General features: G+C 42.2%; 2 protein-coding genes across 8 annotated transcripts; both read right to left on the bottom strand.

Moving 5' to 3' along the window:
* Window positions 1–34,001: 34,001 nt before the first annotated feature.
* LOC132883414 (uncharacterized) lies at window positions 34,002–104,754 on the bottom strand. 5 transcript variants are annotated; one of them, XM_060917069.1, is made up of 7 exons: window positions 104,736–104,754; window positions 39,989–40,102; window positions 39,563–39,856; window positions 39,198–39,479; window positions 38,383–38,676; window positions 35,237–35,379; window positions 34,002–34,564 (listed from the first exon to the last, which is right to left on the bottom strand). In XM_060917069.1, exons 2-7 carry the CDS (start codon window positions 40,047–40,049, stop codon window positions 34,313–34,315), a joined length of 1,326 nt encoding a protein of 441 aa, XP_060773052.1. In that variant the 5' UTR covers window positions 40,050–40,102; window positions 104,736–104,754; the 3' UTR covers window positions 34,002–34,312. The 5 variants fall into 5 exon arrangements, with proteins under 5 accessions (XP_060773052.1, XP_060773039.1, XP_060773022.1 ...); XM_060917056.1 differs by lacking the exon at window positions 104,736–104,754 and adding an exon at window positions 97,443–97,497; XM_060917039.1 differs by lacking the exon at window positions 104,736–104,754 and adding an exon at window positions 65,503–65,611 and having other exon boundaries at window positions 39,989–40,113.
* Window positions 77,381–98,142, bottom strand: LOC132883446 (uncharacterized). Of its 3 annotated transcripts, none has more exons than XM_060917103.1 (6): window positions 97,941–98,142; window positions 84,099–84,226; window positions 83,674–83,967; window positions 83,309–83,590; window positions 79,597–79,736; window positions 77,381–78,929 (listed from the first exon to the last, which is right to left on the bottom strand). In XM_060917103.1, exons 2-6 carry the CDS (start codon window positions 84,157–84,159, stop codon window positions 78,792–78,794), a joined length of 915 nt encoding a protein of 304 aa, XP_060773086.1. In that variant the 5' UTR covers window positions 84,160–84,226; window positions 97,941–98,142; the 3' UTR covers window positions 77,381–78,791. The 3 variants fall into 3 exon arrangements, with proteins under 3 accessions (XP_060773086.1, XP_060773105.1, XP_060773095.1); XM_060917122.1 differs by having other exon boundaries at window positions 84,099–84,212; XM_060917112.1 differs by lacking the exon at window positions 97,941–98,142 and adding an exon at window positions 92,756–93,668.
* Window positions 104,755–117,788: the final 13,034 nt, after the last annotated feature.

Here is a 117,788-nt window from a genome sequence, read left to right as displayed (position 1 = left end):
ACTGCAGACGGTAAGCCCATTTCTCATTCTTCGCTTGTTACTGATCTTATTACAGCGTGTCTTCTCCCGCGCTCTTTAGCCATTGTTAAGACTCGTGCTCATTGTATTGGGGACTCTTTTGAGATCAGGGGAAACTCTCTCGCCGATCGCATTGCCAAAGCCGCGGCTGCCTCCGGTGTTTTTCCGCCTTCGCTTACTCTCTCCCTGGTCTCATCCAGCCGTATGATTAGTGCCGTTCTTCCGGACATTGACTTGATCTCCCTCCAGGCCTCCGCTTCGGCCTCAGACAACCATTTCTGGGACTCATGCGGCGCGCAGCCGTCTGACGGCGTTCGGATCGATGCTCAGGGCCGTCTTTGTTTACCTCGTCACTGTACTCCCTTTCTCGTCCGCGAGTTTCATGGTCCCACTCACCGCGGCCGAAGAGGGGTAGTGGAGGATCTATCCAAAACATTTTGCATCGACAAAATACACACTGATGTACATCACATTCTGGACAGATGTTTAACGTGCGCCCAGAATAATCCATCTAAACCAGGCGCGGTACATCAGCACATTCCTTTACCAGACACGCCGTTCCAAGAATGGCAGATTGACTTCACTCACATGCCAAAGCAGGGCCCCTTTAAGTATCTCTTGGTCATGGTCGACAAATTTTCACGATGGGTGGAGGCTTTCCCCTGTGGGAAAGAAGACGCTCGCACGGCGGTAAACAAATTGACGCAAGAAATCATTCCGCGTTATGGTCTCCCGGTAGGGATAGACTCTGACAAAGGTACGCCGTTCACCTCTAAGGTGACACAAGAACTGTGTAAAGACTTAAAGATCCATTGGCGTTTCCACATCCCGTACCATCCGCAGTCCTCCGGCATTGTGGAGCGCGCAAACAGAACAATCAAGGGTAAGCTGCGTAAAGCCATGCAAGAAGCTGGTACTAAAAATTGGGTACAAGTTTTGCCTTTAGTTCTCGCTGACATGCGAATGACCGCTCAAGTGGCCCTCGACAACCTGTCTCCGTATGAGCTCGTGATGGGCCGGCCTTTTCCTACACCCTGGCGCAGAGGTATGCAGGCTATAGGAACGAGTGATCTTGATGTACATCTCAGTGAGTACGCCGTGGGTCTCATGCGGGTGTTGGATGAGTACTGGACGAGACTAAATTCCAAAAAGCCTCCCATTCCTGAGGCACCCACTCACCCCTTTGAGGTAGGGGATAAAGTGTTGGTAAAGAAATTCGCTAAATTAGGCACTCCTCTAGAGGAACCACCCTACAGTGAACCCACGGATGTGCTCGCTGTAACTCGAACGGCTGTACTAACTGACCTTTTTCCACAGTGGATCCACGCCAGCCGAATCAAGAAGGCTCCAATAGTAAATTGAATCTATGATGATGATGTCTAACAGGTTTTTGTGTTACAGAAGGTTGTTGTGACAACAGCTGACGGCCTTTTCAGGGATCCTCTCCCCAGCATCTGGAATAATCCGGTTTCGGCTGATCTACAAAGAGGGGATGGTCGGTGAGTCCTGCAGACTTCTGGGCTAAAGAATCTGGAAGACACGTGAGCCTGGGCTACCTTCAACTATCTACATCCTGTGGACACAGAAAGAACAAAGTCAGTGACCAGTATGACTTTCCTTCTGGTATTGGTCTTAGCGCTTGGAGCAGGGAATCCCGCTCAAGCCAGCCACGAGGACAACGTTTTTTGGCGATTTGCCAATTGGACTGCTAAACAACATACTAATCAGTCTTGTTATGTCTGTCAATACGTTAGAGTCTAAACTGTAGTTATACTCTGTAAACAAAGTATAAAAGAGGGGATTGTAAGATTGTGTGTGTTCTCGTGCATAGCTGTCCTGAGCTCTATGACCCTTTCACACCCTGGTAAACGTGCATAATCGCGAGAGCATACTCTTTTATTTTCTCTGTACCTTCTAGTTTCGCTGAAACCACATTCCTGGTTCCTCCTGTTCTAGGGGGTGTATGGTCTGCTCTTTCATGTATAACAAAAACGACTCCTTATCTGGCGAGTTTCACCTTGTGCCCCCGAGCCCCTTACTTATCTTGTCACGCAAGCTTCTGATGTATATAAACCCTGCTCTTTCTGTGTATCACTGAGCAGTGCATGAATAAACCAGATTGATTTCATTCGTGTGGTTTGTTTTTACCCTGCTCCAGAGCGCTCTTATATCGACGCATCTGAACTAGGACAGACGCAGGTTCTAACACCGACACATCTATTCAAACAGATAATACCTGGAGTAATTGAACCGCTTCTAAAAATAATAAATTCTTCTCTTATGATTGGCTATGTACCCAAATCCTTTAAACTAGCAGTTATCAAACCCCTGATTAAAAAACCTGACCTTGATCCCTGTCAGCTGTCCAATTATCGGCCAATATCAAACCTCCCCTTTATCTCCAAGATCCTTGAAAAAGCTGTGGCACAGCAGTTATGCTCATATTTACATAGGAATAACATCCATGAGGTGTATCAGTCAGGATTTAGACCTCATCATAGCACAGAGACAGCACTGGTTAAAGTAGTAAACGACCTACTGTTGGCGTCTGATCAGGGCTGTGTCTCGCTACTTGTGTTGCTTGACCTTACTGCAGCATTTGATACCATTGATCATTCCATTCTTCTGGATAGACTAGAAAATGTTGTGGGAGTTAAGGGAATGGCCCTTTCCTGGCTCAGGTCTTATCTAACTGATCGTTATCAGTATGTTGATATAAATGGTGATATTTCTAGACGTACCGAGGTAAAGTTTGGTGTTCCACAAGGTTCTGTCTTGGGTCCACTGCTTTTTTCCCTATATATGTTACCTCTGGGCGATATTATTCGTAAACATTGTATTAGTTTCCACTGTTATGCTGATGACACACAGTTGTATGTCTCTGCAAAACCTGATGAGAGACACCAGCTTAATAAAATTGAGGAATGTGTTAAGGACATTAGACACTGGATGCTTATAAATTTCCTTCTGCTTAACTCTGACAAGACTGAAGTACTTGTGCTAGGACCACATACAGCTAGAAGTAAGTTTTCTGATTACACAGTAACTCTGGATGGCCTTTCTGTTTCTTCACGTGCAGCAGTAAAAGACCTCGGAGTGATTATTGACCCCAGTCTTTCATTCGAAACTCACATTGATAACATCACCCGGATAGCTTTCTTTCATCTCAGAAATATTGCAAAGATAAGAAATTTGTCATTGCATGATGCAGAAAAACTAGTCCATGCTTTCGTTACCTCCAGGTTGGATTATTGTAATGCCTTACTGTCTGGATGTTCCAATAAGTGCATAAACAAGCTCCAGTTAGTTCAAAATGCCGCAGCAAGAGTCCTTACTAGAACTAGAAAATATGACCACATCACGCCTGTCTTATCCACACTGCATTGGCTCCCAATCAAATTTCGTATTGATTATAAAATACTACTATTGACCTTTAAAGCACTAAATGGTCTCGCACCACAGTACCTGAGTGAACTTCTGCTCCTCTATGACCTGCCACGCCTACTTAGATCAAAAGGTGCAGGCTATCTGCTGGTACCTCGTATAGTGAAGGCTACATCAGGGGGCAGAGCCTTTTCTTACAAAGCCCCACTGTTATGGAACAGCCTTCCAAGTAATGTTCGGGAATCAGACACAGTCTCAGCATTTAAGTCTAGGCTGAAAACATATCTGTTTAGTCAAGCCTTGTGTTAATGGTGTTTATGAGGTAAAGGAGTAGATCTGGAGGGTCCTCAGACATAGAGTGTTTTGGTAAACTGGGATGTATGGATGCTGTCAGTCCCCACTCGCTTGCTCACTCGAGTTTGTTGACGGTGTAGTGGCTGGCTGCTTTATGTCCCGGGGCTCCCTCATGCCTGTGTTACCTTCTGGCTCTCTCCTTTTAGTTATGCTGTCATAGTTAGTTGCCGGAGTCCCTGCTTGTACTCGGTGCAATATGTATACTGTTCCTACTTATTCAGGTGACATTGGGCATACCTAACCACCTGTGTTTTCTTTCTCTCCCCCCCCACCCCAAATCTGTCCCTCTGAGTTACATGGAGTCAACAGGAAATCTTTTGGTGGAGACGGTGGGGACCTTGACTGGCTATCGTAGCCTGCAGGGAATCGGCCGTCAGACATTCTGTCGCATGTCCCAGACCCGGTGAAATGTAACTGAATTGTCTTGGCCAGGCCTAAGGGTCCCATCTGCATCTCATCATTGCTGAGGAGTGTGCTCCCATCACCCAATCAAGCATCCAGCCAGAGCAGGTCATGATATATTTTTTACCATATTAACATGCCATTGTGTGTTATGCCTGATGTAAAGACTCTCGTCTCTGCGAGCCTACCACACAGATTTAATACTTGTCATTTTTAGGGCATACCTAACAACGTGTTTTCTTTCTCCCCCCCACCCCCCACCCATCTGTCCCTCTGAGTTACATGTTGATCCTGGGATTGAGATGCTGGCCTCTTCTGCCCCTCGGACCTGCTTGATCCATCCTGGTGCCCTGTGTCTGGTCGGAGTTTTATCGCCCCACTCCTGTGAAGGACGGCCCCATGAGGACAGTTGAGGGTTATACCTGTTAAAACTGTTAATATTATAGTCAGGCTGTCTGTTGTTGCCCAAATGAGGATGGGTTCCCTTTTGAGTCTGGTTCCTCTCGAGGTTTCTTCCTCATGTCGTCTGAGGGAGTTTTTCCTTGCCACCGTCGCCACAGGCTTGCTCATTGGGGATAGATTAGGGATAAAATTAGCTCATGTTTTAAGTCGTTCAAATTCTGTAAAGCTGCTTTGTGACAATGTTTATTGTTAAAAGCGCTGTACAAATAAAGTTGATTTGATTTGATTTAATATAAGTTTTTTTCTATTAAAATGTTCTTGTGTTATATTTATTGTAGTTGTATCTATTTTATATCTCAGACTTAAATATTTTTGTAAAACAAGTGTTTTTCTATAAAATATTCTTGCGTTCTTGTTCTTGAGTGGGTTCTTTTTTTTTACAGAAAAGCCGTTCTGCATGGACATTCATTGAAGCCCTCATTGTTTTTTAATGGTTATTTATGAGCGTTTAGGGGTTACAATAATGTAAGTCTAGGTTGCTTTATATAAAAGGTATGTCCAGAAATATTGTCACTGTCTAAGCAGAGGGATCTGGCTTCTTTAGACGCTGTCTTCTTAAAACTGAATAAATATTTAAAAAGAGCCAAATGAGCCAGTCTTTTGAACGGCTCTTTTCAAAGAACGGATCACAAAGATGCGGATCCCATTAAAGAGCCATAAATCCCATCTCTAATCTGTGCTCCGATATCACATGGGTCATCCAGGTATGCTGGCATTGTCTCTAGAGGAAATGTCGGTGGAGAGGTGGTGTTTAAAAAGGGTGTGGTTAATCGGAAACCTCGGGTTAACCAAGAACATAACCTGAGACGAGCAGGTTTGAGATGCAGCGTAAGTTGCCATGGCAGCATACCTCGGTTTGAACATAGCCAACTTTCGTAGTATGGGTTAATCGGGAAGTTACGCTGCACGTGATCAAGTTGCTCTCGAAGTTACCCTGGTAAGCCAGAAAACCCGCTTCGTAGTACAGGGCCCTGGACTGCAGGCTGGCCAGTTCAGTACCCGGACCCTTCTTCTACGCAGCCATGATGCTGTAATTGATGCAGTATGTGGTTTGGCATTGTCATGTTGGAAAATGCAAGGTCTTCCCTGAAAGAGACGTTGTCTGGATGGGAGTATATATTGCTCTAGAACCTGGATATACCTTTCAGCATTGATGGTGTCTTTCCAGATGTGTAAGCTGCCCATGCCACACGCACTAATGCAACCCCATACCATCAGAGATGCAGGCTTCTGAACTGAGCACTGATAACAACTTGGGTCGTCCTTCTCCTCTTTCGTCCGAATGACACGGCATCCCTGATTTCCATAAAGAACTTCAAATTTTGATTCGTCTGATCACAGAACAGTTTTACACTTTGCCACAGTACATTTTAAATGAGCCTTGGCCCAGAGAAGACGTCTGCGCTTCTGGATCATGTTTAGATACGGCTTCTTCTTTGAACTATAGAGTTTTAGCTGGCAACGGTGGATGGCACGGTGAATTGTGTTCACAGATAATGTTCTCTGGAAATATTCCTGAGCCCATTTTGTGATTTCCAATACAGAAGCATGCCTGTATGTGATGCAGTGCCGTCTAAGGGCCCGAAGATCACGGGCACCCAGTATGGTTTTCTGGCCTTGACCCTTACGCACAGAGATTCTTCCAGATTCTCTGAATCTTTTGATGATATTATGCACTGTAGATGATGACATGTTCAAACTCTTTGCAATTTTACACTGTCGAACTCCTTTCTGATATTGCTCCACTATTTGTCGGCGCAGAATTAGGGGGATTGGTGATCCTCTTCCCATCTTTACTTCTGAGAGCCTCTGCCACTCCAAGATGCTCTTTTTATACCCAGTCATGTTAATGACCTATTGCCAATTGACCTAATGAGTTGCAATTTGGTCCTCCAGCTGTTCCTTTTTTGTACCTTTAACTTTCCAGCCTCTTATTGCCCCTGTCCCAACTTTTTTGAGATGTGTTGCTATCATGAAATTTCAATTGAGCCAATATTTGGCATGAAATTTCAAAATGTCTCACTTTCGACATTTGATATGTTGTCTATGTTCTATTCTGAATACAATATCAGTTTTTGAGATTTGTAAATTATTGCATTCCATTTTTATTTACAATTTGTACTTTGTCCCAACTTTTTTGGAATCGGGGTTGTAAAACAGAAAGGGGTCAGATCCTTACGCTCGCCCATTTTTCCTGCTTCCAACACATCAACTTCAAGAACTGACTGTTCTCTCACTGCCTAATATATCCCACCCCTTGACAGGTGCCCCTGGAATGAGATAATCAGTGATATTCACTTCACCTCTCAGTGGGTTTAATGTTATGGCTGATCAGTGTATGCACTACATTACTGTTTGAGGGAATTGTGTACGCAGGGTCGGTGTGATTTAAATATTGCTATTATTACGGTCTGTAATTTATGGTTTTTATCCTTTCGATATACAATTGATATATAGTTTTACATATCTGTTTAAATGTGTAATTTCTTTTCTCTACCTGAGTGTGAGCAACTGCAGATGTACTCAATTTCTCCTCAGGATGATTAAAGTATTTCTGATCTGATCAAAACAGTGGTTATTTGAGTGACTGCTGTGGTGTGATCTGGATATGTGTCAACAATAGGCCAGTACACCAGGGGGCAGTCTAATAGGGAACGTCAGTGTAATAGTGGACCAAGCACAGAATTAAAGTTTTGTGTGATTTGGGAAGTAAAGCACTCAACGCGAAATCCAGGTCTCAGCATCTTTATTTATTGCTCCACAAAGAACACAACATAGTGTCAGAAGTGGCTCTGCAGTGAAGGGAAGGATAGAGGGCACCATACGGGAAGATAAACTAAAGCACTAGCAAGTAAGTGGACGTCACACTTAGCCGAGCTAACCTAGCAAGCATGTCGCAAGAGGAACAGCCTGAGCAGCACGACAGCCCACAGATACCAGCAAAGCCTTCAGCAATGTTCTCGATAAACCTGCCAGAATCCTTCGACTTTTCAAAGCCACAGGACTGGGAAAAGTGGATAAGACGGTTTGAGCGCTTTCGAGTAGCCAGCGACTTGGACAAGCTATCACAAGCTAACATTAACTGCTGAACAGAGATTTGTGTACAGCTCCATTAAGGATGGCTTCACAAACTTTTTTGTGCCTAAAAAGAACATCATTTATCAGCGAGCCAAATTCAACATGCGAGCTCAAGAGCCGACTGAATCTGCAGACTCGTTTATAACCGCTTTTTATGCATTGACGGAAGATTGCGAATATGGTGCACTTCAAGATGAACTGTTAAGAGACAGGATCGTTGTAGGCATTAGAGACAGTGCACTATCACAGAAAATGCAGATGGAACGCAAACTGGATTGAGCAAAAGCCATTCACATGGTCAGGCAGGCCGAGAACATTAAATGACAACAGACAGACTTAAGAGGAGATGCAACACACACTATTAAGGCTACAGTGGACGCGGTGCACAGTAACAAAGGGAAAAAGCAAGCCTGGAAAAACAAAAAACAGCCAGCTAGACAGTGCAAGGACAAGCACAAGACACAGTCGGGAGCAGAACAGTCATGCCAGAGATGCGGTAATACTCCAGTTCATACTAGGTTCCAGTGCCCTGCAAAGAACGCAGACTGCCATAACTGTGGGAAAAGGGGGTATTATGGCAAAGTATGCAAGTCTACCAAGCGTGTGAGTGCTGTCTTGGAAGACACAGACGAAGATCTATTCCTTGGCACAGTTGACACAGGCAAACATGCATGGACAGTAGACATAAAGATTAGAGACACAAAGGTAACATGCAAGATTGACACAGGGGCAGACGTTACCATCGTACCAGAACAGGTATACAGACAGATATGCGGAGGTGCCTTAAGCAGCCTCGCACCAGGTAACAAGGCATTGTATGGGCCAGGGCATGTACCTCTCTCTGTAGTGGGGGTAGCCAGGGAGGTGCTGCACTGTGGTGATAAGCACACCACAGAGGACTTGTATATAGTGAAGCACCTGAACACAGCTCTGTTGAGCAGACCTGCATCAGTTAATCTCAGACTGGTAGTCAGAGTAGACAGTATTGACTTGGATTCTGTAAAACAAAACTAGGTTTAGTACAGCAGCCACACACCATTAAGCTCAGACCTGATGCCAAGCCAGTGTCCTTGAAGGTGCCATTACGTGTCCCACTGCCTTTGATGGGAAAAGTAAAGCAGGAACTCCAGTGCATGGAGCAGCAAGGAGTCATTAGCCGGATTGAACAGCCAACGGAGTGGTGTTCCGGCATAGTGGTGGCACCAAAGAAATCTAAGGATGAAATACGAATCGGTGTTGATCTCTCTCCTCTAAATGAAGCAGTGCACAGGGAAAAGTTCATCCTCCCGTCAGTGGACCAGACCTTGGGCATGCCATCAGGGGCAAAGAGCTTCACAAAGTTAGATGCCAACATGGGGTTTTGGCAGATCCCATTGACAAAAGACTGTGCCCACTACACTACCTTTATTACTCCATTCGGACGCTACTTCTTCAACTGCCTACCATTTGGCATAGCCTCCGCCCCGGAACACTTTCAGAACCGGATGGTGAAAGTAATGGAGGGGTTAGAAGGAGTCGTCTGTCACATGGATGACGTCCTCATATGGGGTTCTACGCAGGCAGAGCACGATGCCCGGGTGCATGCAGTTCTACAGAGGGCGCAGGCGGCTGGCATCACACTGAACACAGCTAAGTGTGAGTTTAGCAAAACAACAGTGAAATTCCTTGGATACGTCATATCAGCAGATGGGGTAAGCCCAGACCTAGAAAAGACATGTGCTGTGCGGGAGATGGATCTGCCACAGAACATCAGCGAGCTCAGGTGTTTTCTGGGCATGGTGAATCAACTAGGCAAGTTTGTGCCCAATCTAGCTGAAAAAGATAACGCTCTCAGGGACTTGTTGTCAAAGAAGAACCAGTGGTACTGGGGGCCAGATCAATGGAAAGCACTCACCAGTCTCAAGCAGGAGTTGTCGTCCACGCCAGTGTTGCAGTTGTATGATCCAAACAAAAATCTGAAAATCTCTGCTGATGCCTCATCGTATGGGCTAGACAGGGTATTTCTGCAAGAACACCAGGGCATCTGGGCACGGGTGGCGTATGCGTCCAGAGCACTCACAAGCATAGAGCAGCGCTATGCTCAAGTGGAAAAAGAAGCGCTGGCCCTGACTTGGGCATGTGAAAGATTCAGTGACTTCATCATAGGTCTTCACTTCGAGCTAGAGACTGATCACAAACCCCTTGTGAGCCTGCTGGGTGGACAAGCACTGGACACATTCCCACCTAGAATACAAAGATTCAGGATGAGACTCATGAGATACAGGTACACCATTACACACATGTCCCAGGGAAAAGCCTCACTACTGCAGACACTCTCACAGGCTCCGCTGAAGATCAGTGGAGTCACGGATGGTGACGGCTTGATGGAGGCGACAAACATATATGTGGACTCTGTGATGGCAAACCTGCCAGCAAGTGAGGCTTACCTGTCAGAGCTGCGAAAACAGCTGAGTGCAGATAGCATATGTGCTGAGGTTATGAGGTACTGCACAGAGGGCTGGCCAGATCACAGCAGACTAGATGCGCTCATCAGACCCTATTGGGCCAAAAGGGCCGTTCTTAGCACACATAATGGACTGCTATTGCGGGGTACTAGACTAGTAATTCCATCTGTAATGAGGAATAGTGTGCTAGAGAAGATTCATGAGGGGCACCAGGGGATAGTTAAATGTCGTGAAAGAGCCAAGCAATCTGTGTGGTGGCTGGGGCTAAGTAGCCAAATTGGAGAGCTAGTGTTAAAATGCACTGCGTGTGTCAAAGAACGAACAAATGCATTTGAGCCTCTTATGCCCATCAAGCTACCAGACAGGCCATGGCAGAAGCTAGGGGCCGATCTCTTTACACTGAAGAACACTAACTATCTGCTTGTTGTGGACTATTTCTCTAGGTACATTAAGATTGCACAGCTGAGCCAGACTAGGTGTGCAGATGTTATTGTGCACCTCAAGTCTATTTTTGCAAGGCACGGCATACCTGAGCCTTTAGTCACCAATAATGGGCCACAGTTCTCAGGTACCCAAATGTCAGCATTTGCTGCCGAGTACGAATTTGAACACATAACAAGCAGCCCGAGATACCCTCAAAGCAACGGTGAGGCTGAGCGTGCTGTCCAAACCATTAAAAACCTCTTGAAGAAAGCAGCAGACCCCTACCGTGCGCTGCTGGCTTACAGGAGCACTCCTTTGAGCAACGGCTTCAGCTCTGCCCAGCTGCTCATGGGGCGCCGATTGCACACCACAGTGCCAGCTTTTCCCGCAGTGCTTGAGCCAGCCATTCCAGACCTTCGGTCAGTGCAGCATAAAGAGAGAGAGAGGAGGTGGATGGATGCGAGCAACTACGATCGCAGACACAGAGTGAGAAATCTCTCTGACCTGTGTCCAGGAGACCCTGTGTGGATCACAGATGCTAAGACACCAGGTACTGTGACATCTGCACATGAAACACCAAGATCCTACCTGGTCAGTGGACCCCAGGGCACTCTTAGGAGGAATCGTCGCCACCTTGTGCCCATGGCAACAGACAACTGCAGTAAGAATCAAGAACAAGCTGCTGGGGCAGACCTGCAGGACACTCCTACAGACACTGGTATAGTGTCCCCAGAGGGGTCGCATGGCTCTCCCCAAACCATTAGAACCAGGTCCGGTAGAGCTGTCACCAAGCCAGATCAACTGGATTTGTGATGATTTTGTATGTTTGAGAACAGAACAATGTGAAAAAGAAGAAACAAATTTATGGAGTTACCGTATACTGTGTGATATAGTGATGTAATGTTAAATAAGGGTTAAGGGGAAACAGACCCTGTTGTATGTTGACTTCATGTTGTCTAAGGTGGTGTTTCTCAATCTATGGGCTGTGGACCGGTACCGGTCCATGAGAAGATTACCATTGGTCCGCAAGCCTGCCTCTGCACTAGTAGTCAGTATTATAATTTCAAACTACTGGTCACTGTCAATCAATCAGGTTATGTAGAAGAGCGATTGGCTGGCTCTGCTCTCAGTGCTTTTGTCACTGTGTGCCACGTAGCCTAAGTCCCGCCCTCCCATTCTAGAATGTTAAGTGTTCCCGCCCGCGCGAGGTTGCACACTTGTACTTATTCATTCATTCTCTCCCAAGTCCAGTCATTCGCGCACACATGCTTTATGAGAGCAATATCATGGCATATTCAAAGCAAGCTACTCTTGACTCTTTCTTTGGAAAGCGCCCACTTACAGTGCAGATACACAACATGGGCCAGAGGCAAAAAAATATCACCCATTCACTCGCAGTCACGACCCTTCATACATACAATTCGGCTTTATTTCAAGTGATAGTTGTCCCCCGAAACCAATCTGTGTTATCTGCCAAACCATGCTAAGCAATGAAGCTATGAAGCCATCCAAATTACGCCGGCATTTGGAAACTAAACAATCGCATCTCAAGGATAAATCGGAGGATTTTTTTGAGAAGAAAACGTGATGATTTGGCCACCCAAACTAAAGTGTTGAAAAGTAATTTGACTGAGAATGAAAAACTAACAAAGGCATCATACATGATTTCACACCACATTTCCAAATGTCAGGCACCCTTCACAATTGGGGAGAAGCTGATTATGCCTTCGATTGTTACTGCTTGTAGTGAGGTGTTGGGTCCGGCTGCTGCAGCCAAAGTGAAAGAGATTCCTCTGTCAAATGACACGGTCTGTCGTCGAATTGACGATATGGCGGCAGACATCGAAATGCAAATTTTAGAAAGGGCGAAGTCATCTGACTGGTTTGCCATTCAATTGGATGAGACCACGGAGCTCTCTAACTTGGCTATGCTTCTGGTCTACATCAGATATGCTCATGAGGGCCGGTTTCATGAGGATTTTTTGTTTTGTAAGGTGCTTCCAGGGACCACAACCGCTGGAGAAATATTCCGTATGCTTGATGGGTACATCTCTGGGCATGGGTTGATATGGGGGCATTGCGTTGGTGTCTGCACAGATGGAGCAGCGGCTATGACCGGCAGGCACAACGGAGTTGTTGCTCGGGTAAAAACCGTTTCACCATCAGTGCAGGCAACGCACTGTGTTATTCATCGAGAGGTACTTGCCTCTAAACGCCTGTCCACAGAGCTTCATGAAGTTTTAAATCAAGTGGTCAAAATAGTGAACTTCATTAAGGCCAATCCAACAAATTCCCGTCTATTTACAGCTCTGTGTGATGAGATGGGTGCAGATCATGTTCATCTGCTCTTGCACTCTGAGGTTCGTTGGCTGTCACGGGGTAAAGTGGTGAACAGAGTGTATGAGTTGAGGCATGAGGTTGAGGCATTCTTGACAAATAAACAGTCCAATCTTGCCCATCACCTGCAAGATCAGTCTTGGCTTATAAAGGTAGCTTATCTTTCTGACATCCTGGACCATTTCAATATGCTAAATCTGTCGATCCAAGGCCAAGCGTGTGACATTTTTCAAGCCAATGATAAAATCATGGCTTTCAAAAAGAAGCTCTCAGTCTGGACCAACAGAGTTAATAGAGGTGTGTTTGACATGTTCGGCTGTCTGTCGTCTCTGGCTGATGGTGTGGATTTGGGGCAGGTGCCAGCAGTGATCGCGCAACACCTTACCGAAAGACTGCGTCATTTTGATTCATACTTCCCCTCAAAATCCCATCTCACGGAAAAGCAATGGGTAAGAGATCCGTTCACCAACCCAGAAACAAGCGCTCTGCCACCTGTGGTGCAGGATAAACTTCTGGAGCTTTCGTGCGATGCTGGTCTGCAGTCGAGATTTGGTTGACTTTCTCTGTCTGAATTCTGGCTGTCATGCTGCGATGAATATCCCCAGCTGAGTGAGATGGCAGTGAAAACACTGATGCCTTTCCATTCAACATACCTCTGCGAGACCGCATTTTCACATTTGACAGCCACAAAGACAAAATACCGAAACAGGCTCAACTCAGAAAACGCGCTCTGAGTGGCCTTGTCACCCTGTCTTCCTCGTTTCGACCTGGTAGTTGCGAGAAAGCAGGCACGTCCTTCGCATTAGAATGCTGACTTTTCTTTTACCAAATCTCTGTGGGTGACTGGGCCTGTCATTTGAGCTTAAAAATCAGCACGTAGCCTATGTTCAGTTCTCCCTTCTTCATACTGGGACTGTGAAATCAGTCAGTATTAGGGCTACAGTGGGTCTTTAGGTTTCTCGGTTTGAGGTCCCATGTTTCTGGTAGACCTTTTTATAAGTGTGTGTATGTTATTGAGGCACTGTTTGGCAGTGCTTCAAGTTCAAAGGTGTAGTTTAAAAAAAAAATCTAAAACACAAAAGTAAAAAAAAAATTCTTATGCAAATGGTAATAATAGGTTATTAATAATAATAATAATAATAATAATAATAATTAGTCAAATTATTGGGCCTACATATCAGTATATTTATGTAATTTGGCAATAATCTCAAAGCCAAAGCACTTGTTAGTTTCCCTTGTTTAATAATAGTTTAGGCCTAAGCAATAAAAAAAAAAAAAAAATAATAATAATAATAATAATAATAATAATAATAATAACTAGATTGCATTTCCGCAGAGAAAATGCAAAGTATGCTTGCTGAGCTGTAGCAGAACAGCTATCATGCTAGCATGCTAAAAGCTAGCATGCCAACATGGAAATGCCAACATGCTAACAACTAGCATGCTAACAGTTAACATACTAACAGCATACTAACATGCTAAAAGCTAGCATGTTAACATGTTAATGATAACATGCTAATAGATAACATGTTAACAGCTAGCATTCTAACATGCTAATGATTAACATGCTATTTGTTAAAATTCTAACACTTTAAGGCTAATATGCTGACAGCTATCATGCTAACAGCTAATAGGTTAACATGCTAATGGCTAGTATGTTAACTTTTAGCATGCTTACACGCTGAGGGTGACATGCTAACAGTTAGCATACTAACATGCTCAGGCGAACTCACTAACAGCAAACATGCGAACTCTGCCTGCTACCATGCTAATCCTAACATGGTAACAGCTCTCATGATAACATGCTAATGGTGAACATGCTAACAACTCGTGAGCTAACAGCAGGTATGATATAATGGGTAACATGCTTACAGCTAGCATGGTAACATGTGAATGCTTATATGCTAATTGCTATCGTGTGTGCGTGTAAGTTATTTTAAGTTCGTTTCTTAGACAAGGATATTTTTTAAGCTTGTTACCTCGTTAACAGTTTCGGCGAGAATCTCCCGCCTTCTTCAGAAACAGTCACCAGATGTCGAGTAGTTCACCCCAAAGACAAAATACAACTGGACAATAAATGCAACGTCATCTATGAAATCCCTTGCCGTTCATGTAATAAAGTCTATATTGGTGAAACGGGCAGATGCTTCCATACTCGAAGGAAAGAACACCAAATAGAGTGTGAAAAAGAAACAACAAAAAGACTCACAAGATCCGAAAAAGAAAAAGCAAACCAAGAAAACCTAAAATCAGCCATTTCAGACCACTGCAAATGGCAAAATCACATAATGAATTGGGAAGAGGCCAGAGTCATTCGCGCTGAACAAAATAGATTCCAGCGTTGGATTTTAGAGGCAGTGGAGATACGTAAGTGGGCGCAGAGGACGATGAACCGGGATGAGGGAGCGTACGCGCTGTCGCACACCTGGAGCGCCGTCCTGGAGGAGCGACCTGACAGCAGGAGGCGTGAACTACCTGTCAAATTGGACGGGACGTTCACGCCTCCGTAACGCAACATCAGCTGATAAGGCACATCACCACTCGACATCTGGTGACTGTTTCTGAAGAAGGCGGGAGATTCTCGCCGAAACTGTTAACGAGGTAACAAGCTTAAAAAATATCCTTGTCTAAGAAACGAACTTAAAATATCTGTAATAGTTAGACATAATGAACATCCACTACATATGTGCGTGTAAGTATTCCTAATAAAGTGGCCATTGAGTTGAAGTTGATTTGCTGTCAAAGTCTCAGATGAGCAGATCCTTGCCAAATGCATCATCACCTATGGGGGAAGGGAGGAATGACTCAGTCAAGCTTCCACTGATTAGCGGCAAAATGGAGAAAAAACGGATGGATGAAAGGCGAGAGAAAGCCGAGTGCGGGTCAGAACCGATATCATGTGCGTGATGGTGATTTGGCCTGAGGTGCCGTATGAAGTTTGGTGGATGTGTGGTGAAGTGTTACTGAGCAAAACTCCATTCATTTGAATGGGGCCAAAAATCAATGGAAGCCTATGGAGGTAAAAAGAGATGCGTGAAAACCAAGGAAAAGACGAGTGCAGATCTCAGATGAGGGGATGGATCTGTGCGGGGACTTGGCCTGAGGCATCAAGTGAAGTTTCTTGAAGTTTGGTCACTTGGTTAAAAAAAATTGATGGAGAGTGAAAGTTTTTCTCCTGAAACACCATTCATTTTCAATGGGGCCAAAAATCAATGCAAGCCTATGGAGGAAAAAGGGATGAGCAAAAAGAAAGGAAAAATATGAGTGCGGGTCAGAACCGATTGCATGTATGTGTCGGGGGAGTTGGCCTGAAGTATCACATGAGGTTTGGTGCATCTGCGATGGAGCGTGTCCGAGTAGGACAATTCGATTCATGAGCCCTATTTCTTCTCTATGGGAAAAAACCAAAAGATAAACGACAAGAACAAGAGAACGGGCACGTTGATCCAAAAGCTGTATACAAGCACACTACACCACTTCGGGCCAGACGTCTCAGAGTTGGAACGGTGTCTCTATCTCGAACGCCCTAGGAGGAGTAGTGGATCCAAAAAACGTGTTGGAATAAGGCAGAATAAGTAAACTTAAGAACAATCGTGTGCTTGCCTTTGGCAAGCACACTACTACTACTACTACTACTACTAATAATAATAATAATAATAATAATAGCATATCTTTGGACAGTTACTGGTCATTTGGCAATTTTCTACAATTCTGCCAATGCACTCCTGTTAGGTCTTATTTAGCCAAAATATTGTTATGCTGGTATAAGCCTGCTACTTGTAACAAGTACTACTAACAAAAAAAATTAATAATAAACTATGTATGTATCTATCTATGGAGGCACACACGATGTGCGTGTGTGTGTGGGGGGGTGTTTCAGGGGGGCGCACAGAGCAGTAGGCCTATGCAGGGCCTTGCAGCACCAAGGCCGAACATTACTGGGTCCCGGAGCAAAGAAGTTTGAGAAACCCTGGTCTAAGGTGTGTTCTTAGGTAGCCCAAAGAGGCCTAAATGAGTTAATATTCTTTTTGACTTTAAGAAAGGGTCCATATAGAAGTAACAGTGAAGTAAGCTCTCTCAGGGAATTGTTGAGCAAAGCACAGCATGTGATAACAGTAAGGTTAACAGGTTCATGCAAATGGATTAAGTATAATGTGCTTCACAGTCTATCATTTCTCAGAAGGGGAGATGTGGTGTGATCTGGATATGTGTCAACAATAGGCCAGTACACCAGGGGGCAGTCTAATAGGGAGCCTTATGGCCCTTTTCGGGTGGCACGGTGGTGTAGTGGTTAGCGCTGTCGCCTCACAGCAAGAAGGTCCGGGTTCGAGCCCCGTGGCCGGCGAGGGCCTTTCTGTGTGGAGTTTGCATGTTCTCCCCGTGTCCGTGTGGGTTTCCTCCGGGTGCTCCGGTTTCCCCCACAGTCCAAAGACATGCAGGTTAGGTTAACTGGTGACTCTAAATTGACCGTAGGTGTGAATGTGAGTGTGAATGGTTGTCTGTGTCGGCCCTGTGATGACCTGGCGACTTGTCCAGGGTGTACCCCGCCTTTCGCCCATAGTCAGCTGGGATAGGCTCCAGCTTGCCTGCGACCCTGTAGAACAGGATAAAGCGGCTAGAGATAATGAGATGATGAGATGAGATGAGATGGCCCTTTTCCACTACCCTTTTTCAGCTCACTTCAGCCCGACACGGCTCGTGTTTCGACTACCTCAGAGCAGCACGACTCAGCTCGCTTCAGCCCTACTCAGCACCCAAAACTCGCACGGTTTTGGAGTAGGGCTGAAGCGAGCCAAACCGAGCCGAGTGGAGCTAGGGGCGTGAGGAGACACTCCCCTGCGCACTGATTGGTGAGGAGGAGTGTCCTCACATGCCCACACACGCCCCGCGAGCACGCTGGGATCTGTAAACACCGTAAACCCGGAAGAAGAAGAATTACGAATTATGAGAATTTCTGAAGCCTTATGCGCCTCGCCTCATCTATACGCTCTTGCCAGTATCTGTTGGCGTTGTCGGTGACAACAAGCCACAGCACCAAGACCAGCAACACTAACGACTCCATGTTTATTGTTTACTATCCGGGTCGTGAGACTACCGCTTAAAAGGTCACTGATGTCACTGTTTGCGCCGCCTAACGACATCACGTAACGTCCACCCACTTTCGCTAACTCCACCCAATGTGTCCACCCACTTCCAGCCAGCACGGTTCAGCGCGGTTGTAGTTGAAATGCAACCCCAACAGCCCCACTCAGCTAGACTCAGCCCAGCTCAGCACGGCACGGCTCAGCCCAACTCAGCCGCGTTGGCAGTGGAAAAGCGGCATTAGTGTAATAGTGGACCAAGCACAGAGTTAAAGTTTTGTGTGATTTTGGGAAGTAAAGCACTCAACGCGAAATCCAGGTCTTAGCATCTTTATTTATTGCTCCGCAAAGAACCCAACACGACAACTGCGGCCTTCCTGAGACCTGAATGAATGAGCAGGTGGACAGATATTCCTAATAAATTGGTCAGTGGGTGTATGAATTTTAGTAGACACTGAGAAAGCAGCGCACTTCCTCCATCATCAGCCAAATCTCCTCGATCCACCGATACTGATGGTTTCTACTCTGAGTAATGACTGATGATAAACAGTAGCTGTATCTCCTCAGTGTGGTCCCACTGTATTCATCTCCTCAACTCCAGAAGAAAGAACTCAGCAGCAGCAGGTAAATTAATCAACACTGACCTCTACTGGCTGACTGTGACATTACACACTGCAGGCATCAGGGCCACAGTTCCTGTAGGACTCGGTCATGGTTTCAATCTCTGAGAATCTGCTGGGTTTGGACTCTTTAGAGGATCTCAGAGCTGTTCTGATGTTTCCCCTGGGCTGGGTGTGTTTTAGAGCCGCAATGCTGGACCGTATCAGTGCATCTACAAACATTACTAACTGCTGTTTGTTCTTCTTCACCTGATCCTCAACCTGTCCACCACCTGCAGTTACGTTTGTCCCACTCCTATTTCTCTAGAGTATTGTCTCATTCATCTCATTATCTCTAGCCGCTTTATCCTTCTACAGGGTCGCAGGCAAGCTGGAGCCTATCCCAGTTGACTACGGGCGAAAGGCGGGGTACACCCTGGACAAGTCGCCAGGTCATCACAGGGCTGACACATAGACACAGACAACCATTCACACTCACATTCACACCTACGGTCAATTTAGAGTCACCAGTTAACCTAACCTGCATGTCTTTGGACTGTGGGGGAAACCGGAGCACCCGGAGGAAACCCACGCGGACACGGGGAGAACATGCAAACTCCGCACAGAAAGGCCCTCGCCGGCCACGGGGCTCGAACCCAGGACCTTCTTGCTGTGAGGCGACAGCGCTAACCACTACACCACCGTGCCGCCCTAGAGTATTGTATCTTATAATAATTATTAAAATATATTTAATAAGCATCACTCTCCATCCAGCATCCAGTCACTAAAAGAGGTCATTGTTGAAGAATGGAAAAAGATTGATGTTTCAAAATGTCGCCAACTTGTTCATTCCATGCCTTGAAGACTTGGTGCGGTCATTAAAAATCATGGAGGCCATACAAAGAGATGTAGTAGTTTTTGTTGTGGGGTGTACTCATTTTTGCACCACCCTAATTTGAGTAAAACTGAAAAATGTGTAATCTAAGTTATATTATTAACCTTACTTTCACGTTATAAGTTAAACAGATGTTATATTAAACTTTGTCTTTTCAACATTTTGGAAATTGTTTGTGTTCATTGAGATATTGTTTAAAATGTTACTTTTCAAAGGAGGTGTGCTCATTTACGCTGAGCACTGATATATATATATATATATATATATATATATATATATATATATATATATATATGAATGATTCACCACATTTCGTGTCAATTAAATCTTAATAGTAACAGATCTAGATAAATCCAGTGACCATAGACCAAACTGTAATAGAGTAGAGTGGGGGAAAAAGCCCCCCTTAAGGAAAATTCAGTTTTTCTCCAAGTTGAAATGAACCATGTGTTTAGTTTTATCATAGTTTTTGACAACAGTGACATGAACAATAATGCCACCTAAAGTTTGCCTAAAGTTAATACTTAATTTTTTTTTTTTAACAAAAACAAAACATTGTGCCAAGGGGGCCTTTTACCCTCCCAGTGGGGTAAAAGGCCCCCTGAGGTGGGGCAATAGGCCCCCTCACTCAAAAAAAGCTGTTTGGATAGCAAAAGTGTTTACTTAAGCCTATAATGTGAAAGAAACAAGAAAATATCCCTGAATTAATGAATAGATGCATTATTTTATTATATTTCGCATTTTAATTTCAATATAATTTTGTGTGGATTGAACATGAATTAACAAAGAACAAGTGCATCAATAAATAATGCTAATATTAATATTTTTTTAATATTAAGTTCAAATTACTTGCTTTACTCAACCAGGTAAGCGAGATGTTATTAAAAACTATGTATCTGCTATTCAGAAATGTATGAAATACAGTAATTATGATAAAAGGAAATGATGCCCCCTGGGGGCCATTTACCCCGCCATTAAGGGGGCGTTTTACCCCACAGACTACACTTTTACAAAAAAGGGTCTTACTTTCAAAATGTGATTCAACTTTTTATACCTAATGTATTTTTTTAACGTACTGACTTGTCTACTCATACCACATACACAGCTGTGATATCTGACGAAATAGCAGCTATCTAAATACAGTTTTACTGATATCTGAAAATTATATCACTTACCATGAAATTTGATCTCTCTCCCCTGCGTTGCTGATATGCGATCCACAGTGGATATTTGTATATCCCCGTTGTCAAGCCAGTCCATATCAACAATAGAAATGTAACTTTGCGCCATCTGGTGGTTATTTTGGGTAAAACAGGCCGGGGGCGTATTACCCCACGGGGGCTTTTTCCCCCACTCTACTCTATGCCTAAAGTCAATGTTAATGTCAATAATGACTATTATAAATTGCCAATGGTAGACCCTCTGATGAGAATGTTCTTCTAATAATATTCTAAGTTAGTAAAAGTCAGACAAGTTGGTTAGAATCTAATGTCTGGTCTGGTGATCTAACCCTGTCAGATATAGGGTTGTCTTGCTGCTGTCCAAAATAGTCCGCCATTCATCTCTGGCGACCATTGCGACAGGCGATCCCAACTTTATCTTGGTGATTTTCTGATGTTTTTTCTTCATAGTTTGGCTTTCGCCATTTCCACCAATGGAACTTCGTTTCATTATCTCATTCAAGAGAACAAAGTTAAAGCCGAGCAGGCGATAAATGCAGACGCAAAAAAACAAACAGAATGGTTGAGTGTCGCGGGTTTTCTCATTCTCTTGCGCGCATCATTAATAGCGCCATGTGTATGCTTTATCGGTAACTGCTAAGACATTGGGTGGCTCAGTGTGACCCGGGGACCGAATTCCGCTCCATTCATATGCACGCTTGATGTGCGTGCGCAGGCCTCCGGCATTCACTCCAATCCCCCTGTTACACCGACCGGGGAATCGGCATATACCGCGGGGTACACACTCGAGTCCACCCAGACAATGTCAGACACACGAAAAGCAGAAAGTCAACTATTAATTTTCGTCCACATAAACGTATCAAGTTATATATTTTTTTTAACTAATCATGTGTAGTAAGGGCGGGCGGGAGATTTTTATGTTGTCAGCGGGAGGTCGGGAGGATTTTCTAAATGTTCCCTAAAGCGGGAGAGTTGGAGCCTCTGCATTAGTACTGCAGTGTATCTGAGAGGACCTTCAACAGCAATCAGCTGCACATCCACCACGGAGAACAGGGAGATCTCCTACACACACACACAGTTAAAAACAGTGATAGACGGGGTCCAAGCACCACACTGTATTCCTGCTCCAGGCCACAGCTTTAACTCTCGAGCTGCAGGAACAAGTTGCTCCCACTTTCCTTCGTGTTTCTACGCTCACTCTCTACTGGTGACAAACTGGAGATTAGACACGTAAACACAAAAGTGCACATGCACTAATCAGTGATCAGAAGCTTGTTTCTAACTTGCTTTATTGTCCTCTCACTGCTCGGTTCTGTTTAAACACTGGGTGATTCAGCAGTAAACCCAACCTTCACTTCCAGAAAACTGATTCACTCTGAGTGAGTCGTTCAGGGAACGAATCGACTCTTTTGAGTCGGCTCTTTTAGATGAAGTTTAAATTGAAAAAGCAAGCAATGATCTGCATGTCCTCCAACTGGATGAGGGTAAGAACTTCTCTAGTCCAGTTATCACTGCGATTGGTTTGGGAATCGCTCAACTCCATCGCTTAAAGGTGGAGAAGTTTGACGAGGAAAAGCACTTGAGAAGAACTGACCATTGAATTTGCCGTGAAGCGGTTTTGTGTGGATTATAAATCACCTGTATGAATGCCACTGCGCATGCGTAAGCCCCTCCTACTTTCCACTGATTGTGTGAACAGTAAGCGGGAACAAGTTGCACCTATAGATATACAGAGAAGACTAGATGCCTCGTCCCCGTTGCCCGTCAACGAAGTGGAACGTCCGCACATGGCGGCCATCTTACCTCAGACAGCTGGCTTACCCATTACATTGTGTTGGGAGCAATATGTACTTTTCAGATGACCGTAACTTCCTCAAGTTTCAATCGATATTCAAACGGTTTGGTTTGTTATAAAAACAAACAAACGGAAGTATGTATTTATGATATTAATGATGAATAATCAATTTATGTTTTAAAAAAATACGCATAGCTTGGCGAAAATATTTCAGTATACTACAGACTGTAAGACAGGATGCATGCTGAAATTCCTCTGCTGTGAGAAGCCCAACACTGCATACTTATGGATAACTGCGGCCTTAGGACAAATAACCATACAATTTATTTCCAATTTTTAGTGAAAATATTTTTACATGTGATAGGGCCTTAGGGGAAGCTAAAGTTAAATAAACAGCTTACTCACTTCTGAAACTTCAGAAATACTTCATCCACCTCAAAAACCTAATGCACTCACATCATAGCATAATAACAAATGCAAACTCACATCATAGCATAATAACAAATGTAAACTCACATCACAGCATAATAACAAATATAAACTCACATCACAGCATAATAACAAATATAAACTCACATCACAGCATAACAAATGTAAACTCACATCATAGCATAATAACAAATATAAACTCACATCACAGCATAACAAATGTAAACTCACATCATAGCATAATAACAAATATAAACTCACATCACAGCATAACAAATGTAAACTCACATCATAGCATAATAACAAATATAAACTCACATCACAGCATAACAAATGTAAACTCACATCATAGCATAATAACAAATGCAAACTCACATCACAGCATAATAACAAATGTAAACTCACATCACAGCATAATAACAAATATAAACTCACATCACAGCATAACAAATGTAAACTCACATCACAGCATAATAACAAATGTAAACTCACATCATAGCATAATAACAAATGCAAACTCACATCATAGCATAATAACAAATGTAAACTCACATAGCATAATAAATGCAAACTCACATCATAGCATAATAACAAATGTAAACTCACATAGCATAATAACAAATGCAAACTCACATCATAGCATAATAACAAATGCACTGCCTGAGTAAGTAATAGTATAAAACAGTGACAGCGACTCACGGTAGTTTGTGACAAAAAAAAAGCACTTAATTAATCACATGTGGTTATACTTCCAAGGATAAAAAGATATCTTTACATTTACAAAAAGAACATTCAAAGCTGATTATCATGTCAAAGTCAATATATGTTAGCACAGAAGATTGAAATTTCATTTGACTAGGCTCCAATGTGCAGTTAAAATAAAACTAAACATACTGATATAAACATCTACAATTAAAACAGACACACACATCATCTTGTCATCAAAGTCAGTACTTTGATTTCCTGTAAATCATAATGTGAGTGCTGGGCTGTGCTTGCGTAAGTCTTCATACCCCTTGAAAATTTTTACACTGTATATTTGGTTAACGCCCTTTAAACAGTACTGCTTTGTTGTGCTTCTGTCTCATGTTGTTCTGTAAGGAAAGGGTTGTCATCTTGGCAATGTGGTGGAGTCTAAGCTTAAAAAATAGGGACACAACCAGTGTTAGCAGAGTGTGGTGGTGGCTGTCAATACCATACTGCGTGTCGCAGAAAAGGTACGATTTTAGCATGTTCAAGCACCCAGAATTACAACCACATTAATAATGTTTTAAGAAATCAAACCATTTGTATATATGTCAAAATTTCAGCGAGATAAGAGTATAAACATTTAAGCACCTCAATGGTCTTACCTCAGTTTACCTCAGTGTACCGCAAATTCTGTGGAAAAGCTTGTCTGTGGTAAGATGGTACATGTTGCCCAAATGAGGATGGGTTCCCTTTTGAGTCTGGTTCCTCTCGAGGTTTCTTCCTCATGTCGTCTGAGGGAGTTTTTCCTTGCCACCGTCGCCACAGGCTTCATCAATGGGGATAGATTAGGGATAAAATTAGCTCATGTTTTAAGTTGTTCAAATTCTGTAAAGCTGCTTTGCGACAATGTTTATTGTTAAAAGCGCTGTACAAATAAACTTGACTTAAGATGGCCACCCTGTGCGGACGTTCTGGAATACGCGGTGAGGAATCTAGTCTTCTATGTAAATCTATGGTTGCACCCACTGGTGTCAAACTGCTCCAGAACAAATCGTGTTTCGGCAGGCAGTTGCGCCGGGGCAGCTTGTTCTGGGAAAAACTTGTTCTAGCACAAGTGCCTGTGTAAAAGCAGCTTCAGTGTCTGATTTCCTGTAGAATACATTCACAATGTTCTTCACACTCCAGGGACACTTACTCTGAACACACAGGCCTCATGGAACAAGTATACAAGTCGAAGAACAAATACTTTTGTGCATTCGTATTCACCCCACCTGACCCTGTGCTTTTTCCATGTAGCCATATTACATTCTGGAACTGAAATGGACTTGGCCAGGATTTTATGTTCTGGATCTACACAAAATATCCCTTAATATATAATTCTCAACATGGGAATGAGCAGCGTTAAAAACGCTACCACAACCAGCCACTAGATGGAATCAGATACTTTCTCTTCTCTTCTGAATCCCTGTTTTGATGTCCACACATTACATTATATGAAAAGCAGTATTGTTTCATAATTAATTAGTGATGCAGTGCAGAGCACGCATCACTATTGTTCTTCTATGCGTTTCTTCTTCTTATTATTATTATTATTTTTCTTATTATTATTCATCTTCCGTACCGATTTTGATTGCTAATAACTCAATAACCGTGCATCGCACGCAGGCAGGCTGCATACGAAAACGTGCGGCTCGGTCGGACTCGGCGTGCTATTACTTTGACCGATATTCAGTTAAAACCTCTAGCGCCACCAACGGCTCAAGACTCAGGTACATTTCTGCTTGTAACTTTTCAACCGGGGCGGCACGGTGGTGTAGTGGTTAGCGCTGTCGCCTCACAGCAAGAAGGTCTGGGTTAGAGCCCCGTGGTCGGCGAAGGGCCTTTCTGTGCGGAGTTTGCATGTTCTCCCCGTGTCCGCGTGGGTTTCCTCCGGGTGCTCCGGTTTCCCCCACAGTCCAAAGACATGCAGGTTAGGTTAACTGGTGACTCTAAATTGACCGTAGGTGTGAATGTGAGTGCGAATGGTTGTCTGTGTCTATGTGTCAGCCCTGTGATGACCTGGCGACTTGTCCAGGGTGTACCCCGCCTTTCGCCCGTGGTCAGCTGGGATGGGCTCCAGCTTGCCTGCGACCCTGTAGAAGGATGGAGCGGCTAGAGATAATGAGATGAGATGAGACTTTTCAACCGTTGGTCCCATTTTCGAAAACTTGGTCTCCCTGGAATCCTTGGACCCAGCCGAGTCCAGTGCACCCTATGACGTCATTTTCCGCCCGCCTACTTTTCCCGCCATTTTGATTTTATTCTTGTTCATCTTAACATGCAAACTTTGATTGCGTGTAACTCGGTGACCGTTCATCGCACACGGGCAAGCTATATATCAAAACGTGCGGCTCGATCGGACTCAGTGTGCTGTTGCTTTGAACGTTCCTGTGTGAAACCCTCTAGCGCCACCAATGGCTCAAAATCTCGTGTAAATTTCCCATTCATTTCTATGGAGTTTTTGGAAAACTTCAAACGTCCTCCTCTGCGTCTCCTTAGCAGCCCCTTAACATCGTGAAATTTTGCACACTGTTTCTTCACACACTCAAGGTTCGTCTCAGCAAGTTTCAAGTCACTGCCTTAAACTCTCTAGCGCCACCAACTCCTCAAACTCGAGGGTGCAGGTCGCCGGTACGTTTCCGCTTGTAACTTTTGAACCGTTGGTCCGATTTTCGAAAACTTGGTTTTGCTGGGGCGGCACGGTGGTGTAGTGGTTAGCGCTGTCGCCTCACAGCAAGAAGGTCCTGGGTTCGAGCCCCGGGGCCGGCGAGGGCCTTTCTGTGCGGAGTTTGCATGTTCTCCCCGTGTCCGCGTGGGTTTCCTCCGGGTGCTCCGGTTTCCCCCACAGTCCAAAGACATGCAGGTTAGGTTAACTGGTGACTCTAAATTGACCGTATGTGTGAATGAGAGTATGAATGGTTGTCTGTGTCTATGTGTCAGCCCTGTGATGACCTGGCGACTTGTCCAGGGTGTACCCCGCCTTTCGCCCGTAGTCAGCTGGGATAGGCTCCAGCTTGCCTGCGACCCTGTAGAAGGATAAAGCGGCTTGAGATAATGAGATGAGATGGTTTCGCTGGACTCATTGGGCCAGGACGAATCCAGGGCACCCTTTGACAAAATTTTCCACACCGGAAAGTTTTCCCGCAATTTTGCATTTTGTGAAAATCACTTAAAATGCTTCTCATCCCTCATTTTTTGACCCATTTCTCCCAAACTTGGTAAATATGCCCATTGCACTCAGCTGCACAACACAATTACCCGGTGTTCAGAATTTCATTAACGTGGGGCCGTGGCGGCCAATCAAATTTGCGCCCGCAGCTCGAGGTCGCTGGTACATTTCTGCTTGTAACTTTTGAACCGTTGGTCTGATTTTCAAAAACTTGGTATCTCTGGAATCCTTGGCCCATGCCGAGTCCATAGCACCCTTTGATGTCATTTTCAACCCTGAAACATTGTCCGCCATTTTTAGTTATGCGAAAATCAATCATATTGCTTCTCCTCCCTCAATTTTTAACCACTTTCTCCCAAACTTGGTCTTTGGCTTCTTGGGGCTAATTTGCATAATACACTTGCCCGGTGTTTGCGATTTCAGGACCGTTTGGCCGTGGTAGCCAATCAAAATTGCCCGCGCAGACGCGAATCAGGAAGTTTGCTCATATCTCGGCCGCCCTTTTGCGTACCTTAACGAAACTTCGTGCAATTATGCCGCGCCCCTCCACAAAGGCCAGCAAAAAAATTGGGACAAACTGGCCACTAGGGGGCGCTATACCTAGGGCGCGAAAAAATCACCCGAAATATCCCATTCATTTCTATGGGTTCCGTACACATTTTTGATTGCGAATAACTCATTAACCGTTCATCGCACACGGGCAAGCAATATATCAAAACGTGCGGCTCGATTGGACTCGGTGTCCTATTGCTTTGTTCATTATTCTGTGAAACTCTCTAGCGCCACCAACGGCTCAAAGTCTCAGGTACATTTCCCATTCATTTTTTCTATGGAGTTTTTGGAAAACTAGCTGCCTTTCGGGTGGTGCTTTCACCTAAAGGCGTGGCTTCATGCACTGCATCACTCTCACGATTTCCCGCAGGGGAATTGTCTAGTTCATAATTGTTTCATAAAATAATCCATATTGACTGTCCATAAGGAGGTTGTGTTTTTCAATGAATTTGTCCAGTCTATCTGAAAAAAGTTTTTCGAGTATTTTGGAGAATTGGGGGAGTAAAGAAACAGGCCTGTAGTCTGTGAAATGGTGTCTATCTCTGGTTTTAAACAATGGTATCACTTTTGCAATTTTCATTTTGTCTGGAAATGTACCTGATTGAAAAGATAAATTGCAGATGTGGGTGAGTGGTTTCACAATTCCCTCAATAACTGTCTTTACTGTTAACATGTCTATATCATTCCAGTCTGCAGAGGTTTTGTTTTTACATTTTCTTACAATTTGCATAATTTCTTCATCATCAGTTGCAGTTAGAAAAATTGTACTTGGATTTCTGTCCCCCATATCTTCTATGTCCCCACATTGTGTTGTCTCGTGTTCCTTTATTTTTGCCGCTAAATCTGGTCCCACATTTACAAAGAATTGGTTAAAACCATTCACCACATCCTCCATATTATTTATGGTCTTATCATTTTCAGTGTAGTACTCCGGGTAATTTGTAGTTTTGGATCCATTTCTCACAATACCATTTATTACAGTCCATATACCTTTAATATTGTTTTTATTTTTCTCCACTAATTTATTATAATAGTCTTTCTTACACATCCTCATAATATTAGTTAATTTATTTTTATATTTTTTATATTTTTCCTCTGCCTCTATAGTTCGATGCTTTAAGAATTGTCTGTATAATATATTTTTCTTTTTGCAGGCATTTTGTAGCCCCTTGGTGACCCACGGACTATTTGTATATTTATGTATATTACTGTATTTCTTTATAGGACAATTTTTATTATATAGTTCATTGAATATTATTAAAAATTCCTCATATGCTTTATCAACATCTTTTTCTTTATAAACTACATTCCAGTCCTGTATCATTTAGTCATTTTTTAGTGCAATCATGGTTTCTTCAGTTTTCACTCTTATATTTAACCAAGTGCTTCTACTCTAGACACACACACACACACACACAAAAAAAAACACTTTACATTTTATAGTGTGTATAAACACCTCACATTCTACACACTATAAAATATAAAAACACTTACACACTATAAAAACACTTTACATTGTACATTTTAGTGTGTATATAAACACTTTACATCAGAATCAGAAACACTTTAGTACTTTTATTTGGATCGTCGCACAGGGAAGGATTACAGATCCAAACATTATTGGAAATATTCTGCAGATTGGCAAGTGTGATCATATAAAAATAAGTCCAGTAGTCTCTATGGATAAATATGACATCTCCGTCTCCAAATGGACAAGCTTCCTATTATGGCAGAAATTGAACAGTATCTGGCCAGTCTCTTCGCGCTTGTTTTGCATAATCCACACAGTTGCAAGCCTCGCATGACCAGTTTATGTATATGTCCAAGGCTCCCAAATACAAGAACAATTAATTTGCAGTTATACCCAAGACCCATGATTGATTCAAAAAGTGGCTGGTACTTCAACATTTTGGCATTAAAACAAGTGTCCATATATAAATCAAAAGAGCAGCCTATTTCAACAATGGTTACTGTTCTGTTTGTTTCATCAATGATGGTAATATCTGGAGTGTTTGGGAGATTATCCAATTGAACATTGTCATGATTTTCTGTATTAAACCAGTTGATCTGCACTGCACTGTGTTTATGCATATTTGTAGTTGCATCTAGAATGTCTTTAATGCTCTCTGAGATCAGGTCAACCAGTCGGTCGTGTCTTGCAATATAGGGTCCTTTGTAAAAACTACAGCCATTAAAGATATGGGCAGTTGTTTCATTTTCCCTAGTAGAACAGTGAAGGATGCAGTGTGGGTCATGATTATGGGGATACCAGGTGGCCAAGTTATACTTCGTTGGGAGGACTTGGAGGCGGGCTTCGATGGTAAACGTTAATATGTCCTCACCAACGGAGCAGTTAGAGAGCACAGAGTGTGACAACACATGATCTGCAAAGGCTAAACCCGCCAGTTTCCCTTGCAGCTTTAGACTGGCCCAGTGCTGTGCGCTCTCTGACAGCTTCATTTGGAGGATGAAGGCCCGCGCATGTTTCGCGGGCAGCTCTTGCTCACTGTCGCCTTGCGCATAAGTTGCGCATGGGTAGATGAGTGGGTCTGTGATTATGTTGTCATCGGGTGTAATTTTTGTGCCGTCTAGTTTGCCCCATCTCAGATGTATTCCTGTGCGGATGCAGAGATCGTTTAGATCCATCCAGTCTGACCTCACACCAAATCCGGTTGCTCTAATATCCAGTTTACCGTTGCTCTTCACCTGGAATCCTAGAAATTGAGCGTCGGCATCATGCGCAATGGGAATCTTCCGTCGCTTTAGGTGTTGAAATAATGAAGGCCGGGCCATTTCTTGGATCTGTAGGTCGTCACTGTGTAGCATGTTGAGCAAGTGGCTGGTTCTGGAAGCGGTGTAGATCCATTCGATGTTGGGTACTCCCAGCCCCCCCTTCCTTTTAGACTGAAAGAGTATGTCCCTGATTGAGTGTGTTTAACCCGAACCATTGTCTTACAGTTCGGACAGTTATGTTATTGAGTTCAGTGAGGGTTTTTTGTGAGAGATGAAGATTTGCAAAAAGGTGTTGAATTTTGGACAGGGCTATTTCTCAAATGGCTTCTCTATGGTTTCTACAGAAACACTTTTATTGCCAGGTATGTGAACACACATGAGGAATTTGACTCCGGTTCCACTTAGCTTTCATAGTACAACACAGATAAAAGCGTATACACAAAAACAAAACAAAGGAATGGTGAATACAGAGAGAGTCTAACTGCAGTGATCTTCAGGGGAAGATTGTAACCCCAGCAACGACCATGACCAAGGCAGTGCTGGCTGAGAGAGCCGAAGATAAGATTGGAATTTGTTTAAACTTGAAACAGGTAGACATGGCAGACTATCCCGCTCATCCATTCTGGTCACTAAAATGATCCATATCTCTCTGCAAAGCCATCAACTTTTCCAAGATGGAATCCACAGTGCGACTCAAGTTCTGAGTAGCCACAGTCTGAGTGCCGACAGCTCTGCCCACCGCTTCAATCATGTCGGGCAGCTTTATGGGGCTTTGAACAGCTGTCACAGTTTTCTGATTTCCTCGATACACCAAGGCAATGCCTAGTCCAATCAGCAAAAGTCCTGTGATCATGGTTCCGAATAGGTAAATATCCTCAATGTCCTCCACAGGAAGAACTGACAGGCACACGACACGCCACTTCTCCCAAGCGTCCATCGTATATCCAGCTGCGAATGTTCTGGCAGGACAGGCTGGTTCCCCTAAACCAAGGCTTCTTGTCGAGAAGATTGTGCCAATTGCGTGAAGAGACCAGTTTATCAAATCCATGAATTTTGATTCGAAGAGTGCTGCAGAAAGGGCCTCTCAGACAAGACAAGTCAGCAGAAGCAGGAAAGCTCAGGGGAGGGAGAGGCAGAGAAATGCGAGATGAGAGGAAAAAACCACCCCCGCATTATGCTCCTATCAGGAGCACAATGAGAAAACATTTTTTAAAAAAACCTCAGCGCAACAGCTTTCCATGAAAGCACGGAGAAGAATTAACACAATTATTACACAAAACACAGAAAGTACGACAGAGCGAAGTCCCGAGGCAGCCGTCCGCGGCGCCATCTTGGATCTTTACATTATCAGGGTTCTTGGAGGATTCAGTAAGTTAAATTTTAGACCTTTTTTGACTTTTTAAGAGCATTATGAAAAATTTTTTAGACCAACACGAAGCATTACAACCTGCCCTACCCCCGCCCTTCCCAAAAAAAGACAATCGAGTAAAATTCTCAAAACAATGTCATTTGTATTGGTAAACTGACTATCAGGGATACAAACTGATTGTGTGCTTATTTATGTCATATGGCAACATTAGTACATTATGTCACATAGCAACAAAAGTACAAGACAATAGAGTGATAAAGGGCATTTGTGCAGTAAATGCAGTCTGTAGGGGTTTGGTTTTTTCCCCTAACTGCAACAGAACTCATTTAAACTTTTGGTTAGTGGTGTTCTGGTAATAAAACAGCGTTATTATATAATGCACTGTTGTCAGATGATGACTTTCTTGATTGCTCATGTGAACCCCATGCTGCAAACCACAGCATCGCAGACCTCCACTTGCTGCAGCAACCATTTCAACCATATTAACAGTAAAAATGCATACACATCTTTTAAAACTAATAGTTAAAACATACGTAGTAGCCCCGTAGCACACTTGCTTCCAGTTAAACAGTAAACTCACGCAATATAGAACACAACACAACATTTCCCTCGTGTTGTACCTGAAAGTGTCTCAAGGCCAGCCAGCTCCTGTCTCACTTCAAAATCCTCACTGACTCCGCACAAAAACGCCATCAATTGTGCATAGTCACATATGTCGGTGCTCTCATCGCAAGCAATAGAAAAGTCTGTAAATCTGGATGCTTTACCAACGATCTGTTCTCTGAGATCCTCAGCCATGTCCTCGATGCGGCGGGTAACTGTGTTCCATGATAAACTAATTTGCGAAAAGGCCCGTGTCTGGCTCGGGGACACAGTCTCTGCAGCCAGTCAGGCAACTTTTAACAAACTCTCCACATGACAAAGATCTCCCAGATTTCGCTATCACTGCGCTGATCTTATAGCTGGCCTTAGTTGCATTTTTTTGAGCAGATGACGGCTGCAGTAACGTGCGTTGTTGGGCACTGAGCCTGGCTAACAGTTCGCTAGACTACTCTCTTATTTCACCACTGTATTTCGCAAACTGAGGTAAATGTTTTGTTTCATAATGTCTACGGATGTTGTCTTCTTTCAAAACTGCCACTCTCTGTCTACAGATAAGGCACACTGCCGAGGAATCGATTTCCGTGAAAAAAAATCTTGCCAACTATTTTTGAATTTTCTTTTATCCGTGTGCCACTGCCTAACACAGCGCTCCATCGTAACCTCTGCTCCTCACTCGTGTCATGAGCCTGCTGACAGGCAGAAGAGCCAGCAACTCAACAGCGCCCCCCTTATAAAACTGTGGTCAGAAAGTGAACTGCAGGCAACTCTTCGGAGCCGTTGGGACAGAAATTCCCAGCGGCTGGCGCAGACCTGGCACTGACGGGCGGGCACAGATGGGAAAAATGAGGCGGGTCAAAAAAAAAACGGAACATGGGCCAAACTTGGCCCGCGGGCCCCAAATTGGGCACCCTTGGTCTACAATGTGAAAGCTCTCCGCGCTAATGTGAGTGGCTATTTAACCCACCGTTCCAGCCCAGCACAGCTCCTTTCAGCGATAGTGTGCTTCAGCCTATTGCTCGCACAACGTTCTCGTTTTTCATACTTACGGCGGTGCTTGAAAGTTTGTGAACCCTTTAGAATTTTCTATATTTCTGCATAAATATGACCTAAAACATCATCAGATTTTCACACAAGTCCTAAAAGTAGATAAAGAGAACCCAGTTCAACAAATGAGACAAAAATATTATACTTGGTCATTTATTTATTGAGGAAAATGAACCAATATTACATATCTGAGAAGCAAAAGTATGTGAACCTCTTTACTCACTATTATTCGACGCGCTATCCGCACTCTTCATTGCACTGCCAACACAACCGCTAACCTTCTCTGACTGCCACAGACTGCAGAAACTCGGCGAGAACGTAGAAGGTAGAGCTACGGTAGGCGGAGTCAACAAACTGGACCGTTGCATGCTTGCCGCGATCATCGGTGATTGAAGTTTTTTAGCAGGTAGACAACAACGCAACCGGCACATTTTTTATTAATGTTTTGCAGGAACTTCTAGGAACGGACTGAGCGGATGTAAGAATTTTAGACTTGGATAAATGAAATTTTAGACCTGGGATGAAAATGTGTGTTTTTTAGACATTTTAAGGCCTAAAATTTAACTTTCTGAATTTTAGACTTTTTTAGACCCCGCGGGAACCCTGCATTATACACACTATAAAATATAAAAACACTGTACACATTAGTGCGCGTACATAAACACTTTGCATTATACACACTAAAAAATATAAAAACACTGTACATTTTAGTGCGCGTATATAAACACTTTACATTATACACACTATAAAATATAAAAACACTGTACATTTTAGTGCGTGTATATAAACACTTTACATTATACACACTATAATATATAAAACACTGTACATTTTAGTGCGTGTATATAAACACTTTACATTATACACACTATAAAATATAAAAACACTGTACATTTTAGTGCGTGTATATAAACTTGACATTATACACACTATAAAATATAAAAACACTACAATTTAGTGCATGTATATAAACTTGACATTATACACACTATAAAATATAAAAATACTGTATAATTTAGTGCGTGTATATAAACACTTCACATTATACACATTATTATATACATACACACATAATATATGTCCTCCATATATATTACACACACACACACACACACACACACACACACACACACACACACACACACACACACAACTGTTCCACCACTAAAATAGTGATATTGCTGTGCAGAGTTCTTCAGCTCTTTCATACAAGTCATTAGCTGTAGAGTCTCTAAACTGTATAATGTACTTCATCTTTCCTAGAGTTGCACCGTTTGCACTTGTATGGCACTTTCACCCAGTTGTGAACTGCTGTGGGGCTGTTTGATCTCTGCCCTCTCTCTGCCAGTCCTATGTGGAACCGCCCTATGGTTCCGTTTACAGATGCCTGCCTTCTTTCTCCTCCATTATTAGCCTGCTGTATGAAATGATCTTCTGAAGTCCCCGTGTTTAGCGGTTCTGTCTCTGGTGAGCTGTTCGAATCCTATCAGATAACCAAATACACAGAGAACACAGATCAGGAAATATATTTACACAAATTACACAACACAAGAAGCAAACAGGCATGATAGATTTTTTTTTTTTAGTGAGACAAAGAGGAAACCCAATGTTGGCCACTCCCATCTCTTTCAGAAGCACAGAAAGCTCGGGGAGAGGGGATAACTGCTCTGCATACTGAGAAATCAAAACCCAAAACTCCTTTCCCTCCAGCCAGAGCTTGTGCTTTAACCAGCAGGCTAGCATTAGCTGGAAAACATGCTTGACTGGCTCTGTGCCACGTTCAACGCTGCAGTAATGTCCACGTTATTCAGGAACAGGCGATAAGGTCAAATATACAAACACATTCCTGCAGGTTAAGAGCAGAGGTCACACCGCTAACAGAGGGAGCTCACCAGCTAACGCTAGCGAAAAGAAAAGTTATTTTTGAAGGAGAGAAAGGTTTGTCTTTTCCCCAAATCAGTAACCGTGACAGTCTCACTGATCTGCATCGACAAATAAACTGTTCAACACTAACAGACTGAGAAAATGGCAAGAACAGCAGCAGATTATTACACACTCAGACTGACAAACATCTACTGGTTACCACACACACACACACTCATCTGAGTGATCACCTCATGGGGCCGAATGACTCAGTTACACACACATTACTTACTGCTTTTCGTCGTCGTCGTCTTCGCTTCCTCAGGAATACACGCTTCACATACCGTACATAAAACAGCTGCAGCAACACCAACATCAACACCACCATCACCACAAACACCCACACTGGTCTCCCACCACTCTCTGGTCCTGGAGCTGAAACACACAGAAAACATGTCACTAGAGTTCGTATCAGAGCTGCAATAACTAATCCAGTAAGCTGCCCATTTTTAAAGACATCATTCACATCACCAACAAAAATGTGTTAAAAGACACGGCACAGGTATCTGTTTGTGTGTGACATCACTGTGCAGTGATCCAAGTGGGTTTTATAAAAATGGTCATTGTTTAGGTCTTCATGGTTCAGCATAAACCTGAAAACGAGAGCAAGTCATGCTTCCTGTGATGAAGTGGCATTGGCCATGTGGTGATGCTCTCCATCCCTGTGGTGGATTTGGGCAGGGCATCATCTTGTTGGGAGCGGCACGGGGCACCAACACAAAATAAATGAATTAAAAAAATCCAAGTATTGAGATTTGCACGATCAGTTTTCAGTTGATCATTTGCACATCAGTGATATCCTGTCACCGTGTAGATCAATGAACCTTCCAGAGTGGCACCATGATTCTAGTTTGATCTGGGCAGCCAGAATACTTCCTGGTCTCCCACTCAGAAGTACGAGATGGGGAGGGGAGTTAGGTTGACCTTTGACCTCCGGTCTCCCCAATGGAAGCCCAAGGTAGGGGACTGGGGGAATCTATTAAATAGTGCACAGTGTACTAATGCGGAGTAAAATCAGGTCACACTATGAAGTGCTACCAAAGAAACCACAAGTCATTCACTGTGACTTTATAGTTTCACTGACGGTGTTGCATTTTTTTTCCTGGTTTGTGTGAAATCGTTAAGAACAATATAAATCCAGTCTGTCCAGCACCAGGGTGAACTGGTTTAGTCCTGACTCAGTGTTGGGGGAGGGGCAACGTAGCAATGCTCGAGTGTGAAATCAACACAAATGGATAAGAACAGGTCTGGGGTCAGCCATCAGGTGCCCAGTTTAGGAGAAAGAGGAAAGAAGAAGAGGAGAAACGTGTAAAAGATTAAAAGGTATGCAGTGGTCATCACTTTATAAGTATAATATTATGCGTGTAATTAAATAGTCTAACACTTAGGCTTGTTAGCCTCAGTTGCTTACTGTGTGATGACAATATTCTGTTTTCTGTCCAGCTCGCTTACAGAAACATTTAATACAAGAAGACAGACTCCTCTATATCCCTCGCCCTATAGACCAACGATATGCCAAGTTTCAAGATATTATGTGTCACATTTTTCAAGTTGTGCTGCAGGAAACCAACCCGACCTCTTTACACTGACCTCAGCAGCCCATGGCATAAACCCACGGGACCTTTGGTCCAGGGGAGCTAAAAATTAACATCTCTCACATTTCTTAGTCTCAAAAGGCACACATACATTACTGAATCAACACATATACCAACTTTCAAGACCAAACCACTCATAGTTTCCAAGTTCTGCTCTGGAAACAAAAACTACCCCCAAGACCAAGTCTGAAATTGTTTCCATGGAAACATGAAAAATTAAAATTTCTTCATATGAAAAGGCACATCTACATCACCTTGTTAACATGTACACCAAGTTTCAAATCCGTATCGTCAATAGTTTTGGATATATGCTCCGGAAACGAACACTGCTCTTAGAAATCTATTTATTATGTAAAAATTTGAAAAATACTTTTTTTATTTCAAAAATCCAAAATAGCAAAAGGCACCAGTTCACATGTTGCTCGATATGTATACAAAGTTTCATGAGGATATCTTCAGTAGTTTTAAAGATATGGCCCAGAAACGAGAATGTGACGGGACAGACAGATGCAACTCATTTCTATAATAATTTCACACAGTTTGTTCGTATGTGTACCTTGCAGCAAAAACCTAACGAGCACATCTACTGTAATAATTCTATTGTTCATTTGTACTTGCATACACAATTTGTTTGTATTTGTCTGGTACTTTTTGATAAATAGATGCAAAAGACAAATTTAATATGCAGTTTTTAAGTGTGTGTGTTTGGGGAGGGGGGGTTAATTGTGGATGAGGGGTTTTGTAAGCGATTGCTGTTGTTGCTATGTGGAAGTTGTGGCATTAGCCCCGTCTCCATTACTGTTCCTCTAGTTATTGAGTGAAGACAGCGTTTTGTACACCGTGATGGTGATGAAGACCATGTTCACATGAAGATGTTGCTCTGTTCAGACCAGTGTGTCCGGACTCAGAGCTGGTAGAATCCAGGAGCGTTGTGAAAGCCGTGTGAGGGACCAAGTCATTTTAACCAACATTCAACTGTTGACATTTCTTGAGCACTTTACTAATACACATCAGTGACAACGTTTACTTTCTCCATCATCACGCTGTGCAATAAATCCAGTGCTAGAAACGGGTGCAATATTTATGCGGCAGCAGTTTGTTTATTTCATGTCTGTTGTATCTTTCACTGCACATGGAGCGAGGAGAGATGCAGTTTCGTTCTGCTCTGCACTACTTGGTGTACGGTCTGAATAACAAAGTTGACTTTGATTTGAGTGGAGTGAGCCGGACTCCTCGCTTCCCAACTACAGTCAGGAAGACGAAACAGAAGGTGACGTACTGTGGTGGATTTTGCTGAGGGAGATTTCTCCAGGCTGGAAAAGTTCCCTTGAAAAGGAAGTTGGCTGTCTGACCCAACAGAGCCAGCTATTTCATCACGTCTTTACTCGCTGTTCTATCGTAATCGTGGTGCCGAGCTCAACCCTGTGGTACCCCTCCTATACTGCGGTATTGCAGTTATTGTTCCAGTCTACACTGTCAAGTGAGCGCCTACAACATGCCAAGAAGAAAGGACTGAGTGAGCGAAGGAGCTTCTTAGGGATGGTAAATCAGTTGGGGAAGTTCATCATGATGGTGTCTGAATCCATCAAACAAAGCTGAGCTGATTGAGTTTTTGTACCAGGAGTGGCATAAAGTCACTCAAGAGCAACGTGAAAGACTGGTGGGGAGCATGTTAACACGCATGAAATCCGTCCTAAGAAGAATAAATTAATTGTATGTAAATGTGAATATATATATTTTTAATCAGCAGCAGTTGGTCTGTAGAGCAGGTAAAGACACTTACTGTCAACTACGAGCTGCACATCTTTTATGTCTCTGCCATCACACCGACACGTGTACAGTTTCCTCTGACTGAAATCAGCTGCAGGGATGGTGAGGGTGAGATTTCCCTGCAGGTACTCATCATGGGACATTTTAAATCCCTCCTCTGACCAGCAGGATGTCTGATTGCACTGAGCCACTACCTGATTGTTCAGTAATGATCTCCATGTGGCCTCATGAGAACAGTTCCGTTCACATGGCAGAGCAGCAGCCTGATTAAACTTCACCCGTACTGTAGTAACAGCTGATACAGGTGCTGAAACAGAGAGAAAATATTTCACACTTAGTGTTTTTAACCCCCCAACACGTACAAGTGAGTGAGAGACAACAGTGTAATACAGGAAGCTCACATCCAAATATTACTGTGATATACCGGAGTAAAACCCTGTCAAGTGAGCGCCCACAACATGCCAAGAAGAAAGGACTGAGTGAGCGAAGGAGCTTCTTAGGGATGGTAAATCAGTTGGGGAAGTTCATCATGATGGTGTCTGAATCCATCAAACAAAGCTGAGCTGATTGAGTTTTTGTACCAGGAGTGGCATAAAGTCACTCAAGAGCAATGTGAAAGACTGGCGGGGAGCATGTTAACACGCATGAAAGCGGTGATTAAATGTCAGGGTTATTCCATCAAATATTGATTTCTCAACTCATCCCATGTTCAAACGTATAACGCCTCTGCTCTGTGCTCAGTGTGAGAGACTGATGGTAATAAAAATATCATTTAAAGGAAGACAGTATATTAACTATATATTATAGACAGGACAGTAATCCCCCTACCTTCAACACTGACTGCGTAAATATGAAGGTCTTCCTTCTCCTCCGGATCTCGGACGATGTAAACTCCCCCATCAGTCGACCGGACTCCTCTCAGTGTGAGAACCGTGTTAGTGAGTGATGTTCTCGAGGTGTATTCAGCTGTACAGTGGAGTGAGCTTCTGTCCACACTGCAGATCTGTTTATCTGAATCTCTGTGGTTATAGATCACCTCCACTCGCTCTGATACGTGCAAATCCAGCAGCAGATCTTCACCAGGCTTCAGCTGAACTAATGAGATCAGTCCTGAGAAGAATAAATTAATTGTATGTAAATGTGATCATTTCCATCAGCAGCAGTTGGTCTGTAGAGCAGGTAAAGACACTTACTGTCGATGCTGAGTTGCACATCTTTTATGTCTCTGCCATCACACTGACACGTGTACAGTTTCCTCTGACTGAAATCAGCTGCAGGGATGGTGAGGGTGAGATTTCCCTTCAGGTACTCATCATGGGACATTTTAAATCCCTCCTCTGACCAGCAGGATGTCTGATCGCACTGAGCCACTACATGATCGTTACTGAACAGAGTCCATGTGGCCTCACGAGAACAGTTCCGTTCACATGGCAGAGCAGCAGCCTGATTAAACTTCACCCGTACTGTAGTAACAGCTGATACAGGTGCTGAAACAGAGAGAAAATACTTCACACTTAGTGTTTTTAACCCCCCCAACACGTACAGGTGAGAGACAACAGTGTAATACAGGAAGCTCACATCCAAATATTACTGTGATATACCGGAGTAAAATCACTTACTAGTGATGGACGTGATCGTGATGACGAAGAGGACACCGCAAAGGACACAGGAGGACGTCATGTCTGAGACGGCACCACCAGCACTTCTTAAGGTTTAGTCAGCAGGGCAGTACTCTGCATATACACTGTAAAATATAATAAGTTGACTTTACTTAAAAAAAATATGCAAAGTCGTTGCCTCAAAAAAAGTCATTTATGTTGATTTAGATAAATTAGATTGGGTTAACTTATTTTTTGTGAGTTTGCAGTACTCAAATTAACTTAGATTAGTGTGATTACATTAACTTGTTTATTTTGAGTTTGCAGTACTCACATAAACTTATATTAATTTGATTGCATTAACGTATTTATTGTGAGTTTGCAGTACTCATCTTATATAATTTTGATTACATTAACTTGTACTGTAAACTTAAAATAAATAAGTTAATGTAATCAAAATTATATAAGATGAGTACTGCAAACTCACAATAAACAAGTTAATGTAATCAAACTAATCTAAGTTAATTTGAGTACTGCAAACTCACAAAAAATAAGTTAACCCAATCTAATTTATCTAAATCAACATAAATGACTTTTTTTGAGGCAACGACTTTGCATATTTTTTTTAAGTAAAGTCAACTTATTATATTTTACAGTGTATCACACTGTACGGGTCAGAAACCAACCAGACATTCAGACTCAGCTTCTGCCCAGTCCACACTGGCATTTTTAGCCGTATGGCTAACAAAAATCAGAATAATTGCGTTATAAGGGCATGTATGTCACTAGAGGCACTCTCAGGCTATCACAGTTTCACTGATTAATCAGTTTTACAATTTACTAGATATCAGCTGATTTACAGTGGTGCTTAAAAGTTTGTGAACCCTTTAGAATTTTCTATATTTCTGCATAAATATGACCTAAAACATCATCAGATTTTCACACAAGTCCTAAAAGTAGATAAAGAGAACCCAGTTCAACAAATGAGACAAAAATATTATACTTGGTCATTTATTTATTGAGGAAAATGATCCAATATTACATATCTGTGAGTGGCAAAAGTATGTGAACCTTTGCTTTCAGTATCTGGTGTGACCCCCTTGTGCAGCAATAACTGCAACTAAACGTTTGCGGTAACTGTTGATCAGTCCTGCACACCGGCTTGGAGGAATTTTAGCCCGTTCCTCCATACAGAACAGCTTCAACTCTGGGATGTTGGTGGGTTTCCTCACATGAACTGCTCGCTTCAGGTCCTTCCACAACATTTCCATTGGATTAAGGTCAGGACTTCGACTTGGCCATTCCAAAACATTCACTTTATTCTTCTTTAACCATTCTTTGACAGAATGGTCATTTCTTTTTCAGCTAGCGATCTTTTTAAAGTTTTTTTTTTTCACATGACACAATGGTACCACAGTGGGTAAAAACATTGGATGATAACTCCGACTGGTTTTATTAAAGCGTTTTAGTAAGCAACAGCTTCACATGAGCTAATATCAACAGGCTAATCCAGACGTCTAGCATCTTAGAATCTTAACATGTAGCTCTGCGCTTACCGGAGTCCAACAGAGGGCTTACGTGGTCGTAGCGGCTCCTCTCTCTTTTCCTCAACGTTCACAAACTCTCTCCTAATAAACGAAAGGTTTATCAACACACTATGTGAAGATTAATTGTGAATTTATGAGTTTTACGTCACGTTTCCTACCCAAGGTCCGTCAGCTCACTCAACAGGTGTGCTGCTCTCAGATCGGTGTATCGGCAGTGAGTGTCGCTCGGTGTGTGGGCGTGAGCAGGACGTGCTCAGCGACAGTTAAAAGGAATACAGGGCCAATTCGGGGGCGGCACGGTGGTGTAGTGGTTAGCGCTGTCGCCTCACAGCAAGAAGGTCCTGGGTTCGAGCCCCGGGGCCGGCGAGGGCCTTTCTGTGTGGAGTTTGCATGTTCTCCCCGTGTCCGCGTGGGTTTCCTCCGGGTGCTCCGGTTTCCCCCACAGTCCAAAGACATGCAGGTTAGGTTAACTGGTGACTCTAAATTGAGCGTAGGTGTGAATGTGAGTGTGAATGGTTGTCTGTGTCTATGTGTCAGCCCTGTGATGACCTGGCGACTTGTCCAGGGTGTACCCCGCCTTTCGCCCATAGTCAGCTGGGATAGGCTCCAGCTTGCCTGCGACCCTGTAGAAGGATAAAGCGGCTAGAGATGATGAGATGAGATGAGACAGGGCCAATTCGCCACCAACTGGTGGGACACGGGAACTACACTCAAATAACATATGGGTTTAGTAACCATATGGGTTACATTTATACTGAACGATGTTCATTATAATCAGTCTGTGGTACTTTTTGGTGGAAAACGCAAAAGTATCTCGCTGGTATGATTATGTCCTCTAGGAGTCCGTTTCCTGCTCTGTTCGGATGGAACTGATGAGGACTTGTACAGACAAACTCCTGCTGGAATCCTTTGTGTCGATGGAGAAAATCCTTGGCTGAACCCATCCAGAGCTGGGATCGTCTCGGAAGGCAGGGTGGTGATGGATGAACTGACCGACCTGCCTCAGGCCTTCCGTCTCCTTTATGGACTGATTTATTCCCTGCACCACCCCAAGGGTATGAAAAACACTTTGACCTTTGTTCAGCGGGTAATGCTCGACCTCGGTAAAGTGAGCTGGCACCCAAAAATTTACTTTTTTAGGGGAGGGGACCCCACAATCAGCTTGCAATGCAAAATGGGATTCCAAATAGTCACACAACTGCTCCAGATATCAAGTGCTTTTGTTTTATGTTGACAGGGCTTGACATTAACGGTTGTCCGCTTATCCGGGACAAGTGATTCTTTACGTCGGACAAGTTCATCGTCTCAGTTACTTGTCCGATCGGACAAGTGCCAAAATACGCCGATATTCGGGTTAGGCCAAAAAAAAAAAAAAAAAAAAAAAAACAACAAGTGTTTTTTTCCGGTTACCCGACCGACCCTAATCCGTACCGCCCGACCCTAAACTTTTTTTTAGTTTTTTTCCCAGTCGCAACTTTTACATATAACCCAACCGCGTGAACCGGAAGTTTTTGTCACTCACTGGGAAAATGGCAGCTGCCATGTTCTCACATGTGGTCGTGGCGATTGAAATTGATCCTTGTAAACACATCGGTGGCATTAATGTATATCTTTATAAATGTAACCCATATGGTTACTAAACCCATATGTTATTGACATCATTTTCAAAACTGTTGACTGTGTGAGACATTTTTTACCACTACCATAGTGAACACGGTAAAGGGGAAATCTTTCAAAGCAAGGCCTCCACAGATCCGGACATAAACTCGTCAACGAAATATTTTGATGTGGATCCTGGTCTTATAATTGGTGACCTTGTGGCCAATTTTGGCGTAAAAAAGTTAAAGTATACTTATATCCCAGTGGACAACCCTTTGGAAACGGCTGCCAACGAAGCTACAGCGAAGACTATCGACGCTTTTCAGATTCTCATGGCAAGAGGACGTGAGTTTCCACCGAAGAAGACCAGTAGGTGCGTATAGATAAATCTGAAAATCGCTGAACACGTGTCCAAGTCAAAACGATTTTCTAGCATGATCTAGCAAGGGATTAGCCATGAAGCTATCCCCTAGATCTCCCAACCCACAAATATTTAATAAATTAAAGAAGAACCCTGAAGTTATAAACATAAATTTGTATTTGTAAAATCACATTTTAAAAAAAGTGCATGAACATTAAAAGCATTACATTACCTTAAATATATAAATATATATCAAATATATATCTGTACAATTATAAAAGGGGGATTGGTGAATTCGTAGACAAAGTGAATTCGTAGATAGAAATTCGTAGACAAAATGTAGGTGAATTCGTAGACACCTCTTTTTAAATGGTGCAATATCAGAAAGGAGGTGCATTGAATCAATAAATTATGAACATGACAATAATTATAAATATATGGCAAAAAGATGAAATTTCCAAATACTGTCCTAGTCTCATAGCAAAACTGTATGTAAAAGTATTTATCATGTTGCTATCAAAAGTGGATTCCTATATATACTATCCTGTGAATCAATTTTGTGTAATTTGTTAAGAATGTTAAATAAATTAATTCTAAATATATTTAGGCATAGTTTCTTTTCTACTTCCAAATGTGTTGACTATTTTCAAATTTAAACCTCATTTTATTAATTTATAAATGAACATTTGATACTTTGAATATAGCCACTCGGACCATATTCCAAAAGCTATCTCGAATTTTCTTGTTTTTAAATATAGCATATGTATTAAATATCTGTAAATTTCAAGAGATTTAAAAAGGAGCATGATTTCCTATGCTCTCAAAATGAGTATCTGAACATATTTTTGTTGTATAGTTGGGAAAAGGTATCCCAAGAAATTCAATTAAAAATATATTAATCCATTTCAATGAAATTTACATCTAACCCATTTATACAGCTGGGTGGACTGAGTGCAATGTGGATGAGGTGTCTTGCCCAGGGACACTACGCAGTTTGAGAAACCAGGTTACATATTTTTGGTGTCTCCACTGGGATTCAAACCCGGGTCTCTGCAGTGACAGGCCAGCATGCTAACCATTACACCACTGTGAATGCAGTAAGCTGTTGTTCTTCACCTTTATAACCATAGACCCTGAACTGAAACAAACATGGTGTATTGAGCTGTTATATTTACAGAAAAAGTCATGTTAAAAGGTGTCTCATGCTGCATCAGATTCATCAGAAGGTGGTAACTCAGGTGACCTGCAAAGAAATTCATTATATTTTGTGAAATTATTCCTGTCTAAATATAGGTTACGGCAGCCATCTTGAAAAAAAAAATTAAAAAAAAAAAAATGCCTGCCTACCGACCCTAGTTTTGAAATCTACATAACCGGAAACACATTTTTTTTTTGGCCTTACATATCAAATTTATCAGTTTATTCACATGATTTCCGAAGCATCTCACTCGACATGTTTTGATGAATCGCCGGATGTTTCTCTTTGGAAAGAGCAGTGTGCGCATGCGCAATATTCCGCTTGCGAAACCGGCCAATACCGCTTCGTGTATTTGAGCTGAAAAGTAAACGGTCGTTTACCAGACCCTCCAGGATTTCGCGATGTTGCGATTTACAACTTCAACGCAAATTCAACCAATCCCTGTGAATTCAGGGCAGTGTTGCAATTATATCCAATCACCGCAACTTTCCCACAAATTTGACCAATCGTTGGCGCCGTCTTGAGGTGACGTCGACAAACTACCTTCCGCCTTACTTCCGTGTCTACGTTCAAGAGAAGCAGCATGTGCGCAGTGTTGCCAGATTGGGCGGTTTTAAGTGCATTTTGGCGGGTTTTGAACATATTTTGGGCTGGAAAACGTCAGCAGTATCTGGCAACACTGCATGTGCGAGTCAGTGTTTATTGTAGGCTTAAATTCTGTTACTGAAAGTGTGTTATGTTTACAATGAAGGACTCTGCTCACTTTACATTATTTACTTAATACAAGAAATTAATGGATGCCAACATTTTTGCCAAAATGGTATTTTATTTTCCATTGTTTAGGCAGCTTCAGCATCATACTGTGAGATTCTGTTCAAATTGGTTTTCTCTTCTATGAAGCCTGAGCCATTTATTTTATTAGTTTATAATTATTGTTTAATTTAGTCTTCAGGAGAGACTGCCTGCACACAGTACTAGCATTAATAGTTTTTTTTCCTTACATGAAAGCTGAGGCATTTATATTATATTTTAAGGTAACTTCATGTTGTGCTGTGAGGTTCTCTGCACTTTAACTTTTGAACCAACAGGTGCATTTGGATAAGTAAAGCCTATTTTTCTGCATTTTTGTAGTCCTGGTAATCTTTTATATTGGTAAAGTTGTTTATAGGACCATTTCTCAGTATCTGTTCTTTTAATCAATAGTTTTTCAGTAATAACTTAATATTTAACATATTTTAAATCACAAAAAGAGAAAATCGCAACAATTTCTCGCAACTTTCACTTCCTCCCGCAATGTAATCGCAACAAAAACCTAAAAAAACACTGCAACTTTCATCGCAACCATTAAATACCATACAGGAGCCACAATGAATAATTAATCAGTGGAGGATATATATTCAAAGTTAATAATTTAAAAATGAAAATATACTGTATAATTTTAATTTTCTGTTTTTCAATTTCTCATTATAAATCATAAATAAATGATTGATGGAGTCCATTTTTTTCTGCAGTGAATAGATCGTGTTAAAATAATTCTGGTGAAATTAGTTTATTACAAATAGTTTGTGGTTTTTTTCTCTCAAATTTTTCTTCGGACAAGTCAACTTCACATTCGGACAAGTAAATTTCCTTTCAACTTGCCTGACAGGACAAGCGGTTTCAAAAGTTAATGTAGAGCCCTGATATATAAAAACACATACACTTTATATATAAACAAACTGGACTCGAACCCAGAACCTTCTTGCTGTGAGGCGACAGTGCTGACCACTACACCCATTTTCTTGTCTTCACACTTAAAACTCTTCGAGCGACACACTGGAAGCTCAGATACAAATATTACTGTGACACACTCGGACCTGAATAAAATCACTTCCGAGTTATGGAGATGATCATGAAGATGACACCACGAAGACCACAGGAGAAGGTCATGTCAAACACCACCATCAGCCCTGTACAGGTGAGAAATCAACCAGACATTCAGACTCAGATTCTCACCGTGTTTTCATCACTGACTTCTAGAAGAGGAAGTAAAGCTGAAGCTAAAGAAAGCGGCCGCCACTTTGTTTTCAGTCCCGAGTCCACAGGATCACAACACAAACAACCAAACCCACCCGAGTAAAAAGTATTCTTGATATTTAACAGTAATTAACACCCGGGTGTGGTGTTTCTGCACCGCTTTCAGGCTTCAGGTGATTGTTCTTCTGGAGTTTGTGTAGAAAGTTCTGCTGAAGTTAGTTTCAGTTTTTTTTAAAACAAAGCCAAAAATCTCAATCTAAAACCGACTTAAAACCAGTGGCGTGCGGTGAGCCCTATGGCAGGGTAGGCAGTGACACATGCTGTGCACTTTTTCATGCTGTGATTAGATAGATAGATAGATAGATAGATAGATAGATAGTAGGCCTATACTCAAAATAATGATGGAAAAAAAATCAAAGCAAATCAAATCGTTATTTTCAAAGACAGCCGCTAGATGGCGCTATGGTAATGAGCCACTGTTCAACACCTTTCACAAAAGAACTAAGATGTCAGATGTCAAGGTGTCAAAGATGTGACTGAGGCTGTCATTATGCAAAATGTCATTCATTTTTGCTTGATGCAACTCTTAATTGAATTGATTTGAATCCTAGATACTGAAAAGATACGGAATTTAGCTGGGCTAATTTCGTAGAAAAGAATAAAAAAGGGCCTAATCAACATTAAAAAAAAAAATCCAATAAGGTGCCTTAATCCAAGTAGGGCCAGATTTGTGTTCAAAATCAAGACCTGTTTTGGTAGCCTCAACCACGCCAAGACACAGAGTGGGGAAATAAAGACTTATTAGAAGGAAGGTTTAATTTAAAGTTTATTTAATACAGATGTTCGAGACCGAGTGCTTGTCAATAACAAGCATTTGTCCCAAGCGCTTTACAGCATCACGTCAGGGGTATATAGGGAAAACATGGGCTATGAGAGTGGAAGAAATGTGCCACGAAATGAAACAAGATCAGCAGATGAATGTAGCAATTGTGAACATGAATGAACAGATGAACATATGAACATGTGAAAACGTGGTGAATTATATTACAGTTGTAGTGTATTATAGTTATTTGCTGCTTTCCTCACACTGGTTGCTGGGGTTGATAACAGTGGCGTTTGTTGAGGAAAGAAAGAAAGAAAGAAAGAAAGAAATAGGCCCATCAGCTGAGCTACTTCATTTAAAGATGAAATCCATGCGCCTGTCTTTCTCCACGAACTTGTTTATCACGTCATTGTAGAATCTGTCACGGTCTTTCTTCAGACACATTAGACGTTCTGATTCGATGGCAATAAGGGCCAAGGATGAGAGACGCTCCTCACCAGTCCGGTTTCTGCTGTATGTCTTGATCCTTTTCAATGCTGAAAAAGATCTTTCCACTGATGCCGTTGTCGTGGGCAGTGTTAAGACCAGACAAAGCAGCTTAGATGCTTCTGGTACCGTCGCCACCAAATCATTCGAGTGCAAAAAGCCAAGAAGCTGTGCAGGTGTTGCGCATGTCTGGCGAATCATTTGGGAACTGTAGAGTCCTGCTAAGTCGGATTTCAGCCTGACAAAATCAAAGTACTTGGAGTACGTTTCAGCCAGGTTCTTCAGTAGATCATCATCAAAACTTATTGACATGCGCTCGAATTTGCGTGGGTCAACCAATTGAATAAAAGAAAGTTTGCCATACTGGTCGCATCTTGCTTTCATCTGAGAGCAGATGTTGTCCAAGATGTTGTTGAACAAAATTCTCCTCTGCTCTTTAATTGGTTGCTCACTCCACGATGTTTGTGGCACACCTAGACGCAGCTGTTCGCATCTTTCTTCAAATCGACGGTAAAATGTGGCGAAATCGTCTCTCATGCGAGAAATGACTGCCATGATGTCACTGATGCACTGGGTGCAAAACGCAATATCGAGTGACTTGTTCTGCAGCACAGAAAAAAAGCACATCAGTCGCGTTGAACACGTCTCCGTAGACCATCAACAGAAAACAGGTGGAAGCTTTTGACAGCCAGCCCTCGTATCCTGCAGCCATCATGCGCGTGTCATTATCCCAGTCATCGCCGTTCTCACAGAGAAGATGGAACATCCTGAGCAGGTCCTCATAGTGGAGGCTGAGGGCTTGGACCAGCCTTGAGTGCGAGCTCCATCTCGTTGGCGCAGCCCTCGGCAAGCGGCGCTTCACAACTTTGTCCAAGAACCGGGTTCGTTTCACAGACTCGCTGAAAAATGATGCCAGTCCCTCAACAGTTTGAAAAAACACCCTGGAGTCTCTGATGGATTTGGCAGACTGTGAAAGCACAAGGTTTAATCTGTGCGCGTAGCAGTGGATGAAAATTGCCTCTGGAACTATCGCTCTGACTTTGGCCTGAACTCCGTTCAGGTCAGAAGCCATCACAGCGGCCCCGTCGTATGTCTGCGCAACTAGTTTTTCGGTGCAGTTGTAAGCGCCGAGCACAGCTAAAATTTGTTCAGTTACAGCCGCAGCCCTGCGGTCCGTGCTGACATCAGTGAACCCCAAAAATGCCTCTTTCACTTTACTTTGGCAGACGTAACGCAAAATGACCGAGAGTTGCGCTTTATTGGTCACATCAGTTGTCTCGTCGACCTGAACTGACACAAACGGGGCAGCGTTAACCTCAGCTCGGATGTCTTGACACACAGTGTCACATACGGCCGAGATGAGGTCGTTTTGAATATGGTTAGATGTACCACTGAAAACTGATGATGTTTCAAGATGCATCTTCAGACGCTCATCTTTCTCCGCAAATGCGTTTAACAACTCCACATAATTCCCCCTGTTAGCTGAATCAGTGGTTTCATCCCTCCCCCTAAATGCTAGCTCCTGCCTGGCAAGGTAGCAAGTGGCACGGATCAAATCCTTTAGTATCTCACGGTTTTCGTGAACTTTGGCATTATGCACGGAAATTTGCAGTCGACTGGCCTCGTCCAAAGCTAAATTTATTGGAGTCCCCTTCCCAAATGTTTTCAATGCTATTTGATTTTGGATGTGTACATTTGATCTTTCATGTTTGGCCAGTGCAGTGGGCAGGTTGTTTAAATCAGTGTAGCCGGCACATACCCACACATTGTCACGCTGTTTGGAGAACAGCAGACAGGGGAAGCAGAACAGACACTTGCTAACTTCACACCCGCAAAGCCACTCTTTTCTGTTGCACCATTCCGGCTGGAATGTACGTACAATTTTCTGCCCCTTTCGCTGATGGAAATCGTTAAGAGGGGGTGTTGGCCTACCTCGATTGATTGTAAGCAACTTCTGCTGGTAATCAAGTTTGTTGAAACACTAAGTGTGCAACTGTAGACATATTCAGCTGTGAAGTTTTCGCTAACGTGCTCAAAATACAGTGTGTGGGGCATATAGCACAGACAGTAGGCACTTCATGTGCAATGTAACAATTTTTCATTTTGACCGCTGTGATTGGCTCGCATATTCCCGCTGCGGCAAAAGCTGAGCTTTTGCTCCCCATAGACTGTCTATGCGATACATAATACGCATGCGCAACCCCCCTATATTGGCAGCGTTGAAGTCAAGACAGGCAGACCCAAAGGGAGCCTACCCTGGTCTTCGAAATGCGAGCGGAGGATTGCGCGTTCCCGCGACAACCTGCCAAAGCCAGGGTGCTTTGCGTCGTGCGATAACTTGGGTTTTTGATCGGTCTTCGGAGATGTAAATGTACTTTTAACGACTCATTTGTTCCAACTCAATGTTTTGGAGGTGAATGTGAACTCTCAACAATATATTTTTTAAAAACACGTGTTGGTTTTTATTATAATGAAATTTACCTAAGGTAGGCAGTGCCTACCCTGACCGCACATCTGTGCTTAAAACCCACCATCCGTTCCTGCTTAAAACCAATAACATTACGGTATTACTAAAATAATAAGAATGTTTTAAAATAACTCTTCACACAGCTTCCTCAGGCAGAGCTTCATCTCCACAGCGCCATTTCACACAACCATTTCCTCTCAGTGTTTTTACCTCAGCACCATTTCACAACCATTTCCTCTCAGTGTTTTTACCACAGGACCGTTTTACAGAACCTCTTTCTGAGGAGTTTATTAAAAGTGCAGCTCTGTATTAACACAAACTCACCTCAGTCCTTTAATCTGCGCTGGAACATCTGCCTTTTATAATAATAATAAAACTCACCTCAGTCCTTTAATCTGCCTTATTATTATAATCACACTCAGCGGGGGAAGACGTTAAGCAATCTGTAATATGAAACAGAGGCGGCCAGTAAAACAGGGCAGTTTAACATTTTAAGCTCTTGACCCAAAGGAGATTGTCAGTATTTCAGCATGAAGAGAGTTTGATTTCCTGTTGGAGTTCATGATCTTATTTGTGTTGTTGTGGCTTCTGGAGGCTGCAGGACTCATGGTCTGGCTTAAATAGAAAAGGGGTCAAGATTAAAGTTACTAAACAGGAGTTACTATTAGACAGAGGTGGAAAGTAACGAATTACATTACTCGCGTTACTGTACTTGAGTAGCTTTTTTGTGTACTTATACTTTTTCAAGTAATTTTTAAAGAGTGTACTTTTACTTTTACTTAAGTATGTTTTCTTTTAAGTAGTGTACTTCGGTACATTTTACATCACAACCGTTACTGAGTAAAAAAAAATAAATAAAAAATAAAAAAGGCTAAAACGGAGAAGGGGAAATGCGTTCTGGAAATGAATCACGGGAAGGACAGTTGTCGCGCGCGCGAGTCTCACACAGACGATGGCAGACATGCACCGGCGCTTTAAGGGGGGGGGGGCTTCGGGGGGCCACGCCCCTGGGTCACAGCCAATCAGGGGCCTTGTAATATTAATAAAATAATAAACTGTCGGAATCGTGGGCCTAGGAGGGGCGGGTGGCCGAGCGCGACGCGTTTCCGGTTCCTGGGTCGGCCTCGCTCGGCGCTCGTTGTGTTGCCGCGTGAGCTGCCGCCGTGGTGCTAGAGAAGGAGGGAGGAGGATGATGATGGAGGGTGGATGTGAAAAACGGATGGGCTTCTCTGATAGTATGGATAGTGCAGGGGAGGAATTTCAAATTGTGGGTAAATCCAAAAAACAAGGGAGCAAACGCACAAGAGAGAGACACAGTAGGTCTAGCACAGGGAGTGATGGGAGTTGCAGCGCCCAAAAATAAGGAGAGATGGGGAGTTTGTGGTAATTGTGAAATTGAAAGGCACTGGGACAACCTTGAACAAAATGCAGTTGGCTGAACATTTGGTGAAAGACATAGGTAACTTCCAATACGCGAAATCTCTTGCCAATGGGAGGATTTTAGTGGTCTGTCATTCCAAATCTCAACAGGAACGTGCGCTTGCTATAACATCTCTGAACAAGTGCGATGTGGAGGTTTACGCACCGGGGACAGGCTCTAAGACTAAAGGTGTGATCTATGGGGTGCCTACTGAGCTATCAGATGAAGATATCTTGGGTAAAGCGAAAGGAGCAGAGGTCTCCGAAGTAAAGCGCTTCCAAATAACGAAAGATAACATGAGAGTGGCCAGCCAAACAGTCTTATTAACATTTGAGTCAGAATCTATCCCCAGGCGGATTGAAATTGGGTACTTGAGCTTTCAAGTTAAGCCCTACATTAGACCCCCGCTGCGATGCTTTAATTGTCACCACATATGGACATGTGGCGGCTGTATGTAGAAAGAAAAGAAAGTGTGGTAAGTGCGGGGGAGACCATAACTATGAGGATTGTGCGTCAGCTTTATGCTGCCCGAACTGTGGAGAAGCGCATAGTGCAGGCTTTAAAGGGTGCCGCTTCTATGCGAACGCCGTAGAAGTGCAAAAAATTAGAACTTATGAACGCGTGTCATATGCTGAAGCTGTGAAAAGAGTGGGTCATGCTAACCGCCCCTCTCAACAACCTGCTAGAATCTTCACTCCTCCGAGCGATAGCCTTATCATTAAGAAAACTGATTTCCTGGCTTTTATCACTGACGTGCTTACTGGGCTTAAGTTTTCTAAGGTGGTTAAAAAGTCAGATGTGATCCGGATTGTTTCATTGTCAGCAGCGAAATATCTGCAGGTGAATATATCCCCTGAGTCTTTGTTTGAACTAATTAAGGATAAAGAGGGCTGCCCCGTGGCATCCCAGAGCAGTGTAGGAGGGGAAGGGTAAATGTCTTTTAGTGTCCTGCAATGGAATGCCCGTAGCCTAATTGCGAATGGCCAGGAATTAAAAAGGTTTGTTACCAGCGAAATTGAGTGCCATGTTATCTGTGTTCAGGAAACATGGCTCAAGCCCACTTTAGATTTTGTGATTCCTGGCTTTGTGTCTGTTCGCAAAGATAGGATTGATAGGCAAGGGGGAGGCTGTGTGACATTTATTAAGGCCGGAATAGCATATAGAGTTGTGCCAATAGAGACCACCTTAGAATTAATTGTAACAGAGATTTGGAGTACTGCTGGAAGAATTTTTCTTCTCAATTTTTATAACCCTTGTCTATGTTTGAGTGCGATTGAATTTGAAGATGTTATGAGGCAAGTACGCCCTCCTTGCATATGGGCAGGGGATTTTAATGCGCATAATGTACTGTGGGGGAGTAACAGGACTGATGGTAATGGGGAAATAATTGAGAATTTTATGCAGGATTTTAACTTAGTGTGCCTCAATGATGGGCACCCTACAAGAGTGCAACTAGGCAGCTTAACCCCTTCATGCATAGACCTAATGATAGTCTCTGGTGAGCTGGCGGGTAAGGGCAAGTGGGAAGCACTTGACCCATATAACCTGGGCAGTGACCACTTCCCCACTGTAGGTGCCTTTGGGTTGAGGCTGCCCGTTGAGCTGGACACAGTGGGAGGGAGGTTTAATTTTATTAGAGCAGACTGGGAGAAATACGAAATGTTGTGTGATGAATTTCTACCTGGAGTTCTAGATGGCTCAGTAGATGAGTGGAACAGTGGACTTTCATGCCTGATGTTGGCAGCAGCAAATTCTGCAGTTCCCAAAAAGGGTGGGGGAGGCCAGAAGAGGATGGTTCCCTGGTGGAACAAGGACTGTGATGAGGCAATCAGGAAAAGGAATAAAGCCTTTAGAACTCTGAGGAGATTCCCCACTCCTGATAATCTTGTGCAGTATAAATACTATAGGGCCCTGGTTAGAAGAGTGGTTAAGTCTGCCAAGAGAAGTAGCTGGAGAGAATACTGTTCTTCCCTCTCTGGGGAAACCCCCATCTCCCAACTATGGTCCACTGTGAGGAAAATGAATGGCATAAGAAGGAAGGTTGATCTACCTGTTTTAGTATACGAGAGTGAGATGGCAGTGACACCTGTAGAGAAGGCTAATCTTCTGGTGGAAACTTTTAGGAAAGTGCACAGCTCTGACAATTTAGACGAACAAAGTAGGGGGATGAGGGATCAGTCTGTGAGAGGATATGTGTCTCCTCAAGAGCCAGGGCTTGAGGAGTTCAATGTTTTCTTTTCCCTTGAGGAGTTGAAGCGAGCTATAGCTGCAGGAAGAAATACCGCTCCTGGAAAGGACAACTTGCATTACGTAATGTTTAATCATGTCTCTGACGTCCTTCTAGATGAACTCCTCAGTCTTTTGAATGAAAGCTGGAAGTTAGGTAGGCTGCCAAAAGTGTGGAAGCATGCTGTAATCGTGCCTGTCCTGAAGCCAGGGAAAGATCCTAGTTCCCCATCCTCATATAGGCCTATAGCACTTACCTCTGTTATGTGTAAGCTGATGGAGCGAATGGTGACTGATAGATTGGTCCACTTCTTAGAAGTGAAGGGGGCTTTAGCTGACCACCAGAGTGGCTTTAGGAGAGGCAGGGGTACTGTTGATAATATAGTTGCTTTGGATTATGAGATTAGAAGAGCTTTTGCTAATAAAGAATCCCTAATTGCCGTCTTCCTAGATATTGAACGGGCGTACGATATGCTGTGGAGAGAAGGCCTCCTTGTCAAACTGCTCAAGTATGGTGTCAATGGAAGGCTGTTTAGCTGGATTAAGAATTTCTTGGAAGATCGAACTATCCAGGTAAGGGTTGGGGATGTTATGTCAGCTACTGTGTTGGTGGAAAATGGAACTCCGCAAGGGAGTGTAATTAGTCCCGTGCTTTTCAATGTCATGATTAATGATATATTTTTAGATCTTAATCAAGGGACTGGGAGGTCTCTGTTTGCAGATGATGGGGCCCTCTGGGTTAAAGGAAGAAATGTCCCTTTTATTTTACGAAGGCTACAGGGAGAGTTGAACGTTGTGGAAAAGTGGGCAGGAAAATGGGGTTTTTAAATTTCTGTCTCTAAATCCAAATATGTGTTTTTTAGCCGCACTAGGAAGAAATGGGACATGTCTTTAACTCTCTATGACTCTCCCATTGAGAGGGTAGAAAGTTTTAAATACTTAGGAGTATGGTTCGACAGCAAGCTAAATTGGAACATTCACATCTCTAAAGTAATTGCTAAAACTGTCAAGGTCATTAATGTGATGAGGTGCTTGACTGGCTACTCTTGGGGGGGCAGAAAAGGGTACCCTCCTCACCATCTACCAAGCTATGATCAGGTCAATTTTTGATTATGGTTGTCAAGTGTATGGAGCTGCTTCCAACTCTGCTCTGAAAAGACTTGATGTTATTCAGTCAAAGGCTCTTAGAGTCTGTTGTGGTGCGTTTGCCTCCACATCAACCTCTGCACTGCTTGTTGAGACAGGAGAGAAGCCTTTAAGGCTAAGACGGATCCAGCTCACACTTCATTACTGGAACAGACTCAGAGAAAGAACCAGCCTCTGCCCTGCCAGTCCCATTTTGACTGACTGCTATGAATTTACCTCTGGTCAGGTGAAGGGTCAGCCCTTTTTGAAGCAATGTATGCCATGGGCCAAGGATTTTAACTTGTTTGATATGGTCCCAGTTAAAAGTACATTCTGGGGACCTATCCCAGCCTGGCTCCTCCCCCCTGTCCAAGTGGACCTTAGGCTACACGAGGATAAACACAACGAGGATGTTGAATTCTCTAGTGACTCTGCTTCAGAGTATATTCAGAATAAGTGGGCTCCGCTCTTCAAATTTATACTGATGGATCTAAAGATCCTGAGTCAGGAAGGGTAAGCTGTGCTTTCTGTATACCCCAGCTCAGTGTCAAATATGGATATAGGCTCAGTGATAATATGGCTGTTTTCACAGCAGAGTCTATGGGCATTCTAAAAGCTCTGCAATGGGTAGTGGAGGCACAGGCCAAAAATGTGGTTCTATGCTCTGACTCTTTTTCACTCCTCCAGTGTCTTAAAACGTATTATTCCAACGCTCGGCCTGATTTGATTTCTGACATTCTCTTATTGATGAACAGCCTACATTTGAGTGGTTGTGATGTGTCCCTCTTGTGGGTTCCAGCCCACATAGGAATTAGTGGGAATGAGGTGGCTGATAAGCTGGCAAGGGAATATTTAAGTATTAACGATATTACGTTGGCAGTTGGTCCAGGAAGGACCGAACTGAGGAGCCAGCTTATGGGAAATATTTTCCAGACATGGCAAGCTGAATGGGACAAAGATTTAAAGGGGAGACACCTGTACTCTATTCAGCCTTCAGTAAACACACTCTGTACACTATCAGGGGGTAGGTCTCAGCAAGTGGTCCTGACTCGTCTCAGACTAGGGCATTGTGCCTTAAACTCTATGTTACATCTGATCCATAAACACAGTGACGGTCTATGTGAAGTATGCAGAGTCCCTGAGACAGTTCCCCATGTTTTATTAGAGTGTGTGCTATACTGTGAATTTAGGCATATATTGGTCATTGAATTATCTCAGCTTGGTGTTACTACTGTATCCCTTAACTCTCTGCTTCAGCTAAAGGATTCGAAAGTCACTTCAAGTCTAGTTAGATTTCTAAAAGCATCTGGAGTATACACTAGAATTTAAGAGACTGAATGAACTTGCAACGACGTGTAATATCCTGTAGGCGGTGGTAATACACCGGATGGTGTCTAACCCGCCAGTATTTCCTGAAGAAGAAGAAGAAGAAGAAGAAGAATCATCGTGGGCCTACATTAATGTACGGATAGAAATAAGGTTAGAAATAAATGAGCGCACAGTAGCCTGCTGTAAGAGACATGGTGGATGTGGTTCGCGAAACGAACACCCACAACTGGACCAGAATAAAATGGAACAAAATGTAACGTCACGCACGAAAGCGCGCCAAAGACTGCAGACTACTGAGACACAAATTTAGAGGCTTTGAAAGATGAAGCGTTCACATGTTAGCGGGGCGCATAAAAGGAAAAAAAGAGAGAGATGCAGGTAATGATAGAATCGTTGCCTAAAGTCACAGACTTTTTAAGGTAAGGATCACCAATCTGTTCAGAATATCAGCTACTTATCAGTGATCAGCCTACCAGCAGCTAGGCTATGTGCAGCTAGGCTAGATATGCTATGATCTGTCCAACAGTAAAATAAATCAGTTGTGATTTGAATACGTGTCGTGTGATTTGAGTTATAATCCTGTTAGTATAATAGCATATTTCGATGGGGATAATAAAATGTCTAAAACGGCATCTACTGAAGAAATTGATGAAAAGATTGTAGGCTATAATGTTCACAGTTCGGGCAGCAGACAGAGTAAGCATACTGAGGGGAATAGCAATACAAAGCTAGCACAGATCCACATTTCTCGCTAGCTGTGTTGGGTGTGTTGTTAACCCGTGTGGATTTAAGTGAAATACTTGAGAAGTTCTGTGGTCAAGACAGCGTTTTAAGGTGAGGACGCTTGATTATTAATGTTTGCCCGCCGTGGCTTGTTGTTGACGAAAGGCCCACGTGATTTTGCCTTATGCAGCTACTGCTAGCGTCATGCTTTGAACTAGGTTAAGCTCATTTGCGCTAAAGGATGGGTTTATTGAAGGACTTTGATGTAGCTAGTTTCTTTTTAAAAAATCATATGCTCAAAACAGTATGCCCGTGTTCATCATGTTTAACTTTTTTCTTGATGGAGTGCGTGAAATAGGGCTGTGCGATGTCCCCTTAATTGGCATTGACGATGTTTACAGTGCAAACATCGTGATGGACGATCATATCGTGGGCGGGGGGGGGGGGGGGGGATTTTAATACCACATTATTAAATATATTATTATTATTATTATTATTATTATTATTATTATTATTATTAGATACTCATCCAAGGCTTTGGCACGTCAAGAAAAAAAAGCGCTAGGTGATGTGGAATATTTGGGCTTGATAACGGATATGTGGTCCAGCTGCAACATGATGCCCTATATGTCAGCTACCGTACATTATGTGGACCGAGAGTGGGCAATGCAGTCCAAGTGCCTGCAGACGAGTTTCATGCCAGAGACACATTCAGCGGACAATTTAGAAGACGCATTGCGCGAGACACTTGCCGAATGGAAAATAGAGGAGAAAAAGATCGCCTGTATAACAACGGGGCGAATATTGTCACAGCCATCAGGCAATTGAAATGGCCATGGTTAAGTTGTTTTGGGCACAATTTGAACCTGGCCATAACCAACTCGCTTGCACAACAGAGGGCCAGTACAGACCGAGCGTTTGGAGTTTGCCGAGCAGTCAACACTGCGTTTGCGCACAGCTGGCTTCGGAGAAATGAGCTGCGCAAAGCGCAGGTGGAAATGAACCTCCCCGAGCACTCACTGATCACGGCAAGATATTAATCTGCTCTAACAATGAAAGACTAGTATTCAAACTATGAGAAGAAACTACACTTAAGCTATTACTCATTGTTTATTTACACCATATCAATTGAAGATGCGTTTCGGCCTTGAGTGCGCACTTGAACGCGCTAATTTTTCCAATTTATTAGTGTTTGAATTATTGCACCAGCTTTTAAAATCATGATTTAATATTGGGGTTTTTTTTTTACTGTCTTTACATTTGTCAGAATCACCTTCATTCTTCCATTTGGTTTGACATTATGGCTTAGAGTGGACCATTTTGAGTCTGAAAGTTGGCCTATTTTACCAGTTGACTTCTGCCGAAGTCCGCGCTTCACTGCCGTTTGATAAGGTGAAATATTTCCCGACTGTTAATAGTGGCTATTTGTTTGAACAACGTGACAAATTTTACATTAAAAGTATAGTGTAGGCTAAAAAATGAAGTCAAAATTTATTATTAGTAGCATAGTGTATTTGTGTAACCACATGTTATGTTCACTAGCACGTCCCTGCACCATAGCCTACGTGAACAAGCGGTAATAGGATATTACTTTATAATGATTTATATAATTATGTATTTATAATATGTTATATATTTATATATTAAACTAACTAACTAAACTAACAAAAAACTAACTTTTTAGGTTAAATAGGCCCAGATGATACCGTATATGCATGATTATGACAGGAGGGGGCGTGGTATCACGATGGTGGCTCTCCATCGTGATGGATGACCACCATCGTCGATGGACGATGGCATCGTCTATCGGCACAGCCCTAGCGTGAAATATTGTTGCAAGTGGTATTTTGATGCAGTCTTGTCAAAAAGGCAGTTGAATGCACGGTCTCATTCAAGGAGAAGGAAGACTTGCATGATGCTTGAACATAGATCGGTAAAATAGAGCCTAGTAGGACTTGGTTTCGTGTATTTCGGTCTGTAGAGTTATGAGTTTGGCCGCTGTCCATGGTGTTTACGTTTCATGTGGCTGCCGAGCCAAGTACCTTGACTTGCAGTGAATGTTTGTTTTCATGCCGCCGAGCTATTTTTATGTATTTTATTTTTTAAAAGGACTTGTCTGTAGGTGTGTGTGTTTTATGTTTACAACACATAGGTCTACATTATAGCACACGCGCGCTTGTGTGGTTATCTCTGGCCATGCCCCTGCGTGAAAGTTACGCAGTATCACTGTCCTGTCCGTGGTAATAATCAGAACCGGCTCTGTAATGATAATGCGCGCGTTCTTCTCTCCCTCTGTGGTCGGATGTGTTGAGCGATGTGAGCGTGGGCCTTGCGCAGCTACGCTGAGCCAAATGTAACCTATCGTAGGCTTCTAGGCTAATTACGCACTTACACTGTAAATGCTTGACACGTATTGCAAATAAAATAAGAGTGTTTTCCTGGCCAACGGTAAAGGTAGGGTTGACAGGTAGCCTATGAGGGGCCTAGCCCCTGGGCCACGGGTGTTGATAAAGCGCCTCTGCGGACATGGAGGAGACCGAGGAACCTGTGGTGGACGACCCTGCAGAAAACGCAATTTCTTCCAGTAATGAAGTGCACCCCTGGCCCTACATACGTGATCACTTCAGCTTCATAGAGAAAAGGGGTGACAGTTTCATTATGCAATGCAGATTATGTGTGCCCAAGAAGACAACCATTGCGGCATACAAAAATTCGACGTCTAATCTGCGCAAGCATGTTGAGGTAAGTATTGTCATTGGCATCATAATCACGGGCGCAGATAGAGGGTGGGATGGGTGGGATTCGTCCCACCCAGATTTAAATTCACCTCGTTCGGTCCCCCCCCACACTTATAGGGAGGAAAAAACATCTATGCTGTCTTTCTTTGCATAAGACAAACCTCACGGAAAAATCAAAAGACTAATTACCATTCGGTTTATTGAGGTGCACAGCAGTGTATACATAGTTGCAACAACTCACATAAAACAAAAAGACTGATATTCGGTTGGTTGAGCTGCGCAGACTGCACAGGTTGCGAGCTCGAGCTTGCTTGCTATGGTTACCCACAACAAGTTTGACAGGCATATCGGGGTTGGGGTTGGTTTGCTGGCAGCTTTGTCCCCCCCAGTTTTTTGTCCCCCCCAGTTCAAAAAACGTATCTGCGCCCCTGATCATAATGTTTCCTTTCCATAGTAAAACCGACAATAGGCTGGTTATATTCCAAAAATAGTGGATGGCATTGCTAATGTTGAAGTAGCAACCTGTTGGTACTGTAACATAACGGTAACTAGTCTGTTATTTGGTTGGCTAATCATGCAAGCAAGTTAGCTCGCCAACCTGACGTGATCAGTCCTCCTACCATTCTACATCCAACAGGCCAGAAAGGAATACTAAGCAAAACAAATAATGTTTGAATTGAATTGTTCAATAACACACAGTGCACACAGACAAGCTATGAGATTTCGGTGCAACATTTCACTTTCATATTTCGTGTACAATGCTTTGTGTGTGGTCAGGGCGATGTAAACGACATGACTGTGTGTATTGACCTTTTTTGTTTGTCTCAGTTTTAATGCAGCATTATCCTAAGCATTCAATTTGATACACTTCCTTTAAATAAAACATCTGGGTTGAGATGTACATATATCCTTGTTTCCTCTTCTTTTTCATTTTTGCACAACACAATGGAGGCAGAAAACACCCATTGTTAAAAGTAACGTTTTACTTTTACTCAAAGTACATTTTAAATGATCTACTTTTTACTTTTACTTGAGTAGATTTTTTGTCTGGTAACTTTACTTGTACTTAAGTAAAATTTCATCAAAGTAACAGTACTTGTACTTGAGTATAATATTTTAGTACTCTTTCCACCTCTGCTTTATTCTTCTTTAACCATTCTTTGGTAGAACGACTTGTGTGCTTAGGGTAGTTGTCTTGCTGCATGACCCACCTTCTCTTGACATTCAGTTCATGGACAGATTTCCTGACATTTTCCTTTAGAATTCACTGGTATAATTCAGAATTCATTGTTCCATCAATGATGGCAAGCCGTCCTGGCCCAGATGCAGCAAAACAGGCCCAAACCATGATACTACCACCACCATGTTTCAGAGGTGGGATAAAGTTCTTATGCTGGAATGCAGTGTTTTCCTTTCTCCAAACATAATGCTTCTCATTTAAACCAAAAAGTTCTATTTTGGTCTCATCTGTCCACAAAACATTTTTTCCAGTAGACTTTTGGCTTATCCACATGATCTTTAGCAAACTACAGATGAGCAGCAATGTTCTTTTTGGAGAGCAGTGGCTTTCTCCTTGCAACCCTGCCATGCACACCATTGTTGTTCAGTGTTCTCCTGATGGTGGACTCATGAACATTAACATTAGCCAATGTGAGAGAGGCCTTCAGTTGCTTAGAAGTTACCCTGGGCTCCTTTGTGACCTCGCCGACTATTACACACCTTGCTCTTGGAGTGATCTTTGTTGGTCGACCACTCCTGGGGAGGGTAACAATGGTCTTGAATTTCCTCCATTTGTACACAATCTGTCTGACTGTGGATTGGTGGAGTCCAAACACTTTAGAGATGGTTTTGTAACCTTCTCCAGCCTGATGAGCATCAACAACGCTTTTTCTGAGGTCCTCAGAAATCTCCTTTGTTTGTGCCATGATACACTTCCACAAACATGTGTTGTGAAGATCAGACTTTGATAGATCTCTGTTCTTTAAATAAAACAGGGTGCCCACTCACACCATTGATTGAAAACACTTGACTCTAATTTCACCTTCAAATTAACTGCTAATCCTAGAGGTTCACATACTTTTGCCACTCACAGATATGTAATATTGGATCATTTTCCTCAATACATAAATGACCAAGTATAATATTTTTGTTTCATTTGTTTAACTGGGTTCTCTTTATCTACTTTTAGGACTTGTGTGAAAATCTGATGTTTTAGGTCATATTTATACAGAAATATAGAAAATTCTAAAGGGTTCACAAACTTTCAAGCACCACTGTATATATTTCATAATATTAATCTTCAGAGTTGCTGAATCTCATGTGTTATCTTTGTTGTTTCGAGTAAAGATGGATTCTGTGGAATACGACTCGACTGCAGCAATCTGTATTTTGTTTTTTGTCTGAAGTGCACTAGGAATTATAATTTAAGATTTCTACTTTTATTGCAGGAATTTGTAGAAGATTTTATTGATAATTCCATTGATTTATAAAGTTCTGGTTAATGAATCAGAAACTAAATTTAAACTTTGTTATAACATTTAAGTTAGTAAATAAAATGCGTTAAATGCCTCATAAAATATAATTCACACTTAATGCTTTCTTTCATTTCTTTTTCAGGCTCAATTGCAGCTCCAGAATTCACCAGATTGCACCAAAAAAGATGAAATTTTCAAAATGTGCCCCTGTAAACAAGCCCCTGGTGCCAAGGTGTGCAGGTAACACTCTTGCACGAAATTCATACAAAAATTAATGTAGATATAAATATCTTATGCCAAATTATCATGGCACGTTACAAAAAAAAGAAAAAATCCTTAGTCCTTGTCTCCAATTTACGAGTCCTAATGCTGTTAATGCACGAGTCCAAGTCATCAGTGCTCAAGTCCAACTCGAGTCATGAGTCTTTAAAGGAGAGACGCAGAACCATGGCCTCACTTTCTGTTTATAAATACCTTGAGACCTCAAGAACGGCACAGGAATAGTTTTAAGTCAAGTTTATTTGTATTGCGCTTTTAACAATAATCATTGTCGCAAAGCAGCTTTACAGAATTTGAATGACTTAAAACATGAGCCAATTTTATCCCTAATCTATCCCCAATGATGAAGCCTGTGGCAACGGTGGCAAGGAAAAACTCCCTCAGACGACATGAGGAGGAAACCCCGAGAGGAACCAGACTCAAAAGGGAACCCATCCTCATTTAAGCATTAACAATAAATCTAATATAGTAATTTTTATGATTAAAGTGATTTATATAGGTAGCAGTCTGAGTGAATGACTTTGACGTCCGTAACGTCACAGCAGGAAGTCTATTGGTCTCATCGCCATTTCCGCTATACTAAAACACAGCTGACTGCAACTCTGATCCTCCATTTTGAGCTAATTTATTGCCATGCCACGTAGATGTGTTGCTGGCCAGTGCAGCAATACGACAGAAGGTGGATTTATGCTGCATTCATGGCCCAAGAATGTTCAAACTGCAAAGATTTGGACACGTTTTGGGCACCTACGAAGTGGTCTCTGCTCTGCTCTGCACATTTTACTGAAGACTCGTACGAGACCTCTGATCTGTTGAGGAGCGCTGGCTATAAGCCCGGATTGAAAGAGGGTGCAGTACCAACAATTAAAGGAAAAAAAAAGTATTTTATTTCTTTTTTTTAATAATTCAAAGTTATTATATTTTCATTATTGCAAACAAAAATACAAAACAAATGTACATCAGACAAAACCGATAGGATGGAGGTTATAAAGAAATAATAATAAGAGATTTAAAAAAAGGGGCGGCACGGTGGTGTAGTGGTTAGCGCTGTCGCCTCACAGCAAGAAGGTTCTGGGTTCGAGCCCCATGGCCGGCGAGGGCCTTTCTGTGTGGAGTTTGCATGTTCTGTCCGTGTGGGTTTCCTCCGGGTGCTCCGGTTTCCCCCACAGTCCAAAGACATGCAGGTTAGGTTAACTGGTGACTCTAAATTGAGCGTAGGTGTGAATGTGAGTGTGAATGGTTGTCTGTGTCTATGTGTCAGCCCTGTGATGACCTGGCGACTTGTCCAGGGTGAACCCCGCCTTTCGCCCGTAGTCAGCTGGGATAGGCTCCAGCTTGCCTGCGACCCTGTAGAACAGGATAAAGCGGCTACAGATAATGAGATGAGATTTTAAAAAAAAGAAAACAGGCAGGATGGGCGACTCAACACATCTGCCCACCAAAACTATCCCATTTTTCTTTCATCATATCATTTTCACAGTTTAATCTCCCCATCATCTTCTCACATGCCACAGTCCCCATCATCTGGGTTTTCCACATGTTCAGTGTAGGAGCCTGAGGCTCCCTCCAACACCTCAGAATAATCCGTGCACATGTCATTAGGCCAGTTTAACTGGGGTGCCATAGTTCTGTCTCTGAGCAGACATAATCTTGGTGACCTGGGAAGTTCATAATTTAACCATTTGCTCATATAATCTATAACATTTTCCCATAAGGGGAGGATCTCCGAACATTCCCATCATGCATGGATAGAAGTGCCACTTTTCCCCCCTCATTTCCAGCACAGATCATTATTCAGTAAACCCATTCTGTTAAGTCTTGATGGGGGTAAAATAATATCTATGAATTATTTTATACTGAATAAATTTGCCTCTGGCTTCTCTTATATATTCTTCAGTGTTGGAAAGAATCCCCTCCCATGTTTTTTCATCTAGTGTACAAGACAAATCTTTCTCCCAGATCATCTTGAGATTACTACAACCATTATTATTTGTCCAAGGACACATCTCATACCATCTTGAAGCCTTATGATGCATTTTGGGTAGTTGTAAGTAGCATTCAGCTGCAATTCTATCCTGACCAACAAGAACAACTTCTAATACGGTGTCTAATTTGTAAGTACTTCCAAAAGTGGCCTCTGCCCTCTAAATTACATTTTTCCTTAACTCTGCAGAGATGCCAACCTTTCAATAAACAGATCTGTAGTCCGGGGCCGAAGAATCTGTACTTTTCGGTTGCAAACTGTATGCATATATATATATATATATATATATATATATATATATATATATATATATTTGACAAATGACAAATACCAGTAAATGTTATTAAAGGTAATAGAATGACATTTTAAAATGTACTGAATGTAAAATGAAAAGCATAATGTTTAGCAATCCTAACAGTCCAGGATGGTTTCGCAATATAACTTCAAACCTCACGCATTTTAGAAAATATATTCACAGCACAACATTTTCTATTCAACTTTTTTTTAAATTAATGCTTATATTTGGACAATTCAGTGTAATACAATATGCAAAGATAAAAAAAAAAACTTTATGCAGTCATTCATGCTGTGTATTGTTCATTTCTGAACATTTTCCTAAGTCTGTGTAAAAATTTTTGCCCCTGACTTACGACATTATGAAGAAGAAAGCTCACTGAATAATCAACAGTTTATACCTCAACGTGCATTAAAAAATGCCCCATATTTATCTCTGTACATACCCTGGAGATTCCCAAAGATTAGTGTGACAAAGATGTAAAGACAGCATCCATTAAAGGTCCACATTGCTGTATTACTTAAAGACTCTTCCGTCCTGCTGCAGCTCGACTGAGACTGTTGACTCAACACTAGATGAAGTTCAAGCCACCAAAAACACTTCCTCACTCACAGCGTGTCTGAGGTCTCTTAATCTATAAAAAATTGCTGTGAGTGGCAGTAAGGCCAAAGAGAGTAGACCCCGAAGCCGCCGCCAGGCGCCGCTAAAACCGCCATTTAGAATTTGAGCCGCCGCCAGCCAATAATTTTGTAAGCCAATTTGAGCTGCTATCTAATAAAATTTGGCTGAGCCACTAAGAATTGTGTACATCAAATAATGGGTTTATCCACATCATGAGCTACAAGAAAAGTGACACAAACATGATCAACTGTACACACTAGTAGTAACACAATAGAGACGTATAGGCATACACTGTAGAGATTTAGAACTGATATCACAGCACAGAGAGCCACCACAAGCTTGCCGTTGTGACTACCTGTCTGGCTTCCCGCCCCTCACACCGTTACCACGATACACTGGGGAACCCGGGAACCCACCCAGAGCATCAATCGACTCCGATATCGACGAGATGGCTGCATTCTTTGCCGCTGCTGAGGGAAAGTGTAAAGGTATTTTTTGTTTGTTTGTTTGTTTGTTTCACATACTTCGAGATTGATAAAAAAAAAAAAGTACTCCACCACTCTACTTTCATCATAGTAAGATAGCTGCCAGTCCTTCACTGGTCATTGCTAGTGAGAGTAGATAGCTAGATGCCTTCCTCGAACAATCCAGATTAGCTTATTATTAGCATTGAACTACAATCTTGCTAGATTTATATTTACAATGAAGTAAGAGACCAGGGGACCTGTGGTAAATATGATTTCACGTTAAATGACCCGTGTGTATGTGTGTGTGTGTGTGTGTGAGAGAGAGATAATAATAATACATCTAAGTACTTATAATAAATAAATAACTTATAATCAATAAATGCTATCATACATACACCATTTGTTGTAGTACAATCAGTTTTTAACCAAACTGTGTTGTGGAAATAGCCATCTGTGTAACCAGTACACTGCATCTTATAATCAATTGAACGTAGACCATAGGCGTGAAGAAACAGTATCAGCCATTTGTAGCCATAAACATTTTGGTGGCTGCAGCAGCCATTAAGGTTTTGGCTGAGTCAGCTAGCCAGCCAATAATTTCATCAGCCAGCCATTATCCTGAAAACAAACGGCTTCGGGGTCTAAAAGAGAGTGGTCTATATAATGTCTTTTCACACAGTGAATTGTATGAAAGTGGTTTAGCTGTGTCACGGACACTCACCACGGCTCTGTTAAAACACGCAGAGCTTCATAAAGTGTATAAAGCTAAAGTTCACTGTGTAGGTATCATGCCGCCATCTTGTGTCAGAACTACAATTCCCAGGCAACTTCCGTGTGACCCACGTCACGCGTGGGCGGGATCATCTACGTCATCATACAAGGAAACATAAAACAATGGGACAACGCTTCCATCTATTGCCGCTTTTCCACTACAAACGCGGCTGAGCCGTGCCGTGCCGAGTCGAGCTGAGTCGGGCTGAGCGGGGCTGTTGGAGTTGCATTTCGACTACAACCGCACTGAACCGTGCTGGCTGGAAGTGGGTGGACACATTGGGTGGAGTTAGCGAAAGTGGGTGGACGTCACGTGATGTCGTTAAGCAGCGCAAACAGTGACATCAGTGACAGTGGCGGAACAAGTCAGAGCCGGGCCGGGGGCGGGGTAAATGACCGGGCCCTTTATTAAAGCTCATCATAACATCATTTTAGGCTACAAAATGTCCGCAACTGCGGTGTTTACCATTTTCAACACTACCGGGTGCAACTATGTTATTTAGTACATCAAGTCCTTCAAACGAACATGTAACTCAGAAACAAAAAACATTAGGATACTGTACATGGCTCATAATAAAACATCAATAGCCTATACTGCGCACATTATTTGAAGGGCATACGAATGAGCGCTCAGAGGTTGCAACGGTGACAGGAAGAGTCCGAAATAAAAGGAGGGCGGTGCAAACCTCACTGAATGCACTGTGTTTACCAATTTCAACACTATGGGGTGCAACTATGTTAGTTTGTACATTAAGTCCTTCAAACGAACATGTAACTCAGAAACAAAAAAACATTAGGTGACATACTGTACATGGCTCATAATAAAACATCAATAGCCTACTGCGCGCATTATTTGAAGGGCATACGACGAGCCTTGCGCTCCGCGAACTCGTCCACGATGCTCTGTCTGTCACTGACTCAGTGAGCTTTTAAGCGGTAGTCTCACGACCCGAATAGTAAACAATAAACATGGAGGACATGGAGTCGTTAGTGTTGCTGGTCTTGGTGCTGTGGCTTGTTGTCACCGACAACGCGGACAGTTACTGGCAAGAGCGTATAGATGAGGCGAGGCGCATAAGGCTTCAGAAATTCTCGTAATTCGTAATTCTTCTTCTTCCGGGTTTGCGGTGTTTACAGATCCCAGCGCGCTCGCGGGGCGTGTGTGGGCATGTGAGGACACTCCTCCTCACCAATCAGTGCACAGGGGAGTGTCTGCTCACGCCCCCAACCTCAGTCGGCACGGTTTGGCTCGCTTCAGCCCCACTCCAAAACGGTGCGAGTTTTAGGGGCTAAGCAGGGCTGAAACGAGCTGAGTCGTGCTGGTTTTTGGTAGTCGAAACGCGAGCCGTGTCGGGCTGAAGTGAGCTGAAGCGAGCTGAAAAAGGGTAGTGGAAAAGGGCCATTTGTCTCTCACGTCTGGCTCCCGATGAATCTGGACGTATAAAGAGGCGTTCTCCACCTAAAAAGACGTCTTCTTTCTTGCAAGATCCATCACTCAGCGCGATCTTCTTACCCTTGGCAAAGGTAAACTCTAGAGTCGCGCGATCTTTAAACTCAACCTGAGTTACAACCGGTTTACTTGCATTAGAAGTGACGTCACGACTGCAGCCCAGGCAGTTAAAAGTTAAGAAGCGATTGAATCCTTTTTAACTCAAAAGCGCTGTGCATCTCATTCTGATCAGAGACTTTTCCTCACGAACGCTGAGGTTCGGACCAAGAACCCTCTGCTTTCCACGGGAACCACCCAAGTGCTCCGCTGGACCCGAAAGTTTCTACGCCTCCATCACGAGCGGCTCACGTGCTCCCACGGCGAGGCCCGAGACTACACCGGCGAATAGTTCTTCATATCTTGCTAAAGGCAGGATTAAGTAAGATTTTGGCATTTGGGCATAATTAAGATAGTCTTTAGGAATTTGCTTTTATTTGAAATGGTGTGAATTTAAACCCAGGTTTATTGTTACACTGTTAAAACACGCAGCGTGTTGATTTATTTTGGTTCTATGTTCTCTCAATTGTTTAATAGATAGGTTGTGCATGCTTTTCTCTCTGACTAACACTTTAATTTTCTTGTTATACATCTTGATCTCAAGATTTCAGTGGACTCAGTATGGTTATGAGCTAGTGGGTTAGCTACAGCTTCCCTTTGTCTGCTTAGCAACACAAAGCTAATCAAGGCCTACCATGTGCTCAGCAGGCCATCAGGCCTGACAAACCACACCTCAGCTAGAAATCCACAAGCTAGCTTTAGTTAGCTATGGCTAATACCCTTGTCTTTAGCAACACGTGCTCAGTAGGCCTCACCAGGCCTAACAAACACACTTTAGCTAGGCCATAGGGCCTTTAGCAAACTCACACTAGCAACACAAGGCTAAACACAGAGCTAATCCTTTGTTCTGTTTAGATAACATTCTTTTGTTTAGCTACCAACAAGCTAGGCCTCCACCACGTGTAGTTAGCTACACGAGGCTAAACACATGGTCAAGTCCTACACACACACACACACACACACACACCCCTCACTGCTTGTATATATTGATTTATTATTTTTCTTTTTATCTTTGTATAATAAATTCATTTATTAAACAAACTGTGTTTATTTGTGTGAACAACAATATATACATGAAGTCCCCAATCTCCCTCGAATTCAAAAGGGTGCATATAAAAGTTATGTAATGTGGTAAGTGATTGTAATAATTTGGAAATATACCATAATTTAGCTGTTTGGTAATTTATTATTAAGCACCAGGATTAATGGTATGATTCACTAAATGATTCATTGAACGATTCACCAAATGATTCACTAAACGATTTACTAAATGATTCACTGAATGAGACTGATTCTATGGTATGATTCACTTCAAGTGAGTCAAAGTAAATGATTCAATGGGATTGATTCATTTTAATTATTAACCTTCAAAATTTAATGAGACTGATTTAACGAGATTGATCACTTAATATCAATAATTAACTGATTGCACCCACAACTGAAACAAGGGAACAGATTTGACACGTTTACTCTGTTGTTATATGTGTCTCTTATGAATTCTCTTTTATGAGCACGTCATCATTTTTCCTGCATAGGATTTCACTGCTGTCTTCTGATGAGCTGGGTAAAATTCCAGGTAAGTCTTTTAAAAGACTTCCACATCCTTCTTCCTTTCTGAGTGCCAGTAACTCACTTCATTATCAGAGAATAAGTGAGCAGATGAACAGAAACGTTGTCAAGTTTAGACATAAGGAAGTGTCGCTGTTTCTTGTGGGCTAAAGTGGTCCTGATCTGACACCAGTCCTTTTGCTTGATCTAAAAATGTTGGTGAATGGAAAGTTAAGCTCCTGAAACTGACCTGAAGTCAGCGGAGTGGGTTCCAGGCAATGTGGTGTCTCACTTCCTGTTCAGAGGTCTGTGTACATATCGAGTGTATACGCCATTGGTGACCACAAGGCTACACACAATCTACTTCAAATATGTTGGGTATGTGCAACGAGCATTTATATTTTTTTTTACTGCATGTATCATTCTGAAGTAACAGACATGTAAGGGTTAATATACTTTAACTGAACAGGATCCTGTTTATTTAACATGGCCACTTGTAGGATGTAAGTACTGATGTGATGACATGCACATAGAAACAGTTTTGTAATTATTCTTGGTAAATATTTCATCATGTCTAAAAAAAGGTGGAAGTGTGGTGTGTTTGTGTAATATATAGACTTATAAATACACACTTGCACATCTTAATTGCTGGTTGTCCAACCCTAAATCAGAAAAAGTTGGGACAGTATAGAAAATGCAAATAAAAATAAAATAGTGATGACTAAATTTACTTTGACTTGTATTTCATTGCAGACAGTATGAGCCCAAGATATTTCATGTTTTGTCAAGTCAACTTCATTTGATTTGTTAATATACATCCATTCCAGAGTTTAAGGCCTGCAACACATTCCAAAAAAGTTCAGATTGGGCAATTTAGGGCAAGTAATGAGGTAAAACAATTAAATAATGATATGACTCAAAACAGGTGATGTCAACAAGTGATTATAATCATGATTTGGTACAAAAATCAGTATTCAAGAAAGGCCTAGCCTTGATGAGCAAAGATGGGCCGAGGATCTCCAGTTTGTGAACCAATGTGTGAGAAGATAATTGAAGTGTTTAAAAACCATGTTCCTCAAAGAACAATAGGAAGGGATTTGGATATTTTACCCTCTACGGTGCATAATATCATAAAACAATTCAAGGAATCTGGAGGAATTTTGGTGCATAAAGGGCAAGGGCACAAGCCTAAGCTGAACACCCATGATCTCTGATCCCTCAGACGGCACTGTGTCAAGAACCGTCATTCATCAATAGCTGATAAAACCACATGGACTTGGGATTATTTTGGCAAACCTTTCACAAGAACTACAATATGGACCAAAGATGAAAAGGACCATCCAGACAGTCACTAACCAAGCAATATATCCCATCATGAATTTCGATTGCACTGAAAGAAATCAAATCAAAAGCCTCAAATTTGATTTAATAAAAGGCAGCGGCAAAGAAGAAAGTATTCAACCTTGATTTAAAAGAACTGAAAGATGCAGCAGACACAAAGTACTTTGTATTTATTAATATGGGAAATACACTCAGTATAATATGCATTTATTACAAAAATACAGGCATGTATTTATTATTTTGAAAACCCACCAGCCAACTGATCTGGCACGTTTTAATCGTGTGGTAATGATGTTAATAACAGCACGACGGACTAGTGTCCGAAAACGTTTTTCATTTTACCAATGAGCTCACTATATAGGCCTCTATATAGTAGTTCCCAGTTGAAGAGATGGAAAGATGGACTGAGTGAGAGACTGGAAGAACTAGGGTTGAACGAACAGGACACCGAGGACAGGCAGAAATGGAGGAGGGGGATCATGGCCACCGACCCCCAACCTGCGGAATAATAAGGTGTTGGCAAAGAAGAAAGAAGAAGCTAGTAGTTCCCTATGTGAGTAGGGAGTAGTGAACAAGTGAGTGATTTCAGACACAAGGGAACATGTCTTCAGTCCGTAAGCATATTATAAGTGTTGTGAGAAGGAATGACAACATTATAAAGTGGTAAATGCTTTATTATCCCAGCTGTTTTGAAATGTGTTGCAAGACTCAAAATTGAAATAAGGGGTTTTTTTTTTGGAAAAACAATAAAATTCATAAGATAAAACATCAAATAATGTGCTGTATTGTTGTGAGTGCAATACAGGCCAAATATTATTTACATTTTGGAAATTGTTTGCATGGGCGCCGCCAGGGGGGGAAAGGTTAGAACAATTCTAGGGGCCCAGCACTGCCATGGGGCCCTTTAAGGGGCTGATAATATGCTTTTAATGATTTTAATAAGACTTTTGAAATAACAATGCAATATTCCATCTGGTAAAATGAGCTAATTGAACAAGGTTGTCTATTTCTTGAGTTCTTCAACATATTGTCATTTAACCCTCCCCCTTTTGCGAAATGGTACGGTCCAGTTCTGGTAGAAGCGCGATGCGTTAAATCTGTGTGCTGATCAGTGCAACGCTACTTGCTGCTGTGTCGCGGTGCAGCAGCCAGCCAGCAGTGGAGTGCGTACAGTCTATGATCGCTAAATATGAAGAGTGGCTGTCAAAAACGTAAAGAAAGGCAGCTGAAAGCTGAGAGGGACCGGAGAGGCAGGCAACTGGTCACTCAGTTTTTCCCAAAGAAAGGTAGCTATCGCTCACGTGTGTTCAAAATATTAGCAAATGGTAAATGAACAGTATGAACGTGGTTGGATTAGCCTATCAAGAGAACACTTTTACAGTTTGTACAGTGACATTTTTTCCATTTTAATAACTGAACTGACTTGTGTGATAAACAAGATGAAATATTACGTTATGCTGGTGCTAATAACTAGTGCTAATAACCAGTTTCATAACTAATGGGGTGCTCTAAATATGCACAGATTCAGCCTCAGGGGGACCTCCGCCCTACCAAACCACTGAACCCCCCTTTGGAGAAGGAGGTAAGCAGCAATACAACCCATAAATGCTTTAGGATTGAAGTTTTTAATGAGCGAGCGCCATATACAGTTTGCTAGATTAAAGTGTTGCTACACTGAAAAAAAAAAGTCATTGAATTTACTTCATTTTAATGCGTACATCGGTCCCACACAATCCAATTGTGTAAGCTTAAAGTGATTTCATCCCCTTAATGTTATTGTGTAAGGTTAAAGTGAATTCATCCCCTTAATGTTATTGTGTAAGGTTAAAGTTATTTTAAGCTTACACAATTGGATTGTGTGGGACCGATGTACGCATTAAAATTAAGTAAATTCAATTACTTTTTTTTTTAGTGTAATAACGGACACCAGTCAAGTGTTTGACTTTTTCTATGATTTATTAGTAGTCACATCACACATTTCACTACCAATTGTCCTAGCACAAGAAGGCATGTGGCAAAATCTTGAATTTTCATTTGTGATTGTAAACGCACCAGAATTAGTCACTGACCAGTTTTCATCTAGTCCCTGGTAGGTTAATACTTAAAATGTAATAAAGTCACAAACTCAAGGTCCATGGGCTATCAAAAGTCAAATAATGACAATAGTGCAATTGTGATGAGGGTGGGCAAAGTTGGGGGGCCCAAAATTCTAATCTTTCATGGGGCCCAAAATTTCTGGCAGTGCCCCTGATTGTTTGTGTTCATTGAGATATTGTTTAAAATGTTACTTTTCAAAGGGGGTGTACTCATTTACGCTCAGCACTGTACCGTCCCAATGTTTTCTCATTTGGGGTTGCGTGATACAACTGAATGTGTACATCAGATGCACAGTGGAAAGTGAGGTTTATTACAAAAGAGTGACATGGTTATTTCTCCATCTTCTGGTTGAACTGGGTTACTGTTTCCCAGAGAACAGAGCATTAAGGCTTTCTAGGCCCTTAAAAAAGGCCTAATGATCTCTGTGAAATTATGTTTGCAAATAATTTCAATATTCTAAACCAGGTAACAACAATATTTTCTGTGCCGATCTACAATGAAAAAAAGATAGATGTAAAAGAGCTAGGAGAGATCAAAATCAGTCAGACCATCCTTTGCGGCTGTAACAGCGGTGGTTTGAAACACAGCAGTGTATTGCAAAGAAGGACAGAATATTTTTACATGCACTAAGGAGGTGCACGCTTGATTAATGTGGGTTTATCTATCATTTCACTTGATATCCTTGTGCTTCATTTCAAAATGATACTGTATATTATGTAATGCTCTGTCCTTTCTTTATGGCCTGAAATAAAGGCTACAAATGGTGAGGAGTAGAAGTTAACTTGTGCTAAGGACATTTACCTCTTTGAAGTAGATCCTAAGCATCAAGTATGACTGTTGCATTGTTGGTGAAACCATCTTCCATAATTCTGTACCAACAACTGCACAGTATTATTACAGAAAAAGCCAACGGCCAATACAACTTATACTAAATTTCATGCTTGTGTTTAAAAAATAAGCCTATATTAATTTTGCAACTCAAGTAACATTGGTATATTTTCATAATTGACCTTTTTAAAAAGGTGTAATGTCACAACAGTGCCATCTTTCACCAGTCTTTGTTTCCATTTATGGTTTAAGAAAGCTTTTAATTAATTACAATATTATTTAGCATTTCAGATCTTCAACCCACCCAATGTTGGGGATGGAAGGAACTGATGAAGGTGAAGTGGGACTCTCAGAGAAAAAAAGTTCATCATCTGGCTTAATACAGAAACAATGTGACCAATACAGTAGACACAGTAGATAACATTTGAGCTTCTAAACAGAAATGTTGGACAGATCTTCCACCTTCTCTGAATGCTTCAACCCGAATACACTGTACACACCTTTGCAGGGCTCATTTATGAGATGTAAAAAAAAAAAAAAAAAGTACATTCATCCTATGAGTCACATTCTTAAAAAGCACAAATTGCAGTATTTATACTTATTGCCAGAGTTAGGACAATAATTAACTTTACATCTTAACTTTCTTGTTTCCACGGGTGTACCGTAGTTTGTCACTTATGAGTCATCTCTCAAAAAGTCACATTACCAAGATTCTATAAGTAGTTTCAGGATAAAACGAGGTGTGTTTTGACTGAGTTTATACAGCAAATGTGACACTTGCTAAATTTCAGTTGTGCTTTACCTGCTCTAAAAAGGATGGTCTTAACTTCCACTTTTTGCTATCTAAGCCAAAACTGCTGAAAGGGAGTGGATTTGTAAGAAATACAAGAAGGAAGTGAAAGCTGTGAGCTGAAGAGTCAGAGTCAAAATCTGTGAATACACAGTAGATGCAAAAAACTGTTTGTGGTAGCATGTAAATATTACTGTGCAAACATATTAAATGCATTCACCAGTAAAATTTAGTTCATTTATCTTACACTTAACAGATCTTTTATTTCTTAAATTCAAAAGAGAAAACATGGACTGTGTTCAAAATTGCATTTTCATACAACAAACGTTTACAAAACGTTGCCTGTATTTGTGTTGTATGAAGTATGGCCTAGTTCACACTAACATGGGTAAACATGGAAACTGACATTTTCATATCTATTTTGCCTTTCCATTCACACCTAAACTGGATGTGAACTGCAAGCTTATAAATCTTCACTGAAGCTGTAAGAAACACCAGAGCCAGAACCAGTGTCTCATTCAAGAACAAAAAAATTTAAGCTACAAAAATCAAGCATGGAAATCTCTTTTTTTTCCCTTGAATAATATTCTGCTCCTGTATTTAAAGAAATTTCACAGAGGACAAATATGAGATTACCAGAGATACAATGAAAGACAATAGTTAAGTTTAAAAAAGATTATTTTGGGGAAAAGAAATTGCCGAAGCCATCGGCATCCTTTATATTGGGGACACTGAAAACACATCTCCATCACTCTTTGTCATGGCCCGTTTCATTTCCAACACTTTTAGAAAGCCTTAGTTGAACTTCTCATCTCATCTCATTATCTGTAGCCGCTTTATCCTGTTCTACAGGGTCGCAGGCGGGCTGGAGCCTATCCCAGCTGACTACGGGCGAAAGGCGGGGTACACCCTGGACAAGTCACCAGGTCATCACAGGGCTGACACATAGACACAGACAACCATTCACACTCACATTCACACCTACGCTCAATTTAGAGTCACCAGTTAACCTAACCTGCATGTCTTTGGACTGTGGGGGAAACCGGAGCACCCGGAGGAAACCCACGCGGACACGGGGAGAACATGCAAACTCCGCACAGAAAGGCCCTCGCTGGCCACGGGGCTCGAACCCAGACCTTCTTGCTGTGAGGCGACAGCGCTAACCACTACACCACTGTGCCGCCCCTTAGTTGAACTTAATAATGAATAAAATTATATTGGTACACGTCATTAAGAGAGACCCATAGATTGATAAATCTAAATCAAAACACTTACATTGCTGTTGTGCAGTCTTTTACATATGATGCAACAATATAGCTTTTTTTGATGACCATAACACACACACACACACACTAGTCAGCCACTAGAAACTGCATTGCTTTCTGAAAATAATCAAGCAACTTACTATAAAAATAACTATGGACACAACACAATACTACATGGAGCATTTTTAGTGGACCATATAAAGGTAAGACTGGTTTATTCATAAGCCTTCCTCTTGTTAGCCAAGTTAAATCTGTATTTGCCCATGACTACTTGGGCTATTTTAATGCCAGCTATCTATCCTAGCTAAACTTGGGCAGCAGGTGGCAGTATTGTCAATTTTTTTTTATTTTGTTATTTTTTAATTGTGTGTAGCTATTTTTTGTCTGTGATAAGGGACCACAATGGAAACAAGTTTTTACGCTTTTTTGTGTCATCCCTGCCACACCTGTACCGTTTATTGTACGTTTATGGCCAAATAAACAAATCAAATCACTAAACCTCGAGTCCGAGTCCAGTCTCGAGTCCCCAGTGTTCAAGTCCAAGTCATTAAAGAAAAGTTCGAGTGGAGTCCACTGTTGATCTGAGTCGAGTCCGAGAACAAGACTCCAACCATTCTATTTGACGGTGGCTGTTGCTACCTTCATGTAGGTATATCAGGTGAAAATTCTAATTCAATCCAAATCACTTGAAACTGCTCACTGAATTCAGAAATTATTGCAGAACGGACTTTTTACAGAATTAAAATATTTATGTTTTTGAGATATTACAAATCAAAGAATGAAAAAACGGCTTAATCTTTAGAAAACTGCCGTAATATTCTGTTTGAGGATCACGTGGTCCAAAATGGGCCTCATTAACCAATCAGATCAAATATTTTTTCCTTAATAACTTATTTTCCAAGATAATTACATGGAAATTGTCAGGGACACAGATTGTTGTCCACTGAATACAACTTAAAAAAAATTACTAAAAACAAGTTGTGCAAATTAGTATTTAATAAGTCTTAATTATGCTAATAAGGTAAAAACATTAAATTGGTCCACTCTCCTTCAAAGTTTCACCACATGGCTTTATTTGTGAAATATAAAAGCTAATCTTAACTCATTTACACATCACAAAGCAGGAAAAATCTATGTTAATTACAAATACAGTTATAAAATATGCATTAAAAAAAAACCTTTCACATCTTTCATTCTCTATAAAAATAAAAAAAGTAATAAAAGATTTCTAATCCCCTCTTTGTGCTTTGTAGGCTTTTGTATTTCTCAGTAGGGCCGACTAATGTTTATATGAAATAATATAAATTATTTTGATTAATATTCACAGCTTTCAATGCGAACTTGGAAAAAACTGTCTGATCCACATCCAGTAAACAATTCACATTAACTGAACTGAAATTGACGCTGGCATTTCTGACTTCCGTTTGTTTTTAAATATAATTCCAACCAATAAGATCGCAATATTTTATCAAAACAAGTCCAGTTATATTCTAAAACAGTATTTACAGGAATCAGTTTGATTTGAAAAAAAATAAGTAGGTAAAGCTCTGAAAACTCACTTCAAAGTCGGCCATGAATCATAACATCAAAACTAGCATTTTACTGAATCCTTCATCAGAAACAGTGAGAGCGAGAGAACATCCCTATAAAAGTGACCTGATTGATACTGACGAGTAATCCAGTGAGAAACCCATCATGGGAGAGAGAGAGAGAGAGAGAGAGAGAGAGAGAGAGCCTGACCACTTTCCCGTCACTCAAAAAGCAAAGCACCGGCAGTTTCCCGACATCCCATGAGCAGAGTTTTTACTCTGTTCTATCAACTTCAACCTGCCGTTACTCCCAAAGTACTGAAAAGATCTTACCCAGATACATTTCTTTGGAAAGCAGAGATAAGATTTTAAATGAGAGTATTCACGATAGAAAATATTCAAGAGTTAAGCAATGACAGATTTGGAAACTTTGATGAGCGTCTGCATGGATCATTTTCACAGCACGGCCAGCGAGCGTCTGATACGACTAGTTTATTTGAATCTGTTTACAGTAATCACGCAAGAGTACACTTGGCACGAGGGTCTGGAGCACACCCAAGAGCCGATCTGATGCACGTGCCAAGGCGTGCAGGTGACACTCTTGCACGAAAATAACAGGCTTAGGATAATTACAGTATAATTATACACAAGTTTAAAATCTTTAATTTCCTGTAAAGCTGCTTTGTGCCAATGTCTGCTGTTAAAAGCGCGATACAAATAAACCGACTTGTTTTCTTTCCTCCTGTTAAACTGTTGTGTGAGCTTATGTGTGACATTACAGGCGTTTATCAGAAGCTCTTATGCAGCACAACGTACAACACACCTACAGCAGCCTGGGGAGCAGTGGGGGGTCAGGGGCCTGACTGGAAAGGTATTTTTCTGCTGGTCCAGGGAATTGAACCAGTTGACCTTCTGTTCCCAAAGCTGGTGCTCAAACACTGTCCACCTTGCAGATCTGCGGTGGGTCATCAGCCGACTTTACCGGCCCTCTGTTGAGCTGCACTGTGGTTCCATTTATACCTTCTGACACCATGTTTAGCCGTTCTGCCTCTGGTGAGCTGTTCGAATCCTATCAGGTCACCAAATACACAGAGAACACAGATCAGGAAATATATTTACACAAATTACACAACACAAGAAGCAAACAGGCATGATAGGGTTTTTTTTTTTTAGTGAAACAGAGGAAAACCAATGTTGGCCACTCCCATCTCTTTCAGAAGCACAGAAAGCTCGGGGAGAGGGGATAACTGCTCTGCATACTGAGAAATCAAAACCCAAAACTCCTTTCCCTCCAGCCAGAGCTTGTGCTTTAACCAGCAGGCTAGCATTAGCTGGAAAACATGCTTGACTGGCTCTGTGCCACGTTCAACGCTGCAGTAATGTCCACGTTATTCAGGAACAGGCGATAAGGTCAAATATACACACACATTCCTGCAGGTTAAGAACAGAGGTCACACCGCTAACAGAGGGAGCTCACCAGCTAACGCTAGCGAAAAGAAAAGTTATTTTTGAAGGAGAGAAAGGTTTGTCTTTTCCCCAAATCAGTAACCGTGACAGTCTCACTGATCTGCATCGACAAATAAACTGTTCAACACTAACAGACTGAGAAAATGGCAAGAACAGCAGCAGATTATTACACACTCAGACTGACAAACATCTACTGGTTACACCACACACACTCATCTGAGTGATCACCTCATGGGGCTGAATGACTCAGTTACACACACATTACTTACTGCTTTTCGTCGTCGTCTTCGCTTCCTCAGGAATACACGCTTCCCATACCGTACATAAAACAGCAGCAGCAGCAGCAGCAGCAGCAACACCACCACCAGAAACACCCACACTGGTATCCCACCACTCTCTGGTCCTGGAGCTGAAACACACAGAAAACATGTCACTAGAGTTAGTATCAGAGCTGCAACAACTAATCCAGTAAGCTGCCCATTTTTAAAGACATCATTCACATCACCAACAAAAATGTGTTAAAAGACACGGCACAGGTATCTGTTTGTGTGTGACATCACTGTGCAGTGATACAAGTGGGTTTTATAAAAACTGTCATTGTTTAGGTCTTCATGGTTCAGCATAAACCTGAAAACGAGAGTGAGTCATGCTTCCTGTGATGAAGTGGCATTGGCCATGTGGTGATGCTCTCCATCCCTGTGGTGGATTTGGGCAGGGCATCATCTTGTTGGGAGCGGCACGGGGCACCAACACAAAATAAATGAATAAAAAAAATCCAAGTATTGAGATTTGCACGGTCAGTTTTCAGTCGATCATTTGCACATCAGTGATATCCTGTCACCGTGTGGATCAATGAACCTTCCAGAGTGGCACCATGATTCTAGTTTGATCTGGGCAGCCAGAATACTTCCTGGTCTCCCACTCAGAAGTACGAGATGGGGAGGGGAGTTAGGTTGACCTTTGACCTCCGGTCTCCCCAATGGAAGCCTGAGGTAGGGGGACTGGGGGAATCTATTAAATAGTGCACAGTGTACTAATGCGGAGTAAAATCAGGTCACACTATGAAGTGCTACCAAAGAAACCACAAGTCATTCACTGTGACTTTATAGTTTCACTGACGGTGTTGCATTTTTTTTCCTGGTTTGTGTGAAATCGTTAAGAACAATATAAATCCAGTCTGTCCAGCACCAGGGTGAACTGGTTTAGTCCTGACTCAGTGTTGGGGGAGGGGCAACGTAGCGATGCTCGAGTGTGAAATCAACACAAATGGATAAGAACAGGTCTGGGGTCAGCCATCAGGTGTCCAGTTTAGGAGAAAGAGGAAAGAAGAAGAGGAGAAACGTGTAAAAGATTAAAAGGTATGCAGCTGTCATCACTTTATAAGTATAATATTATGCGTGTAATTAAATAGTCTAACACTTAGGCTTGTTAGCCTCAGTTGCTTACTGTGTGATGACAATTTTCTGTTTTCTGTCCAGCTCGCTTACAGAAACATTTAATACAAGAAGACAGACTCCTCTATATCCCTCACCCTATAGACCAACTATACACCAAGTTTCAGGATATTATTTATCACATTTTTCAAGTTGTGCTGCAGGAAACCAACCCGACCTCTTTACACTGACCTCAGCAGCCCATGGCATAAACCCACCGCACCTTTGGTCCAGGGGAGCTAAAAATTAACATCTCTCATTTCTTAGTCTCAAAAGACACACATACATTACTGAATCAACACATATACCAACTTTCAAGACCAAACCACTCATAGTTTTCAAGTTCTGCTCCGGAAACAAAAACTACCCCCAAGACTAAGTCTGAAATTGTTTCCATGGAAACATGAAAAATTAAAATTTCTCAAATGTCTTCGTATGAAAAGGCACATCTACATCACCTTGTTAACATGTACACCAAGTTTCAAATCCGTATCATCAATAGTTTTGGATATATGCTCTGGAAACGAACACTGCTCTTAGAAATCTATTTATTATGTAAAAAATTGAAAAATACTTTTTTTCAAAAATCCAAAATAGCAAAAGGCAGCAGTTCACATGTTGCTCGATATGTATACAAAGTTTCATGAGGATATCTTCAGTAGTTTTAAAGATATGGCCCAGAAACGAGAATGTGACGGGACGGACAGACGGAACTCGTTTCTATAATAATTTCACACAGTTTGTTCGTACGTGTACCTTGCAGCAAAAACCTAACGAGCGCATCTACTGTAATAATTCTATTGTTCATTTTTATTCACATACACTGTTTGTATTTGTCTGGTACTTTTTGATAAATAGATGCAAAAGACAAATTTAATATGCAGTTTTTAAGTGTGTGTTGGGGGAGGGGGGGTTAATTGTGGATGAGGGGTTTTGTAAGCGATTGCTGTTGTTGTTATGTGGAAGTTATGTGGCATTAGCCCCGTCTCCATTACTGTTCCTCTAGTTATTGAGTGAAGACGGCGTTTTGTACACCGTGATGGTGATGAAGACCATGTTCACATGAAGATGTTGCTCTGTTTGTTAGGACTAGGACTGTTTTGGCCTCTAGAGGCCGCTGTTATTTCCTTTTCATGTCGTGTTTATTTTGGCCTCTAGAGGCCGCCACTGTTCCTGTGTTTTGTGTTTGTGTTAATTGCCTAATTATCTTCACCTGTGTCCTTAATTAGTTTGTCTATTTATACCCCTGAGTTCAGTCCTCTTGTCACGGAGTCTTTGTGCTGTTATGTTTATCTCCAGTTTCCTTTGTACTGTGTTTTTTGATCTTCTTAGCTTTTGTATTTTTGCACTTTGCTTTTCTTTTGGATTATACTCTTTGGTTTTTTTTTTGTCTTTTGTTTTGCCCTGTATATAGTGTATATAGTTTAAATAAACCTTTTTGATTCTTTTTCTACTTCCGCCTCACGCCTCTGCATTTGAGTCATCCCCCTGGTGGCCTAGTGGGGGTTTGCTGGATCATCACACCAACGAACCAGGTTCGAATCCCAGCAAAACCCTAACACTGTTCAGACCAGTGTGTCCGGACTCAGAGCTGGTAGAATCCAGGAGCGTTGTGAAAGCCGTGTGAGGGACCAAGTCATTTTAACCAACATTCAACTGTTGGCATTTCTTGAGCACTTTACTAATACACATCAGTGACAACGTTTACTTTCTCCATCATCACGCTGTGCAATAAATCCAGTGCTAGAAACAGGTGCAATATTTATGCGGCAGCAGTTTGTTTATTTCATGTCTGTTGCATCTTTTACTGCACATGGAGCGAGGAGAGATGCAGTTTCGTTCTGCTCTGCACTACTTGGTGTACAGTCTGAATAACAAAGTTGACTTTGATTTGAGTGGAGTGAGCCGGATTCCTCGCTTCCCAACTACAGTCAGGAAGACGAAACAGGGAAGGTGACGTACTGTAGTGGATTTTGCTGAGGGAGATTTCTCCAGGCTGGAAAAGTTCCCTTGAAAAGTAAGTTGGCTGTCTGCCCCAACAGAGCCAGCTATTTCATCACGTCTTTACTCGCTGTTCTATCGTAATCGTGGTGCCGAGCTCAACCCTGTGGTACCCCTCCTATACTGCGGTATTGCAGTTATTGTTGCAGTCTACACCGTCAAGTGAGCGCCTACAACATGCCAAGAAGAAAGGACTGAGTGAGCGAAGGAGCTTCTTAGGGATGGTAAATCAGTTGGGGAAGTTCATCATGATGGTGTCTGAATCCATCAAACAAAGCTGAGCTGATTGAGTTTTTGTACCAGGAGTGGCATAAAGTCACTCAAGAGCAACGTGAAAGACTGGCGGGGAGCATGTTAACACGCATGAAAGCGGTGATTAAATGTCAGGGTTATTCCATCAAATATTGATTTCTCAACTCATCCCATGTTCAAACATATAACGCCTCTGCTCTGTGCTCAGTGTGAGAGACTGATGGTAATAAAAATATCATTTAAAGGAAGAGAGTATATTAACTATATATTATAGACAGGACAGTAATCCCCCTACCTTCAACACTGACTGCGTAAATATGAAGGTCTTCCTTCTCCTCCGGATCTCGGACGATGTAAACTCCCCCATCAGTCGACCGGACTCCTCTCAGTGTGAGAACCGTGTTAGTGAGTGATGTTCTCGAGGTGTATTCAGCTGGACAGTGGAGTGAGCTTCTGTCCACACTGCAGATCTGTTTATCTGAATCTCTGTGGTAATAGATCACCTCCACTTGCTCTGATACGTGCAAATCCAGCAGCAGATCTTCACCAGGCTTCAGCTGAACTAATGAGCTCCGCCCTGAGAAGAATAAATTAATTGTATGTAAATGTGATCATTTCCATCAGCAGCAGTTGGTCTGTAGAGCAGGTAAAGACACTTACTGTCGATGCTGAGTTGCACATCTTTTATGTCTTTGCCATCACACTGACACGTGTACAGTTTCCTCTGACTGAAATCAGCTGCAGGGATGGTGAGGGTGAGATTTCCCTTCAGGTACTCATCATGGGACATTTTAAATCCCTCCTCTGACCAGCAGGATATCTGATCGCACTGAGCCACTACCTGATCGTTACTGAACGGAGTCCATTTGGCCTCATGAGAACAGGTCCGTTCACATGGCAGAGCAGCAGACTGATTAAACTTCACCCGTACTGTAGTAACAGCTGATACAGGTGCTGAAACAGAGAGAAAATACTTCACACTTAGTGTTTTTAACCCCCCAACACGTACAGGTGAGAGACAACAGTGTAATACAGGAAGCTCACATCCAAATATTACTGTGATATACCGGAGTAAAATCACTTACTAGTGATGGACGTGATCGTGATGACGAAGAGGACACCGCAAAGGACACAGGAGGACGTCATGTGTGAGACGCCACCACCAGCACTTCTTAAGGTTTAGTCAGCAGGGCAGTACTCTGCATATATCACACTGTACGGGTCAGAAACCAACCAGACATTCAGACTCAGCTTCTGCCCAGTCCACACTGGCATTTTTAGCCGTATGGCTAACAAAAATCAGAATAATTGCATTATAAGGGCATGTATGTCACTAGAGTAGAGCTGTGCAATATATCGTATTTTTATCACGATATCGATATTGGTGTCAAACGATATCAAAATTCATAATATCGATATGAAACGATTTTTTGTCATTTGTAAGGTAAAATGAACCCTTCTGTCCCCTAAGGCACACCGTAGCCTTGTATACGTCATCCATTCTACTCCCGCGATATCTCCGCAACAGTAAAAAATCAGTTCCTCTGTTTTCATACGTGTCGGGTGATTTGATATATTGATTTGTTAATAATGTTGTTTGATTTGCTTGCTAATAGTTATAATAATACAATTAACATATATTTACGTAATATTTTTGGATGTGGGACTGGGTAATGTAAAAATGGCATCTACGGAAGAAAACAAGCACAACAATATTAGCACATATCCAGCTTGCTAGCTGTGTTAGATGTGTTAAACCGTGTGGATTTAAGTGGAATAATTGCGAGTCGTCCTGTGGTCAAGGCAGCGTTTTAAGGTAAGGCAATTTGGTTATTAATGTTGCCCGCCGCGGCATGTTTACTTGGGTTCATTTGATTTTGACTTGTGCATCTGCAGCTAGCATCATGCTTTGAAGTAGGTTCTGCTAAGGACGGGTTTATTGCGCGATGTAGACGGACTCAGATGTAATTACATTGTTTTTAAAATTCCGTGCGCTTAAAACGGTGTCCCCCTGCTAATCATGTAGCCCTAATCATGTGTTGCTTTTACTTTTTTAATGGCGAGTGAAATATCTCTGCAAATGGTATTTCAATGCTGACATGCCAAAAAGATAGCGGAGTCCACATTTGGAAGATGAAGGAAGAGAAGCCTGATGCTTGAAAATAGATCGCTTAATCCACAACGCATATCTGTATTTGAGACATAACCTGCAACTAGTGGGGATGTTTTGGAATGACTGTGCGTAGGGTGTTTTTGGCCACAGAACACTAACCCACAGTAGTAGGAGGACTACTGGGTTCGTGGATTTTGTCTGTTGACTGAGCAACGCATGGTGTTTGCCTTGTGCCATTTCACGTAGCATCTAGCCGCAGTACCACCTACACTTTCAGGGAATGTTTACATGCCGCTGAGCTATTTTCATGTATGTTAATTCTTAAGGACTTGTCTCTATATTGTGCGTGTTCACACACGGACTGGCCATCGGGAGTAGCGGGAGTTTTCCCGGTGGGCCGGTGGTTCAGTGTGGGCCGGCGGAGGAAAAAAAAAAAAAAAAAAGTTGCGCGCTGGCCTTTAATATGATAAGCAATGTTAACAGTTTCTTTAAGAAACTGTTAACATTGCTTATCATATTAAAGGCCAGCGCGCAACTGTTTTTTTGTTTTTTTTTTCTCCGCCGGCCCACAAACTCCCGCTACTCCCAATGGCCAGTCCGTGTGTGTGCGCGTGTTTAATGTTGGTGTCTTAACAACACACAAGCTTACGTTGTAGTGTGTGTGTGTGAGAGAGAGATTTTATCCTTGGCTGGCTACGAGCCAGTGTGGACATTACGCAGTAATCACTGGTAATACCAGCGCTGGCTCCATCCTCTGTGATCGGAAATGTTGAGTGAGGAGAACGTGAGCCTTGTGCAGGCTATAGGACCTATGCAAAGTACGCGCTTGCACAGTAAATAGTTTAAGTAAAAGGCGTTTCAGGGTACAACGGGAAGGGTTGACAGGTAGCCTATGAGGCCTGTACTATAAAAATGTGGCCCGGTGCCTCGGGTGTTGATGATCGGGGCTTTAAAAAAAAGGTGTATAAATATCGTTTTAAAAATCGCGATATCAATATTTACTGAAAAAATCGTGATATTGATTTTTTCCAATATCGAGCAGCCCTACACTAGAGGCACTCTCAGGCTATCACAGTTTCACTGATTAATCAATTTTACAATTTACTAAATATCAGCTGATTTACAGTGGTGCTTGAAAGTTTGTGAACCCTTTAGAATTTTCTATATTTCTGCATAAATATGACCGAAAACATCATCAGATTTTTACACAAGTCCTAAAAGTAGATAAAGAGAACCCAGTTAAACAAATGAGACAAAAATATTATCCTTGGTCATTTATTTATTGAGGAAAATGATCCAATATTACATATCTGTGAGTGGCAAAAGTATGTGAACCTTTGCTTTCAGTATCTGGTGTGACCCCCTTGTGCAGCAATAACTGCAACTAAACGTTTGCGGTAACTGTTGATCAGTCCTGCACACCGGCTTGGAGGAATTTTAGCCCGTTCCTCCGTACAGAACAGCTTCAACTCTGGGATGTTGGTGGGTTTCCTCACATGAACTGCTCGCTTCAGGTCCTTCCACAACATTTCCATTGGATTAAGGTCAGGACTTTGACTTGGCCATTCCAAAACATTAACTTTATTCTTCTTTCACCATTCTTTGACAGAATGGTCATTTCTTTTTCAGCTAGCGATCTTTTTAAAGTTTTTTTTTTTTTCACATGACACAATGGTACCACAGTGGGTAAAAACATTGGATGATAACTCTGACTGGTTTTATTAAAGCGTTTTAGTAAGCAACAGCTTCACATGAGCTAATCTCAACAGGCTAATACCGAGGTCTAGCATCTTAGAATCTTAACATGTAGCTCTGCGCTTACCGGAGTCCAACAGAGGGCTTACGCGGTCGTAGCGGCTCCTCTCTCTTTTCCTCAACATTCACAAACTCTCTCCTAATAAACGAAAGGTTTATCAACACACTATGTGAAGATTAATTGTGAATTTATGAGTTTTACGTCACGTTTCCTACCCAAGATCCGTCAGCTCACTCAACAGGTGTGCTGCTCTCAGATCGGTGTATCGGCAGTGAGTGTCGCTCGGTGTGTGGGCGTGAGCAGGACGTGCTCAGCGACAGTTAAAAGGAATACAGGGCCGATTCGCCACCAACTGGTGGGACACGGGAACTACACTCAAATAACATATGGGTTTAGTAACCATATGGGTTACATTTATACTGAACGATGTTCATTATAATCAGTCTGTGGTACTTTTTGGTGGAAAACGCAGCAGTATCTCGCTGGTATGATTATGTCCTCCATCAGTCTGTTTCCTGCTCTGTTCGGATGGAACTGATGAGGACTTGTACAGACAAACTCCTGCTGGAATCCTTTGTGTTGATGGAGAAAATCCTCAGCTGAACCCGTCCAGAGCTGGGATCGTCTCGGAAGGCAGGGTGGCGATGGATGAACTGACCGACCTGCCTCAGGCCTTCCGTCTCCTTTTTGAACTGATTTATTCCCGGCACCTGCCCCACCTCAAGGGTATGAAAAACACTTTGACCTTTGTTCAGCGGGTAATGCTCGACCTCGGTAAAGTGAGCTGGCACCCAAAAATTTACTTTTTTAGGGGAGGGGACCCCACAATCAGCTTGCAATGTAAAATGGGATTCCAAATAGTCACACGACTGCTCCAGATATCAAGTGCTTTTGTTTTATGTTGACAGGGCTCGACATTAACGGTTGTCCGCTTATCCGGGACAAGTGATCCTTTATGTCGGACAAGTTCATCGTCTCAGTTACTTGTCCGATGTGGTTCTCACATGTGGTCGTGGCGATTGAAATTGATCCTTGTAAACACATCGGCGGCATTAATGTATATCTTTATAAGTCTTTATAAATGTAACCCATATGGTTACTAAACCCATATGTTATTGACATCATTTTCAAAACTGTTGACTGTGCGAGACATTTTTTACCACTACCATAGTGAACACGGTAAAGGGGAAATCTTTCAAAGCAAGGCGTCCACAGATCCGGACATAAACTCGTCAACGAAATATTTTGATGTGGATCCTGGTCTTATAATTGGTGACCTTGTGGCCAATTTTGGCATAAAAAAGTTAAAGTATACTTGTATCCCAGTGGACAACCCTTTGGAAATTGCTGCCAACGAAGCTACAGCGAAGACTATCGACGCTTTTCAGATTCTCATGGCAAGAGGACGTGAGTTTCCACCGAAGAAGACCAGTAGGTGCGTATAGATAAATCTGAAAAATTGCTGAACGTGTCCAAGTCAAAACGATTTTCTAGCATGATCTTGCAAGGGATTAGCCATGAAGCTATCCCCTAGATCTCCCAACCCACAAATATTTAACAAATTAAAGAAGAACCCTGAAATTATAAACATAAATTTGTATTTGTAAAATCACATTTTAAAAAGTGCATGAACATTAAAAGCATTACATTACCTTAAATATATAAATATATATCAAATATATATCTGTACAATTATAAAAAGGGGATTGGTGAATTCGTAGACAAAGTGAATTCGTAGATAGAAATTCATAGACAAAATGTAGGTGAATTCGTAGACACCTTTTTGTAAATGGTGCAATATCAGAAAGGAGGTGCATTGAATCAATAAATTATGAACATGACAATAATTATAAATGTATGGCCAAAAGATCAAATTTCCAAATACTGTCCTAGTTTCATAGCAAAACTGTATGTAAAAGTATTTATCATGTTGCTATCAAAAGTGGATTCCTGTATATACTATTCTGTGAATCAATTTTGTGTAATTTGTTAAGAATGTTAAATAAATTAATTCTAAATATATTTAGGCATAGTTTCTTTTCTACTTCCAAATGTGTTGACTATTTTCAAATTTAAACCTCATTTTATTAATTTATAAATGAACATTTGATACTTTGAATATAGCCACTCGGACCATATTCCAAAAGCTATCTCAAATTTTCTTGTTTTTAAATATAGCATATGTATTAAATATCTGTAAATTTCAAGAGATTTAAAAAGGAGCATGATTTCCGATGCTCTCAAAATGAGTATCTGAACATATTTTTGTTGTATAGTTGGGAAAAGGTATCCCAAGAAATTCAATTAAAAATATATTAATCCATTTCAATGAAATTTACATCTAACCCATTTATACAGCTGGGTGGACTGAGTGCAATGTGGATGAGGTGTCTTGCCCAGGGACACTACGCAGTTTGAGAAACCAGGTTACAAATTTTTGGTGTCTCCACTGGGATTCGAACCCGGTCTCTACGGTGACAGGCCAGCACGCTAACCATTACACCACTGTGAATGCAGTAAGCTGTTGTTCTTCACCTTTATAACCATAGATCCTGAACTGAAACAAACATGGTGTATTGAGCTGTTATATTTACAGAAAAAGTCATGTTAAAAGGTGTCTCATGCTGCATCAGATTCATCAGAAGGTGGTAACTCAGGTGACCTGCAAAGAAATTCATTATATTTTGTGAAATTATTCCTGTCTAAATATAGGTTATGGCAGCCATCTTGAAAAAAAAAAATTCAAAAAAAAAAAAAAATGCCTGCCTACCGACCCTAGTTTTGAAATCTACATAACCGGAAACACACTTTTTTTTTTTTTTTTTTTTTGGCCTTACATATCAAATTTATCAGTTTATTCACATGATTTCCGAAGCATCTCACTCGACATATTGTTTTGATGAATCGCCGGATGTTTCTCTTTGGAAAGAGCGATGTGCGCATACGCAATATTCCACTTGCGAAACCGGCCAATACTGCTTCGTGTATTTGAGCTGAAAAGTAAAACGGTCGTTTACCAGACCCTCCAGGATTTCGCGATGTTGTGATTTGCAACTTCAACGCAAATTCAACCAATCCCCGCGAATTCAGGGCGGTGTTGCAATTATATCCAATCACTGCAACTTTCCCGCAAATTTGACCAATCGTTGGCGTCGTCTTGAGGTGACATCGACAAACTACCTTCTGCCTTACTTCCGTGTCTACGTTCAAGAGAAGCAGCATGTGCGCAGTGTTGCCAGATTGGGCGGTTTTAAGTGCATTTTGGCGGGTTTTGAACATATTTTGGGCTGGGAAACGTCAGCAGTATCTGGCAACACTGCATGTGCGAGTCAGTGTTTATATAGGCTTAAATTCTGTTACTGAAAGTGTGTTATGTTTACAGTGAAGGACTGTGTGCACTTTACATTATTTACTTAATACAAGAAATTAATGGATGCCAACATTTTTGCCAAAATGGTATTTTATTTTCCATTGTTGAGGCAGCTTCAGCATCATACTGTGAGATTCTGTTCAAATTGGTTTTTTCTTCTATGAAGCCTGAGCCATTTATTTTATTAGTTTATAATTATTGTTTAATTTAGTCTTCAGGAGAGACTGCCTGCACACAGTACGAGTATTAATAGTTTTTTTTCTTCCATGAAAGCTGAGGCATTTATATTATATTTTAAGGGAACTTCATGTTGTGCTGTGAGGTTCTCTGCACTTTAACTTTTGAACCAACAGGTGCATTTGGATAAGTAAAGCCTATTTTTCTGCATTTTTGTAGTCCTGGTAATCTTTTATATTGGTAAAGTTGTTTATAGGACCATTTCTCAGTGTCTGTTCTTTTAATCAATAGTTTTTCAGTAATAACTTAATATTTAACATATCACTCAATTTTAAAATCACAAAAAGAGAAAATCGCAACAATTTCTTGCAACTTTCACTTCCTCCCGCAATGTAATCGCAACAAAAACCTAAAAAACACCGAAACTTTCATCGCAACCATTAAATACCATACAGGAGCCACAATGAATGAATAATCAGTGGAGGATATATATTCAAAGTTAATAATTTAAAAATGAAAATATACTGTATAATTTTAATTTTCTGGTTTTCAATTTCTCATTATAAATCATAAATAAATGATTGATGGAGTCCATTTTTTTCTGCAGTGAATAGATTGTGTTAAAATAATTCTGGTGAAATTAGTTTATTACAAATAGTTTTTCTGGTTTTTTTCTCTCAAATTTTTCTTCGGACAAGTCAACTTCACATTCGGACAAGTAAATTTCCTTTCAACTTGCCTGACAGGACAAGTGGTTTCAAAAGTTAATGTAGAGCCCTGATATATAAAAAAACATACACATTTTATATATAAACAAACTGGACTCGAACCCAGAACCTTCTTGCTATAGGGGACAGTGCTGACCACTACACCTATTTTCTTGTCTTCACACTTAAAACTCTTCGAGCGAGACACTGGAAGCTCAGATACAAATATTACTGTGACACACTCGGACCTGAATAAAATCACTTCCTAGTTATGGAGATGATCATGAAGATGACACCACGAAGAACACAGGAGGAGGTCATGTCAAACACCACCATCAGCCCTGTACAGGTGAGAAATCAACCAGACATTCAGGCCAAGTTTACATTAGACCGTATCTGTCTCGTTTTCTTCGCGGATGCACTGTCCGTTTACATTAAAACGCCTGGAAACGCCGGGAAACGGGAATCCGCCAGGGTCCACGTATTCAATCCAGACCGTGTCTGGTCTGGTGCTGTGTAAACATTGAGATACGCGGATACGCTGTGCTGAGCTCTAGCTGGCGTCGTCATTGGACAACGTCACTGACATCCACCTTCCTGATTCGCTGGCGCTGGTCATGTGACGCGACTGCTGAAAAACGGCGCGGACTTCCGCCTTGTATCACCTTTCATTAAAGAGTATAAACGCATGAAAATACTGCATATACTGATGCAAATACTGCCCATTCTGTAGTTATGATTGTCTTCAGGCTTGCCATCCTTCCACTTGCAAGTGGTAAGTGACGCGCATGCCCGATATGCACTGAGATCACACACACAGCGGCTCAGTCCCAAATCACTGCTCGTGCGCTTCACTCGTGCGCTGTGTGAGCTGCGCAGGGCCGGAGTGCGCACCCTCCAGAGGGCACTCGCTTTTCAGGGCGGAGTGATTTGGAGCGCAGGATGCCTGCGGAGCCGAGCGTATCCGTGTATTGGTGTTGCTGTGTGCACGCGAATCGTTTTAAAAACGTTAATCTGATGATCCGCTGATACGGTCTAATGTAAACCCCACCTCAGATTCTCGCCGTGTTTTCATCACTGACTTCTAGAAGAGGAAGTAAAGCTGAAGCTAAACAAGGCGGCCGCGATTTTGTTTTCAGTCCCGACGAGTCCACTGGATCACAACACAAACAACCAAACCCCACCTGAGTAAAAAGTATTCTTGATATTTAACAGTAATTAACACCCAGGTGTGGTGTTTCTGCACCGCTTTCAGGCTTCAGGTGATTGTTCTTCTGGAGCTTGAGTAGAAAGTTCTGCTGAAGTTAGTTTCAGTTTTGTTTTAAACACAAAGCCAAAAAACTCAATCTAAAACCGACTTAAAACCACGGGCGCAGATAGAGGGGGGGACGGGGGGGGATTCGTCCCACCCAGATTTAAATTCACCTCGTTCGGTCCCCCCCACTTATAGGGAGGAAAACATGTCTATGCTGTCTTTCTTTGCATAAGGCAAACCTCACGGAAAAATCAAAAGACTAATTACCATTCGGTTTATTGAGGTGCACAGCAGTACAGACATAGTTGCAACTGCGCAGACTGCACAGGTTGCGAGCTCGAGCTTGGTTGCTATGGTTACCCACAAGTTTGACAGGCATATCGGGGACAGCTCCTCCTAGTTCAGGACCCCAACACGGCATGATGAAGGGTGCCAAAAGGCAGAAAACGATTGCATCGTTTTTTCCAAAAAAAAAAAAACCGACTGTAAGTAAACTGTGCCTTACTTTATCATATCACCTTGCAATTTTTTGATAGTCTGTTCAAAGTAATGTCGTAGTGAAAGTAAAATCGTACGGAGTAGAGAAGCCTTTCTGGTAGCCTCCTTCTTTCAGTGGCAGCCTGTAGATACAGTGCTCAGAAGGCAGTTTTAATGTTTAATCTGGCGTTCCCTGCCATAATTTCAGCGAGCATATTGTTTCATAAGGAAACTTTGTGAAGAGTTGTTGACTGACTGCCGCTCACGCAACACACAGGCATAGTTAGAAAGTCAGGATGCACTGGTTTACACTTTACACACACACACGTAGCCCAGCCTCTCGCTATGTTTAACAGTTGGAACTTAGCGGTTTTAAAACTAGTTTTGCAGTTTTGCAGTTGCTGTGCATGATGATAATGTGTAAACTTTGGATTTCCATAGGCTATGTTAAAATGTTCTCATTGTCCTGGCCTGCAGGTAGTTCCTGGTGATGGCAGTGAGAGAGGTGAAATAACATGTATACACACTACCGTTCAAAAGTTTGGGGTCACCCAGACAATTCTGTGTTTTCCATGAAAAGTCACACTTATTTCCCACCATAAGTTGTAAAATGAATAGAAAATATAGTCAAGACATTTTTCTGGCCATTTTGAGCATTTAATCGACCCCACAAATGTGATGTTCCAGAAACTCAATCTGCTCAAAGGAAGGTCAGTTTTATAGCTTCTCTAAAGAGCTCAACTGTTTTCAGCTGTGCTAACATGATTGTACAAGGGTTTTCTAATCATCCATTAGCCTTCTGAGGCAATGAGCAAACACATTGTACCATTAGAACACTGGAGTGAGAGTTGCTGGAAATGGGCCTCTATACACCTATGGAGATATTGCACCAAAAACCAGACATTTGCAGCTAGAATAGTCATTTACCACATTAGCAATGTATAGAGTGGATTTCTGATTAGTTTAAAGTGATCTTCATTGAAAAGAACAGTGCTTTTCTTTCAAAAATAAGGACATTTCAAAGTGACCCCAAACTTTTGAACGGTAGTGTATATATATATATATATATATATATATATATATATATATATATATATATATATAAAATCTCCTTCTCACCCCCGGCGGGGGGGTGGTATCCATGTCATCCTCACGCTCGGGTCCTCTACCAGAGGCCTGGGAGTTTGAGGGTTCTGCGCAGTATCTTCGATGTTCCTAGGACTGCGCTCTTCTGGACTGAGGCTTCAGATGTTGTTCCTGGGATTTGCTGGAGCCACTCTCCCAGTTTGGGGGTTACTGCCCCAAGTGCCCCCACTACCACGGGGACCACGCAACCCTTGACCTTCCACATCCGTTCCAGCTGCTCTTTCAACCCTTGATACTTCTCAAGTTTCTCATGTTCCTTCTTCCTGATGTTGGTGTCAGCTGGGATCGCCACATCTATCACCACCACCCTCTTCTGCTCTTTGTCCACCACCACTATGTCCGGTTGGTTAGCCAGGATCTGTTTGTCAGTCTGGAAGCTGAAGTCCCACAGAATCTTGGCCCTGTTGTTCTCAGCCACCTTCTGTGGTATGGCCCATTGGGACTTGGGTATTTCTATTCCATACTGGTTGCAGATGTTCCTGTATACTATCCCAGCCACTTGGTTGTGCCTCTCCATGTACGCTGATCCAGCTAGCATCTTACACCCTGCTACTATGTGCTGGACTGTTTCAGGGGCTTCTTTGCACAGCCTGCATCTTGGGTCTGATCTACTCTGGTAGATCCTGGCCTCTATGGCTCTTGTGCTTATGGCCTGTTCTTGTGCTGCCATGATTAGTGCCTCTGTACTGTCTGTCAGTCCTGCATTATCCAGCCACTGGTAGGATTTCTTGATATCAGCCACTTCCTCTATCTGACGGTGGTACATGCCATGTAGGGGTTTGTCTCTCCAGGTTGTCTGTTCCTCCTCCTCCTCTGCACTCTCATCAGGGTTCTGCTGCCTGAGACATTCACTTAGCAGTTCATCCTTTGGGGCCATCTTTCTGATGTATTCTCGGATTTTCGATGTTTCATCCTGGACCGTGGTCTTGAAGCTCACTAGCCCTCGGCCTCCCTCTTTCCGCTTAGTGTATAGTCTCAGGGTGCTGGACTTGGGGTGGAACCCTCCATGCATGGTGAGGAGCTTTCTAGTCTTGATATCTGTGGCTTCTATCTCCTCCTTTGGCCAGTTTATGATACCAGCGGGGTATCTGATGACTGGTAGTGCGTACATGTTGATGGCTCGGACCTTGTTTTTACCATTCAGCTGACTTTTCAGGACCTGCCTTACTCTCTGGAGGTATTTGGCTGTGGTTGACTTCCTTGTGGCCTCTTCATGGTTTCCATTAGCCTGTGGGATGCCAAGGTACTTGTAGCTGTCTTGGATATCACCTATGTTGCCCTCTGGTAGGTCAATCCCTTCAGTCCGGATCATCTTGCCTCTCTTTGAGACCATCCGGCCACACTTGTCCAATCCGAATGACATCCCTATGTCATCGCTGTAGATCCGGGTGGTGTGGATCAGCGAGTCTATTTCTCGCTCATTCCTGGCATACAGCTTGATGTCATCCATGTAGAGCAGGTGGCTGATTGTTGCCCCACTACGGAATCGGTACCCGTAGCCGCTCTTCGTGATGATCTGACTGAGGGGGTTCAGGCCTATGCAGAACAGCAGTGGTGATAGCGCATCTCCTTGGTATATGCCGCACTTGATGTTGACTTGGGCAATGGGTTTTGAGTTGGCCTCTAGGGTTGTCTTCCACATTTCCATTGAGTTCTGTATGAAGGTCCTTAGGTTCCTGTTGATCTTATACAGTTCCAGACATTCCAGTATCCATGTGTGTGGCATTGAGTTGTAGGCTTTCTTGTAGTCAATCCAGGCAGTGCACAGGTTGGTCTGTCTCTTCTTACAGTCTCGGGCGACTGTTCTATCGGCCAGTAGCTGGTGCTTGGCTCCTCTGGTGTTACTGCCAATTCCTTTCTGTGCCTCGCTCATGTATTGAGCCACATGCTTACTCATTTTTGCCGCAATGATGCCTGACAGGGCCTTCCATGTTGTGCAGAGACAGGTAATTGGCCGGTAGTTGGATGGGATGGGTCCCTTCTGGGGGTCCTTCATGATTAGGACTGTCCTGCCTTGGGTTAGCCATTCTGGGTGGGTTCCATCCCTCAGCAGCTGGTTCATCTGTGCTGCTAGGCGTTCATGGAGTGCAGTTAGCTTCTTCAGCCAGTACGTATGGATCATATCGGGGCCTGGTGCTGTCCAGCTCTTCATCTTTGACACTCTTTCTTGGACGTCTGCCATTGAGATGGTTACTGGTTCTTGTTCTGGGAGGTTGCTGTGGTCAGCTCTTAGGTCCACTAACCATTGGCCATCGGTGTTGTGTGATGCCTTTCTTTCCCATATGTCTTTCCAGTATTTTTCCACCTCAGCTCTTGGTGGGTCTGACCGGTTGTTGTTCCCCTGCCACTGAGAGTACACCTTGGCTGGTTCAGTGGAGAACAGCTTGTTTATTCTCCTGGCCTCTCCTTCCTTGGTGTATCTCCTCAACCGGGTGGCCAGAGCTGTTAGTCGCTGTTTGGCAGTTTCGAGTGCCTCTGGTATGGAGAGTGAGTTGTACTTCCTGGGCGCCCCTTTATTCACCATGTTCCCTTTCTGTAGTTCAGCTAGCTGGCTAACTTCTCTCCTTGCTGCCTTTATCTTGGCCTCTAATCGTCTCTTCCATGGTGGATACTGTTTGTTATGTCCCAAGCCCACCTTGTGTCCAAGCATCTCCATGATTACTGTTGCTGTACTGTGTATCAGCTTGTTGGTCTCAGTGATGGTTCTTGTGGCGATTGTCTTCAGAGCAGCATTCACATCTACTAGTAGATCTTCTGAAGGTACTTGGCAACTCAGCTTCGGTATTCGTCGGGGGCTCCAGGTTTCCAGTTGGGTCACGATCTTCCTTCTCAGGTCAGCAGCTCTTGTGTTGAGGCTGTTAGCTGTTGGGGCTTGGTGCCCAATCTCTGGTTGTGGGGATGATGACATCTCCCCGCTGACCTGTCTTCCTGGCTCCCCCTTGCCGTAGCATCGTTGTTGTATTTCATTAATCTCTAGTTGTGAGAGCAGATTTCGAACACTGGGCTAATAGCTGTTTCTTTGTTAGCCTTGATTGTGGGTTTCGAAGTATCCAATGGTCCCACATTCTCTGCATGTATCCCCTCTCTCTGGGATTGCTTGTATAGTAGCATTCCAGCAAATCCATATTTTCTGTCCTCGTCCATCGATGTCTTGTTCCAGTAGCCCATTTCTCATCAGTTTGCCCTGGTTCCCTAGCAACTGACGCAGACCTTGTTGACCCGGGCGACGTCTGAGCCGGTATGACTCTATCAGTTATGTTTTCACTCATTCCTGAGGTAGGCTGATATATCATGAGGGGTTTTGCCTAAGGACCCTTACTGGATGATGTTTTGCCCCAACCGGGATTCGAACCCCGATCTCCTGCGTCGTAGTCAGTGAGCATTACCACTGTACTATCCAGCTGATCTGTATTAACACACAAACTCACCTCAGTCCTTTAATCTGCGCCGGAACATCTGTACAACATATATATATATATATATATATATATATATATACACACAAAATGGAATCATTTGCTGACAGCTCAGTCCCCCCCAGTTCAAAAATCCTATCTGCGCCCCTGCTTAAAACCCACCATCAGTTCCTGCTTAAAACCAATAACATTACGGTATTACTAAAATAATAAGATAATGTTTCAAAATAACTCTTCACACAGCTTCCTCAGGCAGAGCTTCATCTCCACAGAGCCATTTCACACAACCATTTCCTCTCAGTGTTTTTACCTCAGCGCCATTTCACAACCATTTCCTCTCAGTGTTTTTACCACAGCGCCATTTCACAACCATTTCCTCTCAGTGTTTTTACCACAGGACCGTTTTACAGAACCTCTTTCTGAGGAGTTTATTAAAAGTGCAGCTCTGTATTAACACACAAACTCACCTCAGTCCTTTAATCTGCCTTTTATAATAATAATAAAACTCACCTCAGTCCTTTAATCTGCCTTATTATTATAATCACACTCAGCGGGGGAAGAAGTTTAATCTGCGCTGGAACATCTGCCTTATTATTATAATCACACTCAGCGGGGGAAGAAGTTGAACCGTGGTTTCCTCTCGCCGCTACAAACTTTACTCCCCCCCTGAACAGGGCGGGGCTTCAGCGCACTTCAGTCTCCCAGCTCGCCATCTGTAATGACGTCACAGGTGTTTAAGGTTGGGTTTTTCCCCCAGTCAGTTTCACTCTTGTTCCTCTCAGCTGTTCATATTTTATTCAGCTAAACACAAACTACATGAATTACAAATAGAGCTGAACATTCTGAACATGCTGAACATTCCCCGCATTCCCTTTAGCAGTATCGGCTGCTGGACTCCCTTCAATCCTTAATAGACGGGCATTAATCATAGATTCCAGGCTAGAAATTCTTTTTTCAAGCTCAGTCCATTTGTTACTAGAGTTCCTTGGTTTCCCCATTTTGCTATAATCCAGTCTTCTGTGTCAGTTGCTTTGTCTAACTTCTAGGTTATCTTGTTGAATGTAAGTAAAAAGAAAGCAAATAAGAAAAAATAGAGAAATAGTGAAAAAAAAGCAGAAAAGAGAAGTTCAAGCAGGAGCAAAGCCAAAAATCTCAGTCTAAAACCGACTTAAAACCCACCATCAGTTCCTGCTTAAAACCAATAACATTACGGTATTACTAAAATAATAAGATAATGTTTTAAAATAACTCTTCACACAGCTTCCTCAGGCAGAGATTCATCTCCACAGGACCATTTTACATAGGGTGACCAGACGTCCCGGTTTTACACAGTCCCGGTTTGGGGTTGTGTGTCCCGAGTCCCGACAAAAGTCTGTCAGGACACGGATATGTCCCGGTTTTCGCCACTCGCGACGTTAGCGACTGAGCAGCGTGGGAATCATTAGCGGAAAAATGTCTGCATTTACTATTTTGATGAATTGACAGGAATCGCAAACTTTCCTGGTTACTGCCCCCTGGCCCTGTGGCATGGGTGTTTATTTAGCTACATTATTCCAGACAACAGAACGGGTTGCCATGCAACAATAAAATAAACATTAACTGGCGCGAGTGTTCTTTGTGTAGCAGCTAGCAGCAGTAATGCCGCAGCAATTATGCCGAAAAGAAAATGTACCTTTTCCAAAGATGTACAGGGCACCTACCCCTTCCTCCGAGAGGCGCAGAACAATGCGCACGAAGCCGACTGCACACACTGTAAGTGCTTTTGTTCTTGTACTGAGTTGGGTAGCCTGTGTTACAAATGCTGTGCGCTCCTGTGGGGGCTTTCCTCGGGCTGTCGCCCCTCTCCTCCCTTCATATGATATTTTTTTATTCACCTTGTTATCCCGAGATAACGACATAATTAATTCAGGATCTCGAGAAAACAACACGACTAATTCGAGATCTCGAGAAAACAAAACCGTTATTTCATGATCTCAGCTGGATCACTGTATCTCCGTCGGTAGAGACGAAGCCGGGCCAGTCTTCTGCGGAGGTGCCGCGGACTCATTTTGAAATTATCCTTTATTAAAAGACTTAATGCAATCTCTCCCTGTGTCAACCCCTGATCAAAATATTGCCTTATTAGGTGATCGATTATTCCAGACATTCTAATGACCAAAGTTGCGTCTCATAGGGTTGCCAACCGTCCCGTATTGGGCGGGACATCCCGTATTGGGCGGGACAACCCGTATTGGGCGGGACAACCCGTTTTTCGGGTAATTTTAATTTGTCCCGTCAGGGACACGTCCTGCCCCTCACTCCAATGCTGTGGTGTAAATCGCGTTATTGCCGTGAGAAGCGCTATTACAGCGAGTCGCGGTCATCTGCGATTTAAAATCATTCACTGTCAAAGGCTGCCATATCCTGAATTTTTAAGCTATACTGACAAAATAGGCATCAAATTAAACTAGAGCAGATGGTGCAGCCAGTGGCTACAGCCTAACTGTTCGATAAGGATAGCAGATAGCTTAAAAAAACCTTCCGAAACAGGATAGACCTCAGCCTATACACTGTAAACCCAAACAGTTCTTGCAACTTATTAACATTATCTATTCAGTACTTAAAACCTGGTATTTAGTTGAGCTAACAATAAATTTAATAGTTTTCTGAGCAAGTTAACACGTTTTGATTGTATTGGAATTTATTTTTTTGAGTACACATACTAATATATTTTCATTATCAGTCAAACGTGACGTCTGACGTCACCAACGTCGTTGCAGTTCACAATCTGAACAGAATCAAGGAAATGGCGGAAAATTTTGGTGAATGAGACGGATAGGGCTGATTTTTACATTCACGTTGCCTCCGTGGGAAGGGTGTTCACCAGGGGAAATACTTTTATAGTATTCTCGTTGCTTTTCGTATTAACTGGGCTTATCTGGTAAGTAAACGTTTTTGTCGTTGTTAGCGCGCGCGCAAACCATTGTTAGCTGATCGCTGCTGTCTTCTGCCACGAGCAAGCTCTAGTGTTGGTTAGTGTAAAGTTAATAACTTGCAGCTAGAAAGCACATTTGAGCATGCAAATAAAGTATGTTTATTTGTACAAAACTTAAAGCAAAAAAGAATGTAGACATGGCCGGATTCTCATGGGTAACCTATTTTTTTGCTCGCGATGCAATGAGTTGCCTGCACGTGCAGCTTGAGACGGAGTGAGGAAGATCTGTGTGACCAAAAGACCACATTGAGTTTTGACTAAATTAAGTTCACCATTGTACATCTTATTGATGCATGTTAATAATGCATTTTGTTTAAACGAGCTGAAGGAAATATTATACAACCCCAATTCCAAAAAAGTTGGGACAAAGTACAAATTGTAAATAAAACGGAATGCAGTGATGTGGAAGTTTCAAAATTCCATATTTTATTCAGAATAGAACATAGATGACATATCAAATGTTTAAACTGAGAAAATGTATCATTTAAAGAGAAAAATTAGGTGATTTTAAATTTCATGACAACAACACATCTCAAAAAAGTTGGGACAAGGCCATGTTTACCACTGTGAGACATCCCCTTTTCTCTTTACAACAGTCTGTAAACGTCTGGGGACTGAGCAGACAAGTTGCTCAAGTTTAGGGATAGGAATGTTAATCCATTCTCATCTAATGTAGGATTCTAGTTGCTCAACTGTCTTAGGTCTTTTTTGTCGTATCTTCCGTTTTATGATGCGCCAAATGTTTTCTATGGGTGAAAGATCTGGACTGCAGGCTGGCCAGTTCAGTACCCGGACCCTTCTTCTACACAGCCATGATGCTGTAATTGATGCAGTATGTGGTTTGGCATTGTCATGTTGGAAAATGCAAGGTCTTCCCTGAAAGAGACGTCGTCTGGATGGGAGCATATGTTGCTCTAGAACCTGGATATACCTTTCAGCATTGATGGTGTCGTTCCAGATGTGTAAGCTGCCCATGCCACACGCACTAATGCAACCCCATACCATCAGAGATGCAGGCTTCTGAACTGAGCGCTGAGAACAACTCGGGTCGTCCTTCTCCTCTTTAGTCCGAATGACACGGCGTCCCTGATTTCCATAAAGAACTTCACATTTTGATTCGTCTGACCACAGAACAGTTTTCCACTTTGCCACAGTCCATTTTAAATGAGCCTTGGCCCAGAGAAGACGTCTGCGCTTCTGGATCATGTTTAGATACGGCTTCTTCTTTGAACTATAGAGTTTTAGCTGGCAACGGCGGATGGCACGGTGAATTGTGTTCACAGATAATGTTCTCTGGAAATATTCCTGAGCCCATTTTGTGATTTCCAATACAGAAGCATGCCTGTATGTGATGCAGTGCCGTCTAAGGGCCCGAAGATCACGGGCACCCAGTATGGTTTTCTGGCCTTGACCCTTACGCGCAGAGATTCTTCCAGATTCTCTGAATCTTTTGATGATATTATGCACTGTAGATGATGATATGTTCAAACTCTTTGCAATTTTACACTGTCGAACTCCTTTCTGATATTGCTCCACTATTTGTCGGTGCAGAATTAGGGGGATTGGTGATCCTCTTCCCATCTTTACTTCTGAGAGCCGCTGCCACTCCAAGATGCTCTTTTTATACCCAGTCATGTTAATGACCTATTGCCAATTGACCTAATGAGTTGCAATTTGGTCCTCCAGCTGTTCCTTTTTTGTACCTTTAACTTTTCCAGCCTCTTATTGCCCCTGTCCCAACTTTTTTGAGATGTGTTGCTGTCATGAAATTTCAAATGAGCCAATATTTGGCATGAAATTTCAAAATGTCTCACTTTCGACATTTGATATGTTGTCTATGTTCTATTGTGAATACAATATCAGTTTTTGAGATTTGTAAATTATTGCATTCTGTTTTTATTTACAATTTGTACTTTGTCCCAACTTTTTTGGAATCGGGGTTGTATATGCAAAATGTGATACTTTGTTATTATATTTCACAGTAATGTGGTATTATGTGAAGTTAATATTTGTATTGTTGCTCTCTCTTGTAGGCTCAAGTGGAAGGTGAGAAGTGCACAAGCAATTCCTCCTCAATCCTGGTACTGTATCAGGTCTAACTTTAAGGCTAGTTACGGTTAGGATGGCAATGGCGTGGAAATGCAAGTTGTGCACTGCATCATTTCAGTCCTGAGTAAAATTATTCAGATGTTGTCGCCTACAACACAGTAATTTTTCTAGAGTTAGCCCTCTGCCATGTCTCTATGACGATTGTATTTGTAGTTTTCAGTCTTTTGATTCACTTAAAGCACATCTATCACGATGCCACAGCAATACAGAAAGATTGGATAGAGAAAAGAGTGCTCATATATATTATTCATGCCGCATGTGTAACTTCAAGCATCCCTTTTCTGAGGCAGTACTGTTTGGACATTTGAGAAGTCATTTGAGAAAGCATGAGATGGTCGCTTGCCCATTCAAGAACTGTAACTACCGCACAAATGTTTATTCTTCCTTTAATGCACACAAAAGCAGAGCCCATGGTGGTAGTTCAGATTTTGAAGATGGTGTGGTGTCTGTAGAGAATGATGGCACTCCAGCAGCATCTTCTGCTGAAGGTGTTGATGAAGGGCCTGCTCAGTTTGAGGCTACAGATGACTTTAATCAGACTGAGGATGAGAGTGACAGTGACACAGATGAATTGAGGGCCCAGTTGCTCCACAACTTGGCGTCATTATTTTTAAAGATGCAAACCATTCTCCATGTCTCTGACTTGGCAACTCAGGAAATTGTAGAACATTTGTCTCAAATGTTTTCCTTGTGCCAACCCGTCATCAAGAAGACCATACAAGAGGTATTATTGAGACATGACACTGTTGTTAGTGAAACATGTTTAGATGAGCTTGTCAGTGCTGTTATGGGCTGTAACATTTTTACTAGCGCAACTGGTAAAGGTGAGTTATTATCCACAACTAAGAGACGGAAAACTTATGTTGAAAGACATTACCCTGTGGTAAGGCCTGTACAGTATGAACTAGAGCCAGGACACACTACTGTGCACATTTCCATTCTTGAGATGATTCAGGAAATGTTTAGACATACTGACATTCTTGATAAAATTAAAGAAACAAAACCAGCACAACAAGGTCAGTACATGAGCCACCAAGATGGGTCTTATTTCAAAGATAATGAGCTACTGTCCTCAGAAGAGCTAACATTACCCCTACTTTTGTACACTGATGATCTTGAAATTGCTAATCAGCTTGGCACGTCAAGAAAAATTCATAAAATCACTGCCATTTACTGGGCCTTTGCAGATCTTCCTAGTAAATACAGGTCAAACTTGCATGTAATTCAGCTTGCAGCATTATGTAAAGTCCCTGACGTTGAGAGATTTGGTTATGAAAAAACACTTGGCCCTCTCTTGGGAGAACTTTGTACTTTTGAAAGAGAGGGTGTGTTCATTGAATCCATTGGTCAGGTAGTTAAGGGCACTGTCATGTGTGTGGTGTCCGACAATCTTGCAGCCCATTCTTTTGCAGATTTTATGAAGTTTTTTAGGGCCAACTATTTTTGCAGATTCTGCACTGCTACAATAGACCAAATTCAGTCTCATGAGGTTTCAGATGGGGAGTTTAGTGTGAGGACAAAAGCCAGCCATGATCATGACTTGAATGTTGTGAAGCAGGGGGAGAAAGTGAGTCAGCGTGGTGTGCAAGGGGACTGTGTTCTCAACCAGAGGTTGGAGTATTTTCATACTGTCACTGGTTTCCCACCTGATGTCCTACATGATCTGTCGGAGGGCATTGTGCCCGTAGAACTTGTGTATTAGAAAGATGATCCGTTCCAAATACTTCACTCTTCAGTATTTGAACAAAAGAATAGCATCATTTCTATACCAGCACACAGACAATGCTGACAGACCCCAGCGTATCCCAAAGACATATGCTAAAAAGAAAACCATTGGAGGCAGTGGTCATGAGAACATGACATTGCTCAGGTTACTCCCTTTGATTATTGGTGATAAAATTCCTGAGGATGATGGAGCTTGGCTTACAAAATCTGCTGTCTGACCATAATTTAACTGATCTGTATACCGCTATGCTACTAGATAACAAAATGCCTGTTTGTTTTATTTCATGTGAGATGTTGATAAATGTGAGCTTCAACACAATGATAAGAGCACCTCTCTGAGTGTCACGTTGACGTTAAAAAAAGGTGTGCGTGCACGAGCATGGTCGCGCGCAAAAGTGTCCCGGTTTCAGACTCGGGAAATCTGGTCACCCTAATTTTACACAAACTCTTCCTGAGGAGTTTATTAAAAGTGCAGCTCTGTATTAACACAAACTCACCTCAGTCCTTTAATCTGCGCCGGAACATCTGTACAACATCTGCCTTATTATTATAATCACACTCGGCGGGGGAAGAAGTTTAATCTGCGCTGGAACATCTGTACAACATCTGCCTTATTATTATAATCACACTCAGCGGGGTAAGAAGTTTAATCTGCGCCGCCTCTCGCTGCTGCAAAAACTTCCCAACTTTCAGTTTCCTCCCTGAACAGGGCGGGGCTTCAGTCTCCCAGCTCGCGACCTGTAATGGCGTCACAGGTGTTTAAGGTTGGGCTTTTCCTCCAGTCAGTTTAACTCTTGTTCCTCTCAGCTGTTCATATTTTATTCAGCTAAACACAAACTACATGAATTACAAATAGAGCGAACACATTTATTCACTTCCTGTTGTGCATAAATATTCGCACCCTTTAGAAATGCTGCTGCACTGAGACATGATAAGCAATCTGTAATATGAAACAGAGGCGGCCAGTAAAACAGGGCAGTTTAACATTTTAAGCTTTTGACCCAAAGGAGATTGTCAGTATTTCAGCATGAAGAGAGTTTGAGTTCCTGTTGGAGTTCATGATCTTATTTGTGTTGTTGTGGCTTCTGGAGGCTGCAGGACTCATGGTCTGGCTTAAATAGAAAAGGAATCAAGATTAAAGTTATAAAACAGTAGTTACTATTAGAACTGCAAAAAACAAAGAATAAAAGGTATCACTCATAATAATAATAATTATAATGCTATTCTTTTGTCATGGATTCACGAACCAAATTCTAAAACTGTGTTCTGGATGCTTTTCTGCTCACTACAGTTGTAAACATTATCTCATCTCATTATCTCTAGCCGCTTTATCCTGTTCTACAGGGTCGCAGGCGAGCTGGAGCCTATCCCAGCTGACTACGGGCGAAAGGCGGGGTTCACCCTGGACAAGTCGCCAGGTCATCACAGGGCTGACACATAGACACAGACAACCATTCACACTCACATTCACACCTACGCTCAATTTAGAGTCACCAGTTAACCTAACCTGCATGTCTTTGGACTGTGGGGGAAACCGGAGCACCCGGAGGAAACCCACGCAGACACGGGGAGAACATGCAAACTCCACACAGAAAGGCCCTCGCCGGCCACGGGGCTCGAACCCAGGACCTTCTTGCTGTGAGGCGACAGCGCTAACCACTACACCACCGTGCCGCCCTGTAAACATTATTTTATTAGAAATATTACACAATTCTTATTGCCATAATTTTACTACTTCTGTGCAACAGTTGTCCAGCATCTTGTGGGGTGTTCCCAGTATGCAGTGGGTAGTACCTACCAGAAGTGGTCCAAGGAAGGACAGCCAGTGAACTGGTGACAGGGTCATGGGTGTCGAAGGCTCATTGATTGACACAGGGCACGAAGGCTAGCCCATATGGTCCAATCCCACAGAAGAGCTACTGAAGCACAAACTGCTGAAAAAGTGAATGTTGGCTACAACCCCGATTCCAAAAAAGTTGGGACAAAGTCCAAATTGTAAATAAAAACGGAATGCAATGATGTGGAAGTTTCAAAATTCCATATTTTATTCAGAATAGAACATAGATGACATATCAAATGTTTAAACTGAGAGAATGTATCATTTAAAGAGAAAAATTAGGTGTTTTTAAATTTCATGACAACAACACATCTCAAAAAAGTTGGGACAAGGCCATGTTTACCACTGTGAGACATCCCCTTTTCTCTTTACAACAGTCTGTAACACGGGCGCAGATAGAGGGGGGGACGGGGGGGATTCGTCCCACCCAGATTTAAATTCACCTCGTTCGGTCCCCCCCACTTATAGGGAGGAAAAAACGTCTATGCTGTCTTTCTTTGCATAAGGCAAACCTCACGGAAAAATCAAAAGATGCACAGCAGTGTATACATAATTGCAGCTGCGCAGACTGCACAGGTTGCGAGCTCGAGCTTGGTTGCTATGGTTACCTACAACAAGTTTGACAGGCATATCGGGGACAGCGCCTCCTAGTTCAGGACCCCAACACGGCATGATGAAGGGTGCCGAAAGGCAGAAAACGATTGCATCGTTTTTTCAAAAAAAAAAAAAGACTGTAAGTAAACTGTGCCTTACTTTATCATATCACCTTGCAATTTTTTGATAGTCTGTTCAAAGTAATGTCGTAGTGAAAGTAAAATCGTATGGAGTAGAGAAGCCTTTCTGGTAGCCTCCTTCTTTCGGTGGCAGCCTGTAGATACAGTGCTCAGAAGGCAGTTTTAATGTTTAATCTGGCGTTCCCTGCCATAATTTCAGCGAGCATATTGTTTCATAAGGAAACTTTGTGAAGAGTTGTTGACTGACTGCCGCTCACGCAACACACAGGCAGAGTTAGAAAGTCAGGATGCACTGGTTTACACTTTACACACACGTAGCCCAGGCTCTCGCTATGGTTAACAGTTGGAACTTAGTGGTTTTAAAACTAGTTTTGCAATTTCTGTGCGTGATGATAATGTGTAAACTTTGGATTTCCATAGGCTATGTTAAAATGTTATCATTGTCCTGGCCTGCAGGTAGTTCCTGGTGATGGCAGTGAGGGAGGTGAAACAACATGTATACACACTACCGTTCAAAAGTTTGGGGTCACCCAGACAATTTTGTGTTTTCCATGAAAAGTCACACTTTTATTTCCCACCATAAGTTGTAAAATGAATAGAAAATATAGTCAAGACATTTTTCTGGCCATTTTGAGCATTTAATCGACCCCACAAATGTGATGCTCCAGAAACTCAATCTGCTCAAAGGAAGGTCAGTTTTATAGCTTCTCTAAAGAGCTCAACTGTTTTCAGCTGTGCTAACATGATTGTACAAGGGTTTTCTAATCATCCATTAGCCTTCTGAGGCAATGAGCAAACACATTGTACCATTAGAACACTGGAGTGAGAGTTGCTGGAAATGGGCCTCTATACACCTATGGAGATATTGCACCAAAAACCAGACATTTGCAGCTAGAATAGTCATTTACCACATTAGCAATGTATAGAGTGGATTTCTGATTAGTTTAAAGTGATCTTCATTGAAAAGAACAGTGCTTTTCTTTCAAAAATAAGGACATTTCAAAGTGACCCCAAACTTTTGAACAGTGGTGTGTGTGTGTGTGTGTGTATATATATATACATACATACATACATATATATATAGTGTGTGTGTGTATATGTGTGTATATATATATATATATATATATATATATATATATATATATATATATATATATATATATATATATATATATATATATATGTAATCATTTGCTGACAGCTCAGTCCCCCCCAGTTCAAAAATCCTATCTGCGCCCCTGGTCTGTAAACGTCTGGGGACTGAGGAGACAAGTTGCTCAAGTTTAGGGATAGGAATGTTAACCCATTCTTGTCTAATGTAGGATTCTAGTTGCTCAACTGTCTTAGGTCTTTTTTGTCGTATCTTCCGTTTTATGATGCGCCAAATGTTTTCTATGGCTGAAAGATCTGGGCCCTGTACTACGAACGGAGGTCAACCTACCCAGCAGTAACCCAGGGTTCCCCCGCTAAACCGGGGTTGACAAAACCTGGTTATCTTGTTTGGGGTTAAACGGTACTACGACGCCAGTTATGAAGTTGATTTGTTGAACCTGGTTTAACCTAATCAGGGTTAATGCGCGTTCACGTTAAAGGGGAGGTTATCAGCGCAAATCCCCACTGTTCACAATGGCACGGTCGCCGTACTTCACGGAGGAAGAATGCGCTGTCATGATGCAAAGCTACGAGGAGTTCAAAACAACATTAAGAGCAAAATCTAACACAGCGGCTGCCAATAAGGAGCGGCAAGCATGTTGGCAACGAATTGCCGATCGGGTAAATGCGCAAGTACATTCTCCCTTCTACATGTTCCAGAACAGAAGTATAGGATGAGAGAAGCTTCATGATCAATCACAAGTCACAGAAAATGGTCCTTCGACGTGGCCCCAGTCATATATAGCTTGTTTAATGTCCGAAAAATCCTGAATAAAATTTGGCATGGTAAATTCATGGAGTCGCCTACTTAAGCTGATCTGTGCACAGAGTCACATGAATTAGGATGACTGACTGTTCAGTCCCTTTGACTAAGTTGGTGTATGTCCTGTGAACATTTCAGAGGCAACAGCAGTGCCAAACGCACCTGGCAACAGGTGAAAATGAAATATAAAAACATCATTCATAATGGTGTGTGTGTGTCGTTCTTTTTCTGTACTGTGTTTCAGATGAAAAAGCTTTTGCCCAAGGACAAGAAGTAGGCTAAACAGCATTTGCCTTTTATTTATTCAAGTTTTATCTGTTTGCCTAATAGTTCAAATTGTTTTGTATATAGTTTATAATGTAGTTGTGTGATATTAATGATAATATTGTGGGAAAACTACTTTGCACGGACGTTCATTTAATTTATTCTATCGTCATTTTGTTTGTTCTATTTTTGTGTATTTTATTTATTTATCTGTTTGTCTAGTTGTATCTATTTTTCTAATAATATTTTTTGCATTAATTGTTTTTTCCTATTAAAATAATCGTGTTCTTGTTATAACTTTATCCATTTATCTGACTGTTTAGTTGTATCTATTTTTGTTACAATTTCAATATTTTTAATATTGAATTTACATTTATATGGCCTGTTAGGGCGGGACGGTATCCATCCCACTCGGGAAGGTGCTGCTCTCATTTCCTGCAGCATAGGTCATAGTCTCAGAACAGGCCTAGTTAATTTCTGACAATCCAGAGCCAAGGCCAGGGAGCAGACGAACAGGCTAAACCGACTGTCTGCTAGCTGCACAGAGTCGTCACTCAGGGTCCACTACATCGAGACTGTGTCTGTTCCCCGAGCTCAACAAAAAGGTAGAAATTTTCAGAGAGTTTGTTCCAGTAACCTAATCAATATAAAATTAGATCATACTGACTGTACAGCTCCTGCCAGCACCTTTGATCTAAAGGTGGGGCTATTAAATATTAGATCTCTTGCATCTAAAGCGCTAATGGTTAATGAACTCATTACTGATCAGGAGTTTAATGTACTGTGTTTAACAGAAACATGGATTAAGCCAAATGAATATATAGCATTAAATGAAGTGAGTCCTCCTGGATACAGTTATATACACCAGCCTCGTCTAACTGGCAGAGGAGGAGGCGTCGCAGTTATTTATAACGATTATCTAGGTGTAACACACAAACCTGGTTATAAATTTAGTACATCTGAAGTTCTTCATACTCATATAATGTATGTAGCCTCGAAAAATAAGTCTACCCAGTTAATTCCATTGCTTATTATTTACAGGCCCCCGGGGCCATATTCTGAGTTTCTTTCTGAATTTGCAGATTTTATCTCAGATCCGGTTATTTCCTTAGACAAAGCTTTAGTTGTCGGAGATTTTAATATTCACTTCGATAACCCAGAAGACCCTTTAAAAACAGCGTTTGTGTCCATCTTAGATTCAGTCGGGATTAAGCAGAATGTCATAGGACCGACCCATAATGGTGGTCACACCCTTGATCTAATACTAACATTCAGATTAAACATAGACAATATAGTCATACTTCCACAGTCTGAAGTTATCTCAGATCATTGTCTCATCTCATTCAAAATATGTCTGAGTAATAATATATGCACCTCACCACGCTACTGTATTAAACGTACTTTCACGTCAACTACTGCACAGAGCTTTATAAATGATCTCCCAGAGCTGTCAACTTTGATTGGGTCACTGTCAGCCCCTGCAGAACTTGATCAGGCAACTGAATGCTTAGAGTCAACATTCCGCCATACTTTAGATAATGTAGCTCCTCTAAAAAGGAAAATGGTCTGAGACAAAAAATTAGCACCCTGGTATAATGATGACACTCGCACATTAAAACAGACCACTCGAAAATTGGAACGTAAATGGCGTCAAACAAAATTGGTAGTGTTCAAATTAGCTTGGAAGGAGAGCTTCCTGAAGTATAGAAAAGCTCTTAGTGCTGCGAGATCAACATATTTCTCCTCCCTAATAGAAGATAACAAAAATAATCCTAGATTCCTATTTAATACTGTAGCAAAATTAACCAGGAATAAGTCCACTATCAACACATGCACACCTGCAGTATGTAGTAGCAATGACTTCATGAATTTTTTTAATGACAAAATTGAGAATATCCGACAAAAAATTCAAACTACTAATTTAAGGTCAGACAATGAAAGTGACCTTGTAGTTAACAATATAACTGTATCAGATCATCAGTTAGAATGTTTTACTCCCCTAAAAGAAACTGAATTACTTTCATTAATCTCTACATCAAAAGCCTCAACTTGCGTACTAGATCCCTTACCGACACATCTATTCAAACAGATAATGCCTGGAGTAATTGAACCGCTTCTAAAAATAATAAATTCTTCTCTTATGATTGGCTATGTACCCAAATCCTTTAAACTAGCAGTTATCAAACCCCTGATTAAAAAACCTGACCTTGATCCCTGTCAGCTGTCCAATTATCGGCCAATATCAAACCTCCCCTTTATCTCCAAGATCCTTGAAAAAGCTGTGGCACAGCAGTTATGCTCATATTTACATAGGAATAACATCCATGAGGTGTATCAGTCAGGATTTAGACCTCATCATAGCACAGAGACAGCACTGGTTAAAGTAGTAAACGACCTACTGTTGGCGTCTGATCAGGGCTGTGTCTCGCTACTTGTGTTGCTTGACCTTAGTGCAGCATTTGATACCATTGATCATTCCATTCTTCTGGATAGACTAGAAAATGTTGTGGGAGTTAAGGGAATGGCCCTCTCCTGGCTCAGGTCTTATCTAACTGATCGTTATCAGTATGTTGATATAAATGGTGATATTTCTAGACGTACCGAGGTAAAGTTTGGTGTTCCACAAGGTTCTGTCTTGGGTCCACTGCTTTTTTCTCTATATATGTTACCTCTGGGCGATATTATTCGTAAACATTGTATTAGTTTCCACTGTTATGCTGATGACACACAGTTGTATGTCTCTGCAAAACCTGATGAGAGACACCAGCTTAATAAAATTGAGGAATGTGTTAAGGACATTAGACACTGGATGCTTATAAATTTCCTTCTGCTTAACTCTGACAAGACTGAAGTACTTGTACTCGGACCACATACAGCTAGAAGTAAGTTTTCTGATTACACAGTAACTCTGGATGGCCTTTCTGTTTCTTCACGTGCAGCAGTAAAAGACCTCGGAGTGATTATTGACCCCAGTCTTTCATTCGAAACTCACATTGATAACATCACCCGGATAGCTTTCTTTCATCTCAGAAATATTGCAAAGATAAGAAATTTAATGTCATTGCATGATGCAGAAAAACTAGTCCATGCTTTCGTTACCTCCAGGTTGGATTATTGTAATGCCTTACTGTCTGGATGTTCCAATAAGTGCATAAACAAGCTCCAGTTAGTTCAAAATGCCGCAGCAAGAGTCCTTACTAGAACTAGAAAATATGACCACATCACGCCTGTCTTATCCACACTGCATTGGCTCCCAATCAAATTTCATATTGATTATAAAATACTACTATTGACTTTTAAAGCACTAAATGGTCTCGCACCACAGTACCTGAGTGAACTTCTGCTCCTCTATGACCCGCCACGCCTACTTAGATCAAAAGGTGCAGGCTATCTGCTGGTACCTCGTATAGTGAAGGCTACATCAAGGGGCAGAGCCTTTTCTTACAAAGCCCCACTGTTATGGAACAGCCTTCCAAGTAATGTTCGGGAATCAGACACAGTCTCAGCATTTAAGTCTAGGCTGAAAACATATCTGTTTAGTCAAGCCTTTTGTTAATGGTGTTTATGACGTAAAGGAGTAGATCTGGAGGGTCCTCAGACATAGAGTGTTTTGGTAAACTGGGATGTATGGATGCTGTCAGTCCCCACTCGCTTGCTCACTCGAGTTTGTTGACGGTGTAGTGGCTGGCTGCTTTATGTCCCGGGGCTCCCTCATGCCTGTGTTACCTTCTGGCTCTCTCCTTTTAGTTATGCTGTCATAGTTAGTTGCCGGAGTCCCTGCTTGTACTCGGTGCAATATGTATACTGTTCCTACTTATTCAGGTGACATTGGGCATACCTAACCACCTGTGTTTTCTTTCTCTCCCCCCCCACCCCAAATCTGTCCCTCTGAGTTACATGGAGTCAACAGGAAATCTTTTGGTGGAGACGGTGGGGACCTTGACTGGCTATCGTAGCCTGCAGGGAATCGGCCGTCAGACATTCTGTCACATGTCCCAGACCCGGTGAAATGTAACTGAATTGTCTTGGCCAGGCCTAAGGGTCCCATCTGCATCTCATCATTGCTGAGGAGTGTGCGCCCATCACCCAATCAAGCATCCAGCCAGAGCAGGTCATGATATATTTTTTACCATATTAACATGCCATTGTGTGTTATGCCTGATGTAAAGACTCTTGTCTCTGCGAGCCTACCACATAGATTTAATACTTGTCATTTTTAGGGCATACCTAACAACGTGTTTTCTTTCTCCCCCCCCACCCCCCACCCATCTGTCCCTCTGAGTTACATGTTGATCCTGGGATTGAGATGCTGGCCTCTTCTGCCCCTCAGACCTGCTTGATCCATCCTGGTGCCCTGTGTCTGGTCGGAGTTTTATTGCCCCACTCCTGTGAAGGACGGCCCCATGAGGACAGTTGAGGGTTATACCTGTTAAAACTGTTAATATTATAGTCAGGCTGTCTGTTGTTGCCCAAATGAGGATGGGTTCCCTTTTGAGTCTGGTTCCTCTCGAGGTTTCTTCCTCATGTCGTCTGAGGGAGTTTTTCCTTGCCACCGTCGCCACAGGCTTGCTCATTGGGGATAGATTAGGGATAAAATTAGCTCATGTTTTAAGTCATTCAAATTCTGTAAAGCTGCTTTGTGACAATGTTTATTGTTAAAAGCACTGTACAAATAAACTTGATTTGATTTGATATAAGTTTTTTTCTATTAAAATGTTCTTGTGTTATATTTATTGTGGTTGTATCTATTTTATATCTCAGACTTAAATATTTTTGTAAAACAAGTGTTTTTCTATAAAATATTCTTGCGTTCTTGTTCTTGAGTGGGTTCTTTTTTTTTTACAGAAAAGCCGTTCTGCATGGACATTCATTGAAGCCCTCATTGTTTTTTAATGGTTATTTATGAGCGTTTAGGGGTTACAATAATGTAAGTCTAGGTTGCTTTATATAAAAGGTATGTCCAGAAATATTGTCACTGTCTAAGCAGAGGGATCTGGCTTCTTTAGACGCTGTCTTCTTAAAACTGAATAAATATTTAAAAAGAGCCAAATGAGCCAGTCTTTTGAACGGCTCTTTTCAAAGAACGGATCACAAAGATGCGGATCCCATCAAAGAGCCATAAATCCCATCTCTAATCTGTGCTCCGATATCGCACGGGTCATCCAGGTACGCTGGCATTGTCTCTAGAGGAAATGTCGGTGGAGAGGTGGTGTTTAAAAAGGGTGTGGTTAATCGGAAACCTCGGGTTAACCAAGAACATAACCTGAGACGAGCAGGTTTGAGATGCAGCGTAAGTTGCCATGGCAGCATACCTCGGTTTGAACATAGCCAACTTTCGTAGTATGGGTTAATCGGGAAGTTACGCTGCACGTGATCAAGTTGCTCTCAAAGTTACCCTGGTAAGCCAGAAAACCCGCTTCGTAGTACAGGGCCCTGGACTGCAGGCTGGCCAGTTCAGTACCCGGACCCTTCTTCTACGCAGCCATGATGCTGTAATTGATGCAGTATGTGGTTTGGCATTGTCATGTTGGAAAATGCAAGGTCTTCCCTGAAAGAGACGTTGTCTGGATGGGAGTATATATTGCTCTAGAACCTGGATATACCTTTCAGCATTGATGGTGTCTTTCCAGATGTGTAAGCTGCCCATGCCACATGCACTAATGCAACCCCATACCATCAGAGATGCAGGCTTCTGAACTGAGCACTGATAACAACTTGGGTCGTCCTTCTCCTCTTTCGTCCGAATGACACGGCATCCCTGATTTCCATAAAGAACTTCAAATTTTGATTCGTCTGATCACAGAACAGTTTTCCACTTTGCCACAGTACATTTTAAATGAGCCTTGGCCCAGAGAAGACGTCTGCGCTTCTGGATCATGTTTAGATACGGCTTCTTCTTTGAACTATAGAGTTTTAGCTGGCAACGGTGGGTGGCACGGTGAATTGTGTTCACAGATAATGTTCTCTGGAAATATTCCTGAGCCCATTTTGTGATTTCCAATACAGAAGCATGCCTGTATGTGATGCAGTGCCGTCTAAGGGCCCGAAGATCACGGGCACCCAGTATGGTTTTCTGGCCTTGACCCTTACGCACAGAGATTCTTCCAGATTCTCTGAATCTTTTGATGATATTATGCACTGTAGATGATGATATGTTCAAACTCTTTGCAATTTTACACTGTCGAACTCCTTTCTGATATTGCTCCACTATTTGTCGGCGCAGAATTAGGGGGATTGGTGATCCTCTTCCCATCTTTACTTCTGAGAGCCTCTGCCACCCCAAGATGCTCTTTTTATACCCAGTCATGTTAATGACCTATTGCCAATTGACCTAATGAGTTGCAATTTGGTCCTCCAGCTGTTCCTTTTTTGTACCTTTAACTTTCCAGCCTCTTATTGCCCCTGTCCCAACTTTTTTGAGATGTGTTGCTGTCATGAAATTTCAAATGAGCCAATATTTGGCATGAAATTTCAAAATGTCTCACTTTCGACATTTGATATGTTGTCTATGTTCTATTCTGAATACAATATCAGTTTTTGAGATTTGTAAATTATTGCATTCCATTTTTATTTACAATTTGTACTTTGTCCCAACTTTTTTGGAATCGGGGTTGTAAAACAGAAAGGGGTCAGATCCTTACGCTCGCCCATTTTTCCTGCTTCCAACACATCAACTTCAAGAACTGACTGTTCTCTCACTGCCTAATATATCCCACCCCTTGACAGGTGCCCCTGGAATGAGATAATCAGTGATATTCACTTCACCTCTCAGTGGGTTTAATGTTATGGCTGATCAGTGTATGCACTACATTACTGTTTGAGGGAATTGTGTACGCAGGGTCGGTGTGATTTACATATTGCTATTATTACGGTCTGTAATTCATGGTTTTTATCCTTTCGATATACGATTGATATATAGTTTTACATATCTGTTTAAATGTGTAATTTCTTTTCTCTACCTGAGTGTGAGCAACTGCAGATGTACTCAATTTCCCCTCAGGATGATTAAAGTATTTCTGATCTGATCAAAACAGTGGTTATTTGAGTGACTGCTGTGGTGTGATCTGGATATGCGTCAACAATAGGCCAGTACACCAGGGGGCAGTCTAATAGGGAATGTCAGTGTAATAGTGGACCAAGCACAGAATTAAAGTTTTGTGTGATTTGGGAAGTAAAGCACTCAACGCGAAATCCAGGTCTCAGCATCTTTATTTATTGCTCCACAAAGAACACAACATAGTGTCAGAAGTGGCTCTGCAGTGAAGGGAAGGATAGAGGGCACCATACGGGAAGATAAACTAAAGCACTAGCAAGTAAGTGGACGTCACACTTAGCCGAGCTAACCGAGCAAGCATGTCGCAAGAGGAACAGCCTGAGCAGCACGACAGCCCACAGATACCAGCAAAGCCTTCAGCAATGTTCTCGATAAACCTGCCAGAATCCTTCGACTTTTCAAAGCCACAGGACTGGGAAAAGTGGATAAGACGGTTTGAGCGCTTTCGAGTAGCCAGTGACTTGGACAAGCCATCACAAGCTAACATTAACTGCTGAACAGAGATTTGTGTACAGCTCCATTAAGGATGGCTTCACAAACTTTTTTGTGCCTAAAAAGAACATCATTTATCAGCGAGCCAAATTCAACATGCGAGCTCAAGAGCCGACCGAATCTGCAGACTCGTTTATAACCGCTTTTTATGCATTGACGGAAGATTGCGAATATGGTGCACTTCAAGATGAACTGTTAAGAGACAGGATCGTTGTAGGCATTAGAGACAGTGCACTATCACAGAAAATGCAGATGGAACGCAAACTGGATTTCGCAAAAGCCATTCACATGGTCAGGCAGGCCGAGGACATTAAATGACAACAGACAGACTTAAGAGGAGATGCAACACACACTACTAAGGCTACAGTGGACGTGGTGCACAGAAACAAAGGGAAAAAGCAAGCCTGGAAAATAAAAAAACAGTCAGCTAGACAGTGCAAGGACAAGCACAAGACACAGTCGGGAGCAGAACAGTCATGCCAGAGATGCGGTAATACTCCAGTTCATACTAGGTTCCAGTGCCCTGCAAAGAACGCAGACTGCCATAACTGTGGGAAAAGGGGGTATTATGGCAAAGTATGCAAGTCTACCAAGCGTGTGAGTGCTGTCTTGGAAGACACAGATGAAGATCTATTCCTTGGCACAGTTGACACAGGCAAACATGCATGGACAGTAGACATAAAGATTAGAGACACAAAGGTAACATTCAAGATTGACACAGGGGCAGACGTTACCGTCGTACCAGAACAGGTATACAGACAGATATGCGGAGGTGCCTTAAGCAGCCTCGCACCAGGTAACAAGGCATTGTATGGGCCAGGGCATGTACCTCTCTTTGTAGTGGGGGTAGCCAGGGAGGTGCTGCACTGTGGTGATAAGCACACCACAGAGGACTTGTATATAGTGAAGCACCTGAACACAGCTCTGTTGAGCAGACCTGCATCAGTTAATCTCAGACTGGTAGTCAGAGTAGACAGTATTGACTTGGATTCTGTAAAACAAAACTAGGTTTAGTACAGCAGCCACACACCATTAAGCTCAGACCTGATGCCAAGCCAGTGTCCTTGAAGGTGCCATTACATGTCCCACTGCCTTTGATGGGAAAAGTAAAGCAGGAACTCCAGCGCATGGAGCAGCAAGGAGTCGTTAGCCGGATTGAACAGCCAACGGAGTGGTGTTCCAGCATAGTGGTGGCACCAAAGAAATCTAAGGATGAAATACGAATCTGTGTTGATCTCTCTCCTCTAAATGAAG

The sequence above is a fragment of the Neoarius graeffei genome, chromosome 1 (assembly GCF_027579695.1).
Source record: "Neoarius graeffei isolate fNeoGra1 chromosome 1, fNeoGra1.pri, whole genome shotgun sequence".
In the NCBI taxonomy this organism is placed as follows: Eukaryota; Metazoa; Chordata; class Actinopteri; order Siluriformes; family Ariidae; genus Neoarius; species Neoarius graeffei.
This window is presented reverse-complemented; position numbering and strand designations above follow the sequence as displayed.

Bases quoted from the DNA above. Each gene is read 5' to 3' on its own strand.
- LOC132883414 (XM_060917069.1), bottom strand. From the start codon at position 40,049: ATGACGTCCTCCTGTGTCCTTTGCGGTGTCCTCTTCGTCATCACGATC. The intron at 39,480-39,562 runs GTAAGTGTCTTT...TATTCTTCTCAG, and splicing joins TGTGCAACTCAGCATCGACA to GACTGATCTCATTAGTTCAG. The intron at 38,677-39,197 runs GTAGGGGGATTA...TCTCTGTTTCAG, and splicing joins TTACGCAGTCAGTGTTGAAG to CACCTGTATCAGCTGTTACT.
- LOC132883446 (XM_060917103.1), bottom strand. From the start codon at position 84,159: ATGACGTCCTCCTGTGTCCTTTGCGGTGTCCTCTTCGTCATCACGATC. The intron at 83,591-83,673 runs GTAAGTGTCTTT...TATTCTTCTCAG, and splicing joins TGTGCAACTCAGCATCGACA to GGCGGAGCTCATTAGTTCAG. The intron at 79,737-83,308 runs GTAGGGGGATTA...TGTGTGTTTCAG, and splicing joins TTACGCAGTCAGTGTTGAAG to CTCCAGGACCAGAGAGTGGT.